General features: G+C 42.8%; 10 protein-coding genes and 1 long non-coding RNA gene across 24 annotated transcripts in view; 3 read left to right on the top strand and 8 right to left on the bottom strand.

The window, feature by feature from the left end:
* pvrl2l (PVR cell adhesion molecule related 2 like) overlaps positions 1-10,221 on the bottom strand; it is a 71,860-nt gene extending 61,639 nt beyond the window's left edge. The window contains exon 1 of one of the 2 annotated variants that reach the window (XM_010901453.4): positions 9,775-10,221. In XM_010901453.4, coding sequence (XP_010899755.2) covers positions 9,775-9,862 — 88 coding nt within the window. In that variant the 5' untranslated portion in view covers positions 9,863-10,221. The remainder of the gene's footprint in view (positions 1-9,774) is intronic. The other variant, XM_010901454.4, reaches the window with a different exon arrangement.
* Positions 10,222-37,817: 27,596 nt separating this feature from the next.
* tcf19l (transcription factor 19 (SC1), like) lies at positions 37,818-43,310 on the bottom strand. The gene is made up of 4 exons (XM_013135625.4): positions 43,103-43,310; positions 41,848-42,436; positions 40,293-41,277; positions 37,818-40,169 (listed from the first exon to the last, which is right to left on the bottom strand). Exons 2-4 carry the CDS (start codon positions 42,104-42,106, stop codon positions 39,845-39,847), a joined length of 1,569 nt encoding a protein of 522 aa, XP_012991079.3. The 5' UTR covers positions 42,107-42,436; positions 43,103-43,310; the 3' UTR covers positions 37,818-39,844.
* A 3,270-nt stretch (positions 43,311-46,580) lies between these two features.
* LOC105028595 lies at positions 46,581-65,410 on the bottom strand. 2 transcript variants are annotated; one of them, XM_010901449.5, is made up of 9 exons: positions 65,226-65,410; positions 56,448-56,506; positions 56,085-56,105; positions 55,659-55,931; positions 55,111-55,410; positions 54,683-54,970; positions 53,893-54,071; positions 50,243-50,341; positions 46,581-49,960 (listed from the first exon to the last, which is right to left on the bottom strand). In XM_010901449.5, exons 2-9 carry the CDS (start codon positions 56,491-56,493, stop codon positions 49,556-49,558), a joined length of 1,611 nt encoding a protein of 536 aa, XP_010899751.4. In that variant the 5' UTR covers positions 56,494-56,506; positions 65,226-65,410; the 3' UTR covers positions 46,581-49,555. The 2 variants fall into 2 exon arrangements, with proteins under 2 accessions (XP_010899751.4, XP_034150778.1); XM_034294887.1 differs by lacking the exon at positions 65,226-65,410 and adding an exon at positions 59,687-59,705.
* A 1,993-nt stretch (positions 65,411-67,403) lies between these two features.
* On the bottom strand, positions 67,404-67,776 carry LOC117594976. The gene is made up of 2 exons (XR_004576265.1): positions 67,667-67,776; positions 67,404-67,546 (listed from the first exon to the last, which is right to left on the bottom strand). It is a non-coding gene; the product is annotated as an uncharacterized LOC117594976 (long non-coding RNA).
* A 799-nt stretch (positions 67,777-68,575) lies between these two features.
* On the bottom strand, positions 68,576-74,947 carry LOC105028593 (tubulin beta chain). Of its 2 annotated transcripts, none has more exons than XM_010901446.5 (4): positions 74,784-74,947; positions 71,605-71,713; positions 71,075-71,188; positions 68,576-70,875 (listed from the first exon to the last, which is right to left on the bottom strand). In XM_010901446.5, exons 1-4 carry the CDS (start codon positions 74,838-74,840, stop codon positions 69,818-69,820), a joined length of 1,338 nt encoding a protein of 445 aa, XP_010899748.1. In that variant the 5' UTR covers positions 74,841-74,947; the 3' UTR covers positions 68,576-69,817. The 2 variants fall into 2 exon arrangements, with proteins under 2 accessions (XP_010899748.1, XP_010899750.1); XM_010901448.5 differs by having other exon boundaries at positions 71,075-71,185.
* Positions 74,948-75,679: 732 nt separating this feature from the next.
* On the top strand, positions 75,680-83,483 carry flot1a (flotillin 1a). Its single transcript, XM_010901442.5, has 13 exons — positions 75,680-75,816; positions 76,687-76,741; positions 76,981-77,056; positions 77,177-77,267; positions 77,699-77,842; positions 78,676-78,795; positions 78,911-79,006; positions 79,173-79,325; positions 79,629-79,810; positions 79,973-80,018; positions 80,289-80,426; positions 80,593-80,757; positions 81,256-83,483. The coding sequence occupies exons 2-13, from the start codon at positions 76,699-76,701 to the stop codon at positions 81,274-81,276; spliced, it is 1,275 nt and encodes a 424-aa protein (XP_010899744.1). The 5' UTR covers positions 75,680-75,816; positions 76,687-76,698; the 3' UTR covers positions 81,277-83,483.
* Positions 83,484-83,515: 32 nt separating this feature from the next.
* On the bottom strand, positions 83,516-95,757 carry znf384a (zinc finger protein 384 a). 10 transcript variants are annotated; one of them, XR_004576264.1, is made up of 13 exons: positions 95,610-95,757; positions 94,180-94,247; positions 93,605-93,866; positions 93,249-93,371; positions 92,796-92,834; positions 91,905-92,050; positions 91,673-91,746; positions 91,308-91,532; positions 86,929-87,096; positions 86,447-86,525; positions 86,149-86,307; positions 84,701-85,297; positions 83,516-84,426 (listed from the first exon to the last, which is right to left on the bottom strand). XR_004576264.1 is itself a non-coding variant. In XM_029122805.2 (12 exons), the coding sequence occupies exons 2-12, from the start codon at positions 94,240-94,242 to the stop codon at positions 84,914-84,916; spliced, it is 1,722 nt and encodes a 573-aa protein (XP_028978638.2). In that variant the 5' UTR covers positions 94,243-94,247; positions 95,610-95,757; the 3' UTR covers positions 83,516-84,913. The 10 variants fall into 10 exon arrangements, 9 of the variants coding, with proteins under 9 accessions (XP_028978638.2, XP_028978644.2, XP_028978639.2 ...); XM_029122805.2 differs by having other exon boundaries at positions 83,516-85,297; XM_029122811.2 differs by lacking the exon at positions 84,701-85,297.
* Positions 95,758-99,507: 3,750 nt separating this feature from the next.
* kifc1 (kinesin family member C1) lies at positions 99,508-106,598 on the top strand. The gene is made up of 17 exons (XM_010901441.5): positions 99,508-99,589; positions 100,109-100,133; positions 100,371-100,463; positions 100,581-100,674; positions 101,328-101,384; positions 101,477-101,515; positions 101,670-101,877; positions 102,056-102,221; positions 102,412-102,579; positions 102,682-102,795; positions 102,874-103,158; positions 103,345-103,509; positions 104,261-104,399; positions 104,791-104,930; positions 105,058-105,131; positions 105,431-105,506; positions 105,620-106,598. The coding sequence occupies exons 2-17, from the start codon at positions 100,122-100,124 to the stop codon at positions 105,662-105,664; spliced, it is 1,875 nt and encodes a 624-aa protein (XP_010899743.3). The 5' UTR covers positions 99,508-99,589; positions 100,109-100,121; the 3' UTR covers positions 105,665-106,598.
* Positions 106,599-107,274: 676 nt separating this feature from the next.
* zbtb22b (zinc finger and BTB domain containing 22b) lies at positions 107,275-112,814 on the top strand. Its single transcript, XM_010901437.5, has 4 exons — positions 107,275-107,669; positions 108,595-108,819; positions 109,161-110,063; positions 110,215-112,814. The coding sequence occupies exons 2-4, from the start codon at positions 108,595-108,597 to the stop codon at positions 111,115-111,117; spliced, it is 2,031 nt and encodes a 676-aa protein (XP_010899739.5). The 5' UTR covers positions 107,275-107,669; the 3' UTR covers positions 111,118-112,814.
* A 300-nt stretch (positions 112,815-113,114) lies between these two features.
* daxx (death-domain associated protein) lies at positions 113,115-119,406 on the bottom strand. 2 transcript variants are annotated; one of them, XM_010901439.5, is made up of 11 exons: positions 119,335-119,406; positions 118,223-118,446; positions 117,573-117,962; positions 117,266-117,397; positions 116,948-117,064; positions 116,104-116,335; positions 115,556-115,725; positions 115,304-115,469; positions 114,620-115,175; positions 114,407-114,524; positions 113,115-114,190 (listed from the first exon to the last, which is right to left on the bottom strand). In XM_010901439.5, exons 2-11 carry the CDS (start codon positions 118,424-118,426, stop codon positions 114,131-114,133), a joined length of 2,145 nt encoding a protein of 714 aa, XP_010899741.5. In that variant the 5' UTR covers positions 118,427-118,446; positions 119,335-119,406; the 3' UTR covers positions 113,115-114,130. The 2 variants fall into 2 exon arrangements, with proteins under 2 accessions (XP_010899741.5, XP_010899742.5); XM_010901440.5 differs by lacking the exon at positions 119,335-119,406 and adding an exon at positions 119,270-119,297.
* A 160-nt stretch (positions 119,407-119,566) lies between these two features.
* Positions 119,567-123,697, bottom strand: LOC117594955 (tapasin-like). Its single transcript, XM_034294605.1, has 8 exons — positions 123,512-123,697; positions 122,842-123,036; positions 122,364-122,612; positions 121,806-122,165; positions 121,287-121,610; positions 120,829-120,930; positions 120,710-120,729; positions 119,567-120,333 (listed from the first exon to the last, which is right to left on the bottom strand). The coding sequence occupies exons 1-8, from the start codon at positions 123,570-123,572 to the stop codon at positions 120,322-120,324; spliced, it is 1,323 nt and encodes a 440-aa protein (XP_034150496.1). The 5' UTR covers positions 123,573-123,697; the 3' UTR covers positions 119,567-120,321.
* Positions 123,698-142,045: the final 18,348 nt, after the last annotated feature.

The raw sequence follows: 142,045 nt of genomic DNA, 5'->3' as shown, positions 1-142,045 counted from the left end.
TCCCTCCACGAAATGTCGGTTCAGCTTCTGAACGTCACATAGACAATCCAAATATGCTCCCAGGGGTATCAGAGACAGATTTCACAGCTTGTTACAAGCCCATTGGCAAACCATGCAATACAATGTAAGTATAACATAACGAATTGCAAAAATGTATAAAAATGAAAATAAAAATATCAATATTCAAAAAACTGAAAAAAGAATGTTTACCTCCTGAATTAGGTAGTTCCCACGCCCCACCCAACAGACGTCCCAAATTAAGGACGAGTCCCATAGGTTGGAAACCCCTGTGGTGCAGTACAATACATTCCTTCTGCTCATACTTAAGCCTGAAGCCTGATTCAGGCAGCAGTAGGGGCGCTGAGAAGCTCTGGAATGCCATGTTAATTAATCATCAAACGCGACACTGCAATTAGTCTGTGCTACATTTGTTCTGATTTATGGTGCAAAGACAATGTTTGAGCTAGCATATGTTTTCAGGCTTAAGAAGAAAAGAAAAAAAAACATCTGGAAAGACAAAATCTATTGAAAATCAATGTTAGAAAGAACTGTTAAACGTAAGAGGAAATGGAAATTAGCACACAGACGTGCAAGTCAACAAAAAAATATTAACTGTACTCTTTGTTGCTTGTTATGCAGTGCAGAAGACCGACATTATCAGTAAACCCCCTCTGAACCCATGCATGCACTCAGACACGCTCATAAAAACAAGTTGCATGGTATACCGACGGTGCACTAATTCAATGGAGAAATTAAAAACCGGTTAAGTCCTCCAAATGTGTTATATTGGGTACTTCTGTCAAACGTGATTGAGAGGATTAAGCAGCCGATATCTGTGCAGAGCGCAGGCCAGGGCACAGCACACGCCGTGCCTGCATCACTCATTCATTACCGGTGCTGTCTTGACTCCATTGTTAGCTCCCCACTCAGGCTTGCACAGAAGTTAGCCAACACACTTGAATAATTCAACACAGCACGCAGGAATGTTCAAACTGTTCATTTCTGTTGGCAAAAATCAATTGATGTCCATACGGGCTAGAATCCTTTAAAATCAAAGGAGATCCTGGCACTGTAGCTTCCAGTTGAAGGCGTACTTTTCTTGCTAGCTTATAGCAAAAGCCAACTCCAATTAACCACCATATTGGCTTGACTTTCTTCATCTAAACCATGAGAAAAAAAATTGCTGCCGCTTAATGAACGTATGCACTCCTGTGGAATAACATGCACCGGCAATGTGAACAGCCAGTTTGGATTTACCCAGCTTATCAAGAGGCCTACCACTGAAATAAATGATTAATACCATTACACAGCTATAGTTGGAGGTTAAAAAAAAAGTAACTGTATAATTATTTAACAGATATTTTTTAATGCATACGTGCAGCCAGTCACAAAGATGTTCAAATACTCGGTTTTGTGGTTCTCCGTTTCTGAAGTACCCTTTTCTTACTCTGGATAATAAACCTTGTGACTGCGTTATTGGTTTTGGTATTACGTATTGCAGTGGCGGGTTATGAGGACTGTGATAGGAAACCAGGCATCTAAACTATTCTGGTATCATAACACAGTCGGGAGAGAGTGACAGGTGGAACATGAGAGACCGAGGGAAATAATGGACAATACTTGGGGGAAGAGAGTTAAAATAAGCACATCTTCCAGCCTTTTGTCCTTACGATATCTGGGTCCAACCACTCAGGCTGCAAACCATGGGCCATGTTATTTAGATCATTTAACCATGCAATGATTGTCTGCTTCTGTGACAGAGGAAGTGGGAAATAGCAGTAAGTGATATGGAGGGGGGGGGGGGGGGGGGGGGGGGCTCATCTTCATTAGTCAGGCAAAATGAGGGCATCTAGCCGAAATCATGACAAGAGGGTAAATTAAACAGAACCAAGCAGGGCGAGAAGGAGAACACCGAGTCTCTGCTCCGCGGTGTAGTCAACCCAGATTCAGGCGAAGGTGGGCAGGGACACGGCGAAAACGACGAGCGAGAGAGCAGAGCGCAAAGGGAGACCAACAGGAGGTGGCAAGAGGGACACGGAGAGAGAGAGAGCAGACAAAAGCAAGAGACGGGGGTACGCCAACACGGTCCGGGGGTCACCGTTGCAGATATGCACTAAAATAAACACGACAGCGCCTGATCCCCTCGGCAGCCAGGTCAGCCAGAGATGGCGGGATGTCGGTGGTGGTGGTGGTGGGGTTATGAAAAAGAGAACAGATAGAAACGAGACAGAGAGAGCCATTGAGGGGTGCCAGAGATTACTCTTAGAGGACTGGCTTTAATGCGAGCGCAGAGAGACAGAGGAGAGACAGAGTGGGAGCTGGGAGAAAGGCAGAGGGCAGAAAGCCAATTTAGCTTTCACAAGTAATCGCCCAGGAAAGAGAGCGAGATGCCTCTCTTTTTTTTTATTTATTCCCATGACACGGCCGTCTCAGACAGCGATTCTCGGCGCCGACCAGGCACACTCCGGACAGTGTGGAGCTCGCCGGACAGCCACGACAAGCCAATCAATATGAAGCAATCCCTGTGATATGAGCTGCCTGAGGGGCACATTACGCCCGCAGTGGAGCATTAATTCCAGTGTTCGATGAACCGCCGATCAATCCTCACAGGCCAAGGAAACTGTTGCACGCCAGACATGCACAAGTTAACACATATCCCAGTACTTTGGCTTGATCCTCGGTTGTCGGACGGCTCTTCGGAAAAGAGAACGGTATAGAGAAGAGACCCGGCGCGAAAGCAATATAGAGATTGCCGGAAGAAAGAGAGGAGGGGAGGGGTTGATGAGAATAAACACAAGCACAGAGAAGGAGATGGCAGGCGAGGAGGATAGAAGCTGAGGGAGCGATTATGTTAAACAGCCCCGTGGCCTGCGGTAATTGCGCTGTCTTGCTCCACTGCCCATATAAGGTAATGGAATGCGTGAACAACTGGGCTAACACGTATCGATTCAAAACACTCACCACAGAGAAAAACGATATATTTGCTGTGCACGGAATCAAGCAAGAGCACGCGCATGCACACAATCACACACAGAAAATGAAGTTACCGATGAACCTACAAACCTAGCCGCAAAACTAATCCGAACATTCTTTAAATTCAGCCAGATCGGTAGGTGACCTCCAGCGATGGGTTGGGGGGGGGGGCTTGCATTCCAATCCGATCACCGGGGGCAACGCGATGAGAGTCAACCCATCTGACACACACACACGCACACAACAACTGAGCGATAGCCGGTAATGAAGGTGGGAGCCCAGCCATGTCTTCCCTTTGGCAGACTCAAGCCTGCATCGTCTGAGTCAGACAGACAAAAGCCCCGACAGAGGAATGTGTGCCATACCTATCCATAACCCAACAAACAGCCTGGCCAGGCGGGGGCTTGCAGAAGGAGACAAGGCCCAGTGTCTGGAACCCGGCTTGCCAAAGACGGCCTAAATGCTGTTCTTTCAAAAGCATGCCGTCACCTTGGCATGTTGTGGCGTTAAAGGCCTAGTGCAGACAAAGAAAATTATTTTCTGGCTTTCCTATATGTTTCTCTCTACACTATAATGCTGGAATAATTATGCCAATGCCCTTTTAGTGTAAGAGTGATTTAAAAAGACTGCCTGAAATGTCAACCTGTGTAGGTGGGATGGAGTTCTAGTCTTCCTGGTGACATAATTACGACCTATAAAATCTGCACTGGGAGAAACGTGTGGGAAATTCAGACATGAAACGGTACTAAAGCACATTCAGAAACTATATACGAAGACGGGAACCAACTGAATGCATTCATTTGTCCAAGTTTATCTTAAAACATGAACAGAACACATCATTTGGACTTTCTGAATGGCTGTGTGTGTGTGTGTGTGTGTGTGAGAACGGCACGTGTCTACCACCGTGTTGCCTTAGAGATTATGCTAATGAGAAGAGTTGTGTGGTACATAAAGGCATCCCCGAAATGTTAGCTAGAAAGTGGCCTACAGAATGGTATCAGGGTTACTTGTATCAATCCAATGGATATTTGCTTTGCAACGCCATCACACTGGTGCTACAGGAACAATATGAAACAACTAAGCCTCTTGCTTGGTAAAAACACAAATTAAAGGGTAACTATATCGCCCCCACCCAGGAAAGAAAACAAACATTTTTTTTCCCCCCAAACCTCAAAAGCATTCTCCTAATGTGGTTTAAGCACTGTTGTGCAAGTCCAATTTGTTGATTTACTACCAAAAAAAAAAAAGAGAAATAAGTGAATTTGGGGCGAATAAAATGTAATCGAGCAAAACATTTAACTGGTTTTATAGGGCCCTACATCACCAGGCAGTAATTATGATAATAGGAGGAAGAGTTTCCAAACCCCTACAGGACCAGTAACAGCTGGGTTCCAGTTTATCCCCCTCACCAGACCACTCCCAGGCAGCCTCAGCAAAATTATTGCTTTGAGACACTTTTGTTTTCATTGAAATCGCACTTCACTGTTATTTGTTAGGAGTGAGAACAAATATTCGAATTGTCAGTATTTATCGACAAGTTCATCTAATTTTCCAAAGTTACCCAAAGAAATCTGTGCTATCGATTGACTCACTTGGCGGCAGTAATGACGGGTTATTTCTTAGACTAAACAAATCTGGTTAACGGCAAAGTACAGGAAATTATCACGGCTAGCGAAAACATACCTGTCCATTTTTGTTAAGATCTTGCGTCGATGGACGCACTAGCCAGATTTTTTTTAAATTCATTTTACATCATTCCTAATAAGCTTCCTTCAAATTATATTTTTTTATCCACTGGAACACATCCGTAGGTTTGTTTGATTTAATTTAATGCAGACTGTAACATAACTATATATTAAGTGTAGTTTCAATTGGAAAGTAAGGTTTTCAGGGACACAATATAGAAAATAGCTGGCTAGATGGTCTAATACATTTTGTATTTTGTTAAGGGCAGAAAACATTGACACAGACATTAGCTAAAGTAAGGCAATTCAAACATCTCTGTGCTAATTCATGGGAGATAATGCATGTTTTTTGAAGACGTTTATAGTTCATTTGCAATTGTAATTAATGGAAAAGCTTATAACAATAATTTTAAATGAATCACTTGTAATACACAGGCCTATGCATTAGGTAAGAGTTAAGGGGTAAGGGTTATTTGCTGCTGTTAGGGCAATTCTGAATGTCTTCAGAGTAAGTATATCTAGCCTAATTGTTTATACTAAAATGTTGAGGTTGTTAACTACATTTTTAAATAAAAAGCTGAATTTATTGCATAGCATATTACAATTTACATTCTCCCCCACCCCCCATTTAGTACCTCTCTTTTTGGCACGAGTGGATGGGGTCGACTATTCAACGACAAAAGCTGAGGAATTATCGATAGCGAAAATATGTCATGCACATCCCTATTATTTGTTAGGGTCACTGAGACGAAGACATCCGCAATGGCCCTTTACCACATCACCCGTGCGATTTCCCAGGTATGACTTGGCATATCTGAGGGTGACGACAAACAGAGTCAGGTTGGCCGCTGCACTAGCTACCTACACGATCGCTCTGCGAAAAGGTTCACACAAAACCCCTTTAGCCGAACTCTTCCTCCACAGTGCTGCGGGGACAATCACGAGCCTTGAAGAAGCATTTCCCTCCACAATCCTGGGGGCATTCATGAGCCTTGAAGACCTCCACAATCCTGGGGGCATTCATGAGCCTTGAAGACCTCCACAATCCTGGGGGCAGTCATGAGCCTCGAAGCAGTGCTCCACGGTGCTGTGGGCTTTTAAGAGCCTCAAAGCCTCGTTTCCCGGGCTCTGGGCGGTCACAAGCCTTAAAGTGGTGCCTCTCTCCAGCCGCTCCAGTGGACACAACAAGTAGGAGGCGCCTCCTTCCCTCCGACATGCTCCGGTCAGCTCATTCCGGGAAACCAGGCACATTTTGACACTCAACAGGGAGCGGCGGTGTCATGGTGCAATAAACCACGCTGTGTAAAAAGTTCCAGGAACAGCGAGAGGTTGACAATCCCCTTAAACATGGTCTGTAACAGGGGGTGGATATGATTCGAGAGTCATGTAGGTGGGAGAATAGTCTGGCTTGTGTTCTCCCAGTGGTTCTGTATTCCATTTGGATCGGATCATGCCCCGGCCTCTGATTAGCTGTGTTCAGGGCTGTGTGCTGGTTGGTTCCGCCAGCCTCCTGTCAATGTGTATGAACGTGTGATGCAGCAAACAGGAAGTCTCATTAGCATGTGCTCATATACAAACCCAAATACACACAAACGCACATCCCTTTTGCACTCACACGCAGGATTTAGAATTTCTTAGCTGTTTAAACATTTGTGTGGGCCTGGATATTGTAAGCCAGGAATCCTGGATCGGGCCAACAAGAAAAGGAATGGCATGCAAAAAAAAAAATCTCATTTTTCTCAATGGAGCACACTTGAAAGAGAATGCATCTTATTAGCAGACTCTGCAGCAATCACTCACCCAGGGTGAGAATTGGGCACCCCCCATCCCCGAGAGTCAAACAGCACAGAAACATCCTGAGGTATTCGGGCTCTCATCATCACATTTCCTCAAAGCATCTACACTAGAAATAGACTATGAGCTTTAAAACCTGTCAGGTCTAGACATGCCTGTCAGCTCCATTTCACAAACCCTCAGGGGGCAAAATTTATATGTTTGCTACCCAAGACGACACAGGGCAATGGCCACTGGTTGATGTGTATTTTTTACCCCATCGCCCTGAGGAATATAAACGCGCCCCGGCCTCAATGTTTTTCAGTTTCATTATGCACGTCATTCCATTTTAGTTTTTTTGCTTTGATGCCAATGGTTGAGGGGAGAGAGCAGCGCAAATTAAACTCAGAACACAAAGAACTGGCACTGAAAGGGAGCGCTTTCCAGGATGCAACCAGATCCATTTCGGGTTTACCCATCAAGTGTAAATCTGGACTACAGACTGAACTAAACAGAGTGCTGGAAAAAGTGATGCTGCTCTGCTACTGTCTGAAAGGGACCAGACGGCTTCCTCAACGGTCACGGAAGAGCTACGACGTCTGCCGCGAAGCCACAACTCGACGTGAGTTCAATGTGCGTCTTAACAGCCGGGGAGAAAAGTCACAGGCTCTGAGGAGACTACATGTCGTGATGAAGTGCTCGAAAGACAGAACGCTGAAGAAGCGAAGACTGGCATTGTGCTGCAGCTATCAGGCACAATTTTCAATCAACCCCAGAATTACTGAGGGATATAAAAGTAATTAATAAGGTTAGCACTGGCCCGGCGGGTGGGTGGAGGCGGGGTTTGATCCTGAGTCTGTTTTACGTAGAGAAAGGCTGTGAACACATTTCCAGGCCAACACTGACGGAAGGAGATGTTGGTATGCTGTATGGAAATCAGAATGACATGCTAAATGCAGGGGGTGCTGCAGGAAGCCAAGCTGGACGTTCTTATTTGGGCATAGGGCAAATGGGAGGGAGAGAAAGCGGTTCTCTGAGCCCCCTCAGAAATCCATCGCTTTAGCCTCTGTTTCATCTCAAAACTGGAGGTGGGCGGAGGGGTTTGGTAGACTGGAGAATCAGGAGCTCCTCTGCCACCATCTCAGTAGCTTCAGCTGCAGGGATTGACCTAACCGACTCGTTGCAACTGATTCCAAAAGTTATTTGAGGGAGAGAGCATTTATTTATGGTGAACACATCTCAATCGAATCGCATTACCATACCGCTATTCATTTGTGATTCTATTTGCATTCATTTACTCCACTGGATTTCTTTATCCATTTATGCAGGTGCAAAATTATTCCATTTTCCTCTAAGATTAGCCGGGCTATTCCACAGTAATCCTTGAAACTGTTGACTGTTCATGAAAAAAAATTATATTGAAATTATCATTACAAAAGAGTTGGTTATTTTTTTTTTCCCACCACCTTCATATACAAGACTTATGAAATGGTAGCTTCCCTATAATGAAAGGCCTTGTGGTTTGGATTTTAAATGAGAACTACTTGGGATTTTTTCAAAAAACAGTTGGGGCATCCCCCCTCAGTCTGAGTTTCTGACAAACAAGAAATCTATAAACAATGGGGCCAGAAAGCGGCAGTGGAAAGGAAAGGGGGAGAGGTGGAATATTCAGCCTTTTAATTCACCAATGACTAGGGCCTAAAGCTGCTATAACAACGGGCCTGGACGGGAGCTGAATCACAGTCTGAAAATAGGCTAGAACAGAAAGAATGGGCTTGCTGTGAAAAGGCTGGAATGTTTTTCTCTGAGTGTGGGTATCAGGGGGGGGGGGGGGGGGGGGGCTAGGGGTGCGTCCTTAGCAATGTATTCAGGATGATTATATATCCAGCTCCAAATGTTTCAAACATTCCTCAAAGAGAAGTCAAATTTTTTTGTTAGTTTTCTTTGTTTAGATTAATTCTACTACCATTGTCATCTGATTCACAGGGAGGAACTATTTGAGAATAAAAGCAAGGATTCCAGGAAATCTAGAATTTGTATAGGGCTTACTCACAAAACAGTTTCTACCTCTACATCCCAGGAGTGAATTCAAAATGTGTGAGTGTAACAGCAACACCATCAGACAGGATAAACACCCCAAGCCCTAAATTAATGTTGCCACAGTTTTTGTGCCTACCAGCAAACAATTGCTAAGATTTAAGAACTCAGAAACTTAATATAATTAAATACATTCGATTTTTGTATATGAAACAAATACCTAAGCAACATGATTAACAATAAACATGATAAACAACATAATAGGGTCCTACATAGTTGTTAGGTTTCGGGTCACAAACTGAAGGGTTGCTGGTTCAACTCTCCGATGGGGCAAGCTGAAAGATAGCTGGCTCTTGAGCAAGGCACGTAATCATTTTGGCCCCTGTAAATCGCTGCGGATGAGAGCACCTGCTAAATGACTAGACCGTCAATGTAAACACTTTGATCAATAAATCCCTCAACATATCAAATAGACAACATCTTGGCAGTCTACAATTAAGACACCGAGAAACACATTGAAACACAGCAGTCCTACCCTTACAAACAGTTCTACTTTCTTTTTCATAGCCACGCTTTTGGCTTACAGCCAATGCAGAATATAATGGCGCTGAAGACGGTTCTTTGGAACATGATCATTTCATTGTGTATTTGCCTAAATAAGTGGTTCAAGTATTTAGGGTGAATATAGCCTAGCTATTATCCATTCGCCATGTCATCTATCATTCAAGTTCGTGTCAACAACTTGTGAACACGATATAAAACGCTGTCTTGACTGACGGTGTTTTGTCTCTACACACAGCAACACCCTGTTGCTTTTCATGACTTAATTTCTACTGCTATATGATCACCTGAATCACCATTGTCTGAATAAAACAAGTTAATTGAACAGATGTTTTAAACCAAAAAAAAATGTAAACCTAAAAGATGTCGAAACAGAAAACGAACATGGCAGGATTAAGGTGATTCGTAACAATCACACCTGCTGTCTGGGCGCTCTGAGAAATAAATACCCCGGGAGGCCACACCTTGCATAACATGGCGTACCGATTACCGAAACTCGTGATAACAGAACCAGTCGGTAGGTAGGTATAAGTGAACTTCAACAACAGGTTTTGGGAAAGACACCACGATCACCTCGTTTAACCGTGAGGGTGAATGACTGTACATGCTTTTGAAATGGGACGGTAGTTGCCAATACCGAGCATTTCAATGAACGTGACCCACAGAAACACAGAAAGAAAATGTAGTTGATGTTCATAAAATAACCAAAGATGCCCACAAATGTATAATTGTTCATGTTTCTTACCTTGAATAATAAGAAGTATCGCTGCTGTCACAAAACAACAGTTTTTCGTTGATGATAAGGGACAACGTTTAACGTAGTCTCTCGCCATTCTTCTAAAAAAACGAGGTGGACATACAATCCCCACAACCACACCAAAACGCACTGATAGTCCTTAGCCGATTACTTTACAGGGAAAAAATAAAAATGTACCGCAAAACAATCCGGAGTCGATAACTTGTGTGTTTACGGTTCAGCCCGACGTATTATTTCCTCGTTTGCAAATTGCAGTGACAAACATTCAAAACCCCTCCCCGTGTGAGCCGGAGGTAGCGCACACAGGTAAAGTCTACTGTGTGTACGGAGCAGTGATCGCAAATGTACATGGAACCAGAAAGTAAGTCCTGTTCCGCGCATCGATTAGTTCCGCTGAGCATTCGCACGGATTCTGAGTGGAGAATTTAACGTGATGTCACGATACGTCATAATAATCCGCTACCTATAACAGGGAGCAATCTAGGAACCGAAAGTTCGTCCGAAACTCCAATAGGAATGCGTACAACACATTTGAGGGGGAACTCTCTATTGGAAAAAATAAATAAATAAAAAAGACATGCTTGTTCCACTTGTGAATTTTGGTGAGATTTTATTTATATTCCTCAATAGTCTTTCTCTGTATTATATCGCATTTCACTGTGGTAGGTTACAAGAGGATAATTGGACTCGTATTTTTAGCTTTAGTGAATAGGATCCGGTTGAAATTGTAATAATGGTCCCCAAATAAAATTTGATGATCTATAGCTAGCTGGCTGTTTTACTAGATTTTGACGTTACATACATACATTTCATTTATTAACTGATCCATGCAAGAATAATTTTCATCATCACTCTGCACGTTAGTGCGTTGTTGATCATTTAGAATGTTGTTAGGATCCCCATTCGCTACTGACAAAACATTGAACATTAAATAATAAAGAACATCAACTGACAAGTAAAAATACCTTACTGCATACATTTAAGTGACAAGAGACTAAACATATAAAATGGCAATAGATGAATTCGTCTAAATACATTTAAATTCACAATACATTAAAAGGCAAGTTAAGTGCAGAGGTAAATTGTTACAATTAAGATAATAAATTGCAATCTCATGCTCTCTGTAGAGCCAATAGTTCTGTAAACATGATTACAGCCAGCTGTTTGACTGGTGTTTGTCCTTGCATAATTTGCCAAGTTACGAGATGTTACCTAAAGTATATATGCATAAAAGTAACCTAGACAAACTGGGTAGAAATGCTTTTTACAGGAGAATTCTGCCTCAGAATATGGCCCAATGTTTGGTGGTATGGCCATAAACTCTGAGTTACTTCTCCATTAGCAGCTTATTATCAACATGCGATCACCAGCTGACTGTGTTGGCAACAATCTCAAACAATTAATAGCAGTGAAGCATCAAAAACCTTCTGTCCTCTAAACTACTGACCACCCCCATGTGTGGGTGTACGCAGAATACAAATCATCAACTACAGTGTGCCATCTGTTGTCAGTTTGATGTAATTGCGGCCACTTCTACCGCCTCACGTTCTGGCCATCCTGGCCTTGGATGCTCAATCTCCTTCCAGGGAGCAATATAAATCAACTCCCACCCACTGACAGGCTGTCAGCTCGGACGACTATTGTGTTATTTACCCAAGATGCTTGGGTCCTGCCTGGAACCAGGCAAGCTAGCAACGTGCTCTCTCCCTTATTGTTTTCTTTATACAGGAGTCCATGAATTTTATATGTGACCCTCTGTTTTCACTTCCGTTGCATCAAGCCCCAAGGCCCACATGGTTGCCATGTGATTTGTGTGGATATAGATTGGTATGTTTTTCTAAGAGGGGAGGGGACCTGCAGGTTGCCAGATAAGCTTTCAATCTGTAAACATGTGGAGCGGTGGGTGAGAGGTGGCTGTCCATCACGATAAGGAGCCCTCTGACATGGCTGAGATTGGGGGTAGTGAACAGCAAAAGGCAGAGGGCCAGAGCTGGATGCCACCATTGTGCCTGGGTGGAGGCAGTGTTCAGCATCACTCAACCAAGGGGTAGATTGGGCTGGTCCTATTATCTGCAACCTTGAATCCCAAACCAGCCACTCTGCCCTACTCACTCGCTTGGAGTGTACTCCATTGTCACATGTTGCTAACTAACCTAAGTGGTGAGGGGATGTATAAACCAATCAACCTCAGGACACACCAGTGACTTGAATGATGCAATTCATGTTCCACTTTTAAATAATAAAACTTGCATGAAATTCAAATGAATAAATCCCTCCTGTCATTTTAGAATAAATTACATTGAAAACTGCATTGATTCTTAGTGTGCGGAGATCTTTCCTCTGTTTCTAGATTAGCTCTTTTTCGACTCCTGCACCTTAGTAACTGACAGGTGTGCGACAACCAGTCACAGAATAAATTAACCTAAATGAAAGATTTGATTGTGAAATTTAATGTGCCAGCTCAAAAATAACATGCTGACTTATGGGATTTCATTTAGTTCATGGAGGCTGCAGCATTGGACAGGCTCTGGAAGGGGACACTGGAGGCTCTAATTAGCCCCTACACCCTCATTAAATTTCACTCCCTCAGCTTTAGGACACTTGTGCAAATGGCAGAGGCACGTGCGAACAGGCAAAGAGAGGGCGGTTGGGAAGGGGTCCACTTTGGATTTAGCACAATATCAAACTTGCACAGATGTATGTCAAAAGGCTATTTGTCTAAAATTAGTATTCACTTTAGCCCCTGGGTATATTGCGGGTTTATTAGGGTTTGTGTTGTGGTTAGCCCTACAAAGCCTGTCATTACATGTACACTTAAAACTTGTAGATATCTAAACAGTAACATTGCTCAGTCAGAGTACAGAAAATATGCAGGAAATGCATACAAGATTTGTACACCAGCAATGGCTAAACCTATAGGCAGCAATTGTGTCCTGCTTGGACGGTATCTGAAATATTTCAACAGTTATGATTGGATTGGGTATTGATTTTCATTGCAGAGCAGTGCCCAAGAAAGTATGGAACCAAATGTTTTGATGCTGCCACCCCCTCCGCATGAAAACCAACATGGATTCCATTGTCTCACTTATCACACACACCTGTTTGGATTTCTCCCCAGTTTGTCTAGCTAATCGGCTTCCCAGTTGGGTAGCTTGCTGCTGTCGACAGGATATAGAAATTAGCATAGGCATGCAAACATTGACATCACTGTTTGATTTTGACTTGGAGGGGGGAAGATGACATCAAACAATCAGATTTAATGCTTCTTGGCCATTGTTTGAGAATACAGGCAGTGCTTATTTCATCACAGCCTTTTACCAATTAACTATCCCTCCTACCATGGACAATGTGCTGCTAAACATCACATTAAAAGTTGACCCTTGATTCCATTAATTCAGTAATAAAAAGGTCTGTTTCTTAGGCTGTGTTTTGAAAATGTACTTAAACCCCCCAGAAATATCACATTTACATAAGTATTCAGACCACTTCACTCGGTAATTTGTTGAACCACCTTTGGCAAGGATTACAACTTTGAGTGTTCTTGAGTAAGACGCTACAAACTTAGCACACCTGTATTTGGGGAGTTCCTCTTAAGTTCGGTCAGGTTGCAACATGGTTGCATTTTCTACTCTGTCCAGAGATGTTCAATCAGGTTGAAGTCCAGGCTCTGGCAGGGCCATTCAAGAACATTCACAATCAATCAATCACACGTATTTATAAAGCCTTGAAAAAACTCCCTAAGAAGGCCAAATGTAGGAAGAACCCTAGAGAGGAACCAGGCTCAGAGGGGTGACCAGTCCTATTCTGTCTGTGCCAGGTGAACATTTGAAGAGTACAAGTTGTAATGATTAATAAATGCATGTGGTCTGAGTCCAGAGTCTATTAAACCTAATCCAGGTCAGAAGCATGACCAGATGGACAGAGAGTCGTTTAGGTGCCCTTTGGTTTACTCTTAGGGTGCTGTTATGTGCCTTATACTGAGTGGCTTCCATCTGGCCACTCTACCATAAAAGCCTGGAATGCTGCAGACATGGTTGTCCTTCTAGAAGGTTCTCCCATCTCCACACATGCACTCTGGAGCTCTGTCAGTGACCATCAAGTACTTGGTCGCCACCCTGATCAAGGCCCTTCTCCCCAGATTTCAAAATTTGGCCAGGCTGCCAGCTCTAGGAGGAGTGGTGGTGGTTCCAAACGACTTATATTGCAGAATGATGGAGGCCACTGTGTTCTTGGGGGACATTCAATGCTGCAGGAAATATCTTAATCACATCTGTGCCTCAAAACATTCCTTTCTCAGAGCTCTAAAGCGAGTATTGAGAGACATCACATCAGTGCAAACTGATAGACAGACCAGCAAGAATACTTAAATGGGGGATATCTCATGAAAAACTAACATTTGTAACATTAACTTTAAATATTAACTGCATACGTTTTCTGGAAATGTGTGTTTTAATTGTAGTAATAAAAATAAAAATAAAAAATGTACACATGGCCTCTTTAACTTACAAGATATTGGTTTTAAATATCCAATCCTGACAAAAAAGAAAATCAATATTGAAATCTCCATTCAACACACTGGAATGTAGCTCCAATAGAAGACGAGTCATTTCCCTGTGTCACACCGACTAACCAAAAGAACAAGCCTACAGCGTCACTGGAAAACAAGCTTCCCAACGAAATCCTATAAGATAAAGCTACATCATTAAAAGAGATGACAACACTGAATGTCTCTGATGTTCACAAGCTTCTTTTATCACCCGCCAGACCCTGCCCATACTATTTGGAAAAATTGCCTCTGCGGCCAGAGTTTGTCTCCAAGGGATCAGATCGATTGAACGAGCTGCCCCTTATTGTGATCATGTATCAGTTCCTTAGACTAGTTTAGCGCTGTATGCATTAGCGATGGCAGCAATAATGTGAGGTGTCCATCTCTCCACCCACTCCTACCTCCATCTTTTCCCTTTCCCCTCAACGACTATTGCCCCGTTTTCTTTTCACGCCGTCATTAGAGTTTACTCCTTTCCCTATCCCCTCCCTTATTAGCTGAGCCGTAGCTAAGTGTTGCTTTGGTAATGGCATTCCAAGGGAGCAGCAGATAATTCTGTTGGCTTTAATTAAAGACGTTAAAGGGCTGAAGAGACATGAAGCCCCAGGGAGGAAGTGTTCTCACACCTCCTGAAATACTTTCTCTTTCTTCCCCTCCCTCTCTCATTCTCTTTTCCATTCTCTCCATCTTTCTCCCACTCTTTTCTCTCTCCCTCCGTTTCTCTCCCGGTGTCTCAGCCGCCTCCTCTGCATTCTCCCAACTCGTGAATATCTTCATTAGTTTAGCACCGTGGTCCATGGACTTTGTTTACACTTAATTAGTATTTTCCCTGCTCGTTTCTTTTCGTCGAGCTTGTTGCTGGATTTAAGAAACCGTGTGGGTTGAGATTCAGGCGCAACAGTGGCTGCTGTGTGTTCATGAATATAACCAGGCCCTTCTGTTTGTTTTCTGAGAGTTGGCATTTTGTCACATGGAATGGCTATGCATTCATGTGACACACACGGAGAGGTTTGTCCTCCTGTTAAGAGCATCTCCTAGAAGGCGTTGTTGCATCTGGCTTTGTCTTCTACACATTTTAATTGTGTTTCTGTGCCCTGTGTAGCGTTGCTGGCTCCTATATGTGTGTCCCCCTCACCCACTGCTCATCCACAATGCACAGCTCACACAAACAGGGTGGCATGCGCTTTCTGATCATCTCACATCCGCTCAACACTTTTCCATAAATAGAAAACCGGCTCAGCCCCCCAGGGGTAGAAAACAACGTTTGGAGGACAGATTAAAGGGGGGTAAGCTCATTGAGGGAGGGGCTGGCTTGCTAGATATGAGTCTGGGAGAAAATGTGAGGAAATGAGACCAGACGAGCAATCTCACGAGTGTAAGAGAGCCTGTGGGGTTTTACGTTGCTTGCACTTGACTCTTGTCCTCTGTTTGGCCCCACTGCCATGTGAAATTGGCCTAATGCTTCATCACATGGACACGGCTAAAACAATTATGGAGAATAGATTGAGACAATAATACACAGTTACTGTAAGCAGCCGATGCAGAGACAGTACATCTCACATAATTGGCAGTTTAATAGAATTCACTCAATCAACGTGAAAGACTTAAATCAGTTACACTGAGAAGTGATATTGCCTACTGGAAGGATGCTTGATTTAGAGCCGGTAGTGGATTCTGAGCAACAGAATCACATAATTGGTTGTTTGACAGTGGTTTACCATTGTGGAGGACTTAAGTGGGCACTCATTCACAGCATGTTACAATATAGACACATTTCATTGCTGTAATATACTTTCATCTACTGAGTCTGAAATCCATGGCCATTACGATAACTGAAATAGTAGTGCTACCTGCGAAAAGGTACGGTGTGAGCTGTGGAATGATAACAAAGATTCATTAAATCGCATTGTCAACCTAATCACACCAGACGTCTGCAACACAGACGCCACAGGTGCAACTAAATACAATACTGTTGATTCAATAATAATCAAATGTCCCTGTGATGTTAACCTAGCAACCTCAAACACCCAGATGCTAGACGCTTGATGTAGCCAAATTGTTTTTGAATCACTCAAACAGGCAGACATTACCGTGCTGATAAAGCCCCCTTTGTTTTGAGATTAGGAGACTGATGGTTGTATTGTTTGCCACCTGTGGACTGAATTCAGAGAATGACGAACGCCACCCGCTGTGAGACTCTGCTGTGGGAGTGATGCCCTTGCAGCGTGTTTGTGTATTTGAGGTATAATGTACATGAGCATTCAGCTTGTGTTCTTATGGGTGGCATGACTGGACATGGAATGGCATGTTATCATAGTAGTATGTGCTGTAAGCTCAGCCGGTGTGTTAAAACCTCTCCGATGAGCCTAATGACAGATAGGCTGCCATTAAAATGTCATGTCCAATTACTGCCACACTTACTCTCCCTCCCTCTGACAACAGTGCCATCAATCAAAGTCATCTGCAATAGTATGTAAAGCCTCCTTTGTACAGTAATCCTCCGCCTACAAATGGCAAATTATAAAGATGGTCAAGGCTGAGTTGAAGCCAAGTTTCTATTCCACTATGTTTATGACCCCAACATATGGCTATGGATGAATAAATGACCTGTCTCTTTCACATTGCTTGCCTGTGGTGATTACAACATTTTTGCTCCCCTTAGTTCTGCTGAACATGATTTATTTAAACCTTTTAGAATAACCTGTTTTTACTTTTGTTATTTATTTATTTCTAATTTTCAACTGCAAGCCTTATAGCCTGTAGAGTGCTGTAATGCTTTTAGACATTTATTTTCAGGGCTCATTAACATTGTTTCACTGTAATTGATACACTCATTAAAATGAACACAAGGCCTAAGAACAGTGCCCTCATTGTGCACCAGGCGCTTAACTCCCAGGATGTAATACAGAGTAAAATATTTTTCCTTGTTTCCTGGCTGGTGCTGGAAGACAAGGTCAGGTTAGGGTCAGGAGGAAATAGTTAGCGTCTTACATCCTGCAAGGAGAGCAAAACGAGGTTATTGGAGGAACTGGCAGCTGCTCCAGTGTGATACCTCTGGTCCTCAGTAAGGCTTTGTACACCACACCAACCTCTCAGGCCCCACCAACCAACACTGTTATGTGGTCCAGTTCGTCTGAATTTGTTTCAGCAAATTTCCTGCAAGTTTGCTGCAAACTAAATAGTGTGCCACTAAAAGTTGCCAGAAGATAGCAAATGGTCACCACTTGTGGTGAATCTCCAGCAAGCCTTTGACCACAATTATATTAATTGGATCTAGTTGCAGGTTGCCATTTGTTATTTTTCCAATTAAGTGTTTTACATACTGTGGTTACTATTGTATGCCATGCCCTCTATATGTCACACCACTACATGTCAACAAGCGTCCACAGTTGAGACTGCCAGCGTAGCGGGTGTGAAACTGTTTGTTTGCTGTGCTTGCGAATAACATTTGAATCAATGATGTCCCTCCCTCTAAGACACTTTCCAGAGCTGTCGATTGTTTTGAGTGTGACTGAACCAACGTTGTGTTGTTGGTTTGTTCAGAAGGACTCCAGTTAATGCCCTGTGTAGGTCGGATAAAGAGTGGAAGAAGCAAAGCTGTTTCACTAGCTAGCTAGTTAAGCGTTTACAAAAACTAAAAACTGCTGAAGCAACATGGAGGAGAGCTTCACATTCCCAAAAGGAGATTTATGAAATATGAATGAAACAAGATCAGCTAAAAGCCTGACTTAAGTTAGAAGAGGCAAATAGAAAACCTGCGTTAGAAGCACATCACCGAAGAAGAGAAGCCATGGCCGCTTCAGCTGAAGCTTCAGTGTTTGAGCAGCCGTCGTCACCGCTGAGGAGTGCCTAAGTGATCTCCCAGTGATGCCAAGCCAAACCCTACAGCACACTGAGCAGTACCCTGAGGATCATTACTCTTATTCCATCAGTCAGCTCTCTCAGCCAGGGGAAAACAACAAACCACTGAGGCTCACATAACTTTTCTTCTGTTACGATGCAAGGCTGCAAGCCCTCGAATTCCTGTACTGTCCTACCCAAATGGTTTTTCTCTTTTATTGTCAACCACCGACAACGCACCCAAAGTGAAACCACCAAACCATATTATGACCCCCCCCCCCCCCCTCATGAGAAACATCTGAAAACCTCTCATGAAACACCCTGCTTGAAACTCTGCTTGACCTCGTCCCTTGGTACAGCTGGAATCCCAAAATTTTATTGACCAAACAGAAAATGACAGGGAATGAAAGTCAGCTTTCTATAAAATCACAAGGTGCACAGGGGTCAGAAAGAGGACACCAGACGAAAAGAAACCTTGTATGAAAGATATCAACAGATCATCAAGCTAAGGAATGCCATACTATCATGCAACAGGAGTCATCATGTATTTGCCCTTTAAAGGTACACCTCAATGGCTTACAATTAAACACAATAAAATATGTTTACAAAGGCAAGAGGATGAGTACATAGTTTCATTGTGCTATACATCTAGAAAACCACAAGCCTATGTTAACATTTTGAGCTAAACTGTGATGCTGGATAGTGGTTGGTTGCCTAAATGTACCTGGTTGGTCTGTGCTTTTTACAGTTTGTACACTATTTGAAACCATAACTGGTCTTTTTGTGGAAATGTCCTCCAAATAGTACACAAAAGCCAAGAGTGGGCATCTCCTGTCAAGGAAGGTCATCAGGCAAGTACAGCTAACCATGAGATTAATTGCCACATATTGAAAGGACCCCTTAGTTACTGCAGCAAAACAATTAGTTTCCATAAGGATTACAACTGGGGAGTACAGAGACGTAATGTCCAGGCTGTACAAGTTTGTTCTTCCCCCCTGCTTTTTTGTTAGTGCTGGGTTCATGACCAGGTCAGACCTGGGAAATTCTGACTAAGCTTCTGACCTGCTGAAAACCAGCTTATTGCTGTTTGTGTGATTTGAAATGAGAGAATATTCTATGTAAGGAATTGGGATATTGCTCGGGTGGTTTGACTGCATGTATTGCAAAAACAACACAGAGGGCTGGGCTAAAATTTACTTTGTTAATAATGAAAGGTTTCAATAAACCTTTCAAGAGAAGCAAGGTTATAACCCTTTTACAATCTGTCTGACTGTCTCCTTAAATATTTTTTTAACAGGTATGTCTTCTCAAGATAATTCCCATTATGTACTTACAGGGAGGGAAAAAAGTATTTGATCCCCTGCTGATTTTTTATGTTTGCCTACTGTCAAAGAAATTATCAGTCTATTATTATAATGGCCGTTGTATTTGAACATTGAGAGGCAGAATAACAACCAAAAAATTCAAAAATGTTATAAATTCATTTGCATTTTAATGAGTGAAATAAGTATTCTTAGTGGAAAAACCCTTGTTGGCAATCACAGAGGTCAGATGTTTCTTGTAGTTGGTCACCAGGTTTGCACACACCTCAGGAGGGATTTTGTCCCACCCCTCTTTCCAGATCTTCTCCAAGTCATTAAGGTTTCAAGGCTGACGTTTGGCAACTCGAACCTTCAGCTCCCTCCACAGATTTTCTATGGGATTAAGGTCTGGAGACTGGCAAGGCCACTCCAGGACCTTAATGTGCTACTTCTTGAGCCACTCATTTGTTGCCTTGGCTGTGTGTTTTGGGTCATTGTCATGCTGGAATACCCACAACCCTTTTTAATGCCCTGGCTGAGGGAAGGAGGTTCTCACCTAAGATTTGATGGTACATGGCCCTGTCCATTATGCTTTGTATGTCCATCATACAAAGCATAATGTTTCCACCTCCATGTTTGACGGTGGGGATGGTGTTCTTGGGGTCATAGGCAGCATTCCTCCTCCTCCAAACACAGCGAGTTGAGTTGATGCCAAAGAGTTCGATTTTGGTCTCATCTGACAACAACACTTTCACCCAGTTCTCCTCTGAATCATTCAGATGTTCATTGGCGAACTTCAGACGGGCCTGTACATGTGCTTTCTTGAGCAGGGGGACCTTGCGGGTGCTGCAGGATTTTAATCCTTCACGGCATAGTGTGTTACCAATTTATTTCTTGGTGACTATGGTCCCAGCTGTCTTGAGATCATTGACAAGATTCCTCACCATACTCATGATCATTGCAACTCCACAAGGTGAGATCTTGCATGGAGCCCCAGACCGAGGGAGATTGACAGTTCTTTTGTGTTTCTTCCATTTGCGAATAATCGCACCAGATGTTGTCACCTTCTCACCAAGCTGCTTTGACAATGGTCTTGTAGCCCAGCCTTGTGTTGGTCTACAATCTTGTCCCTGACATCCTTGGACACCTCTTTGGTCTTGGCCATGGTGGAGAGTTTGGAATCTGATTGACTGATTGCTTCTGTGGACAGGTGTCTTTTATACAGGCAACAAGCTGAGATATGGAGCACTCCCTTTAAGAGTGTGCTCCTAATCTCAGCTCCTTACCTGAATAAAAGACACCTGGGAGCCAGAAATCTTGAGAGGGGATCAAATACTTACTTCACTCATTAAAATGCAAATCAAATAACATTTTTGACAAGCGTTTTTCTGGATTTCTTTGTTGTTATACTGTCTCTCACTGTTCAGATAAACCTACCATTAAAATTATAGACTGATCATTTCTTTGTCAGTGGGCAATAGTACAAAATCAGCAGGGGATCAAAAATGTTTTACCTCACAGCAGGTGCATGTGTCAAATACATCACTACTTTCTTTACCAAGCAAGTATGTATTGGCTTGATTCATGCGTCCTTCACAAAGACAAATCTGCCTGATTGCAGCCTTTTATACTACTATTTTATACCAATAATGTGAAGTACAACAACATTCTTATCTCTGACCACAGCCCTCTTCTCCTTGAGACTGGGTGTTATGGTGTCACATGAGAGGGTGTTGAGGTTCAATCATCAGCTCTTCACAGAAATGATGTTCTGTGAATATTTTAACACCAAATTTACACATCTTTGAAACCAATGACAATGCACACACCATTGTTCAAAGGTTTGGGGTCACTTAGAAATGTTCTTGTTTTCCATGAAAACATACAGTACATGAAATTAGTTTGAATATGAAAAATAGCAAAATAAATAGGAAAAATAGTCATTGACAAGGTTAGAAATAATTATTTGTAATTTATGTAATAATTATGTCCTTCAAACTTTGCTTTCGTCAAAGAATCCTCCACAATTACAGCCTTGCAGACCTTTGGCATTCTAGTTGTCAATTTGTTGAGGTAATCTGAAGAGATTTCGCCCCATGCTTCCTGAAGCACCTCCCACAAGTTGTATTGGCTTGATGGGCACTTTTTACATACCATACGGACAAGCTGTTCCCAGAACAGCTCAATCGGGTTGAGATCCAGTCACTGTGCTGGCCACTCCATTATAGACAGAATACCAGCTGACTGCTTCTTCCCTAAATAGTTCTTGCATAGTTTGGAGCTGTGATTTGGGTCATTGTCCTGATGTAGGAGGAAATTGGCTCCAATCAAGCACCGTCCACAGGGTATGGCATGGCATTACAAAATGGAGTGATAGCCTTCCTTCTTCAAGATCCCTTTTACCCTGTACAAATCTCCCACTTTATACCACCAAACAATGCCTCGACTATGCTTAACAGATGGCGTTAAACAGTCCTCCAGCATCTTTTCATGTGGTCTGCGTCTCAGAAATGTTCTTCTTTGTAATCTAAGCACCTCAAACTTAGTTTTGTCTGTCCATAACACTTTTTCCCAATTTTCCTCTGTCCAGTTTCTGTATTCATTTGCCCATTTTAATCTTTTCTTTTAATTGGTCAGTCTGAGTTACTGCTTTTTCTTTGCAACTCTGCCTAGAAGGCCAGCATCCTGGAGTCACCTCTTTACTGTTCACGTTGAGTTGTTTCCAGTTGAGGATTAATGAGACGTCTGTTTTATCAAACTAAACACTCTAATGTATTTGTGCTCTTTTTCAGTTGTGCATCGTGGCCTCCCACTTCTCTTTCTATTCCGGTCAAAGACAGTTTGCATTGTTCTGTGAAGGGCATGGTTACGTTTCTTGGCAATTTCTCGCATGGAATAGCCTTCCATTTCTCAGAACAAGAATAGACTGACGGGTTTCAAAAAGTTATTTGTTTCTGGCCATTTGGAGCCTGCAATTTAACTCACAATTGCTGATGCTCCAGATACTCAATTAGTCTAAAGAAAACCAGTTTTATTACTTCTCAATCAACAGTTTTCAGCTGTGCTAACATCATTTCAAAAGGGTTTTCTAACGATCAATTAGTCTTTTTAAAATGGTACACTTAAGCTAACACAAAGTGCCAGTGGAACACAGGACTGATGGTTGTTGATAACGGGACTCTGGACGCCTATGTGGATATTCCATAAAAAATCTGCCATGACCAGCTACAATAGTCATTTCCAACATTAACAAATGCCTACACTGAATTTCTTATTAATTTGATGTTATTTTAATGTTTTCTTTTGAATCCAAGAACATTTCTAAGTGACCCCAAACTTTTGAACGGTAGTGTATTTTTCCCCGTACTTGCAGTGGAAAATCCCTAAGGCTGGTCTAGGGGACTGTAGCCATGCATCCAGAAAGACATGAAGCGTGACAGAACAAGCTGAATTGGAAAGACAAATTAATTTACTGGATATGGAGATTGCTTGCCATCCAATTGTAGAGAAATCCAAAAGAAAAATAGAAATACAATGAATTGTCGTTTCTAAATGTAGTCAATATTTTCTTTAAAAAAAAATACAAGTTTGGCCCAAAAAATTCACTTGTGATCCATTAGACATAGAGTCATTTAGACTGATTTCTCTACCTAACGCAGATTCAAAATATATTTCTAGTTACTGCAAAAACTAATCCAAATGGATCAGAGCTTCATCCTTAACAGAAATGTCCTCACATCCTAGGCATCTCTTATATTATATAGGCATACTCACTGAAGTTATCTAATTTGCTTCACATCTTTCGATGTGTAGGAGGACTTTGACCAAGTCAAATGTATACTCCTGGGAGGAGTTCGGTGAGGCCATGGAGAAGGACTATCGGCTGGCCTCGAAGAGATTCTGGCAAACCATCCGGCCCCTCAGGAGAGGGAAACAGTGTCCTACCAATGCTGTTTACAGTGGAGGTGGGCAGCTGTTGACCTCAACTGAGGATGTCGTCGGGCGGTGGAAGGAGTACTTCGAGGATCTCCTCAGTCCCGCTGTCAGGTCTTCCATTGAGGAAGCAGAGGATGAGGGCTCAGAGGTGGACTCGTCCATCACCCGGGCTGAAGTCACAGAGGTGGTCAAGAAACTCCTCGGTGGCAAGGCACCGGGGGTGGATGAGATCCGCCCTGAGTACCTCAAGTCTCTGGATGTTGTGGGGCTGTCTTTGTTGACACGCCTGTGCAACATCACGTGGCAGTCGGGGACAGTGCCTCTGGGATGGCAGACCGGGGTGGTGGTCCCTCTTTTTAAGAAGGGGGACCGGAGGGTGTGTTCCAACTATAGGGGGATCACACTTCTCAGCCTCCCCGGGAAAGTCTATGCCAGGGTTCTGGAGAGGAGAATATGGCCGATAGTAGAACCTCGGATTCAGGAGGAACAGTGTGGTTTTCGTCCGGGCTGTGGAACACTGGACCAGCTCTATACCCTCTACGGGGTGTTGGAGGGTTCATGGGAGTTTGCCCAACCAATCCACATGTGTTTGGTGGATTTGAAGAAGGCATTCGACTGTGTCCCTCGCGGCATCTTGTGGAGGGTGCTTCGGGAATATGGGGTCCTGGGTCCTTTGCTAAGGGCTGTCAGGTCCCTGTACAACCGAAGCAGGAGCTTTGTCCGCATTGCCGGCAGTAAGTCAGACTTGTTCCCAGTGCATGTTGGACTTCGGCAGGGCTGCCCTTTGTCACCAGTTCTGTTCGTAATTTTTATGGACAGAATTTCAAGGCGCAGCCAGGGGCCGGAGGGTGTCAGGTTTGGGGACCACACAATTTCGTCTCTGCTCTTTGCAGATGATGTTGTTGTGTTGGCCCCTTCTAACCAGGACCTTCAGCATGCACTGGGACGGTTTGCAGCCGAGTGTGAAGCGGTGGGGATGAAAATCAGTACCTCCAAATCCGAGGCCATGGTCCTCAGTCGGAAAAGGGTGGCTTGCCCACTTCAGGTTGGTGGAGAGTGCCTGCCTCAAGTGGAGGAGTTTAAGTATCTAGGGGTCTTGTTCACGAGTGAGGGAAGGATGGAACGGGAGATTGACAGACGGATCGGTGCAGCTTCTGCAGTAATGCAGTCGATGTATCGGTCTGTCGTGGTGAAGAAAGAGCTGAGCCGCAAGGCGAAGCTCTCGATTTACCAGTCAATCTATGTTCCTACTCTCACCTATGATCATGAGCTTTGGGTCATGACCGAAAGGGCAAGATCCCGGATACAGGCGGCCGAAATTAGCTTTCTCCGCAGGGTGGCCGGGCGATCCCTTAGAGATAGGGTGAGAAGCTCGGTCACCCGGGAGGAGCTCAGAGTAGAGCCGCTGCTCCTCCCCATTGAGAGGGGTCAGCTGAGGTGGCTTGGGCATCTGTTTCGGAAGCCTCCGGAACGCCTTCCTGGGAAGGTGTTCCGGTCCCGTCCCACCGGGAGGAGACCCCGGGAAGACCTAGGACACGCTGGAGGGACTATGTCTCCCGGCTGGCCTGGGAACGCCTCGGTGTCACCCCGGAAGAGCTAGAGGAAGTGTCTGGGGAGAAATGTATATCAGAGATGGGTTCATAAAATGGATCCACCTTTAACATAAGCCCCTGTGCCCGAATCCTTACTAATGAGTCACTATCAGCTCAATTTAACATCCCCAAAGACAGAAATGGTTGCAGATTGTTGCCTTTGCTCTTCGCAATGCCCATAGAGCTTCCTGCCCAAGACAGATCCCACTTAGGAATATGATTATAATACTAAAGACACCTCAAATAGCATGTCTCTGTATGCTTTTGTAATTCAATCCAGAATCCAATATCTTAGCTATACTGAACTTGAACAATTTGTTTATTTGTTTGTTTACCTTCTCTGGCTGAAGAATACACCGCAATGAAGGCTGGACCCCTCTTGTTTTGAATATCCCGTTTAAGATTTTCTCTGAAAAATGTACCTACTGTATCCGTGGATCTAAATTTCAAAACTTTGACCTTTTACTATTGTTATTCCTGTTCTTAATACTAAGAAGCCCTTCCTTTGCCCTTTCCAACCAACATAATGCTTTGGACCACTGGAGATGTTCTTTGATAAAAAATCTGACTCCGGAGGGCTTATTACTTCACAGTTTTGTCATGCACAGCAAGTGTTCTGGAATCTTTGGGATAATCTTGGGGGAATCTTGGCGGAAGAGGAAGATCTAATAGAGTCAAAACCGCTACAGATCATTCTGGGAGTTTCAAAAGGTCCAGGCAGATAAACAAATAGGTTCATACAGCCATCCACACCAGTAATTGTTTTTGCAGCGAATTTTGAAAGAAAGGGCATTTATAATAAACATTAATATAAACTCAATTCTGAATGTTTTTATGTCTTTTTCTTTTGGTTTGATAAAAGTAACTGCAATATAAAACATAATCCTTCCTTTTCCTATCTCTGTAATGTCCTCCCGAACAACCGTGCGGAAATCTCATTAATCATCTCACTCTCATTTCAACCAGTGACTGTTGGAATCCATTACCTTGATCCTGGAGATTCCTTTACTACTTGGAAGAGAATATAAGTTTCAAAAGTACAAAAAGTATGTGAGCAACACAACAATACACCTGACTTAAAGGTGCATTGTAGGACTTTTGTGAATAACCAACTATTTTGTCTACCTTCTCTTTTGGGTTGTATGTGTAAAGTCGTTAGCAATAAGTTAACAATAAAAGTCCACGTTTGAACGCAAGTGATTTTGATGACATATCAGCACATTTACAATGCAGTCAGTATTTGAATAGTAGCATATGTTTTTTCTTTAGTCTTTAGATTTGAAGTGGTCCAATGATGATGTTGTTAGAGTGCAGACTGTCAGCTTTAAATTGAGGGTATTGTCCGTATCGGATTAACCATTTAGAAATAATAGCATGTTTTGTTCATAGACCTCTCATTTAAAGGAACCAAAATTATTTGAACAAGTGTCAGCTCTGTCTTTTTAGGCTGGGGTGTTTTTTTGCATTGTTAGCCCAGGTACAAGAGAGCTGTTTAAGCTTAGTCTTGATTCTATGTTTTCAACTTGGAGTCAGTTGCTGATCTCTGGCAAATTGAGAACTAAAGAAGTGTCAATGCAAGTCAGTGGCCATCATGATGCGGATCAATCAGAATATATAGATCAGAAGAAAAAGTTTGATACAAGAAGAAAGACAAATATGAATGTGTACTAGAGTGAGGCAAGAGGAAAGTATGGGTAGGTGTTTTGGGCATGTTTGGCTGCCCCTGGAACCAGCCCACTTCTCTTCAGTGATTAAATAACTGCTGATGGCAGTAGTAGGAAGAAACATTTTAAATAAATGCCTAAAAAGCATTGGATGGCACTTCACATTGCAGCAGGCCAAGGACCCCAAACACACTGCTAAAGCAACCAAGGAGTTTTCAGGGCCAAAAAGTGGATTGTCCTTGACTGGCCAAGTCAATCACCCAACCTGAATCCAACTGAGCATTTGTTTAATTTGCTGAAGACAAGACTGTAAGCAAGAGTTCCCCAAAACAAACAGGAGCTGAAGATGGCTGCAGTACCGACCTTGCACTGCTTCACCAGGAAAGGCATCCATTGGTCGCAGACTTCAGACAGTCATCAAAGGCAAATTGCAGCCAAGTCCTAAATGTGACAGCTTTATTTAAGATTAGGTTTAATTGTCAGATTAATTCTGGACTCCAATATTTGGGGGACTGTTTTTATGACGGTAAGACGGTCACAGTTTATGGATGTAAATCACTCAAATCTAAGCTGACAGTCTGCACATTAACCTCTTAGTTGTTTTTTTTATTTGAAATCTGATGTGCAGGAGTACAGAACCAAAATGACAAAATGTGTCACTTGAACAGTTATATGTAGACTACACTATGACATAGTGAGCAATTTTTGGGGACTCGTTTTGGCTGAAAATATAGTATTTTTACATCATGTGGCCAAAGATCCCAGAATGCATCACAAAACAGCAATCCATGTGAACCTAAAGCAATCCACCTGACACACACATTTTATAACTAATTTGGGTTGTTGGCTGTAGGTGACATCAACTCTGTGAAATTTAAAAAAACATAAGATGGAGACAAACAACCAAGAAATTAGAGATAAGCGTCTACAGCCAGCAACCTCCCAGTGCAATCAAGCCTTTATAACCAGTAACCGTCCACAGTCAGCACACCTCTGGAGTCAGCATGCCTCCACAAGCACCACAACCCCACAGATAGCATGCCTCCACAAGCATCACAACCCCACAGTTAGCATGCCTCCACAAGCATCACAACCCCACAATTAGCATGCCTCCACAAGCACCACAACCTTGCAGTTAGCATGCCTCCACAAGCATCACAACCCCACAGTTAGCATGCCTCCACAAGTATCACAACCCCACAGTTAGCATGCCTCCACAAGCACCACAACTCCACAGTTAGCATGCCTCCACAAGCACCACAACCTTGCAGTTAGCATGCCTCCACAAGCATCACAACCCCACAGTTAGCATGCCTCCACAAGTATCACAACCCCACAGTTAGCATGCCTCCACAAGCACCACAACTCCACAGTTAGCATGCCTCCACAAGAACCACAACTCCACAATTAGCATGCCTCCACAAGCACCACAACCCCACAGTTAGCATGCCTCCACAAGAACCACAACTCCACAATTAGCATGCCTCCACAAGCACCACAACCCCACAGTTAGCATGCCTCCACAAGCATCACAACCCCACAGTCAGCATGCCTCATGGTCATCTAAGTCTCCAGAGGCAGAATGCCCCCATAGCAAATAAGCTTTGAGATCACCTGAGCCTCTTAAGCCAATCTGCCTAAACCTCCAGCAGACAACCAACAAGCCTCTAGATCAGTGGTCTTCAAACAACGGTCTAGGGCCAGATCAAAAGAATAATAATGCAAGAAATTGATTTAAACAGCCTAATATTATGTGATATTATTAAACAAATATGTATGTTCATATCCCTGGGCAACATGGATCTGGGAGGCTCACAAAGATATTGGTATTCACAGCACTCCGCCAATCACGTTTTCATTGAGATACTTTTTTGTTCTCCCTCAAACATTTATTAAACATAAATTAACCGACGTTTTCACTCTGCCTTATGGCAAAATGTGTAGAATTGGAAAGAAAATTAACTTGCAAAGTATTTGTATTTTTTATCAGTTGCCAAGAGGTGGCATTTAAAATGTTCCTTAGCAGGGCCAAAGACTTCAGTACTGCACTGCCAAAGTCACAGTTAGACTTCTTGTGTGCTGTCATTATCTCACTCAAGTTATGGTCTGAGCATGACGGATCCATGATCATTTTATTACAAATAGGGTCCCAGCCATAGAAACGTTTGTGAACCGCTACACTAGATCCCTGAAGACCACCGCCTGTATACCACCACAGACACAATGTATTCACAGGCACAAGATGTGTTGGTCGACAACGACAGATTAAATCGATTTTGGCATTAAATAGAGGGTCTAATGCAATGTAATATTATTGCCGGAGATGTTGCTATCCACCCAACAGGTTTTCCACGTAATTGTTTTTGCATTCCCTCCCAACAGAATGTGTTTTAAACGTAAATGAATTGAAATTTAAGCGGCCTAGGGTGGTCCATCGGTTTAAGCCGATGCCTCTGACAAATTCATACTGTTGCAGCATGGGTTCAAATCCAGCCCACAGCTGTTTCATCATACCCTCTCCTCTCTCTTTCCCATTGTCTCTCCTTTCTTTCATCAAACTCTCTCCTCTCTCTTTCCCATTGTCTCTCCTTTATTTCATCACTGTCTCTCCTTTCTTTCCCATTGTCTCTCCTTTATTTCATCACCCTCTCTCCTCTCTCTTTCCCATTGTCTCTCCTTTCTTTCATCACACTCTCTCCTCTCTCTTTCCCATTGTCTCTCCTTTATTCAATAAAGCATGAAATGCCAAGAATAATCCTTAAGAAAACATTTCTCTCTTACATATTACAAAATGTGTAGAATAACACTGCATAATTTTCTCTCTATTGTCAAGATGCATTTCCTTCACCGCTTCCAAGACTTGTTTTTTTCATCCAATCACCGCAGATGTAATAGTAAAACTCTTTTTTTTGCTGTTATATAATATTTCAGTGAAAGGGTTCTGATTTTGAGAGGGCCCCTGATAAAATTCCTTTCACATTACAGGGGTCCCCAGTCACAAAACATTCGAGAACCACTGCTCCAGATCATTCCGAGCCTCTACAGCCAGCCAGCCAGCCTCCAAAATAACCCAGCTCTCAGAATAAACAGGTCAACCAGCGCCCAGAGCTACCAATTCCAGAAGCCTAAAGCAGACCACACAGCCTACGCCGATGTCCTCTCCAAATATCTGGGGGGACAAGTTTGAAGTCTGGCCAAACCATGAAACCATACTATTTCAGTACAGACTTACTCAGAACAGGGTTGTCCTTTCTGTTCTTTCTCATCATTCCTGCGACTTGAGAAAACATAATGTACACTAAACAAAATGTAAAGGCAACATGTAAATTATTGGTCCATTGTTTCATTAGCTGACATTTCAAATAATATGCACAAAAAGCTTTTTTCTCTCAAATATAGTACACAAATTCCTTTATATCCATGTTAGTGAGTATTTCTCATTTGGAAAGATTATCCATCCACCTGACAGCTGTGGCATATTAAATAGCATCAGCAGCTGATTAAACACCAAGATCATTACACAGGTGCAACTTGTGCTGGGGACAAAAAAAATAAATTACAATTCTTGAGTGAACTGGCATTTGACATGTTGACTGCAAGAATGTCCATCAGAGCTTTCGCCAGATACATTAATGTTCATTTGTCCACGATGAGGCTCCGGTGTTATTTTAGAACCATTGAAAGCTTAACAATGGGACTTGAAGTGCCCCGCTGAGGCTCCCTGTTGACATCAGATCCGGAGTCCCATTGTTTTGCCATACGTCCGCCATATACTGTTCCGGGTCTGAGCACAATTCCCGGATGCTGAAAATGTTTCCCAGTTCTTTTCGTGGCCTGCAGACTCACCTGAAATGTCACCCATTCAGGTTTTTTGGGACGCTGTGTATTTGCTTGTACAACAGTGTAAAGGGAGGCCTGCATGGCGAGCCTGCCATGTCCGTGTAGAAGAGGGGAGGGGTGTATGAGACGGTGGATGTACTGGTGTTAATGCATTCATCATGTATTCTACTGCAGTTCTATGCATCTTTCCACGCCGATCTGTTCTTCTTCAGTATTTGTGTGAATGGTTGTATATCATTTAATTGGCTTATCGTTCAGTTCCGTAGCTATCTCTCTCCTTCGTCTGTCCTCATTAAGTGTGATGAGCTGCATCCCAAACTGCTGGGGATGTGTATATCATTGGGTTCCACGGGGTGGGGCTTCAAGTCTCCGGGGATAACCGTCTCATATTTAATCCCAATACCCATTCCCTATAGGAGGCCTTTTTTGCCTCCTGCATAGCCGTTACTGTAAATAATCATTTGTTCTTAGCTGAGTTGCCAGTTAAAATAAAGGTTAAATAAATAAATAACGTTGGTAGATGTCTCCCTGAGGCGCGCTATCCAGCAATTACACAGAGCCATTGAAGAGCAGAGAGACAACATTCCACAGGCCTTCATTCAGCAGCCTGATTGACTCCTTGTGAAGATGTGTCATGCTGCGTGAGGCAAATGTTGGTCTCACCAGATAATGACAGTTTTTTTTATTCATACCCATACCAAGGTAATTGACCAACAGGTGCATATCATTATTTCCAGTTATGTAAAATCCAGAGCTCAGGGTCTACTTACGTTGTTTCAACTGACTGATTCCCTTATATGACTACTGCTATGACTATAAAATGTCTCATTGTTGCATGTTGTGTTAACGTTTTGGTTCTAGTTGCAGGATGTGTCACAAAAAACGAATCTGTTCAGTAGATAAGAAGTCACTGCCATCTTATACACCGTTCAGCCATGACATTATGACCGCCTGCCTAATATTGTGTAGGTCCCCTTTTCGCCACCAAAATAGCCCTGGCTCAATTGGATTGAGATCTGGGGAATTTGGAGGCCAAATCAACACCTTGAACTCGTTGTTGTGTTCCTGAAACCATTCCTGAACCATTTTTGCTTTGTGGCAGGGCAAATTATCCTGCTGAAAGAGGCCAATGCCATCAGGGAAAACCGTTGCCATGAAAGGGTGCACATGGTCTGCAACAATGCTCAGGTAGGTGGTATGTATCAAAGTAACATCCACATGCATGGCAGGACCCAAGGTTTCCCAGCAGAACATTGCCCAAAGCCTCACACTGCCCCTGCCGGCATGCCTTCTTCTCATAGTGAATCCTGGTGCATCATGGTGCCATGTTTTCTCCAGGTCAGCAATGCACACGCACTTGATGGTATTGGCCTCTTTCAGCAGGATAATGTGCCCTGCCATAAAGCAAAAATGGTTCAAGAATAGCTTGAGGAACACAACAACAAGTTCAAAGTGTTAACTTAGCCTTCAAATTCCCCAGATCTCAATCTAATCGAGGATCTGTGGGATGTGCTGAACAAACAAGTCCGATCCATGGCGGCCCCACCTCGCAACTTACAGGACTTAAAGGATCTGCTGGTAACGTTTTTGTGCCAGATACCACAGCAAACCTTCGGAGGTCTAGTGGAGTCCATGCCTCGACAGATGAGGGCTGTTTTGGCAGTAAAGGGGGGACCTACACAATATTAGGCAGGTGGTCATAATGTAATGGCTGATCAGTGTATATGTATGTATATTTTTTTCATACACTAATGGCCCATTCAAAACCACACATACAGCTCTGGAAAAAATTAAGAGACCACTCCCAATTTCTTTTAAATCAGCATCTCTACATGTATGGCAGCCATTCCATTCCAGTTTCTGTTAAATTCCAACACAGGCACACCTTATTCTACTTAATGAGGTACTGATTAGGTGATTACCTGAACCAAATCTACTTTAACGAGGAAAAGTATAAAAAACACTTCTGTAGTCATCACTATCCTCTTGCAATAGGACCAGCTGGATGGCATAAACAGTGCAAGTAGTACCTCAAAGGTCATTTGAATAAAATAAAATAACTATTCAGCATGACAAAAGAGTTGAAAAGAAAAGCTTTGAGTCAGGAAAAGAAAGGTTCAATTCTGGCTTTACTGGCAGAGGGATACAGTGAGCGTCAGGTTGCTTCCAACAAAGCTACAGACTGGCAGAGGGCGAAAACGACTGTCCTCTGACCGAGATGACCGTCAACTCATTCGAATGTCACTCAACAACCATAGGATGAAATCAAGTGACCTCCAAAAAGAATGTCAAACAGCAGCTGGGGTGAAGTGCACGGCGAGGACGGTTCGAAACAGGATCCTAGGGACAGGGCTGTAATCGTGCAAAGCTAGAAAAAAGCCCTTCATCACTGAGAAGCAAAGAAGAGCCAGGCTGAAGTTAGCAAAAGACCATAAGGATTGTACTATAGAGGAATCGATTAAGGTCATCTTCTCTGAAAAGTCAAAATTTCAGCTTTGCCCAACACCTGGTCGTCTAATGGTTAGACGGAGACCTGGAGAGGCCTACAAGCCACAGTGTCTCGCACCCACTGTGAAATTTGGTGGAGGATCGGTGATGATCTGGGGATGCTTCAGCAAGGCTGGAATTGGCAGATTTGTCTTTGTGAAGGACACATGAATCAAGCCAAGTACAAGGTTATCCTGGAAGAACACCTGCTTCCTTCTGCTCTGACAATGTTCCCCAACTCTGAGAATTGTTTTTTCCAGCAGGATAATGCTCCATTCCACACAGCCAGGTCGATCAAGGTGTGGATGGAAGACCACCAGATCAAGACCCTGTCATGGCCAGCCCAATATCCAGACCTGAACCCCATCTGGAATTTGATCAAGAGGAAGATGCATGGTCACAAGCCATCAAACAAATCCGAGCTACTTGAATTTCCCCAGATCTTTCCCCAGGAGTGACATAAAGTCACCCAACAGCAATGTGACAGACTGGTGGAGAGCATGCCAAGACACATGAAAGCTGTGATTAAAAATCATGGTTATTCCACCAAATATTGATTTGTGAACTCTTCCTAAATTAAAACATTAGTATTTTGTTGTTGAAAAATGAATTTGAATTTGTTGTCTTTGCATTATTTGAGGTCTGAAAACAATGCATATTCTTTTTGTTATTTTGACCAGTTTTCTACAAATAAATACTCTAAATGACAATATTTTTATTTGGAATTTGAGAGTAATGTTATCACTAGTTTATAGAATAAAGCAAAACTGTTCATTTAACTCAAACACACCTATGAATAGTAAAACCAGAGAAACAGATAATTTTGCAGTCTCTTAATTTTTTCCAGAGCTGTATGTATGTGCTCTATATATAAAACACTCTTATCACTATTTCCCAGGCAATCAAGGTATAATGCAATCGCCAGGCAGCAGCATGTAGTTCGCATCACCAGCGTACTTTGGCCTTGATTTGGGCCATGACCAGCCCGTGTAAGCACTGCACTGTGACAGTGGGATCGTAGCCAGCGATGGAACGGGGTCCTCAGCAGGACATGCCCCACATGTTTCTAAGTCGTCAAACATGAATTCCGATTTTTATCCATATTGTAGTCTAGCTCCCTAATAGATTTGCTAAGCTTGTTGCTGTTCGCCTGCTTTGATGGCCACTGAGTCATCAGGGTTCATTCTGTTGACATTGAATGCTGCAGAACAGGCTCTCAGAAGGGAACAGGGAGGTTTCTCCGTTCATCCAGTGTTTGCGGTCGGGGTTACGCCTGGATTGTTGTTGTGGAAACCACATCGTCAACACATTTGCTAATGAAGCATGTGACTGTTCACGTTCTTTCGTGTTGATGGATGTGTCTCAAACATACAGTGAACTCCAGGTTTTGACTGAATAGTGACATTGTTTTGTTTATTTGGTTCTGTGTTTCAGCACTCAGGATTTGAAAGATACATTGACGATGGGGTTAAATTGTAGCCTGTCAGCTTTAATTTGTGTGTGTATTCATCCCTATTGGATGAATTATTTAGAAATTACAGCATGTTTTGCTCATAGTCCCCACCATTTTGGTGTATCAAAATATTTGGACAGTTGGCTTCAGAGCTGTTTCTTAGTAGGGAGGTGTGTTTGTTTACATTGTTAGTGCATGTATAAAAGCTGTCAATGTCTAGTCTAAATTCTAAGCTTTGCATTTTGAGTCAGTTACAAGTGTATGACAACATGAGGACCAAATTGTTGTCAATGCAAGTCAAGCTGTCCATCATGAAGCAGATCTGAATAAATCAGAGTTAAAGTAAAAAACAGATGTTTGGTAAAATATTAAGAAGAAAGAAAGCACTGGTGAGCGAAGCAATGGCAACTTACCTGGTAGACCCTTATAGTGGATTACAGAAGAATATTTTCAATATTACCGAAACCTAAAAATAGTAAAATCAGATTGAGAACACTGTAAGGAGCTAGGTGTAACCATTTCGCTCCAACCACCCTATGCGGGGGTTGAAACAGCGATCATTTAAACTCAAAGACAACTGTCATCCACAAAGCATTGTTTCACGTTGCCCCACAAAAGCCGCAGTAACTTGCAAAGTTAGAAAAACAAGTACTTCAAGGTCTCAGAGTGAGTGACGTAACTGATTGAAATGCTATCAGAGCCGACCGCAGTGCTAGTGTAACTAACTAGCATTTAACACTTGTTATATAGGCACAGATTTGATAGACTAGCATCTGCAGAAGAGTACACCAGCAGAACAGAGAGTGCACCACAAGATGTAAACCACTATTAAGCCTGAAAAACTAAATGGCCATCACTGATTAAGGACAAAGGGTACCTTTAAGTATACATTCTACTGAACCAAATAGGTTCACTGTACAGATAAATAATTTAAGAGAACACAACAAACTACTAAAATAATAAAATAAGGCTGGCTCATATTAAGTTGGAAAAACATGTTGAATGCAGATTTAATCACACACAGAAGGTTATTGGTCAACGATAAATACGGTATTATACAATCCTTTCAGTATGAAAATAAATACAAACTAACAAGACCAAAATGTAAGGCTGAGATCCTGTCTAGATCAAACATTTCTGATATCAGTACAGTGAGGGTTTGTATGCAATGGTGTGAACGTCCCGCTAGGCTGTAGTGCGGTGAATTAAACAGCATTTCCTACCACACAGGAGTGCATCAGAGTAGGTTCAAAGAGTCCTTCGAGCAATAAAACTGAGAAATCTCCACATTCACATTTGGGTTTCTTTGGCTCACCATCCTTCGTGGATTTTGAATCCAGCTATAAAATTCTGATCCGTTCATTAAGACAGGGCCGTAGCGAAAATGATGAACCAGGTAGTTTGAATCGTGGATGAGAACGTATACCATGGAAATGACATGAGATATTGCAGGTTTATAATAACAATAAAGCATCTTGGGGGTTTGTGCTATATGACCAGTAACCCACAGCATTGTGCTGTGTCCCTGTATACCACGCCCTTTGAAGCATTGTTGCTTAAATATACCGTATGTATAACATCAAGTAACAGCGTAGCATATCAACGAATATGTTTATGATCAGTTTTGCATACGTTCTATAGGAACTTTAAGGGCCGGTCTCGCAGATTAAGCTAGTCAAGGACTAAAAAATTAAGTTCAATAGAAAACTACATTGAGCTTATTGTTTAATTCTGGACCTGGCTTAATCTGTGTCCGTGAAACCGGCCCTAAGTCACTGGATTGGCACTACCAAAAAAAATAATTTTTTTAAATGCCACTGATAGTGGGGGACACATTCAATTCAATGAATGCTAAGTAGTCTATAGAGATTATACAAATGCCTTTGTTGACAGGAAACATGTTTTTACAGCCTGGATACCTCTGTGTAGGTGTATGTGGAGGTAAATAGCTTTAACTAAATCATGGCGGTAAATGGCGTTTAATGGCTAAGGGAGGTAAATGGCTTAGGCATGGATGCAACTGGAGCTAGCTCATTTGTCTTCATCAGTGATTAGACTCCAGTTGCAGTAGCAGGGTGACTTCTGAGTGTACAGAAACAGAAATGTCTCTGCTCAGACACAACCAAACATCTCAAAACTCAGTGGATGGGTTTGTCATGCGGCAGGACAAAGACCCACGAACAAAATTCCACAGCTACCAAAATGTGGACATTCTTGACTGGCCATGTCAATCACCCGATCAGAAATTCAGTAGAGCATGCATTTCAAATGCTGAAGACAAGACTGAAGGAAAAATGGCCCTGAAATTTCAAGGAACTGAAGATTGCTGCGATATAGGCTTGTTAGAGTATATGCAGGGTAGATATATGATTAATTAGATATTGATAAAGATTTAAGCTAACCGTCAATATGTTTTGTGTCATTTTAAATCCAAATCACTGGAATACGGAGCAGCACTTTGTCTTTCTTCATTAGTATTAGGATTCAAGTATGGGATAAATGTTTTATCTGTTAAGCCCTTTTGTACATTTTGTGTAGTATTTAGTATTGTACATCAGCATGTTTATTCCCTGTGAGGAGACAGTTTATTTAAAGTTATGTGATTTGGATGATTTGGTTACAGGACAACATTTCAATGTTATTAATGCAAAGTGTAAGATGATTAAATTTACATATTCATGAGTTTGCAGCAACTACGCAGCTAACAGCGGAACGTCCACAACTTATCCAGAATTGTTATGATAGAAGTACATTCACCTCAACAATATACCAACAAAAAGACTAAAGAGAAACTATGGGCTTGCTGCAAATGTACAGCATATTGGGCAGAGATATGCCTCAACTGTTTGTCAGAAACCGTTAGTTTGCTTTGAGTAATGTTTGAGGGCAATAGACTGCATTTATGCAGGCAGGCCAGTTATATTTTTACTGGCCCATTGATCAGATCGTTTTACATCAGTTTATCTTCAGAGTTGATCTGGATTTATTTAGCAAAAAACATATTTAAATATATGTATATACATTCATATCAGCTGTCTTTGTAAATGCAGTCCAGCACTTTTACCCATCCCAACCCTATTGTGGCCCTTTATAAATTCTCACTCACATGCTTTCAAATCATTATTACATTCTCATTGAATGTGTAATGAAAGCATATGGGGTTCATTAAAAAGGAATCTGTTTAAATCTTTCCAGACATGGGTAGTTTTATATCAGGCAGTAAGTGATATGAACACACCCACATGACAATTCTTAAAGGAACAAGACAGCCCTCTGCTGGTGAAAAGCTAGAACAATGTGGAAGGACTCCCATCATCACCTCTCACAGTAGCATTACAGTATTTTTCCTCAGACTACAATCATCTGAGCCAAATAGATTTTCCTTCCCTACTGTCTCATTTCCAATTGCCTCCAAGGTTCCCGGAATTAACACTCCGTTGCTGTGGCTGGCACAAAAAAAAAGCGTTGCCATGGAAACAGATCCTCGCCCTTGTGGGTCGGATGGTGTTCTCCCCCTCCGTAATCTCTCTCCCTGGCTGCCTGCGAGTCTGTTTGCACAGATCTGACTTGGTATCAAGTTAACCAGGGTTTTAGGGCACACTTCACTAACCCGAGGGCAGACACGCTTCAATTGGAGAAAATACATCATGATAAAAAACCTATTATAAAGGCCAGAGAATGTTATCTTGACTCACAACCCCAGAGCAGAAAATACGGTATGTACACCAGAGGACTGAAGTGAAGTCTGAGTCACGGCAATATCATGGTGAATTGAAAATCTCCAACACATTGGTGATTTGGATTCCCTGGAGAAGGTTCAATAAAGTGGTGAAGCATCAAGATCAATACTCAGCTGGAGTACCCAGAAATACTTGTGAATAGGTGTTTGAGTTATTTTCAGCATAAGCATTAGTTAACTAACCTATAAAAACAAATTCCATCCATACATTTTTAAATACCTTTTATTTCTTCCCTGATAACTTGGAACACAAACACCAATAATCGGAGAGAAGCAACCAACTGTAAGGTGCTCTTGTGAGCAGATCTTATATAATAAGCTAAGTTTTAAAGTGAAGTATGAAACGGTTTGCGATCATATAGTAGCCGAATGTAATAGAACGCTGCAGATAGAAATTCCATGAATAGAGCCGATATTATTCTACATGTCATAGAGGTACATCTGAGCTACATTACCTATTTCTATCTGAACATCCCAAAACATGAAATCCTGTTTAATGCACCCCAGTTCTGACAAACCCTCTTCCTGGAGAGCTACTTGGTGAGCATGCTTTTATCCCAACCATACTATATCATAACTAGTTCAGTCTCTCAAAAACCTAAGTTACAAGTAGTCAGGCTCGAACAAAACCATGCATGAGGCTAGCTCCCGGGGATGGTTGGCTATCCCAGCGCTTTATACTAAATAGATTAATGTCATGGACAAATTTGCTTACACTGAAAGGTGACGCAAATCAATGTCATCAGAAAACGTATTGTTAATTTAAAAGAAAAAGCAATACCTCAAACTGTTATAATTCTGAAATAAGTATTTAAGAGACAATTATAACATGAAATTTAGTCTAAATGCAGAAAACACGTTTGTCTTGTTTTTGGAAAAAGTTTACTTACTAACGGGATAGAACCAAAATAATCCCATCCTAGCTAGATTACTGTATGATTGAGATTATCGGGATGCATTTTGTGGAAATGCAGACTTGAATTCAGAGAATTCACCAACAGCGCTTTCATTTACCTCATAACAGCAGGGTTAAAACAACCCAACATGGAAGACTTAAGAGCACATAATTCAAAAACGTGTCATTGATTACTGTCTACTTAAGACTTGTACTGAACACCAGGGCACAGCCTTCTTAGCTTAGATAGTTAAACAGTCCATATCAGCCCCCAGGGTTAGAAAGAACCTAAGCGATAGCTCTTACCGCTCAATACAAGAACAAGCTTCAATGAACCCTTTGAAGAATGTCAATTTAAGGGCGGACTGGGCCCAGTAGTCTCTGTCCGGAACCAACCTCCTGTTAAACATTCATGGGAGACCGGCCCAGTTGTCCATCAGAGCGTCAGTCGCAATAAAAAAAACTCATCCACAAACACTGTACAACTATTTTAAAATCACACATTCCCCATTACATGACAAACTCCCGCCACATTTTATTTCCCATAAACCATCCCTGAATACACTAAGGTCTGGTTAAGGCCTGGATATGGTTACAGTATGGTGCGTTCTGGATGTGTGTTCCGGTATGTTCTGATGTGTGTTCCGGTATGTTCTGGATGTGTGTTCCGGTATGTTCTGATGTGTGTTCCGGTATGTTCTGATGTGTGTTCCGGTATGTTCTGGATGTGTGTTCCGGTATGTTCTGGTGTGTTCTCCCGGCACGTCAACAGCAACCACAGTGGAAGTCCGCCTTGGGGTCCAGCAGGACATTGCTCCGGTCGCCTGGCAGGCAGTCCAGGTGGTACCAGGCGTCGCAGTCATCACACTGGACCCACTGCACGGTGTCCTGCTGTGGAAGGCGGCACCGCGGGGCCGCGCACGGCTCCACCCCCTGGGCCGCGCTGCCCTCCTCGTCGTCCGAGGACGACGACGAGGAGGAGCTCGAGGACGACGACGACGAGGTGGAGGACGACGACGAGGACGAGGAGGTAGGGGGCGGGAGGGAGGGCCGCGGAGGCGGGTGTTTCCTGGGTCGTCCCCGCCGCTTCCTGGGAAAGGGAACAGGTAACATACAACTTGAATTTGGAAAGAGGGTCGAGAGGGGAGGAGTTAAAACACTTAATGACCACCGCGGTGCTACTGTACAGTAGTCAGGCGGAAGACATTCTTACCCGTTGGCCGCGTGAAATCTGGCAAACTGACCGGCCTGTCCCCGCTCCTCCTTACAGAACCTCACCGACGGGGATGCCAGGTTGTAGCTCTCCCCCCCCACCACCAGGGGGGAGTACACCACGGAGCCGTGAGCCCGACGCCTCCCCCGACAAGAGGCCGGTGGCGACGGAGAGAAGACTTTCTGCTGGCGGAACACAGCGACAGCCGCGTTCCGGTCACACGGGTCCATCCCTCGCCGCTGACTGACGCTGAAGGAGACGTAATTCGCTTTGTTGTTAGCGACGACAGCGTGACCGTTCGCGGTTGGTTTAGGCGCAGGCAAGTGCTTCAGGTCGAACTGCCGCCTCACGTCCTGGTCGGGCAAACAGACGTGGAAGCCCTCAGACTCTGACCTGTAGAGGCGTCTTCTCTTCCGGCCTCTCGCTCTCTGGCCATCGTCCGCTCTTCTGTGGCTCCTGGGCTCATCCGAACTGTCGTCCTCCAGCAGGACGGTGTGGGCCGACTTGCGCCTGCTCTTGGACGAGGGAGGGAGGGACATGGAAGACGTCCCAGAGGTAGCCGGTTGAAAGGGAGGAGGGGTGGAGGGCGGGGCAATGGAGGTAAAAGGAGGGGAGGTGGAGTTTGGGTCTGCGGCATTGCCATCGCTCCTCTTGAATGTCCAGGGTGTCCCGTTTATCTTGCTCAGACTTCCAATGGAGTTCAGGATGACAGTGGCCCTGTTGATGGACAACGACGACAGGTCTAAGTTGGCCGCCGCCTTGCGGTCCAGGCTAGTTCTGATCCGGTTCTTCAGGTCTGAGGAAAAGGTGCCGGCCTTCGGGATGGTGATAGCATCAAAGTCCAAAGGTCTAACGCTCACTTTCTGGAAGAGGAAGTAAAACTCTGGGCTTCCACTCACTGATTGGTTGCCGAAGGTGAGTGTGTCCCCATCTGAGAGCTCCCATTGGATATTTGGCTGCAGACGGACGTCATTCACCCAAGTACCTGGCATGGGAAGGTGGAGGAGAAAGCTCCTTAGATTAAATGCTAGCAGACGTGCATTGAATGACACCTAAGGAAACTAAGAATAATACTGTTTACTCATGTAAAAATATATCCAATAACAGGAATAATATATTAGGGCTTTGATTTGGCAGGAACCTCACAATACGATTTGGTCGCAATACACGGGTGCCAATAAGATGTACTGCAATTCACAGTTTGAAAAAAGAATATCCAAGCAGCCTTAATGGTGAAATAATATTGTCAAAACATCTATCCTCATCACTCCCTTGAATGAATAATAGATGCAGCCTACATCCTTGGTATTCACACATCTCTTCAGGGACCCCCAGATGTTCCACCATTTTGTTGCAGCCCTAGAAAGGCACACTGGATTCAATAATCAAGGGCCTGATGATCAGCTGACGAGTCTAATCAGGAGGGCTAGCTCTGAACTGGCGGGGGGTCCCTGTGGGGGGAGGTGGTTGGAGACCTCCGGCCCACGTTGTAGACGGACGCGTCCCACGGGATTATTTTAAGAGTGATCACGTGGCGTTCTTGTGCGGAACTCACCGTGGCTGCTCCGGTCTTTCATCTGCACCTTCCAGCCCTCCTCGGCCGCCCCCGCCGCCTCCCTCTCCGCATGAAGCTCAGCGTGGATCCGGGACACGGACGCCGAGTCCAGCGTGACATCGCACAGCTCCGCCGCGCGGCCCAGCCGGAAGACAGAGTGGCTCAGCGCCGGCCGGAACGTGTACAGGTCCCGGGCCGTGTCCGTGGAGGACGGGCCGATTCTCAACAGCTGGAAACACAGCTGGACTCCGGACAGCATGGCCACAACTCACCAATCCCCACCCCAATCAGGGACGGTCACTTCCTTACATAGAGGTCTCCATGTCTTAAATGGCACTTAAATCAGTAAGTAGACTGCAATGTTGTGCGATGTATGTCAAACAGAGTTAACATTAAAAATAGTTAATGAATTCTACAATATTCACATTTAATTGTGAACAGATTATTATTCAGAGTAATAATTATTTAGAGTTGTTGGGAGTAATCCAGTCAGTGTTTGTGCTAGTTTGTACGGTTTATTATTCAAAAATTGTTACAAAGACTTGGGTATTTAACTGGCAGCTTCAGGTGGTTCAATCTCAGACTGTATCTGAAAAAACAGAAGGGAATTTGTAAGACTGCATGCTCATGATTCACTCAGCACGTCTACACCTAAGACAGAGGACTAAAATTACTACTCCATATTCTACAGTAACTTATTGACAAACTATCATGTTAATGCAAGCCCTGAGGTCGAATTTGCATTCACCATAGTATATTTACAGCACTGCATTCGTCCAAGAAACGTTTAAAATAATGTATCCTTTTACACTGAATCCTAGTCGCTATGTAGGTTGTAACTTTCAAACAGACATTCACTAATCCTGAGTAAATAGTTTCATGAAAAGTTCAAACTGCATACAGGCAAGTTTACAAGTTTACAAAATGATATTAGTTAACTCCAGTGTCTGCCTTACTGATGGCAACTGACTGCTGACTTGCTAGTGTCACGTAGCCGTGTAGCTGAAGGCTCGTGCAGTGGAACAGCGACAAAGCAGTGAACAACTAATGAATAGCTTTTGTTTAATAGCTGGAAGGTAAGTAGGTTGTACGAATTTTATGAAAACATAACTATGCATACGCAACTACATCACTTGAGTGGCACATCATGCGCACATTAAAGTATAGCTAACTAGTTAATACTGTACTCATAAAAATAATTTCAGTTAAGGCGTACGCTTGAGTTCCTGTAGCTAATCCACAATGAAAGTCATACCTTCACAAAATTGGTAAGAATCTGATGCACTTCAATTCTTATAGGAACGTGAAGCTGCGGCTGACGCTTGTTCACAAATATCTATACACTGAATTATTTCAATAACGTTTGACTTATATCCAATTTCATCGTTGTTGTTTCTTAATGGAGATTTTCGCGTTCTTTTCCCCAGGAAGTCCTTTGAAATTTGGCGCGCCAGACGAGTTTTCTTGCGCGTGAAACCACGCCACTTCCGCCCCGCCTCTGTGCTGTCGGTGCCCTGTCGCTGTTCCATGCATACCATACCGCAGGAGCCGGAAAGTTTGATGTATTTCTTGCTATCACTCATCACCACATTTTTAATGATATATAAAACTCGCAGGTCATTATAATTAGGTAGGTAGCCCAAAATACAGACAACAGAATAGCGCATACAATCGGAAATTATAGGATACTAGAGGCTGTCGGATCATTTGTTAACCCCCGAAAAATTTAGTTTTAATGGTTTCCTTATAGCTGGTTAAAATTGGAAATGATTCAAGAAAAATATTTCGACATATTTCTTAGGATATTAAAAATCTACGTGTTTACCCACCTCAGTGCAGCGCAGCAGGCCTTATAACTATATATTACACTACTTATCCAACCCTGATCATGCGTATTTGTTGATGAGTGTAAAAAATATAAAAATCATTATATTAGTAGAATCCATTCCAGACCCCGTACTTACACAAGACACTTACATTAACGTAATTTAGAAAAAAGTCATCCGGAGCGACTAACACGACCAATTAGGGTTAAATGACTTACAGGACGAATTACGTTAAGTGCCTCCAGGATTCAAACCAGCATCCTTTCAGTGATATGCCTAACATTCGTCTCTCTGTCGCCCCCACTTTAATGGCATTAATGGTACGCTTTCTCATTGCTGTCTCTTCAAAATCCTTTAATTGACATTGCTCATTCATTACAGAAAAAAACCTTTACAAAAAGTCTGTGCATGATGCCAAAAGTATTACTTTTTATAAATTAGTTATAAACTCTTAATTCTAGCATACAAGGCTATAGTTGTTTGTACATGAATGCGAAGTATTATACAAGTCAATGATAATATAGCTAGAGAACCAACAGCTTGAGTTCTGGACATAAACTCAACAGACAATTTTGGAAAATGTATTTCATAAATAAATGACACAAAAACAAAAATGCAGTAATACGTAATTGCATGCATCATTTAATTTGCAGAAGTAGTTTACCTGAATACATTTGACATATTTTCCCAACAAGGTACCTGAAATAAACCTGTCAGGTAGGTATAATCTTGTGAACTCAAACCTGAAGCTGGTAAACTGGACATATGAGCCTATTGCTGAATCAATACTTTGTTGCCCGAAACCACACATTGTTTGCCCGCAGGCCAAATAGCATAAACCTAGCCAAACACTTTGTTTTACCCAGTGTATATAGATAGATAGAAATATATAATGTGGCCAAAATACCATATTTGAGAGTTGTTCTTTGGCACAACGTATTGCGGAGTGCCTGGATACAGCACTTAGCCATGGTATATTGGCAAAATACTACAAAACTCAGAGATTATTTTCTGCTGTTATAAACCAGTTACAAACCGAATTTGAGCAGTAAAAGGTGATTTTATGTCATACATGTCGTATACAGTCTCATATACCACAGCTATCAGCCACTCAGCATTCAGGATTTAAAGTACCCAGTTTATATATATATTTATATTCATTGTTTGCTTCTAATGTATGTCTACAATGAACGTTGCTTGTCATTCTAGCATTCTGACAGGGGTTTGACCTTAAATTCTAAACATTAATTTCAAGACAAACCTTTCCAAAGTCATTATCATACTAATTTTGAACACATTCAAATGAACCCCAATGTGGAAAATTGCAAAGCTCTTTCTGTAATGGCTTTTGCAGGCGATCGACGTGTACATTAGTCCAGTCATAGCCATAGTAATATTGACAATTAGAATACCTCTTTGACTGCATGAACAGACATCAGGAGCAGGATAGAATCTACACTAAAATACAAATTCAAAGTATTCCTGCGGTCACACAAGCTACAGGTCAACATGCATCAGTAATTGTTCTCTATTTTCGAAATATTACAGCAGTTATCAGCATGAGAAATAGGTGCAATATTAGGACTAGCTAAAATAGTTGTGATACTAAAATGTCTTATGAAATGTTCAAGCATGTCTAGTATGTTGCAGAAAACATTCCCAAGTGCTGTTACTGTTGCTGTGATATATCACTACATAACCTATAGGTAGATTATAGGTGATATATCACTACATCACCTATAGGTAGAGTATCAGTGATATATCACTACATCTCCTATAGGTAGAGTATCAGTGATATATCACTACATCTCCTATAGGTAGATTATAGGTGATATATCACTGCATAACCTATAGGTAGATTATAGGTGATATATCACTACATCGCCTATAGGTAGATTATAGGTGATGCGGAAGAGAAAGAGGGACAAAAAAGAAGCCATTCACTGCTATAATGTCTCCTCAATCACTCAGTCTAAGGCATATGCTAAATTGTCTGTATCAGTATAACTATCTATTGTGACCATAGTGAAAGGATAAATGACACAATTCAGGAATATAAAATCTTGCATAAGCTTTGGAGTAAGAAACTGTATTGTCTATAGACGTGCAATATATCTAGGCTATATACAAGACTCAGCGCTAGAAAGAGAGCTTAGGGTAATGTATGTATGTAATTGTTTTTTTTATGTTTTGTTTCTTGTGCTACAGCACAGATATTGCTAAAATGTTCAATTAGAAATCAACCCCCATTCATTTTGCTGAACTGAGTCTAAATGTCCCCATCAGACCATGGATTGAGTAGCTTGTAACCTGATATGAAAGGGATGGCATTATAGATTTGAGCCTTTTATATTGTCTCTAGGCAATTTTCCCATCCATTTCAATTTTAAGTAATCAGTGCATTTTGTCACCAATAACACAAATCTATAAAATTGTAATACTCTACAAAACCAAGATAATAGCCAATAGAATTGAAATGATTGTGTAAATACACCATATTATTAAATTACAAATATGATATTTATGCTGTCCAGTATTTTCATGTTGCCTGAAAACCTACATTTTGAAAACAAAAAAAGTAATTAGATTCATACAATTGCAGATATTATTTACAATAGCTGAAATTCTATTTGATGTTCTATTAAAATGTTAATTTTTTTATTTTTAAAGGTTTTCTCCATATAATCACATTTTGTGCTTTTCTCTTTTAGACACCATTATCCATTGTATACCTCTCAATAACATCTTAATTTGGTTACAACATGAGGTAGCTACATTGCTAGCAGATGTTGTCTTCAACAATTATTCCACATTCCAGAATGCCGTGGGCTGTTACACCACTTCGTAAAACTTTGTTTTGATCATTGACATTTATATTGGATCATCCATGAAAAAAATACCAAACCTGATTAAAGTAAGAGTTATAATCAATGGGAGGCCTTAGTTAATAGTTTATCAGATGCTATAACCCTTTATAACATCTGACAAACTATGAACTAAGGCCTCCCTGTATTAGTATACTGCAATTGAAGCAAATTAACTGGTAGTAAATGATCTGGTAATATATTTTGGCATCAAATGTACAGATGTTCTCTGAATGTTAGGCTAAATGGTTCTGCATTTTTCCTTTTCCGATGTAGAATAAAGGTCTATTGGAAAGTAAAATCTACAGAGAATGCAACACATTTGCAAAAGGGTCATTCTCACGAAACTCTGAATTGCAATTTTCCACTAAATGGGCTCTTTGATCACTGATCACTGATATTAGGACCGGTACAGTACTTAGCTGTTGTATTAATGTTATACATTTTGATCATACACTACCAACACTTATGAATACATTTCCAATATTTTTTCATTCCTCCACTACTGTAATGGCCGGAGTAAACATAATACAAAGAAATACAAATATTAACACATTTTTCAAATGCTGAAAATGATTAAATGAGACTTTCCTAATATAAGATTTGTATCCCTTTTTAGTAATGAGAAGAAGGCAATGTGTGCCCCAATAGGAGGGACCAACAATTGATAGAAAATATATTTATTGATTTTCTTCATTTGATAACTTTTGTACTGATCTGTAACTACACATAAATCTGCTATTATTTAGGTTTGAAACAAGCTGTAAACTGCTAAATGAAGATTCAACTCTGATTCACATGGGAATACCTTTGGTTTGCTATGACATTCAGAACCTGAGACGAGGAGTTAAATTACCTTTAATTGGGAACTAATCTATAGAACATTTGACTGTTGCAATTGACCATTCTATGTTACAACCTTAATAAAATTAAGGTTTCATGTAAATTAGAATATTAAAACATGTTTGGAGTTTAATATGACTACTATTATTAATAGTATTATTAAATAGGCTACTTAACATAAAGGTGTTATTAAACTAAAGAGAATTGCAGGAAATTAACATTTTCCATTGTCTATTTAAACTAAACTGCTGTAGTCCTTTATAGTTGGTAGTTGATATTTCAGCTATACTTGCTACAGATGTGCTACAATTGGTTTCGTGAGAATCACCCAAAAGTGCTGTACTGAAACTGAGAAACTAGTGTACTCTTCAACTAGTTGATTTTCTAACGCACAATGCTGTTGATATCTAGCATTTTAGTGGATATTTGCAGTTATCTGTTTAAAGATTCTGAAAGGGATGTGTGGTTCAAATAAATACATCCAACAATATATATTGTGTTAAAAGGAACTGCTTCTACCTGCTCACAAAAGACAGTGATGAACACAGCCGCAAGTGCATTGAATAGCAATAGCTTGCTGGCTTGGTCTGCACTCCAGTTTCAGTAAGCAATATGTTTTAAATCACTCAGGAAAGCTGAGTTAATCGTGAGCAGTTATTGATTCAGCATTTCGTTAATTTTGGCAGTCAGGCAGAATAGAACTAAAGACAGGAAGGGTGAGATCATGCACATTGTTCACTATCAATTAGTCTGCCTTATTCTTCTACAGTCACTATTTGAGTCTCTTTAAAGGGCAGCAACCCAATGGTCCAGGTACCTTCCAAAAGGGATGGTTCCCAACCAACGAAGGACGGGCTAAGGACGACCGGGGGACCATGACACGAACTCCTGACATTCCCGAGCACGTCCTAAGGACTCATTTCTATTTGCAGGGTTATCAAGTCCCATCCATCACAGGAGTTCTTTAGGTCCCCATTCCAAGGCTTGTTCTGCAGTGGCTGGAGTTGCTATGAGAAACACGTCTTGATAAGAATTCTCTGTTGTACTAGTTCCGGGTCAATTTTGTTGCATAATGAGCGATGTGGTAGACATTCACACTGCTGAATGATCTGTCTTCAGAAGTGGCAGAGATCAAAGTTGTCATGACAACACTACACATTTTCTTGCATAGCATGATGTTATTCAATCTATGGGGCTTGTGTTGGTTAGCACAAATTGTTATCTTAGGGGTTTTAGTTCTCCAACTTGGGAATTCTTTAGAGGCTATATGCTTAGACAAGCACTTTTTCTCTGAATTTGAGCCAAAGCCTACAGCCTTGACTGTATTTAGTGTTAATGCTGTTTCTATAAAGACATTGTAGTGGCGTAGGCCTATATTCTGGGCTTATCACAAAATACGGCCATCTATACTAGTTTTCTTAGTCTAGTATAACAATTTTATTCATGACATTAAGTTGGCCCTATTATTTTTTTCCTTTCTATTTCCCTTTCTGAAATGTTACTTTATTTTGTATATTAGAGAAATATAAAAACATTTACTCAGCTATCAGTCAAACATTTACTGTGCATTCAAACCTTTTGGGCATCGTAATAATCAAGTAACTACCCAGTGTTACTAACAATAAAACATAATGATTGTGACTGCGGATTCGCCTGTTGAAACCCTGTTTGAGTCTGAGGTGTTTTTCTTCTCCAATGTAGGCTTTGGCCACACAATATAGCAGGACAATTTACCTTTATCTGGTTAGAAGAATATTATCTGTTGAAAGTGAGATTTTTACTGGGCAGTTACTTAAACGAATCATAATGCATTTTCCCATAGTCCACCAAGTTACAATATTTTCTCTTAGTGTGTGGTTCTTGGCCAAAAGAGGCATACATGCATTATGCAGTCATTAGTTGCATCTTGGGCATAAGTCTAATTTAAATGCATGCTTTTCCTGTATATACAGAATTAATGTGTTCTAATAGAGCTACAGACATCTTGTATTTTTTCTTTAGGGATTCTTTTGAGCCTATACCATCGGTCAAAATATTTTTGTGTAGCGTTATTCTAAAAACGTTGTGATCAGGAATTGGGGGATGTCTGCAAGAGGGGAGTAATTGAGGCTGAAGAGCAAAGATTGTCAGTTTGTCTGCTGATCTGTTTCTGGGCTCAATTCAATGTAGATTCTTTCAGGTGGGGATGTTGTTGGATGTATCGGCGGGCTCGGCAACACTGTCAACCACTTCAGGGGCTATAGCCAGCTCCATGCCCCTGGATGCTATTTCTGGCGTGGTGTCACCCATTAGGTCTTCTTCCTGGGCGTCGCCCTCAGACCGGGGCGGGGTCACAGGGCTGGAGCTCATGGCGGAGTCGGGGGTCCGGTCAGCTCCCTCCGGGATGACTGTGGCTGCCACGCTGTTAGAGTTGTTTAGAAGGAGCTTGTGGGAGGTGAAGGTCTGGGGCATGTCCGTCTCGCATTCGCTGTCCAGCGGGAGGGTGGACGAGTTGAACTCTACCCCTGAGTCGCTCATCTCTAGGAAGTTCTTGTCCGAGGTGAGAGTGTGATATCGGCCCGCTTTGGTTACCTCTAGTCCCTGGGAAAAGGAAGGAAAGTGGGGAGAAAAGGAAAGAAAAGGGTCAGCAATAAAGGACCATGAATAATTCATTTCCTATGTTAGGTTAGGTACTGCCTAACCCTGCATGGAGACCGGTTATTTATGGCGTTCTAAAGAAACACTGGCCCAGTATTCCTCTTCGTGTCTCTCTACATTTAATCTTAATCTACAATTATAATGTTGCAAGCGTTTTCTTTTGCACCTTACACTCTCCAGAGGACCTCAACCCACGTCGTTATCAACCTCTCGACACCTACTTACCTTTATGGTGACCTCGGTGCTTTCTGTAGCATTGCTGTTGTCCCACGTGGAAGCCAAAGTGGATTCTTCAGCGAACCGTGTATAGGCCTCTTGAACAACCTACCAGGGACAACACAAGAGGGTGGTATTTTAGCAGGAACCCGTGGCATGCACTTTCCAGCAGCAATCAGAAGTTCACTTCACCATAAACAACGCAAATAATAATACTGTGTATATACATGAATAGGAGTTTGCACACAAGCACATGTACTCCACGTTAAGCTCTTATAGATGTATAAGACCATAAGGAAGATGTATAGAGTGACAAGTTGAGGAACAGGAGCTGCTGGTGTAAAAAGAACACCCTGGAAATTTAGACGAAATGTCTTCAGGGTGCCATCGTTCTTGGGAACAGGGAATCGCATTCTACTGTGTCAGCAGAGATTGATTTGAATTTCGAAGCGGTCCAGAAACTGCTGTGCGGACCACAAAGCCAATCAATGTCCTGGTTTGTCGCTTGGTCTCTACAAATCCATGGCTAACTCTATAATGAAGAGTTGCTGCATCCTTCACGGTGTCGTCTAAACCTCCAGAGTAGACACCTCATAGAGGGATGAGAAACGTAAATGCCCCTCACATCATGTCACAATGTATATACATGTCAATAATCTACGATAAACCACTTTCAAACACAGAAATGTATAGCCTCGTGTGTACAGGAACTACACAGACAAATACACAAAGACAGACACGCAGGAGAAATAAAAACATAAATGGCACCCCTTTGACACATAATTCCCTTGGGCTAGTAACTGATTAAGCGATAGATTTCTCCACAATGTTTGTGATGAAGATCACAATCTGAGCAGTTCAAATATTGAATACTTCCTACGGTGCTTGAAAGAGCACGGCATTCCAAACCCAGATTAAGACTGTAACTAAATTAAACAGCGGCCTCCACGGTCATCTCCGTTATCCCACAGAACTCTAATGGAACTGGAACATATATCTCTGCTCTGTTGAAGTTACGGGGCCAAATGTTCGCTGTCCATCCAAAAAGTTAGACACCCAAATGTCCCCCAAGTTCCATGTGATTTTGCGCATTTGTTACAACAGATCTGTGGGATCCCTTAACGCTCACACAGTCTGTCCATGAGAGATTACCTCAACAGAGCCTCTACACTGAGCTTACACCATCAGTAATTTTGCTCCCGGAAATCTACCCATTGTACTCTTCAACTAGTTGATTTCCTAATGCACCACGCTGACGATGGAAGGCGAGTAGTTCAGCGGGAGCATTAATCGACGTGTATCTATGGACTCATTGCTATATTATGGTGCTGGGGGATATGAGGAATGCACTTTCTAACTTTTCTCAGTCTCCTGGTCCACACCTGCGGAGTACCTGGTTTGGGGGGCCCGTTGCTGTCCCTGTCCTTGTCCACCTGGTCATACATTTGACCTTGTCTAAAATCAAATAGACTCTAGATTTAGCCCAGAGAAATGTATAAATTAGTACAATTGGACTCTTAATATCTCACCCGGCACAGCCAGAAGAGGACTGGTCACCCCTCTGAGCCTGGGTCCTCTCTAGGTTTCTTCCGAAAATTCGGCCTTCTTAGGGAGTTTTTCCTAGCCACTGAAATCCAACACTACTGTTGTTTGCTCCTTGGGGTTTTTAGGCCGGGTGTCTCTGTAAAGCACTTTGTGACAACTGCTGTTGTAAAAAGGGCTTTATAAATAAATTTGACTGATCGATCGATTGATTGCAGCTTGGTTGCTACATATGCAGTCTGGCAGCCGTGGTGCATTACCAGAGAACACCGGACGCTCTCATGACAGAGTGTGCGGCTGTTGCCCTCCAGGTGGCAACTTAATCCAATGCATTATACAGCCTTATCTGTATGTACACGGACACGTAAGCCTGCTACAAACTAGCTGTCAGTGTTCTGGTTCAAAATGTGCTAATCACACAAAGTACCACAGCATGTAATCAGGAAGGCAAGTGATAAGAGTTCAGCCAATCTATCTGTTAATCGCTACTGCCCGGCTCTGTGACAAACGTACAACAGATACACGCACACACACACACACACACATATAAATACATGTTTACCTTGCAACTGGCGCCCAACAATAACATAGGCATGTGCGTGTGTGCTTGAGAACAGCCGAATCATAATGGACATCTGCATCTGTATGCTGATTTGCACTGAGGCTGTGACTACAGCTGTCACGAATTGTCATGAATGGGTAACTGCAGTTACTGGGCAGTTCAGAGACTGGCAAAAGGATGGCGGGGGTGAGGAATGGATGGCACAGACACAATCACTGGCGGTGGTAGGTGGGCCCACACGGCCTAGTGACTCCATGACCATCCTCAGAGCGTTAGTACAAACACCAATACAGATTCATCCACTTAACACTAGGGAATGAAGCCAGAACACAGTTCTCTCACCAAGCAGAGGCTCCGTCTGAGGCTCCTTTAAGAGGGAGAAAACGTAACGCAAAGGCAAATCGTTAACTAGCTTTTCCCGAAAATGTATATTAGGCCGACATCTATTTTGGGAGGGACCAAATACTAATGATAATGTTCTGCAAAAGATGAGGGGTGGAACATGAAAAATGTGCAAAACACTTTAACTGCCACAATTATGGATTGTGCGGTGTGGAGTGATTGGTGATTGGTGGGCGGATGATCTCATTTAGTGACAATGGCGACGTTGTGGACTGCAGACAAATCAACACTTGAAATGGTTATGATGGTGTGTTGATTGGTCATATAATATGGATTATCTCATTTTGTGTGATTCAAAACACCACTCATCCATGAAGCCGATACTGTGCAGACAGTTCTGTTTCCATGGTAAATCCCAGCGAATGAATAAAGTAAATTTGGACATTAAGTTTAATTAAAAGCTAATTATGTGAGGCTAATATGTCAAGACTAAAGACGAACATAGAAAGACTATTAGGGGACGAGAGAGAGGGACAGACAGAGGTACACACAAAGACAGTAAGGCACTGGCATATTTGTTTGACCTTAATTAGAGGGACAGTGCTACATTTGACTAAAATGACATTCATTTAATCAACCTATATGCAGTATAAGGACAGGTATGACAGAAGGCTTTGGTTTCAATTGCTAACTTTTAAGCAACTGTGGCTTGTGTCGAATTTAGCTCAATGGGAACATTAGGAGTATTGCACTTTATGCAAAACACCTCTCTAAGTAAATTTACAAAACAATTCTATGATACTTTTGGATGATTTGGACAATTGTTGGCAAAAACACATAAGATTAGCATTTAAAACAGCTGATCAAAATCAAAGCAGGATTCCTGTCCGATTTTGTCTATTGACTGCAAACAGAAAATAAATATATATATATTTTTGGAATGTTTTACGTTCTCTTTAAGAAGGGTTGCTGTCACCATTATCGCCACAAAGATCACTTTGCAATTGGCAACTTTGGTTAAAGAAATATGGTATTTTTCATATCATTTTGGAATCATATTCAGCCATTGAGACGATGACTAATAATTGTTAGTAAATTACCTTGAGCATTTTAACATGACAAAGCAGGTGCTGTTTAACCCTATCAAAAGGGTTGGACATTAGGGCATTAAGGTTTCCACCCAAGTGGGTTGGGGGACATTACGGTGAGTTACCTTGACGAATGCTTCTCCATCTCCCTTTCCTGCTTGTTGGGCGATAAGGGCAATTTTCCTTGCCTTCTCTGCCCTTCGGTGCACATTGATCAGGCAGGAGAACAAACAAACCAGCAAGAGAAAGACCAGGAGGCCCAGTAAGGAGAGAATTGCAACGTAGAGCGTGGGTAACTTATAGGCTGAAAGAGAAAGGGAAGATGAGGGGGAAAGGAAAGACAGGAATGTGACAAGAATTAGAATAGAATATTTATTGAGGTATGTAGATTGTGATGGCAATTTCTAAAGTGCAAAACAGTTCTATGAAAATGGTAGGTAAGACAGGAGAAATCAATTGTGCAATAAGCGGTTTTAATATACTTGCAAGGAGAGAGTACGCAGGTTACAAAGTAACAGTGAATAGTCTCTAAATAAAACATCATTTCGACAGTATTTATTACATAGAAAAAGGGGTGTGGTAAGATGCTGCCATCTGTCTCATGTCAATCAAACACATTCCCTTTGTTCTATCACAAGTCAAATGCTATCCTTCGCCCACCTTATCCTTACTGCCCCCTGTTGTGTATCTTCTCCTATCCTGTCCTAAAACCCATTGATCTGTATGTACCCCCATCCTGCTGGAGCTTCATGTTTACCTCAACACCTCATACTTCCTTTCCCACAGCACAACCAACATTCCTTTTCTCATTTAAACAGTTGGTCCGTCGTCTAATCAGTTAGAATACATTATTAAAGACATTTCCACAACAAGATCCATACAATCAAGCCTTAGTCTTCCTGACTCAAGGCTTACCTTCTACCTCCAGGTAGATGTTGGTCACAGGGAAGCCAAACTGGTCTGTCACTCTAAAGAGGCCCCTGTCACTGACTCGGACCCTCTCCAGAATGCACATGGAGCCCTCCACAGTCAGCCTGCGATCCAGTAAGGGATCCAATGGCATCACCAGCTCTCCTTGATCTATTATGACCCGGTCCCTCCGGTCCGAGTCCGGAGTGTACAGGAGGTTGGCTTTGGTTTGATCCACAAACATGTTGATCTTTAAAGTACTGCCATATGATAGGTGTACGAAGTTCTGGTGCTCTTTAGAACAAAGGGGAAAGGAGAAAAGTTGTCAAACTAATTCCAGTTGCACTTACCCTCACACATTCTCCCCACCAACTAACCGCAAATTCAAATTTCATTTGGTTCATGGTGCTATACTTCAGCCCTCCTCGTCTCACCTTTCACATTCAGGCATGTCCTCATCTTGACCTTCCCCTCGCGGTCTAGCACGGTGTAGCTGCCCTCGTCTGTCCCCCGCACCCTGCTTAGAGTCACCCTACTCTCCGACACGCTCAGACGACCCTTGTTCTCCTCGGCCAGGACAGAGCTCTGATTCAGCAGCAGCACCGCCGGCGGCTCTGTGGTCTGGTTGACCTGGGCTGGGCTGGGCCTGAACTCCAGGCTAATGGGGACGCTGATGTTTTTGATTTGGATGTGGTACGTCTCACCATACTTGACGACCTGCTCCATCGCACAATCTGCCGGGGAGCACAGAACAGCACAGCTCTAACACCCTGGGCCCCTGGGACGATTGTGTTGCTATAACGGGACAATGATCGCGATCAATGATTTCCTCCTAAGGGTTACATTGTTGTGCAGAGTCCTGAGACATCTGAGGATACAGTGGATGTTGGATAAACCATCATTTAAAGGACACAAACAAGTCAATTGCAGCATCGCCAGATGAATTCCTGTTACAGTAATTATGTAATAAGTACTAGAATACCCCGGACGAGGAGGATGATGTGTTTGACGTTAGCAGGCGCCTTGGTGTTCTTGATCACGTACGTGCCCTCGTCCTCCTCCCCCACGTCCTCCAAGACAAGGTGCTTGAGGGAGTTGAGCTGGGCCCGGCCGTTCATCACCTGACCGTTCCTCATCAGGACATTCTCCGAAGCGGGGTTGGAGGCTGGTTTGAACAGAACCTCTGTGCTGTCCAGGGATGGGAGAGGGATGTGCACGTCCTCACCGAAAAACGCAACCTTGTGTTCTTCTTTGACTGGAGAATGAAACAGATGTAGCGGTTGATTTGGGTATACAGAGTAAAAGGATACATATGATAGGAGCAGTGAAAAGCTTCTGATAGTATCATATTTAATCTTCTGGTTTTGACAGCCTCTGGCTAAAAACTGTAGATCATGTGCGACTTTACCTTTCTGCGATGCAGACAGAACTGTAAAGTAAAAGAGATTTTGCATTTATTTAGGTTTTGTGACAATATTTACAAAGATCCTTCATGATAAAGCCTTGTGTATTCTGCTTGAAGAGAAAGTGCCAAACTTGGCAAATATCAGTGTTTGAAATGTAAATTCCCTACATTTGTGCTGCCAAAAATGGAACTGCTGTCGACTGTATCAAACTAGTCATAAATTAGTGAAGAAAGGAACAGATAATTAAGTACTTTACCCATGTTGTACTCCACTGAAAACAATCTGATATAATAACTTGACTTTGGTTTTTGCTCTTTGAACATGTCCAAGTAAATCCCTGGTGACAAATTATCCAATGTACTTACCAGTGCAGAACATGGCTCCAAACAGGGCAACTCCAATTATTTTCATCTTGACTGAATCTCTGAAAATATTAAGAATATTTACATCAGGGTGTGTCTAATTATGGAGTGAATTTTTGTAGAAGCTTGTAACAGTATACAAGCAAATACGTTAGAGCTATGAAGAATAACGTAAAACTGAAGGGGAGTGGGGGCTATTTAAAACTCGTTGTCCGCTGTGGTAATGACATCATTTCCTGAGGTTAACAGTGGCTTCTAGTTCCCTAGGGCATTGGAGTAAGCTACTTTGTGTGACAATGAGCCTGTCCACAGTTAAAGTGGAAATGAACCAAGGCTTGGGACACAATTCTGCCTGGAGTGACAGAAGATGGGGAGGGGGAAAGCTAAATGACTCCAAAGATCCTAGTGCAAAGAAGAAAAGACATAACACAGAGTGCTTTTTGATAATACGCATCATTTCAGCTACAAGACATGCCAGAACAGGCTCTTTTATATTTGGGAAGCATCTATCCTATTCTGGCTGAAACTGGCTGAACATTCTAGTTTTGAAAGGAATTTGGTTTCTAAAAGATCATTTTCAATATCAAAATGTAGTAACAGTTTACTGTTACTTAAGTATCATTTAAGACATGTGAATTGCTTTTGAATTGTCTGCTTTGTTTTACAGACATGCAGTTGTATTAGCTACTTACCTCTATACCAGTATTATGCCTATATACAGTATATGCCTTATACAGCTCTGGAAAAATTAAGAGACCACTGCAAAATTATCAGTTTCTCTGGCAATACTAGGTATGTGTTCCATCTCTGGCTAATATCCCACTGTCACAGTGCAGTGCTTACACAGGCAGGTCATGGCCCAAATCAAGGCCAAAGTGCGCTGGTGATATGAACTACATGCTGCTGCCTGGCGATTGCATTATACAGTGATTGCCTGGGAAATAGTGATAAGAGTGTTTCATATATAGAGCACATACATACACCTCTGGAAACAATTAAGAGACTGCAAAATTATCTGTTTCTCTGGTTTTACTATTCATAGGTGTGTTTGAGTAAAATGAACAGTTTTGTTTTATTCTATAAACTACTGACAACATGACTTCCAAATTCCAAATAGAAATATTGTCATTTAAAGTATTTATTTGCAGAAAATAACAACTGGTAAAACAAAAATATGCATTGTTTTCAGACCTCAAATAATTCATTTTTCAACAACAAAATACTAATGTTTTAACTTAGGAAGAGTTCAAAAATCTATATTTGGTGGAATAACCTTGATTTAAAAAACAGTGCAAGTAGTACCTTGACCTTACTCCATTCTTCTACAGTCCAATCCTTATGGTCTTTTGCAAATTTCAGCCTGGCTCAGCCTGGCTCTGGAGCCTGTTTCGAATGGTCCTCGTCATGCACTTCACCCCAGCTGCTGTTTGCCATTCTTTTTAGAGGTCACTTGATGTCATACGGTTGATGGTTGATGAGTGACATTCGAATAAGTTAACGGTCATCTCGGTCAGTGGACAGTCGTTTTCACCCTGTGCCAGTCTGTATCTTTGTTGTCCCCAATGTCTGTTGATTGACCTTGTTCTTATGAACCACCGTCTTTGAAATTTTCAGGATGGAAGCAACCTGACGCTCACTGTATCCCTCTGCCAATAAAGCCAGAATGTAACCCTTTTTTCATGCAGATTTATTTTTTTTTTATTCAAATTACCTTTGAGGTACTACTTGCACTGTTTTTGCCATCCAGCTGGTCCTATTGCTAGAGGATAGTGATGACCACAGCAGTGGTTTTCATACTTTTCCTCGTTAAATTAGATTTGGTTCAGGTAATCACCTAATCAGTACCTCAGTAAGTAAAATGCCTGTGTTTGAATTTAACAGACACAGGAATGGAATGGCTGCCATCCATGTAGAGATGTTGATTTAAGAAAAATTAGGAGTGGTTGCTTAATTTTTTCCAGAGCTGAATATATAGTTGATTCTATAGTCTTGATCTAGTTGACTCTATTGTCTATATCTAGTTGACCATAGACTATATATGTATATCTATATATGTCTATATCAAGATCACTCACCTAAAGGATTATTAGGAACACCATACTAATACTGTGTTTGACCCCCTTTCGCCTTCAGAACTGCCTTAATTCTATGTGGTATTGATTCAACAAGGTGCTGAAAGCATTCTTTAGAAATGTTGGCCCATATTGATAGGATAGCATCTTGCAGTTGATGGAGATTTGTGGGATGCACATCCAGGGCACGAAGCTCCCGTTCCACCACATCCCAAAGATGCTCTATTGGGTTGAGATCTGGTGACTGTGTGGGCCATTTCAGTACAGTGAACTCATTGTCATGTTCAAGAAACCAATTTGAAATGATTCAAGCTTTGTGACATGGTGCATTATCCTGCTGGAAGTAGCCATCAGAGGATGGGTCCATGGTGGTCATAAAGGGATGGACATGGTCAGAAACAATGCTCAGGTAGGCCGTGGCATTTAAACGATGCCCAATTGGCACTAAGGGGCCTAAAGTGTGCCAAGAAAACAGTGGTAACAAGGCATGATGGATCCATGTTCTCATTCTGTTTACGCCAAATTCTGACTCTACCATCTTAATGTCTCAACAGAAATTGAGACTCATCAGACCAGGCAACATTTTTCCAGTCTTCAACTGTCCAATTTTGGTGAGCTCGTGCAAATTGTAGCCTCTTTTTCCTATTTGTAGTAGAGATGAGTGGTACCCGGTGGGGTCTTCTGCTGTTGTAGCCCATCCGCCTCAAGGTTGTGCGTGTTGTGGCTTCACAAATGCTTTGCTGCATACCTCGATTGTAACAAGTGGTTATTTCAGTCAAAGTTGCTCTTCTATCAGCTTGAATCAGTCGGCCCATTCTCCTCTGACCTCTAGCATCAAAAAGGCATTTTCGCCCACAGGACTGCCGCATACTGGATGTTTTTCCCTTCTCACACCATTCTTTGTAAACCCTAAAAATGGTAGTGCCTGAAAATCCCAGTAACTGAGCAGATTGTGAAATACTCAGACCGGCCCATCTGGCACCAACAACCATGCCAGGTTAGCTAAGTTACCAATTTCTCAAACTCTCAAAAATAGCTAAATTCACGACACAGCTTGATTAAATGTATGTACACTCATCATATAATATACATACAAGTTACTATGTGCACTGAAACGTTTTAGTTTTAACAGGTATATCCAGATTATATCACGCCGAAGTGAACACATACCTCTCTCAGTCGAGTAGAATGCAGACTGAGAAAAGCATGAGATAACTCCGCATATAACCAAACCAACACTCTAGAGGGCGCACTTACACAACTAACTCTCCCAATATCTGTAAACTACACGAAATGCTGAACAATACAATATTTTGGTGAAATAAACTCACAAAATAAATGAACGGTTGCAAAAATCTGTAATTCTTTGACCTGTTACATATTGTCTATATCTATTTGGCCCTATAGTATATATCTAATTTACCCTTATTTTCTATATCTAATTGGGCCTATTTTCTATATCTAGTTGTTTATCATAAAGACTATATCTAGTTGTTTATCATGAAGACTATATCTAGTTGGTTATCATAAAGACGATATCTAGTTGGTTATCATAAATAATATATCTAATTGGTTATCATAAAGAATATATCTAGTTGGTTATCATAAAGACTTTATCTAGTATATCTAGTCAAGTTGATGATCCTATAGTCTATAATGAATTGATATTCCTATATTTTGTATGTAGTTAATCCTTAACTTGTTTATCCTATTGTCTACATCAGGGCTGCCCAACCCTGTTTCTGGCTATCAACGAACCTGTAGTTTTTTTTTCTCCAACTCCAATTTAGATTAGATTCAACTTTATTGTAAGTGAACAGTATCAGTACAGTACAACGAAATGCAGTAACTCCAATTTGCACTGCTGATCCTATTAGATTGAATGAGAATCTAAATCAGGTTAGTAACAACTGGGGTTTGAGGGAAAACCTACAAAAGGTTAGACAGCAAGAGGATTTGGCAACCCTGGTCTATATCTAGTTGATGAGCCTAGACTTTCTCTAATTGATGATATACAGTGATATACTGATTTTGTACATTTTCCCACTGACAAAGAAATGATCATTCTATAATTTTAATGGTAGGTTTATTTGAACAGTGAGAGACAGAAAAACAAAAATAAAATCCAGAAAAATGCATGTGAAAAATTTTATAAATTGATTAGCATTTTAATGATTGAAATAAGTATTCAACCCCTCTGCAAAACATGACTTAGTATTTGGTGGAAAAACCCTTGTTGGCAATCACAGAGGTCAGACGTTTTCTTGTAATTGGCCACCAGGTTTGCACACATCCCAGGAGGGATTTTGTCCCACTCCTCTTTGCTGATCTTCTCCAAGTTATTAAGATTTCGAGGCTGACATTTGGCAACTCGAACCTTCAGCTCCCTCTACAGATTTTCTATGGGATTAAGGTCTGGAGACTGGCTAGGACTGGCTAGGACTGGCTAGGACTCCAATACCTTAATGTGCTTCTTCTTGAGCCACTCCTTTGTTGTCTTGGCCGTGTGTTTTGGGTCATTGTCATGCTGGAATATCCATCCATGACCCATTTTCAATGCCCTGGCTGAGGGAAGGAGGTTCTCACCCAAGATTTGATGGTACATGGCCCCGTCCATCGTCCCTTTGATGCGGTGAAGTTGTCCTGTCCCCTTAGCAGAAATACACCCCCAATGAATAATGTTTCCACCTCCATGTTTGACGGTGGGGATGGTGTTCTTGGGGTCAGAGGCAGTATTCCTCCCCTCCAAACACGGCAAGGTGAGTTGATGCCAAAGAGCTCGATTTTGGTTTCATCTGATCACAACAGTTTCATCCAGTTCTCTTCTGAATCATTCAGATGTTCATTGGCAAACTTCAGACGGGCCTGTACATGTGCTTTCTTGAGCAGGGGGACATTGCGGGCACTGCAGGATTTCAGTCCTTCACAGCATAGTGTGTTACCAATTGTTTTCTTGGTGACTATGGTCCCAGCTGCCTTGAGATCATTGACAAGATGCTCCTGTGTAGTTCTGGGCTGATTCCTCACCGTTCTCATGATCATTGCAACTCCACAAGGTGAGATCTTGCATGGAGCCCCAGACCAAGGGAGATTGACAGTTCTTTTGTGTTTCTTCCATTTTCGAATTATCACACCAACAGTTGTCACCTTCTCACTAAGCTGCTTGGCGATGGTCTTGTAGCCCATTCCATCCTTGTGTAGGTCTACAATCTTGTCCCTGACATCCTTGGACAGCTCTTTGGTCTTGGCTCGTGGAGAGTTTGGAATCTGAGTGATTTCTTCTGTAGACAGGTGTCTTTTATACAGGTAACAAACTGAGATTAGGAGCACTCCCTTTAAGAATGTGCTCCTAATCTCAGCTCATTAGCTATATAAAATATACCTGGGAGCCAGAAATCTTTCTGATTGAGAGGGGATGAAATACTTATTTCACTCATTAAAATGCAAATAAATTTATAACATTTTTGACATGCATTTTTCTGGATTTTTTTGTTGTTATTCTGTCCCTCACTGTTCAAATAAACCTACCATTAAAATTATAGACTGATCATTTCTTTGTCAGTGGGCAAAAAAAAATTTCCTCACTAAATTAACATATTTCATATCTTGTTGATCATATACAGCTCCGGAAAAAATGAAGAGACCACTACACCTTTTTCTTTCTTTTCCAAAAAAGTTGAAAAGGAAAGTTTTGAGTGAGGAACAGAAGGGTTAAAATTAAGAGACCACTGCAAACTGCACCCTTCTGTTCCTCACTCAAAACTTTCCTTTTCAACTTTTTTGGGAAAGAAAGAAAAAGGTGCAGTGGTCTCTTCATTTTTTTCTGGAGCTGTGTCTACATACTGAATACTTTATTCAAGGACATAGGTCAATAGGGCTCTGCTTTTTTTTAACAAGGAGCACTGGTACTCCTGAACTACAATTCCAGGTTTGCAAAGCAAAAATACGTAGGTGCATATGTGTTTAAAATAGTTGCATTATAGAGCTCTGCATTTAATTACAAAAATATCTGACAGGTTCCTGTTTAGTTTGCTCATGCTACAGATGTAAACCTGCCTGTTTGTGAAAAGGTCTACAAGAAAAACGCTCTCTCTAACTACAACGATGCAAATACACTCACCTAAAGGATTATTAGGAACACCATACTAATACTGTGTTTGACCCCCTTTCGCCTTCAGAACTGCCTTAATTCTACATGGCATTGATTCAACAAGGTGGTGAAAGCATTCTTTAGAAATGTTGGCCCATATTGATAGGATAGCATCTTGCAGTTGATGGAGATTTGTGGGATGCACATCCAGGGCACGAAGCTCCCGTTCCACCACATCCCAAAGATGCTCTATTGGGTTGAGATCTGGTTACTGTTACATTTCAGTACAGTGAACTCATTGTCATGTTCAAGAAACCAATTTGAAATGATTCAAGCTTTGTGACATGGTGCATTATCCTGCTGGAAGTAGCCATCAGAGGATGGGTCCATGGTGGTCATAATGGGATGGACATGGTCAGAAACAATGCTCAGGTAGGCTGTGGCATTTAAACGATACCAATTGGCACTAAGGGGCCTAAAGTGTGCTAAGAAAACATCCCCCACACCATTACACTACCACCACCAGCCTGCACAGTGGTAACAAGGCATGATGGATCCATGTTCTCATTCTGTTTACGCCAAATTCTGACTCTATCATCTGAATGTCACAACAGAAATCGAGACTCATCAGACCAGGCAACATTCTTCCAGTCTTCAACTGTCCAATTTTGGTGAGCTTGTGCAAATTGTAGCCTCTTTTTCCTATTTGTAGTGGAGAAGAGTGGTACCCGGTGGGATCTTCTGCTGTTGTAGCCCATCCTCCTCAAGGTTGTGCGTGTTGTGGCTTCACAAATGCTTTGCTGCATACCTCAGTTGTAACGAGTGGTTATTTCAGTCAAAGTTGCTCTTCTATCAGCTTGAATCAGTCAGCCCATTCTCCTCTGACCTCTAGCATCAACAAGGCATTTTCGCCCACAGGACTGCCGCATACTGGATGTTTTTCCCTTTTCACACCATTCTTTGTAAACCCTAGAAATGGTTGTGCGTGAAAATCCCAGTAACTGAGCAGATTGTGAAATACTCAGACCGGCCCAAAATTGCTTAAATCACCTTTCTTTCCCATTCTGACATTCAGTTTGGAGTTCAGGAGATTGTCTTGACCAGGACCCCACCCCTAAATGCATTGAAGCAACTGCCATGTGATTGGTTGATTAGATAATTGCATTAATGAGAAATTTAACCTGTGTTCCTAATAATCCTTTAGGTGAGTGTATACCATATATATATTTTACCCCTGAGGCTCCAACATCCAGTAACAACTTATAGAAAAGCTAAAGAGTCATGAGAGTATTTAATCTCTTGCTTCTATGTGGCCCTAATATTATCACCTAATGTTGGGCACGGCTCTTAAACCCACAGCATGCCTCCTAATGGAACGCTTTTATGAACAAAATACTTGTATTTAAATGTGTAGAGGTGTTCGACCTATTTCTGGCGCACATTTGATTTATTTCTTTACCTACACACACTCGCGTCTCGCGCGCGCTGCATTCTCCCCTTGTTCTATCAGCTGTTAAAACAGTGAGTGAGTCAGTCTTAGCACCGGCGGTGCGACAAGTCAGGGTGTGTCACACTCCGCTGCAAGGGCTGTCCCAACACAAGATAGTAACAGAGATGTTTTATACTAACGATGACTATCCAAGTCTGGGCAATTTTGGAAAACATAGATGTGACCCCTACACCCTCAAGCTTAGATTTATGTTAGGTCACCCGCGTGGAATTTGGCAAAACCCTTTTTCTTTGCGTGAATCACACATAACATAAATGTACTCTACAGTAAAATCTCTCCCTCCCGCGACCCCTTTCGCAAAATAGCCAGTGTCATTAACACAATCTGGGTTCTCTCATCTGTACAGTGAGTATGACATTTGCGAAATAGACTACCAAACACTTAATCAGCGACTCAGCTGAATTCGCCATATGCTGTTCCCATTAATTACGCAGACTAACGATTTGGTGTCCTGGCGGGGTGTCCACGTATTAAGGCATTATGCAGGACCTCAGACATAGAATGAAGCATCACCAGTTCCACATTAAAACAGCATAAATTACATAAACGAGGAAGGGGCGTTTAGGAACATATATGATATATATCCTACACGGATATTGATTCATCGTCTTTATATTACCCAGTCCTATAATAAATTGACCATTCGATGGGGGGAATAATAACGAATTGTCCTTATTGTTTGTCTTTGTGTTCCTTGAAAGATATTCTACTGAATTACAGAAAGGCCGACAACCTTTCGAAATACCATAAGTAGCATATACAATACTGCCCAGTGCTTCAAAATTGTAACAGTTTGTTTCCATTGTCTGCTATTGGTCTTTGGTTACGCGAAGTGAATTTATTCTACATGTTAAATTGTCATGCCATTTTACATTTTATCGGTGAAAATGAAATTACTGTTATAACATCTTATCAGTTGCATTATTACAGGAAATACGCCCTAATCACCCATTGTAGATATCTGTTAGACATGTATAAAACTATATATAACAAAAATAACCAGCCATAAACGAGAAAACTGCAGAATTTAACCCATACATTTCCCGATGAAATACAAAGCTGATCAGATAGCCAACTATCTTGTAACATAATTAGATGCTTTTAATTACCTTTCAGACACGCCTGGATCCAAGTGGGAGCAGGCGGGGTACAGGAAGAGGTGTTTTCTGCAAATGTATGTTTTTTTTCTTCTTAATATCTTAACCCCCTCACTCGCCCCCAACCCGTCTACAAGAAAGAGACTCAATGGTGTAACGAATCGGGATTATCTGGAGAGTTTCGGAAGCTGTCGGTTAGTTCCCTTTCAATGATCGGTAGAACTCGGATAATTTCGTTAGAATCCGGAGGTTCAGCCACCACTAAAATCCATGTGATATTATGTTAAATTAAAAAAATTATACAAAAATATGTAAACGTTTTATTACAGGTAAATAAACAAAAACAAAATAATATGGCCTATAATATTTTGCTACTTTTAATTGTTGCTACTGCTGAATTCTGCAAATTCAATTAATTTTTCTCTCATGATCTAGTTATTAATGTATTTATTTTGACTTTACATCCCCCTCATTCTTCTATTAAAGGTGTTAGAGAGCCAACCAGCTCAAAATATGCCTTCACTATATCCTTCAGCCCTTCACAATCCCGAAAGAAGCATGCAAGGATTCCATTTAAGGACTTTAGCTTTGAGTTCAATACCAGTACACATCCATCTCCATCTGTCAGAGATTCACTTCCTGACCAACATGTAAAGATGAGTCATCACATTTAGGACTCAGTCCCACTAAAGTGTTGTAAGAATGCCTGCTCTCATGTGGGAGCTCATAACGTCACGAGGTTAGATTGGTAGCCTGGTCCATTTAACTCATAAATTACAGACAAAACTAGTTGGTTGTAGCTGGTAATTGATTTCAACATCCACCCTTTCAGGCTGAGGGGCAATCCACCCCCACAACCTCAAGTGGGAGGATAACAGACATCACAGACATCACCAAGAAGGCACACAGCAGATATTCCTTTCGCAGAATCTGAAAAAAAAAGAAAACCTGTCGACTGAACAGTTTTTTCCCCAGTGATCTGGCCCTCAGAAACTGGCCATCTGTCCTACAGACACTAATAAAAAGATGCTAAATTAAACCTGCACTATATTGCATTTAAACTCCATTCATTTTGTTGTATCCAGATTCATATACTTTACTGATAGTAAATCCATGTATTTAATGCTTATATCCCATTATCTTATATTGTTGTCACACCTTGTGTTGTCACTGTTAACATTATGTAGAGCACCTTTTTATTTCCTTTCCAAAGAAGTTGAAAAGGAATGTTTTGAGTGAGGAACAGAAGTGCTCAATCTACAGTGGTCTCTTAATTTTAACCCTACTGTTCCTCACTCAAAACCTTCCTTTAGAACTTTTTTGGAAAAGAAAGGAAAAGGTGCAGTGGTCTCTTAATTCTTTCCAGAGCTCTAGATTCAGATCATGTCACTTGTTTTATTTGTAGGAATAAAGAACTATTGGGCAGTATGTTGCCTTGTGGTTACTGCATCTGACCAATAATTGCCAGGTTGCTAGATAGAACCCCAGATCTGGTAAGGTGGTACTTCAGTCAATCAATCAATCAAACAATCAAAATTATTCGTAAAGCCCTTTTTAGATCAGCAGTTGTCACAAAGTGCTTTTACAAAACACCCAGCCTGAAACCCCATGGAGCAAGCAACAACAGTGTTGATGCACAGTGGCTAGGAACAACTCCCTAAAAGCGTCAAGAAACTGAAAAAGGAACCAGGCTCAGAGGGGTGACCAGTCCTCTTCTGGCTGTGCCGAGTGAACATTTTAAGAGTAAAAGTTGTAATAATTAATGAATGCATGTGGGCTGCATCCAGAGTCTATAAAACCTAGTCCAGGTCAGAAGCATGAAGTTCAAACAGTGCAGGAGCCAAGGAAAATTTAGTGAGCGCATTTCTTATATTTACAAGGATTGACAATGGAAAAGGAGAACTGACCCTACTACCCCAGCACAATAATATGAGCAGCATAAAACCTTGGGGTGGAGACCGGGGGGGTTCAGTGGCAGTGTGGCCCTATGCAGAGGAAGGCCCCGGACAGGTCCCAACAGACAGGAAGTCAATCCTCCCACATTGCCAAGCATCAACCAACGGGACACCAACCAACTGTAACCACCCTGAAGGAGGGCTGAGTATCACCCACATAGTTCACTCCCATTACATGAAGGTGTTAGAGTACGTCTGACCCAGAGCGCAGAGAAATCACACCGACCACGTAAGGTAGGTTCAAAAAAAGGGTTTTAATGGAGAGCCGGGGTACTCCGAGAATACTGTGTAGGCAGGTCCGAAGCTGGGGGAGAGCTGACGGCGAAGGCTGGGTGGTGAGGCCAGGAGCTAGTAGGCTCAGCAGAGGAAGCAGCAGGTCTGAGCAGGTAACAGGAGAGAAACACAGGGTAAGTACAAACTCAGGGAACAAAGGCAAAATAGAGTGCACGAGAATACACGGATGATAATAGCAAGTAACTAGAACTGAGAGCCAAGTACCACATGAGTAGTAGATAACGAACTGGCGCCGAAGAGGTGATCAGCCCGGGTTTAAATATTGCTGGAGTGAATCATGTGGATGAGGTGCAGCTGCGAAGAATGGCTCTGCAGTGAAGACTCTGCCACGCCCCTTGCCCTACTGAACACACCCCCAGCATTTCAGGTGAAAAAACAAACAGGGACCGAACCACCTGACTCAGGGCGGAGGGGAAGCAACCCGTAACAGAAGGAGAAACAACAGTTTGCCAGTGATTTCTGGCTCACTTCATTTTAATTAGCCCCCTCAGGTCATTACTGTAAATAAGAACTTATTCTCAACTCCCCTGAAAAAATAAGGTTGGAAAAAATATATTTCTTAACTCACTTGAATTTCAGTTGTTTTGACAGTCGGTTCTCGGAGGGAAAAATAATCCCAATGACATAAAATACCGTGTGGGACTAATACAAATGTGCTGACCTCTGTTTTAAATCTTCTTCCACTGGTGAACTCTTCATAGCATCAGCAGAGCCAAGGGAAACTGATTCAAAACATGTCGGCTATCTGTCATGTTTATGCCCTTTCGGACCTCATCAACAAGGAGATGGATGACTCAATATTCTGGTGTTGTATTCTAGTATTGCTTTTCAGTTCACTGAAAAATGGTTGGATTATTTTGGAATAATAATCTGTTTTTTGGTGCTTGTTAATTTTCCGACTCTTTTATATCCTTGTGCTCCAAATAGACTAACCTAACAAAACACACCGAAAAAGCCTAAACACTTAATAGAGAAAAACAGGTCTTCACCTGAAACTTTATTGATTTTGTCTCAGCTTCTATTTAGAAAATGTTCAATGCACTATTGTTTTTTTAATTCATTGTTTTTATACTCCATTATTATTATTTTCCCTCAAATGAAGAAACCAGAGTGCAGCTTTCCTAAAAAATCCGTTTTATTTCTCCCCAGAGTTTTATTTCACCGGGGATTAAAAAACAAAACTCCATAGAAAAAAACAAAACAAATCACATACAGTTGGTTGTATGTTTCCAGCCTTTCACAGTGCCGTACAAAATTAAACAATACCTAACACTATAGCAGGGCATGGACCTACAAAAACAGGGGATTCTATTCAGAAGTGGTTAAAAATGTAAACATTTACTAAAACGTTCGGTACACACGTCTGCAGAGGTTCGTTCACATCATCTTGTTTCAAAACCCTTGTTGTGGTATAATGGAATGCGATTCCTGGACGTTTCCCAACATGTTCCAGTTATGTCAGACCAGATCTATCGTTGGGTTTCATAAAACTGCTAGAACCCAACACATGTTTACTGTTCATTGCCATGACTCTGCTGCCTTTCGTGAAGCTCCATTGGTGCTGTCAACCCGAATCCATTCATTCATATCATCCCGCCTTTGTCTGTGTCACCCTGTCACAGCATTCTCTGCCCCCCACCTCCGAGACGTGGTTTGGCGTCCGGGTGAGAGCGGCGTCCACCAGGCAGCACAGACAACTTCATCCAAGTCAGGCCAGAATCAAGTCCCATTTGTAAGTTCATTAGCCTGGTTCAAGATCTGTTTGTCAATGGTGTTGACAAAACAGCGCCAACAGATCTGGGACCAGGCTAAATTTTAAGTTTCAAAAGAAGAGGGAGAGGTCCTGCAGTGTTTGTCTAGTCACATTCAGATGTATACATGGCATGATTCAATGCAAAATTCATACAAAATAATTCTGAAATAGGCATAGGCTTCTTAGCCTTCTTTTTCCAAAACCTTGTTTCCTAACTTATATGGTCACGACTTCCTTTCTGGGTAAATAGGCCACATGGCATCATCACAGTTACTGGACCGGCAGATTTACTTGTTCTTAATGCTGCTTTTCATCCCCTTTTTTCTGTTTTTCTACTCATCCCTTACATTCACTCTCCTTTGTCCCGATACATTCTTCAGTCCTTTTGTTGTTGCAGAGCCATTTCCTGCATTTTCTTTTTCCTCCGTTTCTGAATGTGCCATTGGGCTCCTTTTGTTCTCCGGAACATTCTGTAGTTTTCTTCAGATTTTCCGTTTGCTTTTCCCGTTTTACTATTTTTGTGTTATTTTCACATTTTTCTTTTTTTTTTTTCTAAACCTTTCTTCGCCCTCCCACCTCTTTCCGGTAGCTTCTCGCAGTCTTCAACCGTCCTCTTCGGCCTCCTCTTCAAACTCGCCCTCCTCCTCGGCTGTTGCGTCCTGGTACTGCTGGTACTCTGACACCAGGTCGTTCATGTTGCTCTCGGCCTCGGTGAACTCCATCTCGTCCATGCCCTCCCCGGTGTACCAGTGCAGGAAGGCCTTGCGCCGGAACATGGCAGTGAACTGCTCGGAGATGCGCTTGAACAGCTCCTGGATGGCCGTGCTGTTGCCGATGAAGGTGACGGCCATCTTGAGGCCGCGGGGCGGGATGTCGCAGACGGCCGTCTTCACGTTGTTGGGGATCCACTCCACGAAGTAGCTGCTGTTCTTGTTCTGCACGTTCAGCATCTGCTCGTCCACCTCCTTCATGGACATGCGCCCGCGGAACACCGCGGCGACGGTGAGGTAGCGGCCGTGGCGCGGGTCACAGGCGGCCATCATGTTCTTGGCGTCGAACACCTGCTGGGTGAGCTCGGGCACAGTGAGGGCGCGGTACTGCTGGCTTCCCCTGCTGGTGAGGGGGGCGAAGCCGGGGATGAAGAAGTGCAGGCGGGGGAAGGGCACCATGTTGACGGCCAGTTTGCGGAGGTCGGCGTTCAGCTGGCCGGGAAAGCGCAGGCAGGTGGTGACCCCGCTCATGGTGGCCGACACCAGGTGGTTGAGGTCCCCGTAGGTGGGCGTGGTCAGTTTTAGGGTGCGGAAGCAGATGTCGTATAGGGCCTCGTTGTCGATGCAGAAGGTCTCGTCGGTGTTCTCCACCAGCTGGTGGACGGAGAGCGTGGCGTTGTAGGGCTCCACCACCGTGTCCGACACTTTGGGGGAGGGCACCACGCTGAAGGTGTTCATGATGCGGTCGGGGTACTCCTCGCGGATCTTGCTGATGAGCAGGGTGCCCATGCCGGAGCCCGTGCCCCCTCCCAGGGAGTGGGTCAGCTGGAAGCCCTGCAGGCAGTCACAGCTCTCAGCCTCCTTCCTCACCACGTCCAGGACTGAGTCCACCAGCTCGGCCCCCTCAGTGTAGTGGCCCTTGGCCCAGTTGTTTCCTGCTCCGCTCTGACCTGGGAACATGAGAAAGAGGGGACACGTGAAAGAGAATTGGGGAAGAGATAATGCTTGTGAGAATGAATGCCTTAAATACTGTTTTACTTCAACATGACTGTTTCAAAATGTACTTTTATATCAATGCATGTCTTTCATTTTCCACAGTGTTAACCAAAAGCCTGTCCCTTTGTTTTGAGAACTCGAAGCCCGCCTTACCAAACACAAAGTTGTCCGGTCTGAAGATCTGTCCGAAGGGTCCGGATCTGACCGAGTCCATGGTGCCCGGTTCCAGGTCCACTAGGATGGCTCTGGGTACATACTTGCCACCTCCATAAGAGACACAGATAGAGACACACACCAGCTCAATACTGCAGGGTACTATGTGTTAAATGAAGCCACAGGGAGTAGCGCCCCTCTCTGTCCACCAGGGGGAGGACAAAGATCACATCCTGTAGGCCTGCGGTTTCCAACCAGGGGAACTAGGACTCCTTGGGGCACCTGGTCTGTCCACAGGGGGTACTTAACAAGACTCACGAGACCATAAACTTGCTGAGAAAACGCACATTAATGGATACTTCAGAGGTCTAACATCCACAAACTGTGACATCATATCCTGTATCCACTGGCACACCCAGATGTTCATTTCATTTCTTTTCATTATGTATTCAGTTTAAATGAACGTTCATTTCCATAGACGAACCGCCCGTACACATGTAAAGCACCATGGGACGGTGTATGTGTGCTACCTGATGCCTCGTTGTAGTAGACACTGATCCTGTCCAGCTGCAGGTCACTGTCTCCATGGTACGTCCCGGTGGGGTCGATGCCGTGCTCGTCACTGATCACCTCCCAGAACTGAAGAGGACAAATCACAACGGAAATGGAATGTGACGCTGTGGAAGAACTTGTGGCTGACACCGTTTCAGGGGCACGACATCCGAAGCCCGCACCGCTACAGCCAAAGTGTTGCACGTTCAAAGAATTCGCTCTTGTGGGGAGAGCTGAAAACGGTTCAGGCTCAACCTCCGCCCCTGTAATTGCGCCACTGGCGGCGTAGGTTTTTCTCGGAATTAGACTGCTATTCCAATAACTTGTGAGCACGGCCCCATAGTGTAGCCTACCATAAAAGGTATCCTCTATCTACAACATGGCTTGAACCCGTGTTTTGTATGATACACACTGTTAAGTTGGGCCGTATGGATAATGAAGTCACGACATCATCCGTAAACTATTCCAAATACTGCGTTCTCTCAAAATCTGCCACATGAGTGGAAATGGCAGATGAACTCTCTCCGGGACGTTGCCATCGTCTGTGTAACAGCCCTCAGCTGTACCCCTTTACTGTGGCAGAATCAACACATAATTGCCTTCGCAGTCACAAGACACCGAGCAGCGGGTTTCAAATTGCATTTGCATGGGCTTGCCAGAATGCTTGTTTCTCTTCTGAGACGGTGCTTTTTTTTCTAGCTAGGCCACAATGGGTCCACTTTGGGCAATGTACAGTCACGTTTCTTTTTTTTTTTTGAGCTTGACAATGGTAATTAGTTTTACTGAGGTGTGTGTAATGCCTGTGTGTCCCTGGGAGGAGGTTCTGAGTGTTTGAGCATCCAATCGGGCGTGCTTGTGTCGCTACCACTCGTGTCATTTTTTTCAGACCTGGGAGGCTGCGGTGATAACTGGGGATTCAAGTCATTTGGATAAACAGCTAGCTGTGGCGTGGAGCATGAGATGCTGTAAAGAGCTGCTCGAAACAACTCTGTTCTCCCACTAATTACCCAGTCCTGAATCCGAATCCGAAATGGCTAATGGAGTAGCGATAACGCTTGGAATGGAATCTGGACAGCCCTGGACTGGAAAGTGTTTCAGTGGGTGTTGCGAACGGCAGAGTTCATCCCCAGGTCCGGGCTTCCTGCCATCCAGGATCTCAACACCAGGAGGTGTCAGAGAAAAGACTTAAAAATAGTCCAATACTCCAGCTAGCTAAGTCCTGGACTGTTTTCTATACCACTGAGTGGTCAGCAAGGTAAAAGGTACCAGAGAATTATATCTACAATTGACAGCACCCTGTACAGCTTCTACCCCAAAGCCATAAGACTGTGAAATATGATTCTGTCTACCCAGATTAGCCATGTTCTCCTTCTTACAGTGATACTTTATTATTGACTTTGTGCAAACACACTGAACTCTGCTGACACACTTATTCATTCATAACATGTACACACATGCTCACTGTTAGTCCACACCTGTCATTAATGAAGCCTGCGACAACCATTCAAAAATCAGTTGGTTACCATGTGAACAGGCAAAGAAGAATCCACAAAGAAAGAACCTACTGGGACAGAGTGATGGAGAGAGACGTTACAGTGAAATGTTAAGGAAGTGATGCAGACTGTTAGCCTACTTAAACTATCAACTGACCCTTATATGAGAAAGAGAGAGACAACCCTGTGTTATATCTTAGTACACCTCTTGAGTTGTCATGTCAATTTAACATCCATTTTTAACCCCTCTGAATACCAATCAAAGATGATTGAAGATGATGGAATTGTTCATTGATGCAGTCTGATAATTCAAACTCTGAATTAACGAATTACCACTTTGGGCTACCAAATAAGGTGACTTACACAAACCCCTATCCCTTTAGAATTCAGCTTGAAGGGTATATCTGGGTGAATTGACTATTCGGGTGTAATCACATTGCACTGGCCCACAATACACTCTACGGCTGTGAGGCAGTGATTCCAGATGATGAATCGTGTATACATTTTGTGAATTGAAACACAGAAGCTATGCTATAGTCAATCCAAATCCCTGTAACAATAAGCACTAGTCATTTAAATGACCTCATCTGCTCTCACAGTCCAGCCCTTGTTCACATCCATCCCCCCCGCCCTCTGTGCGACTGGCGCACCCCCAACTCCAAAAGCCCCGGTCATGGTTTGCGTTCCTCTCCCCCTGCCTGCTTCAGCTACTTTTCTTTAAGGACGTTGAATCAGCTCCTACAGGACAACAGCTGTATTGTCCCCGCTATTCTATTCAAATCACTATTGTCAGATGACCAACATAGCGTTAATAATGGTTTAATTTCACTGGTCTACGTCCCGTTGGTCTACAGGTCTAAAGACGCACAAGCCAAGAGGTCTATGCGAGACAGGACATGCGTTGTCGATTTAAAAAGCCCGATAAGCATTCTCTTTAACAAGTTATGTTTGAAGTTGGACGTGTTCCACTGCCTAAAGATTCATAAAGAATAATGATCTTAAACGATATAGACGTAATACATGTGTAATGTGTGTGTAATGTGGAATATGCTACAGTTGGGGAAAATACTTGGCTAACAAAAAAAACTAAATTAATTGTTTCTAAAGATGTAGGCTAATATTTGAACCACCAGTGGGTGAACTCGTTTCAAAAGTGACATAACTTTTTTATGAATCATCTGTGTTTGTAATTAGTTATGAACTAAAATAATAAACCTTTCGTAGGCTATTGAAAAGAAAAATGCTATTCCAGACACAAAGCAATGAGCGTGGCAAGAAGAGTCCAGCCAGAGGGACACAGCACACGCCCAGCGAAATCGAGAGTCCCGTTATCTCATTCTTAAAGTAACGGTCAGCATTATTGCACTTTCTTTGCCTGGATAATAAAGTTACGTAGACAAAATATGAATTTCTACTTTATAAAGGACACAAATTATGTTTAAGTTTTACAACAACACTGAAATGGTGATAACAAAACATATTTAATTCCGGTACACTTTATACATCCAGACCACTTAAAATACAGAATTCTGTTTTAAATATTTGTATTTCTACAAAGACTATACCCAGAATATAGTCAAACTTTTGTCAGGAGACAACAAATAGTTTTTACAATGCAATAAATGAATTCCTAAACATTAACAAATACTCTTCTAGATTCTTACCTTGGCCCCAATCTGGTTACCGCATTGGCCTGCCTGAATGTGAACGATTTCCCTCATTCTGTACGCTCGTTATAATAGAAAATACAAGAGAAGAAGAGGAGTGCAGTTATGCCCACACAATTGACCCTCCGAGCACGGTGAAGTAAGTAGATGCCACTTTTAACAAGGCGGGACAAAGGATTTATAAGTTTGGACAGAGGCCAAACCGAGGCTTGGGCTAATGATTGGTCAGGATCGTCGGAAAAACAATTGTGATTGGCTAGGGAAAGAAAATCTAAGGGGTTTCTGTTCCATAATGAAAAGGGCCGGAAGTAGATTGGGAGTGCCGTGTCCTGTCATCACTGTCTTGCTGGAGGCAGTGTAGTCCGCGGATTTGGCACGGGATGGAATCACTGCCCTAGTACAGCCTATTAAAGACTATCTAACCTAGACTCATACAACAGTTAGCTATTCATACAAATAGTTGTGCTGGCCAAATTATTGTTACATGGAATAGGCACACACAGTAAAATGATTTAATTGAACCATTCTTATGTATTGACATATTGAACTACTATAATTAATTCAAATATTTTCACCATCTTTTATTAAAAAAACGATAGAGATCTGTAATGTGACAATAAATCATATACCGAGTATTGTATGTTGTGCTGACTATTTGGCTACACACATTCAAATACAAATTATTGCATTCGTGCCGTGACCTATTATATGCTATTAATACCGAGTTGTGTGACCTAACTTGAACGTTTTGTTGCCTTTATAATGTGGGTGTGCAGCTAACCTTACAAAAAGATTGCAGCCAGAGTACGTTTGCTTGAAATAACTGATTTGTACTTGATGACTGAATGAAATGCACGACCGTACCACCAGGTGGCGACAGTATATTTTGCAATGGGGATGAGACGATGCATAGACACTAAAAGTGCTACGGGACCGACCATAGCAAGAAAAACCAAGCTTGAGAGAAAGAAAAGTATTATTGCAAAGCGTCTTTACATTTGTTTATGCATTAGTTCATTGTGTCATATTGGTAAGTGAACGGACATTTTTTTTCCAACCCTTTTTTTTAAAATTCGGTGTATCGAAAATAACAAATGTAAACAACATCATTCGGGTCTGGGAAAAATAATAGTGGGATTGGATACATTTTTATCAATGCTAACGAATTGCTACCACTAAGCTATATAGGATGCTAGCTACACTAATACATCTTTTATTTTGCACTAATTTAGATATTTGTTTCTGTTGAAGATGTACATGTAGATGGTTGATGACACATCAGCTTGTCATTCTACATTTTATACAAGCAATGGGTTGGCTCGCGATTTAGATGCTGCGCAACATTTACGCATATCCGATTATAAGACTGATGCCTGATGGATTTAGACAAAATTATCTATAAAAAATATTTTATTAAAAAGTGATATTCAATCAGTGTCGTTACATTTACAATTGTCGTAGCTGCTTGCGATTCGAATAGTACTTGGTAAATTGATTCAACATTTAAATTAAGGAAATTATAGTAGGCCCTGTTCATTTTCGAAAGATTTTTTAGTCTTATTTGGCATTTGTTTTTAGGCAATTAAATACCTGGGCAACTGTAGTTAGACAAGGGTATCTGTAGGTGCACATGACGGATGTTAGTGGTGTCACAGCCTATGGATAAGTCTGCCTAGTTACTAAAAAACAATAAAAATAATGCTACGCCTCATATGTAATTCAAATAAGTTATTTATTTCAGTCTTCTAGTTTAGACTTTTTCTATATACTTACTGATTGCAGTCAAACCAATCTAGACAATAATTGATGCATATGCCAATTGAATTAGACCAAAAAGATTCAAGACTCATTGCTCCGCATTGTAGCTTGGCATTTATTGTGTGTTTTTGATTCTTTACAGCATCAGGGGAAGATGTTCTACACATGTGGTCCAAATGAGGCTATGGTCGTATCAGGTATATTCTCTAATCATGACAGATATATTATCCATTTATTCTGGTCCAGCTCTCTCTGCAACAGAGGTTCCTAGCAAATTGACCTGGGTGGGCTTTCTTGTATTTTTCTCTACAATAAAATTATAAATGGCATATATTAACTTAATCTATTCAATCCTATCGATCACATCCTATAGTTGTAAAATGGTAGTGCTGTCATGCTTATCTTACCATCCTTTATCTCTCCCCATCTCCCTCAGGGTTCTGTCGTTCTCCTCCAGTAATGATTGCTGGAGGAAGAGTGTTTGTGCTTCCCTGTGTTCAACAGATCCAGAGGTATACTGTCTCCTTTCCTGATCATCTCTGCAGACACATGTACAGCCCTTTGCTTTTATTGAAGTATATCATACATGGATGTGGAATGACCCTATCTTTCCCTCTATTCCCTTCTTACAGGATCTCCCTGAACACTCTGACGCTGAACGTGAAGAGTGACAAAGTCTACACTCGCCATGGAGTACCCATCTCTGTCACAGGCATCGCCCAGGTCAGTCTCCCCATCTATCTGTTGCCATTTCTTCCTCAGCTGATGTAAGTGCTGTTCCGTCACATCACCAGTCAGTTAAACATGTTTCGACACCATGGGTTTTATCACAGTTGTAAAGGTTTCTCTTTATAAAGCTTTGTATTTTATTCTTTATTGGATAGAGAGACAGTGGGAAACATCGGGATAGAGTTTTTGCTGAAAGAGCAGTGGGGCTTAGTCAAACCCATGATTGGGTATTATATGTGCATCGAAGGCAGCAGCCTTGAACGCTAGACCACTCTAAGCCAGTAGTTATCAAGCAACCTATTAATCATGTTTGCTATCTGTTTCACTAGTAATGTGTTATTACAGCATTATGTTATAAAACATTTCAAACTTGTTTTTGGCTGCATGCCCTGAGAAACCTCTGACCTTTGCCATGTACTCTCCAGATGAAGATACAGGGACAGAACAAACAGATGCTGGCCGCAGCCTGTCAGATGTTCATGGGGAAGTCAGAGGGCGAGATCGCCCAGATCGCCTTGGAGACGCTGGAGGGCCACCAGAGGGCCATTATTGCCCATCTGACTGTGGAGGTGAACGCAATGCATTTAAACGCCCATTCGTCACAGATAAGTTTGAGAAGACAGCAAAATTTGAGACCATATTAGCTGTTCAAAATTTGATTTAACCTTTATTTAGGCAGTCATTTGATGCATAACAAAATCCAAAATAGAATACAATAATACTAAACCAAAGCCATATAAAACATCATTATGTAAAGCACATCACTAAATATCCCTCCTTAACAACATCCCCAATCAAAATCTAAAATTGCCATTGCAGCACAAGAACATCCTTTCAGCGATGCGGTACCAAACTCAGTGGAAACGTGGATAAACTCAAGATGCTACTTATTATGAGAACGGCATCAGCAACCAGGATTCAATATAGAAATCCCTACTGGCCAAATCAACATTTACAGATAAACAAATTGCAGTTTATAATCTAATTTTAATGCTATAAAACTACCTGGTGTTCAACATTCTCATGTCACCCCGCTTCCCAGCTTGCTCCTTTGGCACCCAGTTGAAGCTCACACTTACTACAAGAAAATGGTTCTTACCTTTAGAAAGAGCAAGGGGAACTGACCCCCCCTGCCTTGAGGCAACACTCAAACCTACATCTCTTCCCAAGCTCTTCAGGAGGGCAACTCCTGCTAGGCCCACTCAAACTAGGGCCACTCAAAGATTTCTGTTCTTCCATCCCAGTGGTGGAACCATATTCCCCTTGACGCCTCTCAAACCCCTTTCAAAGAGTATAACTCAAACAAAGCAACAGTGATATTTTATGGCATTTTGTTAATTACACTTAATAAAAAACATGTATTATCAGAATGTAGGCCCAAACACGTTATTCTTCCACCCAGGAGATCTACAGAGACAGGAAGAAGTTCTCGGAGGAGGTGTTTAAGGTAGCCTCGTCCGACTTGGTAAACATGGGAATTAGCGTGGTCAGCTACACGCTCAAAGACGTTCATGACGACCAGGTTAACATCCTTTCTATTTCCAACCATAACTTGATTTCTGCCACTGCTCCAGTGCTAGGTCAACAATGCCTGAACTAAAAGCATACTGCATGCCGCTATCCTCTCTGTGGTCCAGGACTACCTCCACTCCCTGGGCAAGTCCAGGACAGCCCAGGTGCAGAAAGATGCCCGCATCGGAGAGGCCCAGTTCAAGAGGGATGCTGTAATCAGGGTGAGACACCTCAACCCTCTGTCTGCCCTATCAGCCTTTTATCAGTCACCTTTTCTTTCTCTTGGTTTTTCCCTATCCTTTACATTTCTCTTTCTTCACTCTTTCTCAAATGTTCCTTCTCAAGTCTTCTTCCCATTATTTCTGTCACACCCCTGTATGTCTGTAGGAGGCCCATGCCATGCAGGAGAAGATCTCGGCCCAGTATGTCAACGAGATTCAGATGGCCAAGGCTCAGAGAGACTATGAGCTGAAGAAAGCCTCCTATGACATTGAGGTCAACACCAAGAAGGCAGAATCTGAGATGGCCTACCAGCTGCAGGTACTGTGTCCATGATAACATACTAGTACATGGATATACTAATACAAAAATCATTTTGTTTTCATTGTTTAAAAAAAATTGCACAGTAAAGTGTAACAAAGACCTACTTGATATATCACGGCGAATTCATCTTAGTTGGCTAACAGGCCTGTTGCATATTTGAGAAGCGTATTGAAACCCAGTCTTAAAACAAAAAGTAAAACACAAAATATTCAAGTGCATTGAGGAGAACATAACCTCTTAAAAGGCCCTAAGTGTTCTACTGAGTTCTTGGTCTTACCATTTTAACTCTCCCCCCGTCAGGTGGCCAAGACCAAGCAACGCATCGAGGAGGAGAAGATGCAAGTGAAGGTGGTGGAACGCTCTCAGCAGATCATGCTCCAGGAGCAGGAGATCACGCGCAGGGAGATGGAGCTGGAGGCCAAGGTCAAGAAGCCAGCCGAGGCCGAGAGATACCGCCTTGAGAAGCTGGCTGAGGCGGAGCGGTGAGTCCCGCTCGCCGATTTCTCAGAACTTTCCCAAAGTTGCTCTTTTTTTCTTCAGAAATTCTTGTTTTGTTTAACCTGAAAATGTTCTACACTGACACTGATTCACATGCCAACCCAAAGTGGTGACACAATGACAAATATATGTTTTTCCTCCCACAGTGCCCAGCGCATCATGGAGGCCGAGGCGGAGGCAGAATCTATTAGAGTGAGTGAGCGTAAAGCTAAGAGTAATGTTCCAGATGGGTTCTGAAAAGTTAAGTGCATTGACAGTAAATACATGTCCCCAGAAAAGCATTTAAATACTCTGTCACTAAGCCATGTTCATGCAAATAAGTTAATATTCGTATATACGTTCAAGTCGCGTTGCTGGTTAAATGAATACATCGAAATACTGCACTCGGTTAAGCTCCACCCAGAGGAAGCTGCCACAACACAGCATGCTAATAAAACCCCGGAACATTCTCTGTGTACTCAGATTAAGGGAGATGCCGAGGCCTTTGCCGTGGAGGCGAAGGGGAGAGCCGAGGCGGAGCAGATGGCAAAGAAGGCCGAAGCCTTTGAGCAGTACAAGGAGGGAGCCATGGTGGACATGCTGCTGGAGCAGTTACCCCTGGTGAGAAATCCCTTTGTTAGCTGAAGATGGCCTGTTTTAAATCCACAATCACATATTGTCAGTAGATTTGTACAAAAATGTAATTGGATCCCTTGTCTCTGGGAGAGCTTCTAGGCAGTGAGAAACGGGGTGAATAGCTTTACAATGTTTCTCCATCCTCCTCCAGATGGCAGAGGAGATCAGCAAGCCCCTGGGGCAGGCTCACAAGATCACCATGGTTTCCAGCGGGGGTGCCGAAGTGGGCGCGGCCAAGCTCACAGGGGAGGTGCTGGACATTATGACCCGCCTTCCAGCTGCCGTGGAGAAACTGACTGGTGTCAGCATCTCTCAGGTGAAACAGCCGCACCAAGTGAGCTTGATGTATCATAGAATATGTCAAGATGGCCATTATTTACCAGGAAGTTCAAGATTTTCAGAACTATTCAGCAGTATTTTTTGTCATTGGCTTGATGACTATTAAACTAGATGAATCAGTTGTCATATCTGGGTGTGAAAAAATTTTCCAGCATGAGGAGAGGGTTGTAAAACCTTTTGTCGGTCTCTGAATTCCTTACACCAGCGGTTACTAATTCTCGTCCATAGTTACAACACAGAGTAGGATATATAAAACTGTGACAAACTGCCATATAACACATAAAACTGGAAGAGCACAGGTATACCAGGAACATTCTACGTTTTGAATTAGGAAATTAGTTTTTTCAGAATGTTAGTTGATGTAGTCAACTCATGTATCCTTTTTTATGAATTCCTGCTCTTGTGGGTTTTCTGTAGTAAGACTAGTTTCTCTCTTTCACCTAACCTCCCCTCCACTCTCTCAATCTGTCTCCAGGCGACCACTCGTATGGGCTGAGGAGATGCACCAGGGCTCAGGCAGACATTTCACCGCTCCTCTGCCTGGCTGTAGATTCTGCATGTCTACTATTGCAGCCTTACGTCCTCCAGTATGTTTCAACAACAACATATCTATATCTCTTATCTCTAATAGTAATCCTCTTTTCTATCCGTGTCTTAATGACCCTTTCTATGCTTATCTCAACGTTGCACACTAACACTTTTTCTACCTGTCCTTAACCGTTTTCTCAACGTTTCATCTTCATTCGCCTCTCGTTTCCCCGTTTCATAACTGCCTGAGTACACTGCCTTGCTGGCGATCCCTAAGTGCATCTTAACTGCCGAATTCAACACAAATGTGCTGTCAAATCTGCCGGTACTTTCCTTATCAGACTCTTGCTAATCAGAAAACCGGTGGCAAAGGCCAATTCCATTTTTCACTTGGTAGTTTTTATAGTTTGACATAATGGAATTTGATGGAGAGTTGTCATGGCTTTGTTGGTACTGAGTTTGAATAGTGTGTTGTGATCAACAGTGAATGTACCAATACTAACCAATTGAAGAATCTGATATTGTAACGGATACTTGCAAAAGGCTTGGGGAAAAGTAGTATGACTAGGCCATTCAATTCAGTTGTAGTTTCAATATTATCATTATTCTCCATGGGTGTCTATTTGAGAAATGTGCGCTTTCACAGTGATTTATCTATTACTGTTACGACCCCAACAAGCTTTTCATGTTGTTTTCAGATTTTCTTAAAGTGAGTCATTAGAAATTACCTAGTCAAAAAAATTATGTAGAAATTCTAACAAATGTGACTTGTGTAGTGCTTGGTGACGGGTTGAGTCCTTTCTATACCTATTGAAACAAAGGTATGTGACGTTATCACGGAATATTGCAGTTCTACCTAACACTGTCAAGTTGTAAGATGTATGTTACAATGTTAGTCAGGATGTACTGTTGTTGCTGTGTTGAGGAGGGCCGCAGATTGACTGTAATAGAAGTTGATAATGAATAATTAAGGGAGACAGTTTTTTTTTTTAAGTTGGAAGTAGAATGCAAGGTGTCATGCCCGAAATAACCAATTCAAACTAACGCAAGTTGTGTTCGAATTCATTACAATAGCATGATTTTTCAGGACGTTTAATTGTAGCAACTTTTCTGGTTTATGCACAGAAAATGGCCAGTTCACTAGGAGAGACATTCCCCAGTGTCAGTGGTTCTTCATCATTCAGTGATTGCCTCGGATCAGTCGGTTCAATAGAGCATTCAGCTAGTCTAAGGCCCTAGTCTGATTCGTGTCTGATGTGGCTGTAGTGATGAGCAAGGCTGGACCGACCCCATAGCACGTGAGGCGGACCATCAACTTGACTCCATGTCGCCCTCTACCTCACCATCACCACACGCTTATACTTTCCCGTTTGTGAAACACAAGATTGTGCATGTGATTATTATATAATGTATTGGTTATTTTTATGATTTGTCAGTCTGATGATGTCTTGATGCACTACTGTTATGGGTTAATTACTAAACCAGGGACTGAACCAGAGGATCCAAAAACAGCCAAAGGACCATAGTTTGGGATATTTTTGATTACCTGCTGTAATTATTGTAGAAATGCCACTACTGTACCTGTTTTAAGTGAAGTATTTTAAGCTTTAATCAATTTATACTGTTTATGAAAATAAGAAACTCTTATTGTGACTCCGCTTTTTATGTGAACGTTTCACATTTATTTTACGTTGTGAAGGACAACCTGTTCTGAGCCCCACCTCCAGTTCTGGCTGTGTCATAAAGGGTTTAACCTTCAGTTAAATCCAGAGTACTCAAACCTCTTTATCCTCATGCTGTTGTTCGGTTCCATCTTTGAACCAATGAGACAATCTGTTTTCATGTCTTGTTCTACCAAGGAATAACAAGTGGTTGCTAATATATTCATATATGGCATGTTGGGCTTATTTAAGTTACTGATATATTAAATGAAAATAATAGGATACATTTAATGGGAAGTTGATTGGATCCATTTTATTTTAGTTATATTTAAACTGTGTGTGTTAAGTGTTTCTGAGGACATAACCAAACTTGGAATGTGCCTCCATTGTTTTACATTTTTTTTGTATCTGCACTGCTGTCATTAGGAATCCAATCATTTTTACTCTGTAGGAAATGTATACTCTTGAATTACTGATTATCAAATACATAATTCCTTCGATTCCAAAACCACAACCCTGTCCCCTCTTGTCTTCTTTTTGTGTGTGTGGGTGTGTAAAAAGGGGCACCGTACTTGAAAATGTGCATCCCAAACACACTCACCCCACCAATCCAACATAACATTTCAATATAATTTTGGTGTATAATTCAACTGTTTACCGTACCACACCTTCAGACTGCCTGACAACACCATGTCTGGATGCAGTCAAAGGAGAGTAAGACAACACGCTTTGTCATCTCCTACTGTCTGCCTTTATTGTCCTTATAAGGAGAAACAGTCTGTTCAGATGAATGTGCACTGTGCATATACAGCCAGTGTAGCATAAGGGTAGTTAACTGTATTAAGAGAGATAGTAACATTAATAAGAAGAGTGAGAACTTTGTTATTGGTATTTCAAAAGACACAATGAAGTACAAGGAGTATACATAAGAGAACGGGCCAATCACGAGCCTGCTCGATAAACACAGAGCAGAATACACCTCTGTGATTGGACGGGTTAGAAATACATTTCAGCAATTCGGAGATCTTTTGTGTTTTTCTATTTCGTATGCATTTCGATCTCTGGTCGGCTTTTAGTGGCAGAAAGTTGTACATCCTTCCCTTTTTTGAATGAAAAAAGTTATTTCTATATACATGTACAGGACTGATTATAGTAATTTCCAATGGATAATAATGAGGGTAACATTGCTAGTTGCGTACAATAACAATAATGAAGGTAGACAGTAATATTCAGTATGAAAGGTTTTTAAAAAACTACTTGTTAACAGTACCTGGCAGCCATTTCTTTGTCTTGTAACACAATACTCATTCTACACCATCTCACTTGCTTTGCAAGAATGAGTTGGCGTTTATAGAAAAACAAATCATTTTTAAATACAAAATCTGCTCTCTTTTTAAGATGGTTCTTACTCACCTTCCTTGCACAATCTTTCTCATGCCATTCGTTCAAACATTCCACTGTTGGTAGAAAAATGCATACATATTATAATATACAGTACATACAACAAAAAAAAATACAATGCGAAACTGAAGGGAAAAAATACAAGATTGATTAAGTGCCTTCTTTATGTCAGCCCCGCTCTCTCCCTCCGAAGTCTTCTCCTTTAAGTGCATTCTTGGAACCATTCATATATCATCTCTTCATTCAATACTGGACTACACATCCCATACATGCTTTTCCTCTCAGCTCGTCTCTTCACTCCCTCCGTTCTTCAGTCTGACTGAGTCTTACCTCATATATCCATCCACTCCATTGCCCAAAGCAGTGCCATTATATTTTTCAGTTAGTTCTTTGTCTTTACCAGGGAGGCTGGTAGGGGGAGAAATGGGAGGGCGGCCTGTTTGAAATGGTTTGACCACTGTGCCTTCGTTCCATTCCATCCTCTGATTTCAAAGTGACTCCGGCCTCCGCCCAACCCTCCCCTGGTCTGTCCATCCTCCCGCTCTATGAGTTCATGTGCTCCACCTGGATGGCTGAGGTGGACACGGTCAGGCAGAGGTCCTTGTGGGCCGACATGTCCGCCACGCTGACCTGCTTGTACTGGATCTCGCCGGCCGACACCGTCTTGTACTGGTGCAGGTCGAAGGGGCACGGCACGCCCTCCGTCTGCGTGTAGCTGCCCTGTTGAGGGTTGTTGGGGTTAGGCTGGTTCTGGCCTGACCCCACGGGACCGCCCCCCGCGTTGGCCCCGCCTCCTCCTCTCCCGCGGCCCCTCCCCCGGCCACCTCCCCCGGGGGTGTGGCCCTGGGCCTGCTGGGCGGCGACAGCGGCTGCCACAGTCAGGGGGTCGGGGTTGTGCTTCCGCATGTGTTTCATCAGGTATGTCTCCTGGATAACAGGGAGGTATGGAGCGGGTGTGAGGTGGCCGGGTGGACAGTGAACACTTACCATCTTGGGAACACCTACTACATACAAACTCATTTAGATGTAGTCTATGGAAATGAATGGGAGGGAATACAGGCTTGGTTAATATAGACTACTGCAGAAAGGGGGAAATTGTATTTAAAGTAAAATGTCCAGTGAAACTCTCCCTTCCTTTTCTCTTTACTCATAGCCAAATAATGTTTTTGTGGCCAACGCATGGATAACATTTTTTTAAATCGCACCGGAAATGTTAATCTCGAACAGATGAATGCTTGATATTTCCTCGGAGTGTGATTTGATTCTCAGTTCAACGTTTAACAACCGGTATACAACCACATCATTCCAACATAGAAATGCTGCTCTTTAACCCCAAAAAATGTTTTGGTGAAGGAAAAAAATATTTCACTTATACTGTAGGCTATTAGAGATCATATTTAACATAAATAAAGAAACACTGGGCAATTACTTTAACCACATAGCCAAATTATACATGTAAAATCCTATAAAACCCTATAGGTTGGCACCAACAAATCAAACTACTAGCTGTTTAAATGTTTTCACTAACAACCAACTTACAGCAACCTGAAGTAGTCCTTCAGGTAATCTAAAACTGCAGTAACTGAAAGAAGTAAACACAGTGAATTAGTCTCCACCCTCACATCGCAGTAGCCTCTCCCCTAAACCAGGACATCGCTGAACATCATTGCCTTTGCCTCTTTCACACGCTGGGAGAACCTTATATCTTTTGGGACAAAAAGGGGTGTAACTTGATGCAGTTGAGCAGGTGGGTAGAGGAGGGGGTCAGCCCGGCTTACCGAGGTGTAGGCGCGGTTGCAGAGCCCACAGGAGTACAGCTTGGCGTGCTTCACCGTGTGAGTGGACAGGTGCACCTCCAGACTGGCCGCGTCCGTGTAACCACGGTTACAGTTGTGGCACTTATACGGCTTGTCTTTGTTGTGCTGCCGTCGGTGAGACTGAAAGAGTTCATTATCATGACACGTCCTTTGTGGATACCTTATTAGCTGTTCATAATGAATTCAGAGGTGAGTAAGTGTTAGGAATGTGTGCTCTATTGGTTGGACTTGTCAACTGGATGCGGAGATATAGTCCTACCTGTAAGTTGGATAGCTGGGTGAATGCTTTCTCGCAGCCAGGATGGATACATTTGTAAGGTCTGTCCCCAGTGTGGATCCTATGGAAGTGAAACAGCCTGTAATTAACTACAGCTTCCAGAAACCCCAGCCAACCCCACCACTCACAGGACACATCCCTCACCCTAAGGAACTGATAAGATGATGGAAAAAGACATCCAATTCCACATACAACAATCAACATCACTTAACAGCCCCCAGCACCGACTGGTGAAAACACAACACGTATCTAACCAACCGCTCCCTTTAACTGTAGGACAGAACGAGCATTAGGTAGTCTGGGTGAACTGGGGTCGCTTTGAGATGAAGCAAGCGGGAAACACGACAATGCAGGCAATGAATAAAAGGGAAAAGCAAACAGAATAGAATAGAACAGAGCGGACAGGGACGTATCGGGCTTGGTAGAATGTGACTGTCGGTCGGTCTCTGCCCAGCCGGTTTTACCTGTGGTGCTGCTGTAAGTGACTGAGCTGCCTGAATGTTTTCTGGCAGTAGGAGCAGGTGTAGGGCTTGGCTCCACTGTGGATGCGGATGTGTTGGGCCAGGTAGCTGGAGTTGGCGAACGACTTGGAGCAGTGGGGGCACTTGTGAGGCTTGCCCTCCGTGTGGTTTCTAACGAGGGGGGGGGGGGGGGATGGAGAGAGAGAGAAGAGGAGAGATTTATAGTGTATATCAAATCAGAAGGATCTGGAGATCAAATCATACTGAAATCACCCCCCCCCCCCAGTTTAATGACTGACAGTGTGCACTTTTCGTTGTCGCTGTGTCAGAGTTGCGGAACACAGTACGAAAACAGACAGCAGGCACAGTCACCCTTCCCTTTCTCTCGTTTTCTCTCTCTCTCTCTCTCTCGCTCTGTCTCTCCACCTCGGTTATGCAGCTAGTATGGTGTGGTGCTTCTACTGAGGCCTGTTGCCGTGGAATTTGAGTGAAGACAAGCGCTCATGTCTTCATCTTGTCATTTAAGGCTAGCATCGGGGAAAGGGGCGTGTGGTCTGAGGTCGAACTCGGGACAGAATGGAAAGGGACCACTTCACAGACAGAATGTTGAGGTACCACTTCACAGACAGAATGTTGAGGGACCACTTCACAGACAGAATGTTGAGGGACCACTTCACAGACAGAATGTTGAGGGACCACTTCACAGACAGAATGTTGAGGGATCACTTCACAGACAGAATGTTGAGGGACGACTTCACAGACAGAATGTTGAGGGACCACTTCACAGACAGAACGGAGAGGGACCACTTCACAGACAGAACGGAGAGGGACCAATTCACAGACAGAACGGAGAGGGACCACTTCACAGACAGAACGGAGAGGGACCACTTCACAGACAGAATGTTGAGGGACCACTTCACAGACAGAACGGAGAGGTACCACTTCACAGACAGAACGGTGAGGGACCACTTCACAGACAGAACGGTGAGGGACCTCTTCACAGACAGAACGGTGAGGGACCTCTTCACAGACAGAACGGAGAGGGACCACTTCACAGACAGAATGTTGAGGGACCACTTCACAGACAGAACGGTGAGGGACCACTTCACAGACAGAACGGAGAGGGACCACTTCACAGACAGAATGTTGAGGGACCACTTCACAGACAGAACGGAGAGGTACCACTTCAAAGACAGAACGGTGAGGGACCACTTCACAGACAGAACGGTGAGGGACCTCTTCACAGACAGAACGGTGAGGGACCACTTCACAGACAGAACGGTGAGGGACCTCTTCACAGACAGAACGGTGAGGGACCTCTTCACAGACAGAACGGAGAGGGACCACTTCACAGACAGAATGTTGAGGGACCAATTCACAGACAGAACGGTGAGGGACCACTTCACAGACAGAACGGTGAGGGACCTCTTCACAGACAGAACGGAGAGGGACCACTTCACAGACAGAACGTTGAGGGACCACTTCACAGACAGAACGGTGAGGGACCACTTCACAGACAGAACGGTGAGGGACCACTTCACAGACAGAACGGTGAGGGACCACTTCACAGACAGAATGGTGAGGGACCTCTTCACAGACAGAACGGAGAGGGACCTCTTCACAGACAGAACGGAGAGGGACCACTTCACAGACAGAACAGTGAGGGCGGTAGCGGGAGGAAGGGAGAATACACTAATTTCAAGAAACGTTCAGAAGGACTGGTTGAAGTGATGCACAGATAGGATACTTGTGTCAGGAAAAGACAGGAAGGAAGCGATGTGCAAACATTTGGTGTGAAGACAGTGAAGTGAAAACGCTTTAAAACTACTTATATTCCGTCAGCTATTAAGATTATAACAACCACATAAGTGACTTTATATCTCAAATAAATTAGCAAACCAGACATAAAGGCCCTGACATCCAGACATTTTAAACCAGGCGGTGGACAAACTGAAGGTGTGGTGTCTACCTCCCTGCTGATGCTTCTGTACTCTATCCCTGACAGGCGTTTGTTCCTTCAGTCGGAATAACTAAATAAGGCATGTCTGCTTGAATGCGAGTGAACGTGAGTGGAAAAAAAGACCACGGAAGCTGACAGTGAGCAGATGAGGAGGCATGAGGACAAGAAGAGAGGAAGAATGGACATCACAGAATGAATAACAATGACAACGCAATCAACTGAAATAAGGACATAAGTGATATATATCACAATTCATAAAAATAAAAACATTCATCCAGCCCCGCCTGTCCTGAAAAACTAGCCTATGAAGGGGCCGTTCTGACAGGCAACGAATGGGACTGCTGCTCAGTCACTCGTCACCAGCGTAGATACACTGGCCTGGTCAAATCTAAACCTACACATACAGTGAGGGAAAAAAACATTTGATCCCCTGCTGATTTTGTACGTTTGCCCACTGACAAAGAAATGATCAGTCTATAATTTTAATGGTTGGTCTATTTGAACAGTGAGAGACAGAATAACAACAAAAAAATCCAGAAAGACGCATGTCAAACGTTTTTATGAATTGATTTGCATTTCAATGATTGAAATAAGTATTCGACCCCTCTGCAAAACAGGACTTAGTACTTGGTGGCAAAACCCTTGTTGGCAATCATAGAGGTCAGACGTTTTCTTGTAGTTGGCGACCAGGTTTGCACACATCTCAGCAGGGATTTTGTCCCACTCCTCTTTGCAGATCTTCTCCAAGTCATTAAGGTTTTGAGGCTGATGTTCGGCAACTCGAACCTTCAGCTCCCTCCACAGATTTTCTACGGGATTAAGGTCCGGAGACTGATTAGGCCACTCCAGGACCTTAAAGTGCTTCTTCTTGAGCCACTCCTTTGTTGTCTTGGCCGTGTGTTTTGGGTCATTGTCATGCAGGAATACCCATCCACGACCCATGTTCAATGCCCTGGCTGAGGGAAGGAGGTTGTCACCCAAGATTTGATGGTACATGGCCCCATCCATCGTCCCTTTGATGCGGTGAAGTTGTCCTGTCCCCTTAGCAGAAAAACACCCCAAAGAATAATGTTTCCACCTCCATGTTTGACGGTGGGGATGGTGTTCTTGGGGTCGTATTTGCAGCATTGCTCCTCCTCCAAACACGGCGATTTTGGTTTCATCTGACCACAACAGTTTCATCCAGTTCTCTTCTGAATCATTCAGATGTTCATTGGCAAACTTCAGACGGCCCTGTACATGTGCTTTCTTGAGCAGAAGAACCTTGCGGGCGCTGCAGGAGTTCAGTCCTTCACAGCGTAGTGTGTTACCAATTGATTTATTGGTGACTATGGTCCCAGCTGCCTTGAGATCATTGACAAGAGCCTCCTGTGTAGTTCTGGGCTGATTCCTCACCGTTCTCATGATCATTGCAACTCCACGAGGTGAGATCTTGCATGGAGCCCCAGACCGAGTGAGATTGACAGTTCTTTTGTGTTTCCTCCATTTGTGAATAATCGCACCAACTGTTGTCACCTCACCAATCTGCTTGGCGATGGTCTTGTAGCCCATTCCAGCCTTGTGCAGGTCTACAATCTCTTTGGTCTTGGCCATGGTGGAGAGTTTGGAATCTGATTGATTGATTGCTTCTATGGACAGGGGTCTTTTATGCAGGTAACAAGCTGAGATATGGAGCACTCCCTTTAAGAGTGTTCTCCTAATCTCAGCTCGTTACCTGAATAAAAGACACCTGGGAGCCAGAAATGTTTCTGATTGAGAGGGGATCAAATACTTACTTCACTCATTAAAATGCAATTTTATATTCAAATTATAGACTGATAATTTCTTTGTCAGTGGGCAAACATGCAAAATCAGCAGGGGATCAAATAATTGTATATATCTGCAGTGCTGTCACACAGCTATGTTTTTACATCAATATTAGTGGTAGTGCCTAAAAACAGGTTTTATCTGTGTATCTGATGCAATGCTGCTGCGTGTCGTAATGACGCAATAAAACAGGACATGGATAGAAATACAACAATATCAGTACCATGTAGAGATGACGATAAGACGGTCCTCAGGATCTGTCTCGCGTGCTAATGACTTCAACGACATGCTGGGCACATTCTACCAGACCACTTCCGACATATTCTTCAGGAAATACATACGCAGTCGGACGCAATCGTCTTAGAACAACATCACATTCCTCAGAAGCATGCAGCAAAGACGTACTAGATGACAATCGGTAATGTGTTTGACATCCTGGCACTTAAATATTCGTCTTCACGTCACATTCTATAGAACATTCTGGTTTTCGGGCCTACGGTGTAGAAGGCAGTCACTGGTCTACAAACGCTTCGATCCTGGACTGTCTGTTGACCCTAAAATCAAGCAACACGTACACACGCACACGGCAGGCAGGAAGGCAAGCAGGCAGCAGTACCGTGTGTGCTGCTGTAAGTGACTGAGCTGCCTGAATGTTTTCTGGCAGTAGGAGCAGGTGTAGGGCTTGGCTCCGCTGTGGATGCGGATGTGTTGGGCCAGGTAGCTGGAGTTGGCGAACGACTTGGAGCAGTGGGGGCACTTGTGAGGCTTGGCCTCCGTGTGAGACTTGGCGTGGATCTGCATGTCCGACTTGCTGAAGAACGTCACGGCGCACATCCGGCACCTGGGAACGAAGGGAGGGGAGATGAACCCGAGACGCGGCGTGGCAGACGGCAGTCTGTCTGAGGAGGAGCTGAGCGGTGGGGGTGATAAACGTCGGGGGCCAAGTTCTAATAGTGAGTGTGTCAGCCGGGCGGGGCTTACCGGTACGACTTGGTCCCGTCCTTGTTCCCGTGCTCGTCCTCGTCGTTCGATAGGTCGTAAGGGTCGGCGTGGTGCTGTAAACCAACCCAACAAGGTATTTTATAAACGCTGTTTGACCAATTCTGAAGTAACGGCACGAACACATACAGGCTGATCAATAGGGACCTGACCTACTGATCTAAATGCCATGTTCGTGGAGTCATGAAGTATTATGACCTAAAGGCTGAATCACCTGTCCCCCGGCCGCCAGGTGGGCCAGAATCAACGCATCACTTCCCGGGGGGAGGGACGCCCGGGGCATCACCAACTTCTTCTTCCTGCCCCGCTTCCCGGGCGTCGGCATGACAACCGGAGGGATGATCACATCATCTTTCTTGTCTGGGGGGGGGGGGGGGGGGGGGGCATGACAAGATGGATGGGGAAAGGAGAGGTTGGGGAAAGGAGAGAGGGATACAGCTCTGAGTAACAGACTGAAGAAAACACACGACACATCCCAGGGGCCTGTCTGCTTCTGTCGGAGCATCGTCCAAAAGCTGCGAAAAGAGTCTGTTACACTGCCTAGGGTTGTTCCTGGACAATTTTGCACAGCAGCAAAAAGGAACCAAATGGTTTTATGTTATTTTGAATGGACCAGATATTGTGCATTGATTTTTGGAAGTCAGTTTAAGTATTTTTTAATCAACGTTTGGATGGAAGTGAGCCACCAGGAAACACGGCAGCAACATCAGTGGCAGGGCGTTATAGCATGGCCATCTAAAAACCCTCTAGAAGGTCAATTCCACCTCATTCCAAAGAACACGAGTGGCAGACCATCGATTCTAACCCTAACCCCTGAGCATACAAAAATTCATCAGGAAAAAGGGACATCCAATCACCTCGTACATTTTAAGGCATTTTTGTACATTTGCTTTACCACTTTCACCCAGCTTAACAGTATCAACCAATAGACGTGTAACCCTGAAGAGCAACTGGACTGCACAACCAAACCGTGCTTCTAACTGTCTGCCATTGGACACAGCCACGACGTGTGGCATGGCCAGAGGCTGCAGGATAGTAGGGCTGAATGATGGCATAAGGGGAGGGGGTCATGGGCAGGGTGAGTCGTGGTGGAGGGGATACTCACTGTGGCTGTAGAAGTAGAGAGAGGAGTGCTGGCCGCTCTCTGACAGAAACCGAAACAAGAGAACACACTCAACACACGGAGCGCCATACCCGGTTCCCTCCCTCTCTCGCTCTCACCGCAGAGGGTCGGGTGGGGGTTGGATCAGGTTAAAGGTTAGCAGACGAGTGAGGGGGCGGGGGCGGGCTTTCAGCGTGTTGCTGGGGTTAGCTCAAGCAGCGGTGTGTGTGGTGTCGTGCGTGTTGGGTTGTGGACAGAGGACCGGGATCGTAGAGGTTCAATACCTGCATCAATGACGTGTGTGTGTGTGTTGCACGGAGCCTGCAGGGACAGGTTTGCAAGCCGGTAGAGGAACACAAGGTGTCGTAGCGGGTGGGGGGGGGGGGGTGGGGGCACAGAAACAAGAGTTTGGGGTAAGCGGGGAACGGGGCGGGCAGGCGAAGGGGGACGTTTTACCTGTGTTCGTGGGGTGAAGTGCGGACACTATCATGGTGGTGGCGGGGGCTCCGGACACAAAAGACTGCGTGGAGGTGGGCTGAGAGACCAGGGTGCCTTGGGGCGTGGTTATCACTAGCCCCGCTGAGAGGGAGACAGAGACGGTGACCCGGCTGCACCACAACGCGTCCAGAGAGCCGTGGCGCACACATCAAACAAACCCAAGACCAACGGCGCGCGGAGTGCGTTCCCCAGAATGATGCCCCAAATATTCGAAACACAATTTCTACCCTGTTGTTTTTAGCGGCTGGCGAAACGTCATACAACACGGGACGAGGCGGTGAACGACCGATGAGGCGTCTGGCCGCTCGACTCACCTGCCGTCATGATGCCGGCGGACTGGACCGGCACCACCGTGATGTTCTGCGAGGTGTGAGGCTGATGCAGGTGGCCCCCGACGGCGTTCAGCTGGACGCCGCCGCCGCCTCCCTCTTCCTGTTTGGGCACCACGCGCCCCGACGCGTCCATCGTGAGCACGGCGGTGGGGTAGTGGGAGGAGGAATGGGGGAACGAAGGAGAGCCTTTGTTGTCGGGGCCCAGCTGCTCCTTCATCTTGTTCAGGAACATGGCGTTCTCGATCTACGGAGGAGGCGCATGGGAAAGAGGGGTGGAAAACAGAGAGAAAGGCAAGACAGAGCATGGGTGAGGTGCCATAAGGAAATGAGTAGAGGTGGGTGGGGTTGACAGGGGGAATGGGGGAGAGGGGCAGAAGTGATCATTTGTGGAGGCTTGTTTCCTCGTTACTCACACATGAATAATAGTGTATTGGAGGTTTTACCATCCCCACCAAAGGTGCAAGTTCATTATCCGTTAGAGCTAACTAACAAGCATCGTGTCTTTAGTTTCGACACCATGAACATTTCAAGATAAGGTCCAATAATAAGGTTTCTACCTGTCCTTGTACTGTGGGAACGGGAGACCAAAAGTATGATGAGTTGAAATGGGAATCTTCCATTATTTCTGTAATTGAAAAGCAACATAACTTATAAACACCTGCTAGCTACTCATTGTCAGTTGAAATGAGACCATGTTCATCTCAAGGTGATATCGGGCTGAAGTTCTTTGCCTGTGCAACTATAAAGCATATCCAAGAGTAAATGAAAGAAGGGTTTGGCTCTAGGGCACGGCGAATGTCAAACTGTACAAATGCAGAACTAACATTGTGTTCTTAACTGTCATGCATTTCGCCCACTGTCTATATGCTGACAGTGAGGTAGGGAAAAAGACGTATGGCCTATATTGTCTCCATGGCCCTGGGACAGAGATTTATAAGTTTTGTTATTGGTCAGTATTGTAAATGTCATGAGTAACAATTTACATGCAAACTCATGCAGAGCATAGTAGTGGTGGTGTATAGACATAGCATTTGCCTGATGGCTAGTTAAAAAGCACATTCTGTGTAAGATATTTGTCGAAAAATGCAAGTATGGATACTCTGCAGATTGTCTGTAATTTGATAAAAACAGCATTGCATGCATAATACACTTTTAACACATGTAAATGATTATGACATGCACTGAGCTGTTGTGTCGACTATCATTTTTGTAAAAATGGAAAATATGCGTCAGTGAAAATCATCCTGCTTGGCGAATAACAGGGTATGTTATTTATTGCAACTAGCTAGCTTTCTTAACTTACTACCCAAGCAACTGATATGTGTCTGCGAACCATTCTAATAAGGAACATTGAACTATGTTGTGAAGTTAGCAATATTATTTATTATCCCAGGATAGGGCATATAAGACAGTTTTCCAGACAACGGGATGGCCAGTACCGCATAAGAAACACATAATCTACCCTTTATTTTAGCTCAATGACTGGTGGCCCGATTGAATGCATGGACTGCTTTTGGTGTTAGCTAGGTAACATTGTTAAACTAGCTAACGTTAGGTAGCTGGCCAAAACAACAACAGAGATATCCAAGTTAGAACATAGCGGCTACCTAGCTAGCTCCTTGAGGTTACCGTAGCTAGCTAACTTGCCTCCATTAATTTCAGCTTTTGTTAGCTAGCTTGCTACTATGCGGCCTATTATTCAAGTCAATAAACAAATAAACTTCCGCTTGAAAACAACAATGTCCCACTCCCTACGCCTCCATCCCTCTCCATGTTCGTCACACTGAAAAAATAAAAAAGGAGAAAAAAAAACTCGCAAATAAAAAAAACGAAGAGAGAAAAAAACGTCGACGCCAATGCCCCTGTGCGAGACGCAGCTTCATGCAGACTTCCGGCTGTCCTTACAGAGCGGGGAGAAGCAGCTCGAATGAGTTGCTCTGACACACAGAAATAATTAACAATTGAGTAATAACTCGATGTTAATTACCGGTGTTGGTGATTCCCTCTCAACCCTGGGGGTCCCTCGGGTCGGGACAGTTCGGAAACTTAGTCCAAATCCGCCCGAACCCTCAGATTCACGGATTTTTTTCCCTCAATTTTTTTCTTTTTCCTTCTTGTGTGTCTACTATCTACACTTCCGGTGCCGAGAAATTGATTTCCGGTTTTTGGGGTCCTGTACAGAACTATTATAATTAATATGATCATATATTCTGTTATCCTTTACATTTATTCATGAGGATTTTACTTGTGTTATTGTTCTTGGCCTTCCACTTTCAATGATGGCTGCTACTGTTTGCAACAGTAGAGGAGTGCACTTATTTTACAAAAAACTAAACATTTTATTATCTAAATGCTTAATTAAAACTAAACACTAAACTAATACACAGTGTCTGTTGGGTGTGGTCCAGTTTAACCCAAGATGGAAAAAAATTTATGTATGTGTCCCTATTACATATTCCTCAATTATTTTGTGTAGCTACATTATACCTCGATATCATGTTGTGATTCCTCCAACAGTGGTCTGGTCCTGGATAAGACCAATTATGCTTATTTTCAGATAGTGCCCCCAGATAAGTCTGTTATTGTACTATCAATTTTAAGTTAATCATGGCCATCTTTGACAGTGCTGCCCATGACAGGAACAACATACAACCATGAACACCTTAAGATACATTCACATTTTATTCATTTGTCAAATGGTTCAAAATTATATACATATATATATATAACTGTTGATGCCATATTAAGCCTTTATTGCTACCTAATAACAGGTTTAATAAAATGTGTTTGGGAAATAGTGTATGATGGGGAAAATTATCGGTCAGCATGATCCTGGGATCTATATCTGATGCAAAAACATCTTATTCAGGAAAACAAACTTTTGATGAATAGGGAAATTGGCCAGCGTTGATTAATGTTTACTATAACAAACATTGTGCTTGGGCTTCAAAATGTGGCAATGTGTTGTATGGCAGCACCTCTTCAATCTGCTGAACAGATATGGCATGTCCCAGAGAACCCTCTAAAACTTTTACAGATGGACTATCAGGGGCCTTCTCTGGCTGCATCATTATCTGGTCTGGCAAGTGCAACACTGATCTCTTTGAAGGGAGGCTTTATTCCACCTAAAACACCATCACTTCAGGAGCGTTATATCCAGGAAAGAGAGACTGAAAAATAGCTTCTACCTCCAGGGCAACAGACTGTTATCTGACCACTATTGTGATATGCACACACACAACCCAAAATCTCATTCCCGCACCCTCACCATGGTACACACATTCTCAGTCACATATCCACACACAGTGACAGACTTATGTACACCCTCAAACTGTATTGAAGCCCATTTCCACCACCCACCCCTCAAAAAAATTACAAGCTAAAAGTTGTGAAACTGTAAGTCATAGTTATTTGTGTTGTCGCTGTTATAAGATAGTAAGTCATTAACAGTGTGTCATAAATGTGAGATACTGTAGTGAGTCCTTAACATTAAAAGGTAAGTTATTATTGTAAAAAAGCATAATCACTGAGAGATAGTGAATCATTATTTTTGATTATCATGTTTGGATTGGGGACATTGCAATGTGTAGTGTGCCATCTTTCAGAAAAACAGATGTCCTGCAGTCAATAAAGAGTACTTACTGTAAGAGTATAGATGTTAATCCTGGTTCTCTGGTAAAATGTCCAATCTGGCTGTCTAACCATCATTGGCACATGTTTTTTCATCCACTCCCCACACACACATTTGTTATGTCATTCTCTCTGGATAACAGGCTTCATTATTGTTTAAAACTGGTCAACCTGCTGGCTTTTATGTCGTCATTCAGTATGTGGGTAAAAAATTATGTTGCAATTACATGGTGATAAACTCATTTTTACCATCTCATAATTCTGAGTTAGTATATTGTTGTAATCAGTTAGTATCTCATTATTATGAAATACTATCTCATAGCCAAAGACTTTATTTTTAGTAGTTGGAATTGGCTTCCATACTTACACTGCATAAATGTAGTACAATTCATAATGTCAAATGTTGTTAAACTGAAATAATTAATTTGAACACACAACCCTGCAAAATCAACTAAACCATCTAATCTATTTTAGAAGCTGTAGAAGCTGGGCCAATTGCTGATTACATGACATAAGTTTGACATCCCATAAATTACTGCAATTCAAGGAGTGCCAGACTTAAATGTCACATAAGATTTTTAACATAACATGTAGATTACTCAGTGCAAATCTGGTTCCAAGATCAGAGCACTATTTCTGGACATTATCCTAGGCACCTGAATATGAAACTTTCTAACAGGCAGAACACAGGCTGTGAGGATTAGCAACAATCCCTTCTTCTCCTTACTATTAACAGTGGGCCCCCCCAGGGCCATGTACAAAGTCCTCTGCGTTACTTTCTTTTCATACCTGACTGTGGCTCTGCACAACACCAACTTCATCAAATTTGCAGACTACACAATAACCAAGAACAATGAGGCTATAATTACTTCTTGAAGGAGGTATGCAAACTGGTATTGTGGTGCCAGGACAACAACCTCTCCCTTAATGTCAGCTAATTGTACTAGATGACGGTTGATGTTAGAAAGCTGAGAAAGGAACAAGCCTTAATCAACAGCAACAGGGCTGCAGCGGAGTGAATGCAGTTTTCAATTCTTCAAAGTTCAGATAGTCGGTACGTCATGGATCAACACCACAGACGTTTTCAAGGGGGCTTAACAGTGACTCAGTAAGTTGACTAAAGATATTTGGCACGGGTGGTCTGTATATATACACTATCCCTGCACCATCAAGAGCATCTTGATAGGCTGCTTCACAGAACTGTTCCCCACAGTACTGCATGGTGCTCCAGTCGGTGTTGAAGGAGACCCAATGCATCATCGGAGCTGTAGTCTCACCCTATCCAGGACTTCTATAATCATGCCAGCCAAAACGCTGCAGCATTGTCAAGGACCCTTCACACTCCAGCCATGTGCCTTCCAAATGTGGACTGCATCTAATCATAGGGTCTAATATCAAGAGGCAGATAAAAAATCAAACACTTCTAATCTTATGTCTGGACTACTTACTGCACCTGTACAGATTTCCACTTATGTTCCCTTGGCTGTCTGACCCCTACGGGAGATTTGCTCCTGCACAGCAGTCAAAACTCTTCTCTATTTTTGCACCCAATGGTGCAACTGGATTTCTTTGAAGCTAGTATGGGCTTTTACAACCTTTTCAGATCTAAAATCACTGCACAGCCAAATTCATTGTTTTCCCTCATTGAACCTGAATGAAAACATATTAAATGTTAAAGTAAATTCTATATTTATGAGGGGAAAAAAGTATTTAGTAAGTGCCTAACACAACCATTTATTTTCTGTTATTTATGCATCATCAATAGACAGTGTGGGTGATAAAGCAAGGTTTTTACTGAAAGATGCCTGGTCAGGATTCAAACCCAGGCCACAGTAGCACATGAACACTGGAGGCAGTCGCCCAGACCACAGACCCATCCAGGCCTCAAAACACCAACCCCTGTTTGGATACACCAAAATTCAGAAACTTTCTGATAACCATTTCTGTTTTCTTTTTTTTTTTGGGGGGGGGGGGGTTCACTGTTTTATACCATATGAACTGTAGTTTCTGAATGATAACATTAGCTAATCCATCCAAATCAAGCTAATAATTCTGTGCTATGTTAATATTCCATATATTTGACTTTATTTAATTGACTCCACGAGTAATCCATTCATTTATTGGAATTGGCGCAAAATGAATCGTCATACAAATAACAATAATTTGAATTTGATTGGGTAAAATGGTACGACGTAAACAAGATCATATTTCCTTCGATACGATTGGTGTAACGTTAACCAATCACGTTGGACGGTGTCAAATGCACCACCAAAACACTTACATTTGAAATTCAAACGGCTATCCGCAACGAAAATATTGTAGTGGACGCGCGTATTGGTAAGTTAATACCTAAGAAAGTTAAAATGTTTTGCCATTCAGATACCTCACTGTGTGTGTTTCAACTGAACCGCGTTCAGTATAATATTGCAGGTCGCTCAAATTACCGCTTGCTGTTGTGTTTTACAGCTAAGGTTAGTTAGCTTAGCCAGATGTTAGCTAGATAGCTAGGAGGACTGTAGCTCCCTCTAACCATGGCTAAGGTTTTCTATTGCCTACAGTATCTAGCCAGGTTACTCACCACAGTTGGTTACTGTAGCTCCCTCGATACAATAACCACGAACGCGTGCATGTATAGTACTCTAACTACCTTGCTAGAAAATATAATTTATTTAGATAACTAATTATTGTAGGGTGTTACAGTAAGGATCTTACAAACACGTTTGAGTTCTTAGTAATTTAGGTACAGTACTGTAGTTCGCACCAATCCACCTACTCATTGGGTTGCCAATGTTGGTTCCAAATTAATGTTATGCTTGTGATTTATGATAGTTACTAGTGTTTCTCTCTCTGTTTCAGGTATCAAGGCCATATGAATAAAGAGGTAGGAGGTATTCCATAATCTAGGGATAGTAACATTAGCTAAAAAAGTCTAAACCTAAATTTCCGTCTGATTGTGGTGATTTTAGATAGGAACAAATGTTAGTTCACTCTTGTGGACATCTACATATAAACAACGTGCAGCTAAATGTAATGCCTATTACAAGCTGTTGACACGTTAACACTACATTAGTCAGATGGATTATTTTTTCCCTTTGACTAAATATTCCTTCCTCTGCAGAATTACTCCCGACTACCAGTCATGTCTGGTAAAAGGGTCCTCTCCACTAGCAACAGCAGTGAGAGTAGTAACTCTGACATACAACCTGCACAGGTGAGTAGACTCTAATTACAATCAATATGCATTCTTACTGAAATGCAACTCAAACAAGTCAGACACCCCCCCAATGTGTTAGTAAAAATATGGTGTGAAATTATCTTCCTAATTCAGAAAAAGTTGAGAAGAGTTGATTCTGACCCTAAGATGCGGCTGGCAGTGAGTGTTATGGGGACCAAGAAACCCCCCCCCCCCAAGCGAGCATTTGGTGAGCAACCTTTCAGATTTCATGGACTGGAGACCTGATGTAGTCACCTTGTTAAGCAGGATTGTTATATCAGACTACCGTGGTGGATAGTTAGATTTGTGAGAAGTGGGCAGTTGTTAGATAGATAGACATGATCCAAATAAGGGACCTAATCATTTTTGAGTGTGTTACAATACGAAGGACTAGTTCCAGTGTCTCGAGAACGGCACGACAAACCAAAATCATCAAGCCAACAGCAGTCCCATGGGGGAAAAAATGTGTTTTGATTTAAATGGTTGAATGAAAATGGTTAGAATAGAATTTCCAAACACATTTATAACACTGTTAAGTAATGAAGAGTCAATTATATTGGAATCAGAATTATTTTCATCTGACTCATAATTAATTTGAGGATGATAATCTACCAAGTGGTCCACAGCAAATACACACTTAAAGAAAAGATGATTCACTGACCATTCAGGGTGGGGACAATTCATTAGTGAACAAACAACTGATTCTTGTTTTTGACCAAATCAGATGTATATCTGCTCCACAAACATATTCTCTGGATCTTATTCTTTTGAATGGATGTTGGCAGCTTTTTTTAGTAGTTTCGTCACGTTCTTCCTCTATGACTTTGTGTGTTAAACTCTTGCCATCTATTCCTCTCTTAGCTGCCAAAACGAGTCGACCTACAAGTGCAGCAACTGTAGCGGCTGTCCCCAGTAGAGGTGAGATACAAAGAACTGAGATTGGAACGGACATTCTTCGATGGTCTCTACTTTTTCATCACCATACTGCATGTTTTTCTTACCCTGTGTAGAGTTTCAAAAGCAGCCCAAGATGTCTGTCAGTAAAGCAGGTAACTATTCCTTTCATACTGACTGTACATGAATTGTCAGGGATTTGACTTACAACCCTAGATTTGCATTTTGACTGTCATTTAATGTTCACTCGTTCAGTTTAATCATCTAGTCCAGTTGGCTAATACAGACGTGCTGAATGTGTGTCCCCAGCACCAACAGGAGTTGTTGGAGGTTCACGGAGGCCCGCGTGGGACCTGAAGGGGAAGGTTTCAGACATGGAGGGAAAGATTTCCAACTACCAGAGTAAAGTAAAAACGGTTGCCCAGGAGAATGATTGTCTGAAAGAGTCTCTGGCTAAAAGCAGGCAGAAGGAAGCAGAAATGACTTCCAAGCTCCAAGATGTTCATGCAAAGCTCAGGTACTGCCTACCATGGAACATTCAAAGGGGTCAGTCATTCTGTAAAAACTAATGAATGTTTTTAAAGCTGACAACACAATCTTTTCTGCTTTTCTTGACTAACTGATGCATATGTGTACATGTAGCTGTCGTTGATAGTATAATGGTAATTACTGACTCTTCCCACTCTGGCTTGCAGCCAATATGAGGAGGAGCTGGCTGACCTGGCCGGAGTCCGAGAGCAGCTGGCGTCTGTGACCAACGAGAAGGCCTCTCTAGAGAAGAACTTGCACCGCCTCACTGAGGAGCACAAGGTCCTTCTGGGTTTGAGGGAAGACCTGGAGTCCCAGCTTCACAATGTACAGGTAGAACCTGTTTTGAAAAAGATATAATCCACACAAAGCTAAATGGCCCTCTGGCCTAGTCCGTGACAACGAATCACCTTGTGGTATGTGTCTGGTTAATGACAGACACTGTTTCCCCATGGAGTTAATTATTCCTGCCTCTTGGTTAGTTTTACCTGCTAAATATCATCTTCCCACTCCTGTCTTCCAGACGCAGATCTCCCTCCAGACCTCCACCTTGTCCGACTGCCGTGCCACCCTGAGGGAGACCCAGGACAAGGTCACCGACCTGGAAGCGACCGTGGCCCGTCAGTTGGACGAGATCCACTGTGGCGAGATGGAGCGCCGGAGGCTCCACAATACCATCCAGGAGCTCAAGGCGAGTCGCGTCCCCCTCTAGCGGCTCACAGTCAGGAACTAAGAGGTGCACTGCTCTCCTCAAATTAACAAGGCGCTCCTCCCGGTCTCATGTCCCCTGCAGGGTAATATCAGGGTGTTCTGTAGAGTGCGTCCTCTACAGACCCCTGGGCAGATGGACCACATTCAGCTTCCTGCCCATGACAACAAGGCCCTAACACTGGCCAAGAGTGAGGAGGTAACATTTCTTTCTAGTTATTCTGTTTCTGTATGTTCATTGGCGAATGTGGAATCCATCAACCGACTCCCCTCGCAGTCACACACAGGGCGCTCCGGAGACACCCAGAAGAGCTACAGCTTCAGCTTCGACCGGGTGTTCGGACCCTGCACCTCGCAGGAGGACGTGTTCGAGGAGATCTCCCTGTTGGTCCAGTCAGCCCTGGACGGCTACAACGTGTGCTGCTTCGCTTACGGCCAAACCGGCAGCGGCAAGACGTTCACCATGGAGGGGGAGGACCGGGAGGACATGCGTGGGGTCATCCCCCGGGCCGTGCGGAAGATCTTCCGGGCCTCCGAGGCGCTGGCAGAGCAGGGATGGCAGGTACTGGTGATGCCGTTGTTTTGTCAGTATGAGGGTATTGCCGATTAAACAGTGCTAATACACTGAACAGGGAGTTGTCCTTTAAATTTGTCTTTACTGTATTTGATTCTGCTTAAATAGATTTCGCTAACAGCTTTTTGAATGGAACTTGAATGTTTTTGACAACCCACTGTTTAATTTTTCCAGTATACATTCACTGCCAGTTTTGTTGAGATCTACAACGAGACGTTGCGTGATCTCCTGTTCACGGGGAAGACTAGCAAGAGACCAGAGTACGAGATTCGCAAGACCTCAAACAACGAGATCACCGTCAGCAATCTCACCTATCAGAGGGTTAACTCTGAGGATGAGGTAAGGCTTTATTTTAGTAACCATCGAAAGGCGGTGTCTTACCAGTTGTCCTGGAAAAGTCACAGAATTTGAAATGTGCGTCTTCCAGGTCTGAAAAAACATGAAATATTCATGGAAATTATTTCTTTTCATGTAGTTCATTATCTTTTATATCTATTTTATATCTTTAATATAAATATTCTAATAAAAAAATAAATAAAATGAGCTGAAAATGTGTGCATTTGCTTGTGCTCGAGCTTATGTCATGCTGAAGCTGAAACTCTCGTGCACCTTACTTCTGATAACTGCTGAAGTTAATCTTCTGGGCTGAATACCTCACATTTGTGTACTTGCTGAGACGCAGTTTGTCTTAGATCAACTCTCCAGCTTGTCATATCGAATATGTTTAAATCCACTTATTTTTGTAATTCCTCAGTTATTACTTAGTTTTGCACTAATGGGACTTAAAATTTCATATTTTGTTTCCATAATTCATTATGTATATGTAAATGGCATAGAATTATTTATCATGGAAATTCTGCTGAAAGTCATGGAATTCCATGTGGCAAAATGTGTGAACGCTGTAGCTTACTTGTTAAACAGTTCTCATCAACCTGTAGTGGAGGTGGATATTACAGTGTAGTAGCTCTGTATCTGGTGTGTGGGAGGTGGCCTAGTGCTTGAGTTTTGTGGCTTTGACCCTATTTGCTCCTCTAGTTCTTTGGATGTGAGTGTTTGCCAATTGACAAAAGACTTTCCCATGTGTATCCAGGTGTGCAACCTGATTGCACTGGCAAACCAGAACCGTTCCACAGCACGGACCAACATGAATGACCACTCCTCACGCTCGCACTCCGTCTTCCAGCTAGATATTGAGGGTGTGAACACCGGGAGAGATGTCAAGTGCAAATGTACGTTTATTCTCTGGCTTCCTGTTTTTTGCTTTGTCAGCAAATATAGATGCTGGATTTTAGAGGTGTCCTTTGATTTAGGCAATGGGTCTATTTACACAGTCTGACAAACTCTTGGATACCGTTTTCATATCACCACAGACAGTTTGTGGGAAGTGTATCTAGCATCCTACAAGACTAACTGTTCCAGTAATCTGTCATTGTGCTAAAACTGTTTGTCGTTGACCTGGGAACTCTAACTTTAAAAAAATATTAATGAGTTTAATATACTTTTGACAAGTAGATAAAGGGCCTTGTTTCCAAAGTTCTGAACTATCCCTTTTAAATCAGAAGATGAAAAATGTTCCTGTTAGATTGCCATCTGGTAAAATAATCGTGTGTCTGTGTGCAGCCTCGTTGTGTTTGGTTGATCTGGCGGGCAGTGAGCGTGTGCAGAAAAGCCAATCCCAAGGGGACCGGTTCAAGGAGATGACTGCCATCAACGGCTCCTTGACCAACCTGGGCATTGTCATCGCTGCACTGGCCAATAAGGTATATGTGGGTGGACCTTGTATCCCGGGGCTGCTGGTGTCCTTATCACAGTCATATAGGAGCTCTGTCAGTCGTTATCACAGTTGCTTGTGTTAACTAACCCTCCCACTGTCTGTCTGTATTCCAGGAGAACTTCATCCCGTACAGAAACTCCAAGCTTACCTACCTCCTCCAGAGCTGTCTGGGAGGAAACAGCAAGACGTACGTTATGAAATGTTTCAACAGGATTTTCTTCTGTTTTGAAAACAACACCCGGTTCTAACCTATTGAAACAGGCCGCTGTGTATTCCCCCCCTCCCCCGTTCCCAACAACCTGATGCACACCTGTTTGATTGTGGTATTTACATTTAGTGTGAAATCGTGTTAAGAAGTGGTTTGTAGGCCCTGGGGCAGTTATTGGGCTGATCAGGTGACCAGAGTGTTTGTTCTAGCTTGGGGTTGTGATTATGAGCAGGTCACAGTACGACAAGTGTAACATCTCATCTGTGTCCTCCTTTTAGCTTGATGTTTGTTAACATCTCTCCAGAGATGGACAGCTTTCCGGAGACCCTAAACTCTCTTCGATTTGCCAGCAAGGTCAGTGACCTCTAACCACTTCAGTAAATGACATGTAGTTCATCTTAAAACATTGTCATGTTTATACTGTTATCAGAATAACAATGGCATTTCAACTGTTTATCTTGTTGCAGGTAAACGACTGTGTTATCGGTACAGCATCAGCTAATCGAAAGTAAAAGTGGTGGGAAAGGCTGAGGATCAGACCAACTGGTTCTTGGATAAAGGCTGAATCCATGTCTGCAAGATCACACAATGAATCGTAGAGTTTCCCAAACCTGTCCTTGGGCCAGCCAAGACATTTCACAATTTGTTTTACCCATATTACCTGCACATCTGATTTGATTTTTCCTCTAACCGTCAAGCCTTTGACGAATTAAATGAGATGTGCTAGTTTGGGTTAGAACTACAATGTCTGACGAAAGACGCCCAAATACATTAGCATAGTAAGACGTTACTATAAGAATCTACTGCATTTGTGAATTCAGTGTACCACTGAAAGAGCCTTTGAGTTTTAGTTTTTTTTTTTATGTAGCCTACATTTTACTTTGTATGTTGTACAGTGAACATTGTATTTTATACCTGTGTTTTGGCTAGTGGACAATGTTAATGTTTGACCACATTTGACAAATGCTGTGGTGTTTGTCTTCCATTTAATGTTTTACTATTCTATTATGAACAGTTCTATTATGTGGAATAATGTGATCCTGCAAATAATGATTCAGTCATGCACCTGTAGCCCGTTTTCTGCATATAGAGAGAATGCACTTGTGCAGAACCTCCTCCACATATCCGCAAAAACTAAAGAAAACTCTCTGACTCAGGGGGTCTAAAAACATTGGGGGGGCAGTTCTTTTAACATGTAAATTGACTGGTGTGTCTGTACAGTTGGAATGTATTGAGGGTGCAACAGCAAGTTGAACAGACACTGGCAAATGACTGACAGGGCCAAATCTCTTGTTGGCAATGCTGATGTTGTCTGCAAGGGTAAATACTAAATCAGATGCCAACATTTTACGCTTTTTTTAATTCATGCCCTTATATTGTGGCACATTTTATTGTTCATTTTACATCTTATTGGAAGATAAATAAAAATGAAATATGTAAAGCTTTTTTTGTCTCGTACCAATCAAAGAAAATACCTGAAAAGCTTTACTGTAAACTGTCTCCTTTTATTATGGATACTGGTTATTTATGATGACAATGTCTTCTACCTATCCAATTGCTCTAGTCAAATAACCCTATCTTATCCATGACCTATGTATGAGCAAACAAAAGAGCTGAATAAAATGTGGAGTGCTAAAGCAATCCATAATGTTGCTTTCCAGTTGTGCTGAAATGAAAGGCATTGGTTTAGTGTCTTTTTATATTTTCTACTTTACATTTTTGGCCAGTTGTGTAATATTGTTATCACACAATATGGAAAAAATGTATACAGAACCAAGTTCATGTGTTAGTTACCTTTGAAATTCAATGTGTAGACATGGCAACTTCTGTATACACTGGCCAAAAATTGTGGAATACATCTTTAAGGCAATTGTTGATTATGGAAAGTCAGTTTAGACATCTGAGGAAAAGTGTCTACTATGGCAAACATCTCAAATAAAATGGACAAGTTGACACAATTTTTTGTCTTGCATTTTCTCATTTTTTTAACACAACCAGGTGTGACTCTGGACCCTATTCTCTATCGGCTATTATGGGACCTGCTTTGTTTGGCAGTAGGCTACAGTTCAGTTTAAGCATGTTAACGACATTGCAAATCCGTCGAAAAAACTGCTTTTCCTTTTTAGTTTTGAAGTGCTGGGCCACATTTCAGCGCTCGGCAGTTTTGACAACGGTGCTGATCTCTATGCCACCTAAATGTCAAGAGTATTCTCAAATAAATTATACGAATGAAAAAATCTATGTATTTCCAAGTTTTGATGTAAAAATGTGGTGTCTTTAAATGTAGTGGCAGGGCTTGCTAGGTCGAGGCAACCCTGGTCATTTTTTTGTTGGCCGGTCTGGATGCTCTGTCTGGCATTTCGTCAAAGGTGGCGCGTGATGGGTTGTTTGCAGGACATGGTGGGAAACCAATCATACCATATCAAATGCATTCATAAACAACGGAGAGAGAGGTTCGATTGTTGGGATAATCTGGCCTGGTTTATGTGCTTGTTTGCAAGGTGCACATCCTAAACGGTAAGTTTTGTTATTGTAGACAGCCTCGTTTTAGAAAGCTAGGCAGCTAGCTAGCTTTACATTGAAAGCTTCAGTGCAAAAGTAGTGGAACAAATGTAAATGAGCGCATGTAGCTAGCTTACGTTACCTATGCTTTGCCATTCGAAAATTACAACATTGTCGTTTCGGTGCTTTTCCATCAAACTAGATTGTTGACTAACATGCTTGCTTTGCTAGTAGCAAGCTGTTGTCTGCAAGTGTTAGCTGATGTGCATGCCAGTGCTATGCTAACTAATCTAGCTAGCTAACTATTTGCTTTTCATTCTCAGTTATTTTGCTATTCATGTGGCAAAATATTGATAATCTAGATAAACAGTAACGTTAATCATGACGTTTATTAGTGTACCTAAGTAGCTACTAATCAAAGCTAGCTGTAGGCTTTATAGTATGTATGAACAGTATTGTTTGTTTCATTGACAAAATATTCATATTTTAGTCTAGGAGTGTGTGTGTCTGAATTTTAGCCAATTCATTGTTATAAATCCTTTGTCGAGTATTTACAATCCTGTCAAGGGGTTTTGGTAAAGTGCTGGACTTCATCAGACATTGTGTTCCTGCTCTATAGGTCCAACAGTATTCTGGAGTTACTGCAAATACATAAAAACAATAACCTTCTGACAACCTAAAATGAGTACTGGCACCTATTTCAGTCTAAGCCAAGCACTAGATTAATTGATTACCCATCTGGGGGAATTTCATACATGACTGATGTTGTTTGTGGAATGTAACCCTACTTGTTTAAAACATGCTTTTAGCCAGTGATGAAGAATAAGTATTAGTTTCATGAACACTTTCTATTTTTCTTTATTAAGACATTTCACAAAATGTGTTAACAGTGTTTACATGATTCCTTGAGAGTAAATTTTCCACTTCTTCAAAAACCTAGATGCATTCTCTGTCCACGGGGCAAGGCTGTGGCAGCAGCTCCAGCGCCCTGTCTGGCTCGGTGGTAGAGGTGTGTTTCCCCAGCGCCCAGGCCTCCGTACTGGACAGCCTGAATCGCCAGCGTGAGGAGGGCCAGCTCTGTGACCTCTCCATCCAGGTGCAGGGTCAGGTGTTCAAGGCCCACCGCTGCGTTCTGGCTGCATCCTCACCCTACTTTCATGACCAGGTGTGTGTCGGTGGTTCTGCCTGGTGGTTCTGCCTGGTGGTGCGTTGGATAAACAAGACTGAACTTAATTTATCTACTTTAGACGGCATTTGGAGTCACAGGCAGTTTGTGGAGCATGGTGCTTGTAATACAAGGTTTGTGGGTTCGATTCCCAGGGGGCCCAGTATGAAAAACGGTATCCACTAACTATTAAGTTGTTCTGAATGAGACTGCTAGATGCCTAGAATTGTATATGTTATGCAAAGTTTTCATCCAAGATCTGTTTTACCATGCAACATTTGCCTCAGCAACTTAAAAGTCTGTGTTTCCGATGTTGTCATCTGTCACTTCAACCTCACCAGGTGCTCCTGAAGAACATGGCCACCGTCTCCATCCCTGCTGTCATGGACCCACTGGCGTTCGAGAGCGTCCTGAGCTGCGCCTACACCGGCCAGCTGCGCATGCTCCGTGAAGACATCGTCAACTACCTCACCGTGGGCAGCGTCCTGCAGATGTGGCACATCGTGGACAAGTGCACAGAGCTCCTCAAAGAGGGACGGGTGGGAGGGAGTGGGGGCGCGGCCCAGGGGGCAGTTGGGGGTGCGCAGGGGAACCCTGGATGCAGCAGCAGCTCCCTGGGGGCTGGAAGCTCCCAAACTGGAGGGAGCAACACCCAGTCAGCCCCTCACCCTTCCAGTCGCCCGTCCCTGAGTGAGAGCCAGTCCCCCAGCAGCACCAACTACTTCAGCCCCAGGGAGGGCACCTTCGGAGTGGGCGCGGCGGCCACCGGAGCGTCGGGGGAAGGAGGCGTGAACTCCACCCGTAGCTATTGCACTCCTACCGGAGAAGAGGCCTTCCTGATTGAAGAGGAGGATGAAGCCGAGGAGGGAGAGCTCCTGTACGATAGGAAGCCGGAGCGAGGGAGCGGCAAGAGGAAGAAGACGACGCCCATCGCCGACCAGGAAGTCGGTGTCAGCGACAGCTTTGGGGTGTCGTCCTACCAGGACGGAGACACCTCCCCTCTCCAGAAGCGGCCCACTTACAGCCAGCCCAGCATCATGCCCCGGAAGCAGTGGGTGGTGGTGAAGTCGGAGAGGCCCCAGGACGACGACCTGATCGTGGTGTCCGGAGAGGAAGGGCCCGATGAGGAAGAGGAGAGAGAGTTGGAGATGTTGAGAGAGAGGGAGAGGACCTTCAACATATCCAATGTCAGGACTTTATCGGGAGAGATATGCAGCAGAGAAGACCGTGAAATGGAGACGCAGGTTAGTGAAAGCGTTGAGGTTGACTTTTGTCCAAGGCTATTCAACGTTGTAAATGACCTGATGGATAACTATGTGACACTGATCTCACAATGAGACGTTTCCCTTTCTGTATTTCTGATTCGTAGCCAAATTTAATTACTTTCTTTCCCAGGTGGATTACTGCCAGTCTTCTGAAGACTACCTCAAGTTTGACAGTGATTTGATGGACCGGACGTCTCCACAGCACCTCCACGACAGCACCGGTCAGAGCGGTAGCAGAGCCGCCTCAGCCCTGTACGGCCAAGTCCAGTCTGCCGCTAGATCTCAGCTCTTCCCCATAGACATGCAAGGCAACCAGATCCTCTTGTACAGCCAAGCCTCTCTAGACCCCTCTCAACCTCTGGGAATGGGAGGTGGTATGGTTGGGGCGTCGTTTAAAGGGCCGAACATGGAGCACGGGGCGGTCCATTTGTCGGCGCAGGGGGGTTTGGGTGGCGGCCTGGACGGAGCGGACGGGGGAGGTCCTGGGAGTTCGGGCAAGGTGTTCATGTGCCACTGCGGGAAGACCTTCACCCACAAGAGCATGCGGGACCGCCACATCAACATGCACCTGGACCTGCGGCCCTTCAACTGCCCCGTCTGCGCCAAGAAGTTCAAGATGAAGCACCACCTGACGGAGCACATGAAGACCCACACAGGGCTCAAGCCCTACGACTGCCACGGCTGCGGCAAGAAGTTCATGTGGCGCGACAGCTTCATGAGGCACCGGTCCCACTGCGAGAGGCGCGGCGGGCCGGCCGACAGGAGCGAGGGCGGCGGAGTTTCGGACCGCTCTGACGGCATGTCCCCGCAGCACCTCCCCCAGCTCTACCTGTCGACGCCCGAGGCTGGTCAAGGCGCCAAAAGCGGGACCTCGCTCTCGCCCCCGCATCATTCCGGTACAAGCAGCAGCAGTAATGCGGCGGTCCACGGCCTGCAGGGTCAGGGTTCGGCCACGTTCGGCCTGGGGTCCGGCCGGGTAGGTTGCGAGGAGGATGTGTGCGAGGTCAGCGCGAACGATAGCAGTGTCACTTAGCCTAACGGGGTTGACGACATGCTAGGGTTTGAGTCGAGGGCTTTCGCTGAGGGGTTCCGATGCTGCGCTGGGACGTTCCTCCCTCGGGAATGGCCAGGGACCATTGTACAGTTCAGTATACTCTTACATGTCTAGTTTGTCTGTTGGACTGTTTTGTGGCACACGGTGTGTCTGGTAAGAAAACCAAAAATCGATAGATTTTACTCACGAATGATTCCTGGACATAGAGGGTAGTTGTGAGTACAATATTAAGCATTTTCTGTCAGACAACGAGTGCAGTTCAAGTGATAGTGGTAGAACTGCCATCTTGTTTCACAGGATACCTGCCCAGGCCGTCTTCTAATTCCGTGCTATGGTAAAGTCATAATGGCACAGTAATATGGTATACACTGATGAGCCAAAACATTATGACCACCTGCCTAATATGCTGTTGGTCCTTTGCGTGTTTGCAAAAACAATGCCAACTCGCAAAGGCGTGGACACTGCAAGACCCCTGAATGTGTCCTGTGGTATCTGGCACATTAGCAGCAGATCCTTCAAGTCCTGTGAGGTGGAGCCGACGTGGATCGGACTTGTTGGTCCAGCACATCCCACCGATACTCAATCGGATTTGATGAACTTTAGTGTTATCTGCTTCACCTGTGAGTGGTCTTAATGTTTTGGTTCAGTCTATGGTACAGTAATACTACAAATATATCCTATATCAGTTACTAATCTACTATTACCATTGATAGGTGTGGTCAAAGCTGTACAGTGTATGGTGTGTTTACAAGTGAATGTCGTCATGTCAGCAGGATGTGACAGCATAAATCACCTAACAAAAACTGCCAAATTCTAATGCATGCCTTGATAGTGGTGGATTACCATTAAGAGTAGGGTGGCTAAACAAACAGGTCACTCTTCGTTTTGACCCAGGTTTTCCCTTCTATGAAGGCTGTGGATATTATATTTTATATGCAGAACTACCTGCTGGTTTTAGCAATTAGCTGAAGTTTTGTTTTGTGATGCACATGTGCTTTTTCTGTCAAACAGTTGGTAGAATTAATGATGTTGATACTGTATATCTGAGTCATGATTGCCGCACTTTGAAGGAAATTGTATTTCAAGTGAGCTTAAGCTAAATATATAATGACTCAGATTTGTTTAAATAGATTAATAACAGGGAATATAGAACTATTTAACACTAATTTATATACTTCATTTGACTGCCTTACTAGAACTTAGCGATTTAGTGCTCCTGGTCATTAGCATTGTATTGACAGACTGAGAGTGAAATCTTGACTCCCTGTTGGTGCTTGGCTGCTATTTGGCTGGGTTTGAAAGGGAATTCCATTGACTGTTTCAAGAGGACTATTCAGTTCAAAAGTTCTTCATTTCATAGCATTTATATCACAATAAACATTATCTTTAGGATGTTTATCTCAAAGTTCATACCGTTGTTCTTACCAGCCTGTGTTCAGTTGTCATCTTTATAGGACAAATACCTTTTAAAAAGGGAGTAATGTAAAGGGGGAAAACAATTTAAAGAAACCTATTTGTAACTTCTAAATAGTGCATATTTTTAACATTTTATTTGATATTGAACACTTGTTGCGTAAGACCGGAGTTGATGCCCAAGTTGTTAGACATAACTGTAGACCAAGTACATTAACGTTACTAATCTGTATCTTAATTAAACAGTACCTGGTGCAATTTAACAAAAAGTGTTTTGTGTAGTATTTGACAGAATTCTCTTCGAATGTACAATTCATGTTTTACTTTACCTTCTATATGCCTTTAATGACACTACCTGAAGAGCATTCAGCATGGTGCTGGTTTTGAGAGAACTTATGCAGTACAACCAATCTGAGGTATTATGTAATCATGTCAGCTATATTAATGTCTCCTGTACTGTACCTGCACCGTCTGGCCAGTTAACAACCCCTTAGTGAGAGGAGAAATGATGAAAGTGATTCTTACATCAGGTGTGTTAACAGTACTGACTGTGGAGCCTTAAATGAAAGGGTCTACAAAGCACTTTTATTAAATCAGTTTATTTAAAGGAAGGGGGGGGGGTCTTGTCTAATTTTATGGAATTTGTAACAAGGGAGACCAATTCATGTTTTTGGGAAGTGTAAAAAAAAGTGTGAGATAAATCATTACCGCTCTTTGCAGTGTCAAGCTAGAGGAGTAATTAAAGTTTTTTTTTTTTATACAAACCAACCCAAACACTTGCCAACTAAACGCTCAGAATGACTTCCTCCTAAAATCAACACCCATCAGCCTGAACACATCCAAGTCAACGTGAATTGTTCTTCAGGGGGTCCTGCCTGACTGAACTCACTGTCATACATGTCATGTCGAAAACAAAGCATTTCCAGGCTGTTGAGAGGGATGCATCTATGTTTGGAGTCTCCTGAACACACACGCGTAGCCACCAGGTCCTGCTTGCGTACTATTCAGCGGACCTAGCAGAGTCATCCGGTTGAAGTGCATGTCCACAGCAACATTAAAGGATCCATGATATCATGTTGGTGTACGCATCACATATCGTCTCTATAAATCTAAGATACAGTACTCGTGTGCTCGACTGAATCGTCTTCTATTGCCAACAATTTAGCATAATAACAGACACGCAACCATTCACCCAGCTAGACAAACACAAAGGACAAACTCTGAACGAAACATAATCCTACTGAACTCTAAAATAGAAAAATAACGTGGCTTCACACTGTTCCCTCCCCACGCTTTGAGACACTGGGCAAAATTAAATGGCACATAAATATAAATTGTAAACACGTTGGCGGTAAACTACCACGTCCATCGCCAGTTGAAGTTTGCAATGAAAAGTTAGTCCTCTTTTTCCCGTCAGAAAATTGATCCATTTTCAAGAGCTCACATCGGCAGGCACTGGTTTGGAAGTCAAGAGGCAGTAATGGAACAGCCTTATCCCAGATCAGTCTGTGCAGCGTAAACACATTGTTAGATTAACAATGGAAAACCTGAACACCCAAATAGGGTAAGGGGGCAGAGGTCAATCAGAGTCCGACAGGACGATCACTTCGTCCGGGTCACACTGGGTGGCCACGTTGATCTGAAAATGACAATGAAAATGTACAGTGTTTAAAAAGGAAAAGCGGAGTCGAGGAGCGTTCATGTAAAAAAAAAAAAAAAAACGTGACGGATATTTGATTGGGTAATACAGGGGTGAAACGTGTTTCTGTTCTAGGGTAAATACTCTCAGCATATGCGGACGAAGATGTTGTACTGTGGTGAGACCTGAACATCAGTCGCCGCCATATAGCCTCACCTTGTTTTTCTTGGGAGGCGGGGTGGACTGGGAGCTGGTGACCGCCTCCTGTGTGGGGGTGGTGGAGTCGGCCTGCAGGGGGCTGTGTCTAATCACATCCGTGTCCAGAGGGATGACACTACAGACGGAGAGGGAGACAATTCACTCAGGCGCCCACACTTGGAAGGACAGGGGTCTTGCACTGTTTGTTTTTTTGGGCTGCCACAGCCTTACCTCTGACTGTGCCTCCTCAGGTCGCCGTTGAGAGACTTCCTAGGCAGCACGTCTTGGCCTGTCTTTCTTTTTCGGCCTTTGGAGGCGTCTTTGGGACTGGGCGGCCGAGGGCTGCAATTGGCCGATCTTGTTTCTGTGATTTTAGTGCAAGAGTCCTCGTGGATGGTAATCAACACGGGCGACGGTGGCAGGGATACCTGATTGGGAGCAGCGGGGGAAGCGGAGGAGTCCTTAGTGTCCACACTGGTGCTTACGGACAAAACTGAAAGGTGATTGGAGGAAACCACGTCTTCGCCGTTGTTTGTGCTGGACGATTTGCTCCCTTTGTCTACCTCCATCGCCTCTGATTGGCTGGGGCTGTCCGTAGGGGAATCGTCCGCTAAGGAAGAGATCAGCGGGGTGTCGCCCAGGGAAAGGGGGCTGATTCCTCTACAGTTTTTATCGTCCTCCTTGTTCTGTCCTCCGTCTTGGTCTCCATCGCTCCCCCCACCCGCCTCATTCTCACTTTGGTTTGTTGTCTCAACCTCATTGATGTCGTCCTCCTCCTCCTCACCTTCTGAAAAAAGAAAACCCCAAATCATTTGAAACCAGCTCTTTATTAATTTGACTTCTGCAAGTGCCAAAACCCAGGAAAAAAGAAAACTAGTTAAAACACTTGAAATTGGGGAAGGCCGTCATCTTCACCTGGCCCCGCTTCTGCTTTGCTGGCCTCGATCTCCTCCTCGATGTCAGGATCAGACGACATGTCGTCTTCGTCGTCCTCTTCCTCAGCTTGTTCCTCAACCTCCTCTTCATCCTCTTTACTCTTCAGGGGATTTTCATCAGCTGGGACTGCCTCCTGCTCCGATGACTTCCATTGAGGTCAGAATTTAAGGTTTTTATTTATTTAAAGCTCATCTCTGGTAACTAACATTATTCTCCTCCTGGATCTCCTACCTCTTTCTTCTGGCGTTCTCTTTCTAGGCGTTTCCTCCTTTCTTCCTCCTCTGTGTCATCCTGCTTCAAGGCGTATTTGGCGATGACCTGGTCCAGGCTGGAGAGAGCCACCTCCCGGTTTGCGCGCAGCTTACGGGCCAGTGTAGGGTCCACCAGAGCTGGGTCCATGGCTGGTGAGAGGAAATACAAAGAAAACAATAAGGAAGTTGGAGAATTAGTGACCTAGTACATTTAAAGTTTTACATTTTAATCAGCAGATGCTTTTATGCAGAGCGACTTACAGCGTAGATTTTAAGATCAAGTACATTATACTCAATGAACTAGTAATCAGCTAAAGTCATAGCTGGAAGAAAGACAATACAAACAATAAAAATAGCAAGTTTATGTTCACAAAGTATTCTTTATTGGGTATTCCACACTACTGACCTGATATGCACAAAGCAAACTACTGTTGATATTCTTATGAAACTGAGTCAATTCGCCAATTCCCAGCTAGGTGAAGTGTTGTTCCTTTCATTCTTAGAAACACAGACGAGCAGCATACTTACTGAGCTTGTAGACGTCGGTGAGGTGCGAGCCGAAGTTGTAGACCATGTCCAGGTGGCGTCTCTCCTGCAGGCGGTTGCCCGTCTCCCGGAAGGCGTCCTGGGCGATCTGGTTCAGCTGCTTCTTGGTAAGGTTGAGGCCGTGGCGCTCGTTGGCCCGGCGGACCTGCTGCAGGATGTCTGTATAGTCGGGGGGGTTGAGCTGGGCCTCGGGGCTGTTGATGAACCGCTGGATCTGGGGAGGGGCCAAAGTATATTATCATGACAACCAACCAGTGACATTTACGTCAATTGAATAGCTGATTGAATGTGTTTTAGTGGACACTTGTTAACATATTTTTGTTTACCGAGTCCTTGATTTCTCTCACAGTGGGATTAGTTATAAAGCTTACTTTCCTCCATCGTCTGTACATGAAAAAGTAAAAACTATAAAATGGTCTTGATATAAAACATAAGTACAAAAAAAACCCGTCACAATAGCCTAAAATTGTCACAATAGCCTACTAACTATAAAGTGGAAAAAGCCTGTGTTCTTGCTGAATGTGCACCAGACAGTCCACAAAACTCAAGTTACCGCACACAAATGCATACATTTGCTTAGTGGCATTTTATTTTTTAAAGAACATGACATAGAATTCATGATGTTAGTTGGCGAGCATCGTTAAATCCGGTGCTTTGAACAAATCACAATTTCAAGTGTGCATCTTTAGAATTTTGACTGCAATATTTTCCCATAATTTGCTAAGCGAAGGTGAAGCTCTTTTTTCCAGCTCCAGTCCTTGTGTGCACAGCTGAAGGATGCAATCCGACATCTGACCAACAGCTCGCGACTTAATGTGTTGATTACCTTCCTGTTGATCTCGGGGTAGCGCGTCCCTTCGTATGGGATCTTCTGTTCGATCACTCGGCCTGTCAGGCTGGTGCAACCCTTCAGCTCACAGAGCTTATCGTAGATCTTCATCATCTATGAGAGAGCGCTTTATTAACACTTCTGTTGTTCAAAATACACATTTTAACCTGGAAAACTCAGTTCCCATAAAGAGTTACCACATCAAATATATTTACTATGTGACTCATGCAAGAATCAAACAGCTATAAAGTGGCAGGAGCGTCACACCAGCTGAGCCACTGGAACTAATACGTCCTTCTGAGGTGACAACCTGACCTTGCGTTTGAGCTTGTGCTCCTGGATGTAGCTGGAGTCCTCCTCCTCCAGCTCGCTGATGCTCAGCTCCTTCTCCTGCAGCCGCTGGATTTCATCATTGTACATCTTCAGCAGATTCTCCAAGTAGGCAATCTGAGACAATGAGAGACAGATGAGAAATGCCTGCTGTATTGTTTCTGATGATGAACGATCAGAGGGAAATATGTTACAACACCAATCCAACTCATGTAAACCACTGAGGGTGACGGAGCAGCTTTGGGATTGGAAGAAGTCTTGCTGAACACTGTCCTTCAACCGTGCTGCTGACCTGTCTCCTGGAAGCCTTCTTCGTCTTCCTCTCCTTCTCATCGTCCACCGGCGCCTCCTCCTCCTCCCTCGTCGGCTCCTCCTGCTGCCCAGAGGTCGAGGGTAGCTCCTCCGCCGCCGCCTCCACCTCCCTCTTCTCCCCCGTCGTGGGCTCCACCGCCGTGACCGTCGGCCTCCTCTTGGCCGAGTGCTGCTTGAGGACGGTGCACAGCTCGTTGATGTAGACGAAGGTCTTGGTGCGGCGGGCCTGGGCGCGTGTCAGGCAGCGGCCCAGCGTGTTGCGGAACTCCACCGACGCCAGGAACTCCGGCGACGCCTTGGCGTGCTTGGCGTGAAGGAACTTCATGACCTCTGGGCAGTCTTCCGTGTGAGCTGAGCAGTACTCTACAAACTAGATGAGGTGGGAAGGGGGTGTGAGTGAGAGGGGTTCAGGGGGACGTTTGGACACAGGGTATAAAGATTAGTGGCATCGTTATAATCAGGTGTGTTAGTGCTGACCTGGGGCAAAAAGCCTGCACACACTATGAGTTTCCAGAAACACTGATGTATAATCGCCTGCAAAGACTGAAAGCCACCGCAGTTTTCCCATGATGCGGTACCACTGACTTCACCTTCCTGACATCCCCACCATCCATCCATGTACCTTCATACCTCAGTGAAGAGCTTCTGGTTTTCCGCCTGAAGGACATGGGTCTCTTTCTTCGCCGTTGCGAATGGAGATTTGGTGATGTGAGTAGGAGCGGGCTGTTGGACTTTGGGGGGAGTGCAGTGATTGGCTGAGGAAGAGGGTTGCGGCCTCTCTTCTTCCTCATCATCATCCAGGATTACAATGCTGTCCATCACTGCTGCCGCCATAAAATAGGGACAATTCTTTGCTGAGGGAACAGAAGTCATGATTGAACATATTCTAAAGCAATGGTTTTACTCTGCCTGAAGTACCCCCTACATTTACCAATGAGCCTAGGGGTTTCATATCTTCTTAAGTCCCCTTTTTAAATAGGCCGGGTACCCACAGTAGCCTGGTTGGGTCCCATTGTTTCACAGTAACATAACACTTACTACCATCATCCAATTTAATACCTAGATCTACTTTAGTTCGCTGCTCGTCGATCACATTACACAGTGTTCGTTTATTCTACTATGTTTTGAGAATGACACAATGTCAATGAGGCACAAGGACAAACAATCTGAAAAGCTACTGTGCCTACTGTGACGATAATTTATTGTAAACATTTAACCTTTAGCTTTTCAGATAGGAATCTAAAACTATCATTACAACACCCATTACTTATTCTTAGTGGCCATAGAGCGAAGTCATACAGCAAATGCACCAACACAGTAACGCTAACTTGCTGGCTAAGTACGCGTTACCTACTACGTTTAAGTAATGTGGACTGTTCCGTACTGTATTTGATTAAAAGTGATGGAGATAATCAAAACTTATTTCAGGACAACAGTCCATTTACTAGATCGTTTATTATCACCGACACTTGAAGCAACACCCTAAGAGCCATTGTGGTGAATTGCCTTTTTGGCTAGCTATTTAGCGCGCTAACGTCAGTTAGCAACAAGGTACAGTTGTAGTTGGCTAATCAGGAAGCACCAATCCCTAACCTAGATAAAGTAATATTATGGTATGACATACACAAAACTTAAACAAATACTCGTACTAGCTGTAGGAAATGCTAATGCACATACTAGTGTTTAGTTCTAGGCAGTTGTTAGATGTCTAGCTATGGTCAAAACAATGATAGTCAACTTACGCGCTCGACACCAAAATTTCTCCCACTGTACAGGCCGGGAACATTCAAGCCATCAATTGGTAGACCGCTGGTTGTCGCTTAGTATCATCGTCGACCATTGGCTATTCACTTTCGTCTAGTTTCACATGTCAAGTGAATAGTCCAAACAGTGTAAAAAAAGCTCAAGTCAGCTTTATTTACTGAACGTTGTTATTTTGGTTTTTTTCTGAATGAAAATAAACATGAATACAACCAAGCTTTTTGTGACTTTATTTTGAGATCAGGGAAAATGCGAATTCAGTTGAGCTACTTAATTGAGTGTACAACATATTAAAACCAAATAAAACCCACACCATTGTGTCAAACTGTGCATAAGCTGCTCTGAGAAAAAAAAACAATAATGATAAAAACATCTTAACTTCACATTTTATGACTAAAATTAATCAATAATCTATTTGGAAGATCTCAGTCCTTAAAGTTGTTTCCATAAAACCCATTAACATCTCTCCCATGATAGTAGGAATATAAAACTTATTTTAATAATGGCATATTATACACAAACAAGTCAAAAGAAAATGTAAACAATACAGTGGTACACTTCTATGTTTTTAGTATACAAGCAATTCTTTTCTGCCATTTTTTCCTGAAAGACACTTCTTAAAATGAGCTTTATATTCACTAAATATAAAAACATTTATATCTGTAAATCCTCAAATGTCATTTGAGAAATTACAGATATACAATACTAGGGACTAAGTTTTCCAAAACTGTGGGCTAAAAGAAAAAAATCAACCAGACCAATGCTACATCTCTGCCATTTGTGAAAGAAATCTGGTTTTCAGGTGAACTGATCATGATGAGAGGTGTATGTTCTGTTGCACCAATCCAGTTGAATGGCACAATTTCATAGATGTTTCTGCTATATAGACTATAAAACACAAAAAAAACATTACATCTTGAAGTTCCAGCTTGGTTGTGTCCTTAAAACACTAACAAGGGAATCCACATTTACTTTGCTTTCTGTAAAAGGGGAGAGGATAAGGATGAGAACAATGTCAGAGACTAACTAAACTGAGAAATGTACTGTACTATTACATATAAAACAGTAATTCTGGCGGTGAAGTTTTAACAACCAGGCTACAGCTTTAGAGATAACAGATTTGGGCCTGTTAGCTAGGAAATTAGTTCAGACTGAAAGCAAAAAGAAATGCACGCCTGGTTAGTCGGAGTACAACCATTCAAAAATGACAACAAAAGCTGCAATAAATAAATTACTCTATCAGAGCCAACAGAGTGTGTAGCTTTTGCTTTCGTTTTCAATTTGACAAATGTACCTAGATACATTTTAATAACATGTAAATCCAATGTCTAACAACATTTATAAAAGCACATTTACCTTTTCGGCATCTTCTGACCCTATAGAGGCAAGTAAGAAGATTGAAACACAGTAACGTTACTGCTTCAAGGCCATTCTGTTCGTACATTTGATTTATATTGCAGTTCAGACTGATTTACCAGAGCTGATGAATGTCCAAGAGATGACCTTGATCAAACCATAGAGACACAAGGCCACGGCAACCATCGCCATGGAGTCCTCAATGGAGGGAGCACTGACACCTGATTGGAGGAAAGAGGCAACAATTGGAAATATGAGACATTTTTAAGATTGGGGATGAAATCAACTCTAATGATAGGACCAGTCACCCCTAACAGCAGATACAGGATCAGATTCTCATTACCTCAGTCATAACTGACCCTGAATCCGTTAAAAGGAGCTATATCCTCCAGTCCTAGAAAGCAGGTCTACTGAGTCTCACCGATGACATTGAGGGTGGCCCTGGTCTACTGAGTCTTACCGATGACATTGAGGGTGACCCTGGTCTACTGAGTCTCACCGATGACATTGAGGGTGGCCCTGGTCTACTGAGTCTCACCGATGACATTGAGGGTGACCCTGGTCTACTGAGTCTCACCGATGACATTGAGGGTGACCCTGGCCCGCCGGGTTCCTCCAGGGTGGACGGCCACACAGGTGACCTCCCCCCCACGGCCCAGATCCAGCTTGGCCGAGTCCAGCTGCAGACGGGTTGTCTGACTGTAGGTGCCGTCTGGGCCCTGCCTGTGGCCCGATACGCTACCCTGGCCGAGGGGCCTGACATTGCCGTCCATCTCCATTAACTCCCAGTGGAGCTCCAGGGAGAGGGGGGAGAAGCCTGACGCCTCACACTGCACCGTCACCACCTGGCCGGGCACAGAGAGAGGGAGAGGGGAGGGGAAAATGGAGAGGGACGGAGGCTCTGGGAGACAAAGGGAGAGATAAGAGGGAAGAGAAGATACCATTTTCAATATTTACAGATCATGTACTGTTAGAAAAATGATTAATGGTAGCTAGCTTCAACAGAATATGTACAAATACACAGAAGTTGAGATTCCATCAAACCACACTGAAACAAACCCAGTTGACATTTCAGTTCACGTTCATCCTCCCTTACCCACTATTTCCAGTTCTACAGCCACCTGAGCCAGGATATAGGGGAGGTACACCGTGCAGATATAAGTTCCTGAGTGGCGCACTTGAGCTTCCTGCAGGATCAGTGATGCGTTTCCTCTCTCGTGGAGGGCTGTAAAATCTAGCTCCGCCCCCTTTTCCTGGGTCTCAGCCAATCGGTCATTCTTGCCGTCGTAGGCCAGGACCAGACGGCCGTCACCCCTGAACTGGTAGCGCCACTCTACTGTGAAACCAGAGCCAGAGAGAGGGGAGGAGGCCTCGGCCCAGAACCCACAGTCTAGAACCACCCGTTCTCCGAGTCTGGAACGGACCACTGGTGTTCTACTGGACACACTGAGCAACACTGGGAGAGAAAGAAACATTATCATTTGACACTACATCTGTGACATCATTGGTTTTTATGATTACAGTTGGTATGTTTACTACTCTGCTAAATGAATGCCATTTGGTGTCCATCTGCATCCCTTGTGTCAGTTAAATAGGAGCAGTCTAACTTTTACAACCATGAACAAGAAGAATGGTATTCCATAGCGCTCTTTACCAGCTGGTTCCTTAGTTGCTGTGGGAGCACGCATGACACTGGAGAGGCTCAGCTGTCCATTAAGGCCCTGCAAGCTGGCAGAGTACCAATCAGCTTGCAGGTAGATGGGGCTGTGGGCGGAGTCTGTGAGTGAGACTGTCCATTGGACACTAGAGGGCTGGGGCATGAAAGGGTTGATCTCACACTGGGGCTTCTGGACTGAGCCCTCTGGTGGGTGAAGAGAGGAACTGCAGAAGGTGGCTGCTGGGTCTGAGGGGAGAGGATGGAGGTTTAGTCAATAGGAATTAAACTTTCAATCAAATCCAATGTATTATCAGCAGAGATAAAAATGTCATTTGGCTGTGTATGTTTTTTTTTGCTTGGGTGACAAAATTGACTGATTGTACGTTTTACCATCATTATTATCATTCAAACTGGTCATTATTTCTAAACACTAAAGAAGTCTGATCCAGTTGAATATAATGTGTAAAGCTCTGACCAGTGATGTAGTAGAGTCTATCAGGGTTGATGTCTGTAGATGGTCTCTGCTGTGACTCTGGCCTTTTCCACTCTGGGTCTGTATTGATGTACAGTAATGACTTCTCCTGGCTCATAGCAGCAGGGAAGCCTCCACCTCGACCAGGTCTCTCCTGGACAAACCAGCACTCCAGAACAGGACAGCTTGTCCCATAGACTGTACAACAGAAGGATGAGAGTTGTGGTTGTATGAAACCACAGATGGAAAGGTAAGATGGAGGTTATTGTACATAGGCCTATTAAGGATGGACATGAAGAGGCATTCAAAGGAGCACATAGGTAAGAGATGCTTGGTACTAATACAGTGAAACAAATAATTTAACTCTATTACTGAAATGTATTAAAATATAACTATACAAATACTGAATTGCATGCATAATAATGTTATGTTGTAGAGCTGTTTGACATTTTAAAATAAGATATTTTCTCATTTTGCAACAAAATAGGCTATCATCGCTGCTGTCGAAATCTAGTTAGAAATCGACTTCGATTCTTACAAATCGTATAAATTAATTTGTCATATTGACTAGCCTATTCTTCATTGACACTAAATAAAAAACACTACACCTATATTCAAATGCTGGACCTGGACAGCTGGATGTAAATACGCTAAGTTATATTGCCCACTTTACCGTTCGTGAAGTAAATAAAGGCGATTATGGAGAGTTTATAAATAGTTGAAATATCAGCCATTGTGTTCTTCGACTGTGTCCGCGACTGTTGTGTAGTTTTAGTTGTTATAGCATGTAGAAATACAATATTATCTTAGGACTTCCCCGCAAATCCCCAAATAACTCTTTCGCTTTCATTTTACAGATAGATCCTGACATGCGCATTGCAAAATGAGCTGGATGTGGTAAAATTGTAGGGTAATTGATTTAAAAACGTGTTGTGACCAAATTAATGGTGTTAAAATTCTGCGATCTTGTGCAAATTCTGCGTTATCTAATATCTCGCACAAAGAAATTCAACACGGTCAACACGTTGTAGAACACTCACATACGTAATACACTTGCCGTTAATTTCAGAACATAAACACAAGATGGCGCTCCAACATTACTTTTAAAAGCGCATCAGAAGGGTCATCCAAGGACAATTTATGCCACAGGTTCGACAGAACCAGTTCCACGGAGGGCTGAGTGTCTACAGGTTTTCGTTCTTACCTTGTACATGATAGATTAATTAGGTCACTAACTGGTTAGGTTCTAACTTCACCTGGTTGTTAAGGTCTGAACTGGGGACCAATTTAAAGGAAAAAACCAAAGCCCTCCGTGGTATCGGTTTGACACCTGTGGTTTATACCGTCTCATGTTTTAAATGACACGTATTGTGACATTAATTCCAATAATTCTTCATCCGCTTATCCGGTATCGGGTCACGGGAGCAGCAGCTCCAGCAGGGGACCCCAAACTTCCCTTTCCCGAGCCACATTTGCCAGCTCTGACTGGGGGATCTCGAGGCGTTTCCAGGCCAGTGTCGAAATATAATCTCTCCACCTAGTCCTGGGCCCACTCCGAGGTCTCCTCCCAGCTGGACGTGCCTGGAACACCTCCCTAGGGAGACGTCCTGGGGCATCCTTACCAGATGCCCGAACCACCTCAACTGGCTCCTTTCGATGCAAAGGATCAGCGGCTCTACTCCGAGTTCCTTACGGATGACTGAGCTTCTCACCCTAAGGGAGAAGCCAGCCACCCTTCTGAGAAAACCCATTTCATTTCAGCCGCTTGTACTCTCGATCTAGTTCTTTCGGTCATGACCCAGCCTTCATGACCATAGGGGAGGGTAGGAACGAAAATTTGCCAGTATATCAAGAGCTTTGCCTTCCGGCTCAGCTCTCTTTTTGTCACAACGGTGCGGTAAAGCGAATGCAATACCGGCCCCGCTGCTCTGATTCTCCGGCCAATCTCCCGCTCCATTTGTCCCCTCTCTCGCGAACAAAACCCCAAGATACTTGAACTCCTTTACTTGGGGTAACGCCTCATTCCCTACCCGGAGGAGGCACTCCAATACTTCAACTTAATTAATACAAAGTAGCTATTTATTTTATTAAATTGTTTTATTGATGTTATACAAATGCACTTTCACACAGACTCACACACACTTTGATTTTAATATCAAAGAGAGAAATGCCAAATTAGTACATTTAAAAAAAAAAATAGAAATCCCTAACTTAACCCTGAATGGAACCTCAAGTATGATAAAGCTTGTCATTCAGCGGACCAGCCAAACGTCATCACATTACATGATTTTCCTTGTTTTACTGTCACCTCTATGATAGTTTAACATCAACACACATGCACATAAACCTATAGGTCAGATTCTGTCACGTTGGGGCTTGGCTCTGTTTACAGTACCCAAGGGGCATCATGCAGGGTTCTAGTAAACACAGAGTGCAAATTATCCAACGACAATCAGGGGGACAACTTTTTCTCCAGGCATGTTTCAAAACCCCCGAACTGTTGTTTTCACCTCTTTTGGAGGGGTCCAAGTCTTAACTGGGGGGGTTCAACCCCCCAATCTCCCCCATAATTCGAACCCTGAGTCAACAATGCTGTAGCAAAGATTTATCTGCAAAGCTAGAGTTCCTTAATTATCAAACTCTAATGCCATTAAGTATTTTTACTATTATTTAACTGGGCAAGTTCATTAAGAACCAATTCTTATTTTCAGCAACAACCTGGGGGAAAGTTACAGGGGAGGAGACGCAATTAGGGATTAGAACCAAGGCCCTTTGGGAAACTAGTCAGATGCCCTAAGAACTACACCACCATACCACTTCTTTATATCCAGTCAGATGCCCTAACAACTACACCACCATACCACTTCTGTATATCCGGTCAACAGAGAAAATCTGCCTTTTGGAAATTCTGACACGTTGGAATGCCAAAGAATTTCCAGACTGTTTTACAGAAGGCAGACAATGTTGCAAAAAAGAAGGATGACTGTGACTTATCTGCAAAACAAAACCTATGGCCTTCTTCTGTGCTCATCTGATTTCCTGGTGTATGTGCCCAAATGCCACTCTATTGACAATACAAACAACACAAAAAGACAGGAAATGGTGTGGTATTAAACTCTACACTGTTGGTCTTCACTCCTCCTGGGTGTATTTGTGGATGCACACGTGTTCTGCCTGTGTCTGTGTCTGTGTCTAAGGTACTTTCTTGGTAGGTAATTTATTGTTTGATACCTAGATACCTTCTAAGATATCACTTACCTTTGGACAACGTACAGACTTCTTCCCCCCTTTTAATGTATTCACGCTTGTTGGTATTCATCATGATTTTATATAGATTAGTTGGCTGGTTGGCTTGACATTCAGGATTTTGTACTGCTTCTGAATAGTACCTATTGTAATAAAAAAGTTTGCACAAATTACATTACATTAGAGTTGTTTATGAAAAGTTTTATGAAATGTTTCTATGGTTACTTGGGTTGCAGTATCTAGAGTGTGATAAGAGATATTTCTGTAATTCTTTCAGATTTAAATAAGGAAAACATATAGCTTCATTTAAATTGATACAAGTTTGTGTGTCTGCTTCAGAAAGTTACTTGAGGAGTAAAGAGCTAAAATGTACAGCTGCATTTCAGTGTAAACATGTCGTTGGAGTAATTTATTAAAAGTTGCAAAAAATAATGTTGCTATGGTTACTAAAGTTGTTGTAACTATAGTTTGAAAGAATATATTTATGTTCTAACTTCAGAAGTGAGGAGCCAAAAGAAGTATAGTTTTATTTCAGTACATACATGTTTGTGTACCTGTTTGGGAAAGTACTTAATATTAAATCTGTTTAGGAAAAATTGCTAAATATTTTTTTGCTATGGTTACTTCAGTGGCAGTATGTTGAATTCTCAAATGTGTATTAATTAATATTGGATTACGCATTTGTTTTCTGTCCGTAATTCATGGCAAATGTGAAGGTTGCTAGCTAGCGATTCAAGTTCACTGGTGCATTTTGATTTGAATACCATACCATACCATCATCTTCCGCTTATTCAGGGCCGGGTCGCGGGGGCAGCAGTCTAAGCAGGGATACCCAGACTTCCTTCTCCCCAGACACTTCCTCCAGCTCTTCCGGGGGGACACCGAGGCGTTCCCAGGCCAGCCGGGAGACAAACGTAGATTGTAGGAACGTAGATTGACTGGTAAATCAATCTTCACCACGACAGACGATACATCGACCACATTACTGCAGAAGCTGCACCGATCCGTCTGTCAATCTCCCGTTCCATCCTTCCCTCACTCGTGAACAGGACCCCTAGATACTTAAACTCCTCCACTTGAGGCAGGCACTCTCCACCAACCTGAAGTGGGCAAGCCACCCTTTTCTGACACCCTCCGGCCCCTGGCTGCGCCTAGAAATTCTGTCCATAAAAATTAAATTCTGTCCATAAAAATACAGAACCGGTGACAAAGGGCAGCCCTGCCGGAGTCCAACATGCACTGGGAACAAGTCTGACTTACTGCCGGCAATGCGGACCAAGCTCTTGCTTCGGTCGTACAGGGACCTGACAGCCCTTAGCAAAGGACCCAGGACCCCATATTCCCGAAGCACTCTCCACAGGATGCCGCGAGGGACACAGTCGAATGCCTTCTCCATATCCACAAAACACATGTGGACTGGTTGGGCAAACTCCCATGAACCCTCCATCACCCTGTAGAGGGTATAGAGCTGGTCCAGTGTTCCACGGCCTGGACGAAAACCACACTGTTCCTCCTGAATCCGAGGTTCTACTATCGGCCATATTCTCCTCTCCAGAACCCTGGCATTTGAATACACCAGCCTATTTTATGTTTCCAGACCCTATCAGGTGATTACTTTACATTGCATGGTGAAGTGATGATTTCATCGCTCAAGACGATTCTCAAAGTATTGAGCTGCCTGCCATAATTATCCTGAGTGATGGGGTAGTTAAACCAGATAAGGAACCAGGCGAGCCTAGTTCAGCTGGCCGGCGATGAACATAAAAGTAATGAACATTGTTGCCCTCACTGGATTCAAACCTATGGTCTCCCACACTAGAGGCTCCATCTTTAACCACTACACCACTACATCCGTTTGCTAGGTGTCGGTATAGCGTCTTGACATTAGATCATTTTTTCATACGTTAACATCACGGCAAGTTTGAATATTTCACTTGACACCATTAAGCATTGTGTTAAACTGACTGACTACGTTTATGTCTATCCTGACCCAAAAAGAAATGCAAGGATGCGTACTTGGAAAATGCACCAGAAATAGTCCCAATATAACTGTAAACTGTTTTATTTATGCTTACTATAACATAGCTACGGAAGGTTGTAGACAGCAAAGTTTCCGTCCATCCTGAACAAACCGTAATGCATAATTGGTTTTGAATATATCGAGGCTCGAACATAGGACCTCCAGTGTGTTAGTCCACACATCTGTAACCACAACACTATTTAACAAAGAGTAGTCTGTCAGTCAGTCTCTCAGAGACATTCGCTCTTCTAGACCTGCTCCACTTACGCAGTCCGGCCAAAACAATAGGAAGTAGTCAATGGCTTCATAGAAATCAGAAGTCAATTCTGACTTTATGAGGCATTGATGTTAAAACGCGATATTACCAAATAATAAAAGATTTGCACATTTTGCAGAACCTAATAAGTTGCACTTTGTAATGAGGTAGCATCAACACAATGCAGAAAGCACACTTAACACACGATGGAGCTCCAGCACTACTTTCAAATGCCGATCAGAACAGTCAATACTTGATTTCCTTGTACAAGAAAATTAAGTAATCTGAGGACAGTTTATATCACCTCCAGTTTCAAATGACACGTGATGTGACATGGATTTCCATTAAAACATGATAGGTATTTCTTGTATAACATAATTAATTATCCTACTCTGTCTTTTGTTCACCCATCTGTCTTTCTCTCTCACAGACCTCATTTTGTGAGCACACACACACCCATATGTGAGACGTCCTAATCAATAACAATAGACTAAGTAACTTTGGGGCTTGGCCCTGGTTGAAAAACCCATGGAATTCCTATTATTTTAATGCTGGGTTAGTGAGGATCGGTGGAGGGGAGGCTGATCCTAGATCTGTACCCAGGGGAGGAGTTACCCAGAACAGAGATACATGAAAGTTAAGTCATTCATGTCATTTCCCGGAAACATGGTGAATATATATACAGTCACCAGTAGATGGCACTGTGGTATTGTTCATTCTTCACTAAGGCTACTGGAGTCTTGGTCTGTTTCATTTACTGTATATCTCCTATCAGGGACTTTCAATTCACAGATTAATTACCTGACTGAACCTGACTTAGTCCTCCTCTCAAAACACATACCAGAAGAAACTGGGAGTGTAAAAGAATTCCAGAACATTGTTTCATCTGGGTAAGAATTTGAGACATTATTGACTTCACAACTGTGGTTTACTGCACTTCACATTGCATTCATCTTGATATAGAATGAGACATAAACACTTGCTGAATGGCAAACACTTATTGTAATTTAATTATGAGGACAATATAACATACCAACAATGTGTCTTTCAAGTATCTTGCTGTGATTGCATATTGTAGTATTTTGTCTTACAAACACAATCTCTCAAGACCACCATAATGGAGTACAGAGAGACTTTCTGAAACAATGATGTAATCTTACAAAACAGGGTCCTCCTTTATAAAAATGATATTATCTCTCATGCAGTCAGCTATCATTCTTCCCACACTTGTTTGTAATCAGAGACTGATACAGTTTGATGGTGATTGTTTTCTTTCTGTCCAGCCAAAACAGGTGTGCTGGTTCCTCTACTCCTTAGTTAACAGTTTGAGGTGGTTTGATGAGGACAGTCTTGCTGGGGGTCTTGATTGACCTGTTCTTCACACCTGCCTGGCTGTGGAAGGTGGAAGGGCTCAGTGAGGATCTTTCCTGCACTCTACTATGACCTGTTGTGTCCAGTTGGTCAGGAAGTCACTGATCCACTCAGATATGGATCTGGACACATTCAGCATATTTGGTACCTGAGGCTGCAGTGAATATATTTTTTTGGTCTATGGTCGTTGATAGAGCAATTTTGATAGTTTGTGTAGTCTAGTTACTTTTTCTTTGGGCTGTCCCTTCTCACTGCTGGATGGCAGTCACATTGGGGTTAGAGGTCAGGTGGTGGGTCAGGTGTATAAGGTGGGGACAGAGATCCTCATGATTTCTACCAGTAATAACAAAACAAAACACTCATCGTCACCACAGTAATTCATCAACCTTTTTATCTGTCAACCTTTTTTTCATTAAACGAGAACATCACCCAACTGTATATTGTGATGGAAATGTACACTATTTTTCTAGTACTTGGCTACAATGATGATGTAAAAGTATGATGTAAAAGTAGGTTCTTGCTCTGCTGATGGGAAGTGTGTAACAAAGTAACTTGTATATGGCAGCTGTACAAGCTGTAACCACTGAGTGAACAAAGAAGACGTTCAAAAGAAGAACCGGTTTAACCAGAAAAACATTGTCTTGCTGAAGTGTAGTTGTTGTGAACTGTTTTATTACACCCTATTAGCTGTATAGAAGAATACCTTACTGAGACGCTTTCCAGAGATGTCATTGATTCTGAATTAATGTGTCTCTCTGCTTATAATAAACTGCTATTTTGTTGTGAGATCTCGGTCTCCATCTTTCCAAGTTTGTCTCTGTGAACCTTAATTTCCACCACAATATCTATTTATGGTCATTATATCAATAGTGTATCATAAAACACTTCTCCACTACACATTCATCAAATGGTAAATAATATCTTCCAACAGCCTCCTCAGTCTTGATGGTCTTCCTGTATTGCAGCACCTCCCTTGTACGTGTCACCTTGACTTCATCATTCAGGCTGCTGATAGGTGGTTTCAGTGTGTTTATCCTAACATACCAGGTGATGCTGTTCAGGCTTCCAGGTAATCCAGCCCCTTGTGGAGGCGTCTGCTGACCCTTCTGTCAAAGCCCTCAACTGTAGTGATCAGTTAGACCTGAACAGGAGAGAGGATCCATGGGAGGACATCATGTTTCTATATCTAGGCCTTGACCTTGTTATGTAGACCTACCCATGTGTCAACCACATTTACAGCTCCAGATGGCTCCTCTAGGATGGATGCTGTGTTCCTCTAGCAGAGCCAGTAATACTTAACTGGGGAACCTATGCTGGGGAAGCTATGCTGCTAAGCCAAGGACAGAGGTGCTTATTACCAGAGGTGCTGTTCACTTCTCCACCAACTTCCTCTTCACCATGAGGGATCTGGACTTTGCTGACTTGAAACTCATCCTCTCCCAGATGAAGTGTTTCCAACCCTTTCAGAATCCTCCATCTCCATGGGGAAGATGTTGTCAGTCAGGTCATCCATGAAGGCCCTGATGGGAGGGTTTCTCATGTGAGACATAATCAGTGGGCCTCTGCATCAAATTGTTCATGGCAACAACAAACAAGATCCCTTAACGGTACAGCCAGTGATAATTCCCTTGTCAAACCTTTACCATTACAATGTTGTGGAAGCTGAGGTGACTCTCAAACTGAAACTGTTGTTGTAGTCCATTAGAGATACCTGATCTTACAAGGAAGATGCTGCTGCTCCAGGGCCACTGTAACCATTTTGTGTTATATGGAGCTATAGGCATATACCATGGCAGAGAGACTTCTTCTATTGTCACAGGCTTCACTGGTTAGTTGTGTGACCACCTGTGTGCTCTGGGCTGACCTTTCTGCTCTAAAGTGTTGAAGTTCAACAGGAGGTAGTCAGTCAGACATCTGGTCACAAACCTAAAGAATATATTCCCCTCCACATTGACCAGCAAGATGGTTTAGAACTGGTCCATGTTCTTCAAGTTTTTCTATGGAATCCATTCACCTCTGCTGAGCAACTTTCCCTTTCCTCCACATCATGTAGTATTTACTCAAATTTGGTTGAAAGTCATTTTAATCAAACAGATTACATTCTGAAATAGAAAAACAGGCTGATATATCTGGACTGACCAAGATTTCTGTGACAGAACATAAAACAAAACAGTAAGTTGGGTTTTACATCCAATCTTAATAATGACAAGGAAGAGCATTTTCCATTTCTCCGCATTGACGTTTCAGTTTGATTTCACACGAGGTGTCTCAAGTTGTGCAAGATGAAGATTTGCCTTATAATTTTATTTGGCATCTATGCCACATCGGCAGGTTAGAAAAAAAATCTAATTTTGTCTGCTTCCTTTGACTCTATGGATCGTTTTTGGGATTGTTTTCACATGTATTATGATATTTAATGAAGTCCAGAAGTGCGATGTTGAGAATGCAAGTAAGGAAACGAAAATGAATAGGAAGATTTCATACCTATGAAAACATTCGATTATTTTATCAGTAGCAATCGTGTACAGGCTATAATGTATCTTCTCGTGTTACAATTTTAACTACAGTGACCTGTGAGTTTTATGGGTTTTCCAGGAACACGCTACACTCTAAACGTGAATAGTCTGCAAATGCTTATGTATTACAATATTTTTGTGCTGAAAGATGGCTTCGCGGGGTGGTGTGTGGGGGTGCGGTTCTGCAATTATAGCCGTTTATGGACCTACGTTCAGTTAACGAAAATTATCCCCATAAAATTGCTGAGACGCTTGAAGAGGAGGGAAACCCGTCAAAGTGACGTTCAGACACTGTAGACGGGTGCTAAAGCTTCAAAGGAGATTGAAAGACTTGTTACAAAATGTAATATCTGCCTTACAAACAAAAACTGAGCACTACCTTCACAATAAGACCCTTGATGCCATTTCTGTATTATTTTGATATATGTTTAGGGTCATTGTTTTTGTTGGAAGGTCCAAGTTTCAATCTCCTGGCAGAAGCAACCAGGTTTTGGTGTAAAATACATAGTAAATACATGGTACTAAGTGTCATTCACTGAGACATGATTATTGCCCTGACTGATTTCAGTGTTTTTTGGTTCTAGTCATTCTGTTTCTATGTTCAGTTTTTCATCCCTTGTGTTCATTGATTTCATAAGTGTCTCATTTTCCACTTATCACCTCCCTGTGTATTCTCCCCAGTGGTGTCACTCTGTCAGTCATTGTTTCTTGTTATGTCTGAGTTTCCTGTGATTAAGTTTTGAGTCTGGTAAAGCATTGTTGTGATGAAGTAATTATTTAAATTAAACGTTTTTCTTAGGGTTGCTCAGTGAATGTATCCTGCTTCCTCAAAAAATATGACAAATGTTTGTGTTATTGTCCCTTGCCAATATAGTGGCTCAGTTTGTTCAGATGTCTGTCACAGGCGATGTCTCTCGTCCTGCTATGCATTTGGGTGAATGATTTGTGTTAGTGTTGTGAGCTGGCATTTTCAGAATAACATTGATTGACAAAAGCAACGTATGTCCATTAATGTGTGCTTAAATATTTGTAGATGGGAAGTTTGCTTGCTGTGACAAACTGCTGTGTAGCCCAGGGTTCAGTGCAACTGTACTCAAAAAGATCTGGATACATACTCCAGAGAAAGTGATTGAGATCATTGGTTTGGTTAATAAACAGGTGTCAAACTGATTCCACAGAAGTTCTAGTGTTTGTTGGTTTTAATTGTTTCCTTTAAATTGGTGCCCAGTTCAGACCTTAACAACTTGGTGAGGGTAGTTCCTAATGAATTAGTTACACAAGGTGACAGCGGAAACCTGCACTCCGAGGAACCGGTTCCACACATGTAGAGAAATACTCTGGGTAAAACAGCAGGGGAACACATTTAGTGATACCTTGTTTTATTCACAGTTGTTCATTAAGAAGGGTGCGAATACTTCTTGGAAAGTTGTAGGATGTTTATTTGAGACTCAGTTTGCCCATATAATAATTCCATAAGAGCTGTAAAACCTATTGTATGTCTAATAAGATCTCAATGTATCCAGTAAAAAGTTTATTCTCTAATAATGTCAGGGGTTCACACTAGACTAATGTTCTACTCTTGTCATGTGTGTAGTGAACACCAGGACCAGATTAGTGTGGGTCCAATTGCAGAAGTGCAATTGTAGATTTATTGTTCGTCGCACAAGGGAGTAGGCTAGCACAAGAACGATAAAGACAGGCAGAGAGTCGGTAACCGGAAGATCAGTCCTCGAAGGCGAAGGCACAGGCAGGAATGGACAGGGACGAGAAACCCAGAAGCAGGCAAGCAGGTCAGGAAGCCGGGTGATCGATCTGCGGAGGCAACAGCACAGGCGGGGAGAGACGGTAAGAGTATCCAGGGGCAGGCAGGTAGGTCGGCGTTCCGAGTAAGCAGTCCGTACGGGCAACAACACAGGCAGGGTTAGGCGGGGAGAGAATCTACGGGGCAGGCGAACAGGTCAAGACGCAGGGTTCTGGAACAAGGAGATAGGACGGGACAGGAGGGTAGAGACACAACAGGCTGGGAATCAAAAAGGCAATATAGAGCACGATTCGAAGGCTTGGCAGGTCCACTAAGAACAATACCTCACACTGGAGTGGAGGTAGAGCATGGGCTAAATAGAGGGGTTAACATGGCACATGTGTTCAGTATTCCGGTGATTGCGATCTGGAGTATCGGGTGCGTTCATGCGTGTTGGGAAGTGAAGGTGTAACGGTGGCAGGTGAGGAGCGTGGCGGGGAGGAGTTGGACCGGGAGTGACGAGAAAACCTCACAATGTGAAACATTTTAGATTGGAATTTTCATAGTATATAAAAAACAAATATTCAGGTCTATTTATTTCAACCAACTAAAATGCATATACATAAAAAATAATAGGGGGGCAAATTATTTCCTGGGAAGGTGTTCCGGTCCCGTCCCACCGGGAGGAGACCCCGGGGAAGAGCTAGGACACGCTGGAGGGACTATCTCTCCCGGCTGGCCTGGGAACGCCTCGGTGTCCCCCCGGAAGAGCTGGAGGAAGTGTCTGGGGAGAGGGAAGTCTGGGCATCTCTGCTTAGACTGCTGCCCCCGCGACCCGGCCCCGGATGAAGCGGAAGAAGATGTAGGGGGGCAAAATTTAACGCGCAAACAAGTATTCAAATACTTCATTAATTTAGGGTATTGGAATATTCAACTATCCGTGCCCATCCCTAGTTTATTTGAGACTCTATTTGCCCATATAATAATTCCATAAGAGACATATTGTCTGTCTAATAAGATCTCAATGTATCCAGTTCAAAGATTATTCTAAACTCTAGTAATGTCAGGGGTTCAAAGTAGCCTGATGTTCTACTTTCAGTAATGGAAGAAACTCCAAGGAATTTCTGAAATGTTTCTAACTGTACTGCTCTGATTTAGCATTGAAGTAATTCAAAGATGTGTGTCTACCTTGCAGCTACCCATTCACTGCGTTATGTGTACACTGCAACCTCAGGAATACCAGACTTTCCAGAGTTTGTGACTGTTGGGCTGGTGAATGGGAAGCCCATCTCCTACTATGACAGCATCATCCGCACAGAAACTCCCAGACAGGACTGGATGAATAAGGCAGTTGACCCTGACTACTGGAGTAGAAACACACAGCTTTCCATTGGTACAGAGAAGAATTTCAAAGACAACATTGATGTTGTCAACCAGCGCTTCAATCAGACCATGGGTGAGTAAATCTTCAAGGACCTTTCCATATTACATTCATCCTTACCTCAATCCTGACCAGTCTCCCAATCCCTGCCTCTGAGAAGCAACCTCATAGTGATGGTATTCAGTGCCGGCTCTAGCTTTTTCGGGGCCCTAAGCAAAATGTAATTTGGTGCCCCCTCTCCCCTATCAGTCAGGGGCTCCTAATATAGACATTTATTGAACTGATGTATTTTTTGGATTCTACAGGAATGCTATAGGAGATCTGGTCCTCCTTTGTTTGTGACACACATGTCTGAATGATATCAGTGGAATATTGGGTCCTCTGACCATTTGTTAATCTGCCTAAACCATCAGTGTATCTGTTCTTTGTTCTTTTTCAGAATGTGTCCAGCTGTCTTGAAAGTGTCATTTCCAATGTTTAGCCCCTTGGGGGTAGTAGGGGCAATTAGCCTTATCTGGCCTAGAATAGATCCACACTCTGAGTTTCATTAACTGTCTCTCTGTCTGTCTGGTGAAGGTGTCACATCACACTTTATGCGAAGACTTTGTTTTATTACTCTGGTTAAAACACTATTGATGATCATCTTCCTTAATGTAGTCCTTTTTCTCTTTTTTTTAAGTAGGAGACAGATTATATAGTAGTCACAAGATTAATGTTCAGCATTTGGGGTTGTGATAACAGTTTCAAAAGTCCAAACAGTTTACGAAAATGGTAGGTAAAACAGAAGAAAACTCAATTGCACAATTAACAGTTTATTCTTGCAAGGAGAGAGTACACAAGTCACAGGGTAACAGTGAATAATCTCTAAATTAATACAGGACAATCATCAGTAACAGTCAATCATTTCTAAATGAATACAGGAAAATCATCAGTAACAGTGAATTACCTCTAAATGAATACACAACAATCATCAATACTTAAAGAGGAAAAAGTGGTGTGGTAAGATGCTGCACTGCTGTCCTGTGTCAATAATACACATTCCCTTTGTTCTGTCAATACCTAGGTTTTAACGGGGCAGGCTGTCCTCCCCCACATTAAACCAAAGCCCTTGTGGGTAATCTTTTCAACTCTGAAAAGGGACACATAGCATGTGGACAAAGAACAGATAAACTGATGGTTTAAAAAGAAAGACAGATTGATGAATAACACAATGATCTACTGACACCATTCAATGATGACCATAAACAGATACCAGATCCCCCTCTCCTACATTCCTTTTCTTATCTAAACATGGGGACTCAGTACCTTTAACTAGTAACTTATTTATACATGTATAGGACTAAGTATCAGACATTTTCCTGATGGTTATATTAGGTGTTGTTGTTACAAACTACAGTTTCTGCAGAAGAGAAAGCCCTTGCTTGCACATTAAATGTTTCATATGTTACTGATGACAATCTTTTGTCATAATATTGTAATACCAAATGGCCAAAATAGTATTCATACACTATTGGTATACTATAAATAATTCATATTCTTACTGTATACTACAGATACATTTGACATTTAGGAAGAGGAATAGCGCTATGATGAGTATGTTTTCTTTTTTGTTTTGCTTTCTGTCTAAGTAACCTTTTGTTGCATAGCACTGCATAATGACATTGCTCAGTATATAACTGACTAATGTATTAAATTTGTCTTGGTCCAGTGAAGAAACCCATTGTAGTGTATCTGGTCTAGTTGTGGTTATTTATGTGTGTTTAAAGTTAATGCAAATATATTACACAGAATTTCTTAGCATGTAAATGTTACTCCAAATGACTAAAACATAAGAAATCAATCTCTTTTCAAATGACAATCCAACAGATGAGATCTAAAGGAATTAATAAAACTAATTGCGGGAATTAATAAAATGCTTAGGGAATTGATATAAAAGGTTGAGGGAACGGATTCGCCTGGCTTTTTTTTGCTGGACCGCGTATGCGGAGCTGGCTAAGAAGAGCGAATGTCTGTCTGACTGACTGACTGACTATCCCTTGTTAAATATCTAGTGGTTAGAGAAGCCGGCTTGTGAACTATAGTTCCCGAGTTTGTATCTCCTCACAGGTGAAGCGATGTACGCATAATGAATTATTCCATATAGACAGAAACTTTGCTGGCTAAAACCGTTAATATCTGCATTATTGTAAGCCTGAAATAAAACAGTTTACGGTTTGTGGTGGATTTTTGAAGTACGCATCCGTGCATGCGTTTTGGGTCAGGATAGACACACACATTTGCTGGCTACATACAGTACTTACGTTATAGTAAGCCTTAACTGAAACTGTATACGGTTATATTGTGACTGTTTCTGGCATGGAATAGTTCATCTTCAGTTTTGCTAGCAATTGCTCAATTCTTATGATTATTCCTAGGAAGTTAGTAGATACTAGTAAGCCTGTTACTGGCTAATAAGCTGTTAAAACAGCCAGTGGCAAAAGCAATACAGTTCATAAACGCTATGGTGGAGGTAAACTTAATAAGAAATGTTAGTCAGTTTAACACAATCCTTAATGGAGTCTAGCGACTGCTGAAACTTATAATGCCATGTCGTAGTGGTTGAAGACAGTAACTATCATGTGGAAGACGTAAGTTTGAATCTATTGAGAGTGTGGAATCTGAGCATTAACAATTACAATATGAATGTACATTTAATTGGAAGTGAATGTGCCTATATAATGAGAACAACAGAAACCTTTCTGTTTAGATTATCTCTCTGTAGGTTTTGCTCTAATGACAGGAATGTTTACGATGGCCATATGGCATGGGGGTTGACTTCTAAAGACATGGTCTTAGTTAGAAACGCCCTTAATGTATAGGCTAGCTGGTAACCAACATTACAGTGAGAAGAAAATGGAACGTTCACCGTATGACATCTGTGTTGCAATTTTCCAAGAATTATGTTTTATGACATCTTGAGTAGGAATACTCAGTTGTAGAACTGGACCATACTAAGTTATCAGCGTCAATAATGGCATCATGTTCATCTGTTTTCCAGGCTTCAGTCCAGCCAGCAGTAAGTGTCTTCCTGTTATCCATCCTAAAGTGATCACTAAATAGGAAATATATCATTTATCAAGACGTCTATAGAAGTTGAATATTATTCATGTCTTTTTTGAGGTATTGGTCTTAGCTGTATCTGTTTTAAAAGGTTTTGTCTTTTGTTCCTAGTTTCTGATGGTGGTTCCAACTCCTCCAACAATTCTGCCCCATAAGCGTGAGGTCTCTCTAATCAAACAGATTCATATCTCACTGGATCTGGCCAGTCTGTCTTTGAAAATCTCACAAATTGTTTGTATGTAATGATACAAGATTGAGTGAAAAGAGGATATCTAAAGTTATAATTATTCCTGTGTATTTGTTAAACCTGTTTGTCATTTTCTTCACTGAACTCTGTCTTGTCTTCACAGGTCAAAAGCACAGAGAAAACGGAAGTGAATATCAAATTAATGTGCACCCAGATCATGATACTTTGGCCAGACAGAAGCTACTCAGTAAACAACACGACAGCCTGCTTGAAGTACCCATAAGGACTCAGTATTGTCATGTTCCTTTCACTAATGAGGGGCTTCTATCTGGCTACTCCATGATAATGGACATAGAGATGTTTGTTCTTCTGGAAGGTTCTTTCATTCCACACAGGAATTCTTCAGCTCTGTCAGAGTGACAATCGCGTTCATGGTTACCTCTCTGACCAAGGCCTTTCTTCCCCGATTGTTCAGTTTGGCCGGACTGCCAGGTGAAGATGAAATGTTTGTGATTTAAAATTCCAGTGTGTTCTTGGAGACATTCAATGCTGCAGAGATGTTTCGGTACCCTTAACCAGATCTGTGCCATGACTTAATACTGTCTCTGAGCTGTACGGAGATTTATTTCGACATCATGTATTGTTCTGTTTCTCTGACATGCACTGTCAATCAATCAATCAAATGTATTTTATTAAGTAATTTTTGCTGGACCATGTAAGCGGAGCCATCCAAGAAGAGCAAATGTCTGTGAGTGACCGCCCACCTGCCCAGCCCTTGTTAAATAATGTGTTGGTTAGAGACACAGACCTGCAACCAAAGGTCCTGTGTTTGAATCTCGTCACAGTCAAAACACATTATGCATTAGGATTTGTTCTGGACAAACAAAATCTTCGCTCAGTAGCTACGTTATAGTAAACCTTAAATAAAACTGTTTACGATTATATTGTGACTATTTCTGGTGGATTTTCGAAGTACGCACCTGTGCATGATTTTTGGGGAAATATAGGCTGGATCAGAACTCCTTGGGCAGCAAAAGAGTAGGGTTTTCCTAGATTCTCTTGTCTTTTCACTTGATCAAAAAGTCAGTTATCATCCCCATATTGATATTGTATCAATGTAATTCATGAATGAAAGAAAAATAAACGTTTTGTGCCATGAAATGAAATAGCTTTGGCTGTGTGAAGTTCATATTCAGTCTCAATAGAAATTGCTCAAATCTTATGACTATTCCAAGTAGTAAGATACTAGTAAGCCTATTACTGGCTAAGAAGCTGTTAAAACAGCCAGTGGCAAAAGCCATACATTTCATAGATACTATTTGTGGTGGAGGTAAATGTAATAAGAAACGGTGGGTTTACACAATGCTTAAAGGTGTCTAGCGAAATGTGACGTGACGTTAATGCATAACAAAATGATCTAATGATAAGATGCTATACTGACACTGTGCAAATGTACAGCACAGTGGTTGAGTGGTTAAAGACGCAGCTTTGTTGGGGGCCGGCTGAACTAGGCTTGCCTGGTTCCTTTTCTGGTTTCATCAGCACTTCTCATACATCTGCTTATACAGATACCCAGCCTAAAACCCCAAAGAACAAGCAACAACAAGATTTGAGAGGTGCAGGACTCTGAGATGTTGCCAGTTCTTTTCTGGTTGTACCAGATGAGGTTATAAAAGAACCATACCTTTTTGAGTCATATGCATGTTTAGATCACCAGTGAGTCAATAAATACAAGTAGGCTGTGTCCAGAGTCTTTAGGCAGAATCCTGGTAAGATGCACAACAAGGTAGACTGGAACAGGGATGAACGGAGGGCTGTAGACAGTCAAGGTGACTTTAGTCAGGATCAGCTCCAACTTGTTGAACCTAGTAGTCTGAAGACATTGTTCATGGACTCAGGTCCTCCTAAGATTGAAAAGGATTCCAGGGGAATCAGATGGAATGTTCCTTGGATGAGAGATGATACCTCGGCACGGATTAGTAGCAGTGTTTATCAGTATGTTTTAACTGTGTAAATTTTTGTTAAAGTGATGGTACCTTTTGGTTAAGATAAATATGTTTCCAGAACTCAAGTTATATGAACATCAGTAAACTATTTGGGTATTTTTTGTCTCCCGTCTCAGTAGTATCTTATGGCAGAATGTGTATGTAAACGAAGGCCTGAAGCAGTATTCAAGCAATTCCTGATATCTGCCATTATATTGCTAGAGCCAAAAGCAACACATGACAGATGTTACATTGTATCATTATAATTTTTAATCCGCAGCTCGCCATTCAATGAAATAGTTTTACACTTCAGTGTCAGCTGAGAATTAGCCCAAAATGTAGAACTTCTTCAGGTGTGTTCACACTGCATCTTGGCCTAGGGCTAAGAGCTTTCTAAGCCCTGGGCTAAGGGCCTCCTAAGCCCAGGGCTAAGCAAGTTTTCACACCTGCATATTTTGAAGTGGGCTAGCACTACCCTTAGCCTGGGGCTAAGATAGCCCAGGACTTAGAACAATGCAGTGTGAAAAGACCTTTTAGGTCTTACATGGTCTCTAAATGTCTCTATCTTAAACAACATATCAGACCAAACCTTCAGCACATCCCCTCCACTATCTGTCTGTCTTCTAATAATATATGTGTGTATTCTATATCCTAACCTTATATATATAACCTTATATTTATATGGCCTGGTATGGTGTCACCTCTTCAGTTCTTGGCTCCACACACACTCACACCTATCTCGTTGTCTGGGGTCCCTCCAATAATAGATGGTAGCAAAGCAACATTCATCTGTGTTGTGTTCTTTTTACTAAAAGACACCAATATTATCAGGAAAATATTTGCTTTCTCACACAGGTGATACAGACTTCCACCACTGAGTGGATTATGTTGTGGAAATTCTTGAACTGATGTATTCTTGGTCCTATGCAAGTATTAATGAGTTACTAGTTTAAGTACTGAGTACCCATGTTTAGATAGGTAGAGGAGCGTGAGAGAGGGGATCTGGTATTTGTCCTAGGGCGGCATCCTTGACCGGTACAAGCGGATTAGAAGGTTACTCATAAATCAGTAAATCTGTATAACCCTTAAGTGTCTCGAATTGATTGTCCAGACATTGTGTCTCCTCAGGAGTTGAGAAGGATAAGGTGGGGGGACACTCCGCACTTTGGGTAAATGTTACACAAGACAGATGGGCAACAACTTACCACACCCCTTTTTGTATGTGATATATACTGTTGAATGAGCTATATTGAGTGAGAGACTCCTCAGACGATTATGTTTGTAAGCGGTTGACGCGTCTCTCTTATTTGCAAATAAATAATATTAAAATGATTAACTTGTGCCTAGAGAATTTTGTCTCTGTTTCTTACTCATTTAAGAGTGTCGATCGATTGGAATTACTATC

The sequence above is a fragment of the Esox lucius genome, chromosome 10 (genome assembly GCF_011004845.1).
Source record: "Esox lucius isolate fEsoLuc1 chromosome 10, fEsoLuc1.pri, whole genome shotgun sequence".
NCBI classification, from domain to species: Eukaryota; Metazoa; Chordata; class Actinopteri; order Esociformes; family Esocidae; genus Esox; species Esox lucius.
This window is presented reverse-complemented; position numbering and strand designations above follow the sequence as displayed.

Bases quoted from the DNA above. Each gene is read 5' to 3' on its own strand.
- LOC105028595 (XM_010901449.5), bottom strand. From the start codon at position 56,493: ATGAAAATAATTGGAGTTGCCCTGTTTGGAGCCATGTTCTGCACTG. The intron at 50,342-53,892 runs GTAACTCACCGT...TGTCCCTGGTAG, and splicing joins ATGGAGAAGCATTCGTCAAG to GTTGTTCAAGAGGCCTATAC. The intron at 49,961-50,242 runs GTAAGTAGGTGT...TCCTTTTCCCAG, and splicing joins GCACCGAGGTCACCATAAAG to GGACTAGAGGTAACCAAAGC.
- LOC105028593 (XM_010901446.5), bottom strand. From the start codon at position 74,840: ATGAGGGAAATCGTTCACATTCAGGCAGGCCAATGCGGTAACCAGATT. The intron at 71,189-71,604 runs GTAGCACACATA...GTGTCTCTTATG, and splicing joins CTACTACAACGAGGCATCAG to GAGGTGGCAAGTATGTACCC. The intron at 70,876-71,074 runs GTAAGGCGGGCT...TCATGTTCCCAG, and splicing joins ACCGGACAACTTTGTGTTTG to GTCAGAGCGGAGCAGGAAAC.
- znf384a (XM_029122805.2), bottom strand. From the start codon at position 94,242: ATGGAAGATTCCCATTTCAACTCATCATACTTTTGGTCTCCCGTTCCC. The intron at 93,867-94,179 runs GTAGAAACCTTA...CCTCCTCCGTAG, and splicing joins TTCCCACAGTACAAGGACAG to ATCGAGAACGCCATGTTCCT. The intron at 87,097-91,307 runs GTACTGCTGCCT...CCCCCTCGTTAG, and splicing joins CACTTACAGCAGCACACACG to AAACCACACGGAGGGCAAGC.
- tcf19l (XM_013135625.4), bottom strand. From the start codon at position 42,106: ATGCTGTCCGGAGTCCAGCTGTGTTTCCAGCTGTTGAGAATCGGCCCG. The intron at 41,278-41,847 runs GTGAGTTCCGCA...TTCCCATGCCAG, and splicing joins GAAAGACCGGAGCAGCCACG to GTACTTGGGTGAATGACGTC. The intron at 40,170-40,292 runs GTAAGAATGTCT...TCCCTTTCCCAG, and splicing joins AGATTTCACGCGGCCAACGG to GAAGCGGCGGGGACGACCCA.
- zbtb22b (XM_010901437.5), top strand. From the start codon at position 108,595: ATGCATTCTCTGTCCACGGGGCAAGGCTGTGGCAGCAGCTCCAGCGCC. The intron at 108,820-109,160 runs GTGTGTGTCGGT...CAACCTCACCAG, and splicing joins CACCCTACTTTCATGACCAG to GTGCTCCTGAAGAACATGGC. The intron at 110,064-110,214 runs GTTAGTGAAAGC...TTTCTTTCCCAG, and splicing joins ACCGTGAAATGGAGACGCAG to GTGGATTACTGCCAGTCTTC.
- flot1a (XM_010901442.5), top strand. From the start codon at position 76,699: ATGTTCTACACATGTGGTCCAAATGAGGCTATGGTCGTATCAG. The intron at 79,007-79,172 runs GTGAGACACCTC...GTATGTCTGTAG, and splicing joins AGAGGGATGCTGTAATCAGG to GAGGCCCATGCCATGCAGGA. The intron at 80,019-80,288 runs GTGAGTGAGCGT...CTGTGTACTCAG, and splicing joins CGGAGGCAGAATCTATTAGA to ATTAAGGGAGATGCCGAGGC.
- LOC117594955 (XM_034294605.1), bottom strand. From the start codon at position 123,572: ATGGCTGATATTTCAACTATTTATAAACTCTCCATAATCGCCTTTATT. The intron at 121,611-121,805 runs GTAAGGGAGGAT...TTTGTCTCCCAG, and splicing joins TGTAGAACTGGAAATAGTGG to AGCCTCCGTCCCTCTCCATT. The intron at 120,730-120,828 runs GTAAATCAGTCT...TTGCCTCTATAG, and splicing joins TTGGACATTCATCAGCTCTG to GGTCAGAAGATGCCGAAAAG.
- kifc1 (XM_010901441.5), top strand. The intron at 101,516-101,669 runs GTAACTATTCCT...GTGTGTCCCCAG, and splicing joins GATGTCTGTCAGTAAAGCAG to CACCAACAGGAGTTGTTGGA. The intron at 105,507-105,619 runs GTCAGTGACCTC...ATCTTGTTGCAG, and splicing joins CTCTTCGATTTGCCAGCAAG to GTAAACGACTGTGTTATCGG.
- daxx (XM_010901439.5), bottom strand. From the start codon at position 118,426: ATGGCGGCAGCAGTGATGGACAGCATTGTAATCCTGGATGATGATGAG. The intron at 117,963-118,222 runs GTATGAAGGTAC...CACCTCATCTAG, and splicing joins ACCAGAAGCTCTTCACTGAG to TTTGTAGAGTACTGCTCAGC. The intron at 115,176-115,303 runs GTGAAGATGACG...TTCTTTTTTCAG, and splicing joins CAAAGCAGAAGCGGGGCCAG to AAGGTGAGGAGGAGGAGGAC.